The sequence below is a fragment of the Dermacentor andersoni genome, chromosome 4 (genome assembly GCF_023375885.2).
Source record: "Dermacentor andersoni chromosome 4, qqDerAnde1_hic_scaffold, whole genome shotgun sequence".
NCBI lineage: Eukaryota > Metazoa > Arthropoda > Arachnida > Ixodida > Ixodidae > Dermacentor > Dermacentor andersoni.
In genome coordinates, this window is record NC_092817.1 from 191,998,706 (window position 1) to 192,142,884 (window position 144,179).

Genomic DNA, 144,179 nt, shown 5'->3' on the forward strand with positions numbered 1-144,179 from the left:
ACGAAAATTATCTACGCGTACATTTTTTTAAGGATAGCAGTTGCTCCCCAGAAATATACGAGTCTGCTTTTGGAAACATTGGCTGCAATGACATTACCAGTTAAACTGCTGGATTTCCGTGTCCATATTGCCTGGTTACTAGTTTTAATCTTGATTTTCTAAACTTGAGACACGCATGCATTTTTATTGTATTATCCTTTCGACAATTTCTAGGAGGGTACGTATCAGGGCTTACAGCCTTCGAAAATGGCTAGTGCTACGGTGACATGACCTTTTAATCTATAATTCAAAAATTGCATTAGCGGGTACACTCCTTTGAACAGCTCCATATTAAACCTATTAAAACGTTATAATTGCTCTGATAGTTCCCACAGGTTGCACTTCAGCTTGCGAGATTATATTGTGGCAAATATCTGCAATCTAACCTATAAAAATAGTTAAACGACAGCACTTTTTCTAGATTACCACCAATATTGCGCATTAAGGTTCCGTGGTATTGGTATTACAATAAACGTCATTTTGCAGGCCTAGCGATTTCAGCTCCTCAGGCATAGAACTAAGCAGCAATGGAGCTAACACCTGTCAACCACTTCAACAAAGGCTTCACCCACTCGCTGGCAACAAAGGAATGTCAACGATTTGCTGCCCTCCACTTCAGTTTCTAAGAAATTCGACACAGCTTGACCCCTCCCTTTCTTTTGCAGAGAACTCGTTCTCACTTTGCACTTGGTGTGCCAGCCGACGTGTTTATTTTCAGAGCGAAGACGTCTTCACGGCAGACACGATGGAGAAGAATTTGCGCAAGATCCTTGCTGTTTCGTACAAAAAGCAGCAGGTAATGACATCGAATCGTGGGAAGGTAAGCCTTCGTGTTAAGGTGTTTGTGAAGTGTATGATAGATAAACTCGAATCATTACTGGCGGCGCAGCAAGAAGAGTATTCGGACAGCGATTCCTCTGACGACGGCATTGTGTCCGTTCTTGTTTGAATATTTTGAAGTTTGAGTTCGCCTTCCGGAGGCGAAGTGTGAATAGCGCCAGCTTTGTCAGAAAGCGAAGCACATTGCCTTAGCAGCGGCCACGCGTGCGTATGTATTCTTAACCTTCCGAGTTATTTTTCTACTGTTTTCGAAAGAATTTTAGACCAGTACCCCTTCTCTGCTCTTTCTTATGTTATTTTCAAACCACCGTACTCCCGTCCTCGTTTAATTGGTGACCTCGATTTTGCTTGCACTTTGACAAAAGCTAGATAGCACCAGCTCATTCTCGTCTTTCCTTTTGACTGGACGAAAATTATCTACGCGTACATTTTTCTAAGGATAGCAGTTGCTCCCCAGAAATATACGAGTCCGCTTTTAGGAGCATTGGCTGCAATGACATTACCAGTTAAACTGCTGGATTTCCGTGTCCATATTGCCTGGTTACTAGTTTTATTCTTTATTTTCTAAACTTGAGACACGCATGCATTTTTATTGTATTATCCTGTCGACAATTTCTGGGAGGGCACGTATCAGGGCTTACAGCCTTCGGAAATGGCTAGTGTTACGGTGACATGACTTTTTAATCTATAATTCAAAAATTGTATTAGCGGGTACACTCCTGTGAACAGCTCCGAATTAAACCTATTAAAACGTTATAATTGCTCTGATAGTTCCCATAGGTTGTACTTCAGCTTGCGAGATAATGTTGTGGCAGATATGAGCAATCTAACCTATAAAAATAGCTAAACGACAGCACTTTTACTAGATTACCACCAATATTGCGCATTAAGGTTCCGTGTTATTGGTATTACAATAAACGTCATTTTGCAGGCCTATCGATTTCAGCTCCTAAGGCATAGAACTAACCAGCAAAGAAGATAACACCTGTCAACCACTTCAACAAAGGCTTCACCCACTCGCTGGCAACAAAGGAATGTCAACGATTTGCTGCCCTCCCCTTTCGTTTCTAAGAAATTCGACACAGTTTGACCCCTCCCTTTCTTTTGGGGAGAACTCGTTGTCACTTTGCACTTGGTGTGCCAGCCGACAAGACGTGTTTATTTTCAGAGCGAAGACGTGTTCACGGCAGACACGATGGAGAAGAATTTGCGCAAGATCCTTGCTGTTTCGTACAAGAAGCAGCAGGTAATGTCATCGAATCGTGGGAAAGCAAGCCTTCTTGTTAAGGTGTTTGTGAAGTGTATGATAGATAAACTCGAATCATTACTGGCGGCGCAGCAAGAAGAGTATTCGGACAGCGATTCCTCTGACGACAGCATTGTGTCCGCTCTTGTTAGAATATTTTAAAGTTTGAGTTCGCCTTCCGGAGAGGAAATGTGAATAGTGCCAGCTGTGACAGAAAGCGAAGCATATTGCCTTAGCAGCGGCCACGCGTGCGTATGTATTCTTAACCTTCCGAGTTATTTTTCTACTGTTTTCGAAAGAATTTGAGACCAGTTCCCCTTCTCTGCTCTTTCTTATGTTATTTTCAAACCACATTACTCCCGTCCTCGTTTAATTCGTGACCTCGATTTTGCTTGCACTTTGACAAAAGCTAGATAGCACCACCTCATTCTCGTCTTTCCTTTTGACTGGACGAAAATTATCTACGCGTACATTTTTTTAAGGATAGCAGTTGCTCCCCAGAAATATACGAGTCTGCTTTTGGAAACATTGGCTGCAATGACATTACCAGTTAAACTGCTGGATTTCCGTGTCCATATTGCCTGGTTACTAGTTTTATTCTTTATTTTCTAAACTTGAGACACGCATGCATTTTTATTGTATTATCCTGTCGACAATTTCTAGGAGGGCACGTATCAGGGCTTACAGCTTTCGGAAATGGCTAGTGTTACGGTGACATGACTTTTTAATCTATAATTCAAAAATTGTATTAGCGGGTACACTCCTGTGAACAGCTCCATATTAAACCTATTAAAACGTTATAATTGCTCTGATAGTTCCCACAGGTTGCACTTCAGCTTGCGAGATTATATTGTGGCAGATATCTGCAATCTAACCTATAAAAATAGTTAAACGACAGCACTTTTTCTAGATTACCACCAATATTGCGCATTAAGGTTCCGTGGTATTGGTATTACAATAAACGTCATTTTGCAGGCCTAGCGATTTCAGCTCCTCAGGCATAGAACTAAGCAGCAATGAAGCTAACACCTGTCAACCACTTCAGCAAAGGCTTCGCCCACTCGCTGGCAACAAAGGAATGTCAACGATTTGCTGCCCTCCCCTTTCGTTTCTAAGAAATTCGACACAGTTTGACCCCTCCCTTTCTTTTGGGGAGAACTCGTTGTCACTTTGCACTTGGTGTGCCAGCCGACAAGACGTGTTTATTTTAAGAGCGAAGACGTCTTCACGGCAGACACGATGGAGAAGAATTTGCGCAACATCCTTGCTGTTTCGTACAGAAAGCAGCAGGTAATGTCATCGAATCGTGGGAAAGCAAGCCTTCTTGTTAAGGTGTTTGTGAAGTGTATGATAGATAAACTCGAATCATTACTGGCGGCGCAGCAAGAAGAGTATTCGGACAGCGATTCCTCTGACGACAGCATTGTGTCCGTTCTTGTTAGAATATTATGAAGTTTGAGTTCGCCTTCCGGAGGGGAAATGTGAATAGCGCCAGCTTCGTCAGAAAGCGAAGCACATTGCCTTAACAGCGGCCACGCGTGCGTATGTATTCTTAACCTTCCGAGTTATTTTTCTACTATTTTCGTTAGAATTTGAGACCAGTACCCCTTCTCTGCTCTTTCTTATGTTATTTTCAAACCGCCGTACTTCCGTCCTCGTTTAGTTCGTGACCTTGATTTTGCTTGCACTTTGACAAAAGCTAGATAGCACCAGCTCATTCTCGTCTTTCGTTTTGGATGGACGAAAATTATCTACGCGTTCATTTTTCTAAGGATAGCAGTTGCTCCCCAGAAATATTCGAGTCCGCTTTTGGAAACATTGGCTGCAATGACATTACCAGTTAAACTGCTGGATTTCCGTGTCCATATTGCCTAGTTACTAGTTTTATTCTTTATTTTCTAAACTTGAGACACGCATGCATTTTTATTGTATTATCCTGTCGACAATTTCTAGGAGGGCACGTATCAGGGCTTACAGCCTTCGGAAATGGCTAGTGTTACGGTGACATGACTTTTTAATCTATAATTCAAAAATTGAATTAGCGGGTACACTCCTGTGAACAGCTCCATATTAAACCTATTAAAACGTTATAATTGCTCTGATAGTTCCCATAGGATGTACTTCAGCTTGCGAGATAATGTTGTGGCAGATATGAGCAATCTAACCTATAAAAATAGTTAAACGACAGCACTTTTACTAGATTACCACCAATATTGCGCATTAAGGTTCCGTGTTATTCGTATTACAATAAACGTCATTTTGCAGGCCTATCGATTTCAGCTCCTCAGGCATAGAACTAAGCAGCAATGGAGCTAACACCTGTCAACCACTTCAACAAAGGCTTCACCCACTCGCTGGCAACAAAGGCATGTCAACGATTTGCTGCCCTCCCCTTTCGTTTCTAAGAAATTCGACACAGTTTGACCCCTCCCTTTCTTTTGCGGAGAACTCGTTCTCACTTTGCACTTGGTGTGCCAGCCGACAAGACGTGTTTATTTTCAGAGCGAAGACGTCTTCACGGCAGACACGATGCAGAAGAATTTGCGCAAGATCCTTGCTGTTTCGTACAAGAAGCAGAGGTAATGTCATGGAATCGTGCGAAAGTAAGCCTTCGTGTTAAGGTGTTTGTGAAGTGTATGATAGATAAACTCGAATCATTACTGGCGGCGCAGCAAGAAGAGTATTCGGACAGCGATTCCTCTGACGACGGCATTGTGTCCCTTCTTGTTTGAATTGTTTGAAGTTTGAGTTCGCCTTCCGCAGGGGAAATGTGAATAGCGCCAGCTTTGTCAGAAAGCGAAGCACATTGCCTTAGCAGCGGCCACGCGTGCGTATGTATTCTTAATCTTCCGAGTTATTTTTCTACTGTTTTCGAAAGAATTTGAGACCAGTAACCCTTCTCTGCTCTTTCTTATGTTATTTTCAAACTGCCGTACTTCCGTCCTCGTTTAAATCGTGACCTTTATTTTGCTTGCACTTCGACAAAAGCTAGATACCACCAGCTCATTCTCGTCTTTCCTTTTGACTGGACGAAAATTATGTACGCGTATAATTTTTTTAGGGATAGCAGTTGCTCCCCAGAAATATACGAGTCCGCTTTTGGAAACATTGGTTGCGTTGACATGACCAGCTCAACGACTGGATTTCCGCGTCCACGTTGCGTGGTAACTAGTTTTATTCTTTATTGTCTAAACTTGAGACACGCATGCATTTTTACTGTATTATCCTGTCGACAATTTCTAGGAGGGTACGTATCAGGGCTTACAGCCTTCGACAATGGCTAGTGTTACGGTGACATGTCGATTTATTCTATAATTATAAATTTTGTTAGCGGGTACACTCCTGTGAACAGCTCCATATTAAGCCTATTACAACGTTATAATTGCTCTGATAGGTCCCATAGGTTGCACTTCAGCTTGCGAGATAATGTTGTGGCAGATATCAGTAAGCTAACCTATAAAAATTGTTAAACGACCGCACTTTTTCTAGATTACCACCAATATTGCGCATTAAGGTTCCGTGGTATTGGTATTACAATAAACGTCATTTTGCAGGCCTAGCGATTTCAGCTCCTCAGGCATAGAACTAAGCAGCAATGGAGCTAACACCTGTCAACCACTTCAACAAAGGCTTCACCCTCTCCCTGGCCACAAAGGAATGTCAACGATTTGCTGCCCTCCCCTTTCCTTTCTAAGAAATTCGACACAGTTTGACCCCTCCCTTTCTTTTGCGGAGAACTCGTTCTCACTTTGCACTTGGTGTGCCAGCTGACAAGACGTGTTTATTTTCAGAGCGAAGACGTCTTCACGGCAGACACGATGGAGATGAATTCGCGCAAGATCCTTGCTGTTTCGTACAAGAAGCAGCACGCAATGTCATCGAATCGTGCGAAAGTAAGCCTTCGTGTTAAGGTGTTTGTGAAATGTATGATAGATAAACTCGAATCATTACTGGCGGCGCAGCTAGAAGAGTATTAGGACAGCGATTCCTCTGACGACGGCATTGTGTCCGTTCTTGTTTGAATTGTTTGAAGTTTGAGTTCGCCTTCCGGAGGGGAAATATGAATAGCGCCAGCTTCGTCAGAAAGCGAAGCACATTGCCTTAGCAGCCGCCATGCGTGCGTATGTATTCTTAACGTTCCGAGTTATTTTTCTACTGTTTTCGAAAGAATTTGAGACCAGTACCCCTTCTCTGCTCTTTCTTATGTTATTTTCAAACCGCCCTACTTCCGTCCTCGTTTAATTCGTGACATTTATTTTGCTTGCACTTTGACAAAAGCTATATAGCACCAGCTCATTCTCGTCTTTCCTTTTGACTGGACGAAAATTATCTACGCGTACATTTTTCCAAGGATAGCAGTTGCTCCCCAGAAATTATCGAGTCCGCTTTTGGAAACATTGGCTGCAATGACATTACCAGTTAAACTGCTGGATTTCCGTGTCCATATTGCCTGGTTACTAGTTTTAATCTTTATTTTCTAAACTTGAGACACGCATGCATTTTTATTGTATTATCCTGTCGACAATTTCTGGGAGCGTACGTATCAGGGATTACAGCCTTCGGAAATGGCTAGTGTTACGGTGACCTGACTTTTTAATCTATAATTCAAAAATTGTATTAGCGGGTACACTCCTGTGAACAGCTCCATATTAAACCTATTAAAACGTTATAATTGCTCTGATAGTTCTCATAGGTTGCATTTCAGCTTGCGAGATAATGTTGTGGCAGATATCAGCTATCTAACCTATAAAAATAGTTAAACGACAGCACTTTTACTAGATTACCACCAATATTGCGCATTAAGTTTCCGTGGTATTGGTATTACAATAAACGTCATTTTGCAGGCCTAGCGATTTCAGCTCCTCAGGCATAGAACTAAGCAGCAATGGAGCTAACACCTGTAGACCACTTCAACAAAGGCTTCACCCACTCGCTGGCAACAAAGGAATGTCAACGATTTGCTGCCCTCCAATTCAGTTTCTAAGAAATTCGACACAGTTTGACCCCTCCCTTTCTTTTGCTGAGAACTCGTTCTCACTTTGCACTTTGTGTGCCAGCCGACCAGACGTGTTTATTTTTAGAGCGAAGACGTCTTCACGGCAGACACGATGGAGAAGAATTTGCGCAAGATCCTTGCTGTTTCGTACAAGAAGCAGCAGGTAATGTCATCGAATCGTGGGAAAGCAAGCCTTCGTGTTAAGGTGCTTGTGAAGTGTATGATAGATAAACTCGAATCATTACTGGCGGCGCAGCAAGAAGAGCATTCGGGCAGCGATTCCTCTGACGACGGCATTGTGTCCGTTCTTGTTTGAATTGTTTGAAGTTTGAGTTCGCCGTCCGGAGGGGGAATGTGAATAGCGCCAGCTTTGTCAGAAGGCGAAGCACATTGTCTTAGCAGCGGCCACGCGTGCGTATGTATTCTTAACCTTCCGAGTTATTTTTCTACTGTTTTCGAAAGAATTTTAGACGAGTACCCCTTCTCTGCTCTTTCTTATGTTATTTCCAAACCGCCGTACTTCCGTCCTCGTTTAATTCGTGACCTTTATTTTGCTTGCACTTTGACAAAGGCTAGATAGCACCAGCTCATTCTCGTCTTTCCTTTTGACTGGAGGAAAATTATCTACGCGTACATTTTTCTATGGATAGCAGTTGCTCCCCAGAAATATACGAGTCGGCTTTTGGAAACATTGGCTGCATTGACATTACCAGTCAAACTGCTGGATTTCCGTGTCCATATTGCCTGGTTACTAGTTTTAATCTTTATTTTCGTAACCTGAGACACGCATGCATTTTTATTGTATTATCCTGTCGACAATTTCTAGGAGGGTACGTATCAGAGCTAACAGCCTTCGAAGATGGCTAGTGTTACGGTGACATGACTTTTTAATCTATAATTCAAAAATTGCATTAGTGGGTACACTCCTTTGAACAGCTCCATATTAAACCTATTACAACGTTATAATTGCTCTCATAGTTCCCATAGGTTGCACTTCAGTATGCGAGAGAATGTTGGGGCAGATATCAGCAATCTAACCTATAAAAATAGCTAAACGACAGCACTTTTACTAGATTAACGTCAATATTGCGCATTAAGGTTCCGTGTTATTTTTATTACAATAAACGCCGTTTTGGAAGCCTAGCGATTTCAGCTCCTCAGGCATAGAACTAAGCAGCAATGGAGCAAACACCTGTCAACCACTTCAACAAAGGCTTCACCCATTCGCTGGCAACCAAGGAATGTCAGCGATTTGCTGCCCTCCACTTTCGTTTCTAAGAAATTCGACACAGCTTGACCCCTCCCTTTCTTTTGCGGAGAACTCGTTCTCACTTTGCACTTGGTGTGCCAGCCGACAAGACGTGTTTATTTTCAGAGCGAAGACGTCTTCACGGCAGACACGACGGAGAAGAATTTGCGCAAGATCCTTGCTGTTGCGTACAAAAAGCAGCAGTTAATGTCATGGAATCGTGGGAAAGTAAGCCTTCGTGTTAAGGTGTTTGTGAAGTGTATGATAGATAAACTCGAATCATTACTGGCGGCGCAGCAAGAAGAGTAGTCGGACAGCGATTCCTCTGACGACGGCAGTGTCCGTTCTTGTTTGAATATTTTGAAGTTTGAGTTCGCCTTCCGCAGGGGAAATGTGAATAGCGCCAGCTTTGTCAGAAAGCGAAGCACATTGCCTTAGCAGCGGCCACGCGTGCGTATGTATTCTTAACCTTCCGAGTTATTTTTCTACTGTTTTCGAAAGAATTTGAGACCAGTACCCCTTCTCTGCTCTTTCTTATGTTATTTTCAAACCGCCCTACTTCCGTCCTCGTTTAATTGGTGACATTTATTTTCCTTGCACTTTGACAAAAGCTATATAGCACCAGCTCATTCTCCTCTTTCCTTTTGACTGGACGAAAATTATCTACGCGTACATTTTTCTAAGGATAGCAGTTGCTCCCCAGAAATATACGAGTCCGCTTTTGGAAACATTGGCTGCAATGACATTACCAGTTAAACTGCTGGATTTCCGTGTCCATATTGCCTGGTTACTAGTTTTAATCTTTATTTTCTAAACTTGAGACACGCATGCATTTTTATTGTATTATCCTGTCGACAATTTCTGGGAGGGTATGTATCAGGGCTTACAGCCTTCGGAAATGGCTAGTGTTACGGTGACCTGACTTTTTAATCTATAATTCAAAAATTGTATTAGCGGGTACACTCCTGTGAACAGCTCCATATTAAACCTATTAAAACGTTATAATTGCTCTGATAGTTTCCATAGGTTGCACTTCAGCTTGCGAGAGAATGTTGTGGCGGATATCAGCAATCTAACCTATAGAAATAGTTAAACGACAGCACTTTCACTAGATTACCACCAATATTGCGCATTAAGGTTCCGTGGTATTGGTATTACAAAAAACGTCATTTTGCAGGCCTAGCGATTTCAGCTCCTCAGGCATAGAACTAAGCAGCAATGGAGCTAACACCTGTCAACCACTTCAACAAAGGCTTCACCCACTCGCTGGCAACAAAGGAATGTCAACGATTTGCTGCCCTCCCCTTTCGTTTCTAAGAAATTCGACACAGTTTGACCCCTCCCTTTCTTTTGGGGAGAACTCGTTCTCACTTTGCACTTGGTGTGCCAGCCGACAAGACGTGTTTATTTTCAGAGCGAACACGTCTTCACGGCAGACACGACGGAGAAGAATTTGCGCAAGATCCTTGCTGTTGCGTACAAAAAGCAGCAGTTAATGTCATCGCCCGGTGCGAAAGTAAGCCTTCGTGTTAAGGTGTTTGTGAAGTGTATGATAGATAAACTCGAATCATTACTGGCGGCGCAGCAAGAAGAGTATTCGGACAGCGATTCCTCTGACGACGGCATTGTGTCCGTTCTTGTTTGAATATTTTGAAGTTTGAGTTCGCCTTTCGGAGGGGAAATGTGAATAGCGCCAGCTTTGTCAGAAAGCGAAGCACATTGCCTTAGCATCCGCCACGCGTGCGTATGTATTCTTAACGTTCCGAGTTATTTTTCTACTGTTTTCGAAAGAATTTGAGACCAGTAACCCTTCTCTGCTCTTTCTTATGTTATTTTCAAACTGCCGTACTTCCGTCCTCGTTTAAATCGTGACCTTTATTTTGCTTGCACTTTGACAAAAGCTAGATAGCACCAGCTCATTCTCGTCTTTCCTTTTGAATGGACGAAAATTATCTACGCGTACATTTTTCTGAGGATAGCAGTTGCTCCCCAGAAATATACGAGTCCGCTTTTGGAAATATTGGCTGCAATGACATTACCAGTTAAACTTCTGGATTTCCGTGTCCATATTGCCTGGTTACTAGTTTTAATCTTTATTTTCTAACCTTGAGACACGCATGCATTTTTATTGTATTATCCTGTCGACAATTTCTGGGAGGGTACGTATCAGGGCCTACAGCCTTCGGAAATGGCTAGTGTTACGGTGACGTGACTTTTTATTCTATAATTCAAAAATTGTATTAGCGGGTACACTCCTGTGAACAGCTCCATATTAAACCTATTAAAACGTTATAATTGCTCTGATAGTTTCCATAGGTTGCACTTCAGCTTGCGAGAGAATCTTGTGGCAGATATCAGCAATCTAACCTATTAAAATAGTTAAACGACAGCACTTTCGCTAGATTACCACCAATATTGCGCATTAAGGTTCCGTGGTATTGGTATTACAATAAACGCCGTTTTGGAAGCCTAGCGATTTCAGCTCCTCAGGCATAGAACTAAGCAGCAATGGAGCAAACACCTGTCAACCACTTCAACAAAGGCTTCACCCATTCGCTGGCAACCAAGGAATGTCAGCGATTTGCTGCCCTCCACTTTCGTTTCTAAGAAATTCGACACAGCTTGACCCCTCCCTTTCTTTTGCGGAGAACTCGTTCTCACTTTGCACTTGGTGTGCCAGCCGACAAGACGTGTTTATTTTCAGAGCGAAGACGTCTTCACGGCAGACACGACGGAGAAGAATTTGCGCAAGATCCTTGCTGTTGCGTACAAAAAGCAGCAGTTAATGTCATGGAATCGTGGGAAAGTAAGCCTTCGTGTTAAGGTGTTTGTGAAGTGTATGATAGATAAACTCGAATCATTACTGGCGGCGCAGCAAGAAGAGTAGTCGGACAGCGATTCCTCTGACGACGGCAGTGTCCGTTCTTGTTTGAATATTTTGAAGTTTGAGTTCGCCTTCCGCAGGGGAAATGTGAATAGCGCCAGCTTTGTCAGAAAGCGAAGCACATTGCCTTAGCAGCGGCCACGCGTGCGTATGTATTCTTAACCTTCCGAGTTATTTTTCTACTGTTTTCGAAAGAATTTGAGACCAGTACCCCTTCTCTGCTCTTTCTTATGTTATTTTCAAACCGCCCTACTTCCGTCCTCGTTTAATTGGTGACATTTATTTTCCTTGCACTTTGACAAAAGCTATATAGCACCAGCTCATTCTCCTCTTTCCTTTTGACTGGACGAAAATTATCTACGCGTACATTTTTCTAAGGATAGCAGTTGCTCCCCAGAAATATACGAGTCCGCTTTTGGAAACATTGGCTGCAATGACATTACCAGTTAAACTGCTGGATTTCCGTGTCCATATTGCCTGGTTACTAGTTTTAATCTTTATTTTCTAAACTTGAGACACGCATGCATTTTTATTGTATTATCCTGTCGACAATTTCTGGGAGGGTATGTATCAGGGCTTACAGCCTTCGGAAATGGCTAGTGTTACGGTGACCTGACTTTTTAATCTATAATTCAAAAATTGTATTAGCGGGTACACTCCTGTGAACAGCTCCATATTAAACCTATTAAAACGTTATAATTGCTCTGATAGTTTCCATAGGTTGCACTTCAGCTTGCGAGAGAATGTTGTGGCGGATATCAGCAATCTAACCTATAGAAATAGTTAAACGACAGCACTTTCACTAGATTACCACCAATATTGCGCATTAAGGTTCCGTGGTATTGGTATTACAAAAAACGTCATTTTGCAGGCCTAGCGATTTCAGCTCCTCAGGCATAGAACTAAGCAGCAATGGAGCTAACACCTGTCAACCACTTCAACAAAGGCTTCACCCACTCGCTGGCAACAAAGGAATGTCAACGATTTGCTGCCCTCCCCTTTCGTTTCTAAGAAATTCGACACAGTTTGACCCCTCCCTTTCTTTTGGGGAGAACTCGTTCTCACTTTGCACTTGGTGTGCCAGCCGACAAGACGTGTTTATTTTCAGAGCGAAGACGTCTTCACGGCAGACACGACGGAGAAGAATTTGCGCAAGATCCTTGCTGTTGCGTACAAAAAGCAGCAGTTAATGTCATCGCCCGGTGCGAAAGTAAGCCTTCGTGTTAAGGTGTTTGTGAAGTGTATGATAGATAAACTCGAATCATTACTGGCGGCGCAGCAAGAAGAGTATTCGGACAGCGATTCCTCTGACGACGGCATTGTGTCCGTTCTTGTTTGAATATTTTGAAGTTTGAGTTCGCCTTTCGGAGGGGAAATGTGAATAGCGCCAGCTTTGTCAGAAAGCGAAGCACATTGCCTTAGCATCCGCCACGCGTGCGTATGTATTCTTAACGTTCCGAGTTATTTTTCTACTGTTTTCGAAAGAATTTGAGACCAGTAACCCTTCTCTGCTCTTTCTTATGTTATTTTCAAACTGCCGTACTTCCGTCCTCGTTTAAATCGTGACCTTTATTTTGCTTGCACTTTGACAAAAGCTAGATAGCACCAGCTCATTCTCGTCTTTCCTTTTGAATGGACGAAAATTATCTACGCGTACATTTTTCTGAGGATAGCAGTTGCTCCCCAGAAATATACGAGTCCGCTTTTGGAAATATTGGCTGCAATGACATTACCAGTTAAACTTCTGGATTTCCGTGTCCATATTGCCTGGTTACTAGTTTTAATCTTTATTTTCTAAACTTGAGACACGCATGCATTTTTATTGTATTATCCTGTCGACAATTTCTGGGAGGGTACGTATCAGGGCCTACAGCCTTCGGAAATGGCTAGTGTTACGGTGACGTGACTTTTTATTCTATAATTCAAAAATTGTATTAGCGGGTACACTCCTGTGAACAGCTCCATATTAAACCTATTAAAACGTTATAATTGCTCTGATAGTTTCCATAGGTTGCACTTCAGCTTGCGAGAGAATCTTGTGGCAGATATCAGCAATCTAACCTATTAAAATAGTTAAACGACAGCACTTTCGCTAGATTACCACCAATATTGCGCATTAAGGTTCCGTGGTATTGGTATTACAATAAACGCCGTTTTGGAAGCCTAGCGATTTCAGCTCCTCAGGCATAGAACTAAGCAGCAATGGAGCAAACACCTGTCAACCACTTCAACAAAGGCTTCACCCATTCGCTGGCAACCAAGGAATGTCAGCGATTTGCTGCCCTCCACTTTCGTTTCTAAGAAATTCGACACAGCTTGACCCCTCCCTTTCTTTTGCGGAGAACTCGTTCTCACTTTGCACTTGGTGTGCCAGCCGACAAGACGTGTTTATTTTCAGAGCGAAGACGTCTTCACGGCAGACACGACGGAGAAGAATTTGCGCAAGATCCTTGCTGTTGCGTACAAAAAGCAGCAGTTAATGTCATGGAATCGTGGGAAAGTAAGCCTTCGTGTTAAGGTGTTTGTGAAGTGTATGATAGATAAACTCGAATCATTACTGGCGGCGCAGCAAGAAGAGTAGTCGGACAGCGATTCCTCTGACGACGGCAGTGTCCGTTCTTGTTTGAATATTTTGAAGTTTGAGTTCGCCTTCCGCAGGGGAAATGTGAATAGCGCCAGCTTTGTCAGAAAGCGAAGCACATTGCCTTAGCAGCGGCCACGCGTGCGTATGTATTCTTAACCTTCCGAGTTATTTTTCTACTGTTTTCGAAAGAATTTGAGACCAGTACCCCTTCTCTGCTCTTTCTTATGTTATTTTCAAACCGCCCTACTTCCGTCCTCGTTTAATTGGTGACATTTATTTTCCTTGCACTTTGACAAAAGCTATATAGCACCAGCTCATTCTCCTCTTTCCTTTTGACTGGACGAAAATTATCTACGCGTACATTTTTCTAAGGATAGCAGTTGCTCCCCAGAAATATACGAGTCCGCTTTTGGAAACATTGGCTGCAATGACATTACCAGTTAAACTGCTGGATTTCCGTGTCCATATTGCCTGGTTACTAGTTTTAATCTTTATTTTCTAAACTTGAGACACGCATGCATTTTTATTGTATTATCCTGTCGACAATTTCTGGGAGGGTATGTATCAGGGCTTACAGCCTTCGGAAATGGCTAGTGTTACGGTGACCTGACTTTTTAATCTATAATTCAAAAATTGTATTAGCGGGTACACTCCTGTGAACAGCTCCATATTAAACCTATTAAAACGTTATAATTGCTCTGATAGTTTCCATAGGTTGCACTTCAGCTTGCGAGAGAATGTTGTGGCGGATATCAGCAATCTAACCTATAGAAATAGTTAAACGACAGCACTTTCACTAGATTACCACCAATATTGCGCATTAAGGTTCCGTGGTATTGGTATTACAAAAAACGTCATTTTGCAGGCCTAGCGATTTCAGCTCCTCAGGCATAGAACTAAGCAGCAATGGAGCTAACACCTGTCAACCACTTCAACAAAGGCTTCACCCACTCGCTGGCAACAAAGGAATGTCAACGATTTGCTGCCCTCCCCTTTCGTTTCTAAGAAATTCGACACAGTTTGACCCCTCCCTTTCTTTTGGGGAGAACTCGTTCTCACTTTGCACTTGGTGTGCCAGCCGACAAGACGTGTTTATTTTCAGAGCGAACACGTCTTCACGGCAGACACGACGGAGAAGAATTTGCGCAAGATCCTTGCTGTTGCGTACAAAAAGCAGCAGTTAATGTCATCGCCCGGTGCGAAAGTAAGCCTTCGTGTTAAGGTGTTTGTGAAGTGTATGATAGATAAACTCGAATCATTACTGGCGGCGCAGCAAGAAGAGTATTCGGACAGCGATTCCTCTGACGACGGCATTGTGTCCGTTCTTGTTTGAATATTTTGAAGTTTGAGTTCGCCTTTCGGAGGGGAAATGTGAATAGCGCCAGCTTTGTCAGAAAGCGAAGCACATTGCCTTAGCATCCGCCACGCGTGCGTATGTATTCTTAACGTTCCGAGTTATTTTTCTACTGTTTTCGAAAGAATTTGAGACCAGTAACCCTTCTCTGCTCTTTCTTATGTTATTTTCAAACTGCCGTACTTCCGTCCTCGTTTAAATCGTGACCTTTATTTTGCTTGCACTTTGACAAAAGCTAGATAGCACCAGCTCATTCTCGTCTTTCCTTTTGAATGGACGAAAATTATCTACGCGTACATTTTTCTGAGGATAGCAGTTGCTCCCCAGAAATATACGAGTCCGCTTTTGGAAATATTGGCTGCAATGACATTACCAGTTAAACTTCTGGATTTCCGTGTCCATATTGCCTGGTTACTAGTTTTAATCTTTATTTTCTAACCTTGAGACACGCATGCATTTTTATTGTATTATCCTGTCGACAATTTCTGGGAGGGTACGTATCAGGGCCTACAGCCTTCGGAAATGGCTAGTGTTACGGTGACGTGACTTTTTATTCTATAATTCAAAAATTGTATTAGCGGGTACACTCCTGTGAACAGCTCCATATTAAACCTATTAAAACGTTATAATTGCTCTGATAGTTTCCATAGGTTGCACTTCAGCTTGCGAGAGAATCTTGTGGCAGATATCAGCAATCTAACCTATTAAAATAGTTAAACGACAGCACTTTCGCTAGATTACCACCAATATTGCGCATTAAGGTTCCGTGGTATTGGTATTACAAAAAACGTCATTTTGCAGGCCTAGCGATTTCAGCTCCTCAGGCATAGAACTAAGCAGCAATGGAGCTAACCCCTGTCAACCACTTCAACAAAGGCTTCACCCACTCGCTGGCAACAAAGGAATGTCAACGATTTGCTGCCCTCCACTTTCGTTTCTAAGAAATTCGACACAGCTTGACCCCTCCCTTTCTTTTGCCGAGAACTCGTTCTCACTTTGCACTTGGTGTGCCAGCCAACAAGACGTGTTTATTTTCAGAGCGAAGACGTCTTCACGGCAGACACGACGGAGAAGAATTTGCGCAAGATCCTTGCTGTTGCGTACAAAAAGCAGCAGTTAATGTCATCGAATCGTGGGAAAGTAAGCCTTCGTGTTAAGGTGTTTGTGAAGTGTATGATAGATAAACTCGAATCATTACTGGCGGCGCAGCAAGAAGAGTATTTGGACAGCGATTCCTCTGACGACGGCATTGTGTCCGTTCTTGTTTGAATATTTTGAAGTTTGAGTTCGCCTTCCGTAGGGGAAATGTGAATAGCGCCAGCTTTGTCAGAAAGCGAAGCACATTGCCTTAGCAGCGGCCACGCGTGCGTATGTATTCTTAACCTTCCGAGTTATTTTTCTACTGTTTTCGAAAGAATTTGAGACCAGTACCCCTTCTCTGCTCTTTCTTATGTTATTTTCAAACCGCCCTACTTCCGTCCTCGTTTAATTCGTGACCTTTATTTTGCTTGCACTTTGACAAAAGCTATATAGCACCAGCTCATTCTCGTCTTTCCTTTTGACTGGACGAAAATTATCTGCGCGTACATTTTTCTAAGGATAGCAGTTGCTCCCCAGAAATATACGAGTCCGCTTTTGGAAACATTGGCTGCAATGACATTACCAGTTAAACTGCTGGATTTCCGTGTCCATATTGCCTGGTTACTAGTTTTAATCTTTATTTTCTAAACTTGAGACACGCCTGCAATTTTATTGTATTATCCTTTCGACAATTTCTAGGAGGGTACGTATCAGGGCGTACAGCCTTCGGAAATGGCTAGTGTTACGGTGACATGACTTTTTAATCTGTAATTCAAAAATTGTATTAGCGGGTACACTCCTGTGAACAGCTCCATATTAAGCCTATTAAAACGTTATAATTGCTCTGATAGTTTCCATAGGTTGCACTTCAGCTTGCGAGAGAATGTTGTGGCAGATATCACCAATCTAACCTATAAATATAGTTAAACGACAGCACTTTCACTAGATTACCACCAATATTGCGCATTAAGGTTCCGTGGTATTGGTATTACAAAAAACGTCAGTTTGCAGGCCTAGCGATTTCAGCTCCTAAGGCATAGAACTAAGCAGCAATGGAGCTAACACCTGTCAACCACTTCAACAAAGGCTTCACCCACTCGCTGGCAACAAAGGAATGTCAACGATTTGCTGCCCTCCCCTTTCGTTTCTAAGAAATTCGACACAGTTTGACCCCTCCCTTTCTTTTGTGGAGAACTCGTTCTCACTTTGCACTTGGTGTGCCAGCCGACAAGACGTGTTTATTTTCAGAGCGAAGACGTCTTCATGGCAGACACGATGGAGAGGAATTTGCGCAAGATCCTTGCTGTTGCGTACAAAAAGCAGCAGTTAATGTCATCGAATCGTGGGAAAGTAAGCCTTCGTGTTAAGGTGTTTGTGAAGTGTATGATAGATAAACTCGAATCATTACTGGCGGCGCAGCAAGAAGAGTATTCGGACAGCGATGCCTCTGACGACGGCATTGTGTCCGTTCTTGTTTGAATATTTTGAAGTTAGAGTTCGCCTTCCGGAGGGGAAATGTGAATAGCGCCAGCTTTGTCAGAAAGCGAACACATTGCCTTAGCAGCGGCCACGCGTGCGTATGTATTCTCAACCTTCCGAGTTATTTTTCTACTGTTTTCGAAAGAATTTGAGACCAGTACCCCTTCTCTGCTCTTTCTTATGTTATTTTCAAACCGCCGTACTTCCGTCCTCGTTTAATTCGTGACCTTTATTTTGCCTGCACTTTGACAAAAGCTAGATAGCACCTGCTCATTCTCGTCTTTCCTTTTGACTGGACGAAAATTATCTACGCGTACATTTTTCTAAGAATAGCAGTTGCTCTCCCAGAAATATACGAGTCCGCTTTTGGAAACACTGGCTGCAATGACATTACCAGTTAAACTGCTGGATTTCCGTGTCCATATTGCCTGGTTTAATCTTTATTTTCTGAACTTGAGACACGCATGCATTTTTATTGTATTATCCTGTCGACAATTTCTGGGAGGGTACGTATCAGGGCTTACAGCCTTCGGAAATCGCTAGTGTTACGGTGACGTGACTTTTATTCTATAATTCAAAAATTGTATTAGCGGGTACACTCCTGTGAACAGCTCCATATTAAACCTATTAAAACGTTATAATTGTTCTGATAGTTTCCATAGGTTGCACTTCAGCTTGCGAGAGAATGTTGTGGCAGATATCAGCAATCTAACCTATAAAAATAGTTAAACGACAGCACTTTCACTAGATTACCACCAATATTGCGCATTAAGGTTCCGTGGTATTGGTATTACAAAAAACGTCATTTTGCAGGCCTAGCGATATCAGCTCCTCAGGCATAGAACTAAGCAGCAATGGAGCTAACGCCTATTAACCACTTCAACAAAGGCTTCACCCACTCGCTGGCAACCAAGGAATGTCAAGGATTTGCTGCTCTCCCCTTTCGTTTCTAAGAAATTCGACACAGTTTGACCCCTCCCTTTCTTTAGCGGAGAACTCGTTCTCACTTTGCACTTGGTGTGCCAGCCAACAAGACGTGTTTATTTTCAGAGCGAAGACGTCTTCACGGCAGACACGATGGAGAAGAATTTGCGCAAGATCCTTGCTGTTTCGTACAAGAAGCAGCAGGTAATGTCATCGAATCGTGCGAAAGTAAGCCTTCGTGTTAAGGTGTTTGTGAAGTGTATGATAGATAAACTCGAATCATTACTGGCGGCGCAGCAAGAAGAGTATTCGGACAGCGATTCCTCTGACGACGGCATTGTGTCCGTTCTTGTTTGAATATTTTGAAGTTTGAGTTCGCCTTCCGGAGGGGAAATGTGAATAGCGCCAGCTTTGTCAGAAAGCGAAGCACATTGCCTTAGCAGCGGCCACGCGTGCGTATGTATTCTTAACCTTCCGAGTTATTTTTCTACTGTTTTCGAAAGAATTTGAGACCAGTACCCCTTCTCTGCTCTTTCTTATGTTATTTTCAAACCGCCGTACTTCCGTCCTCGTTTAATTCGTGATCTTTATTTTGCTTGCACTTTGACAAAAGCTAGATAGCACCAGCTCATTCTCGTCTTTCCTCTTGACTGGACGAAAATTATCTACGCGTACATTTTTCTAAGGATAGCAGTTGCTCCCCCAGAAATATACGAGTCCGCTTTTGGAAACATTGGCTGCAATGATATTACCAGTTAAACTGCTGGATTTCCGTGTCCATATTGCCTGGTTACTAGTTTTAGTCTTTATTTTCTAAACTTGAGACACGCATGCATTTTTATTGTATTATGCTGTCGACAATTTCTAGGAGGGTACGTATCAGGGCTTACAGCCTTCGACAATGGCTAGTGTTACGGTGACATGTCTATTTATTCTATAATTATAAATTTTGTTAGCGGGTACACTCCTGTGAACAGCTCCATACTAAACCTATTACAACGTTATAATTGCTCTGATAGTTCCCATAGGTTGCACTTCAGCTTGCGAGAGAATGTTGTGGCAGATATCAGCAATCTAACCTATAAAAATAGTTAAACGACAGCACTTTCACTAGATTACCACCAATATTGCGCATTAAGGTTCCGTGTTATATGTATTACAATAAACGTCATTTTACAGGCCTAGCGATTTCCGCTCCTCAGGCATAGAACTAAGCAGCAATGGAGCTAACACCTGTCAACCACTTCAACAAAGGCTTCACCCACTCGCTGGCAACAAAGGAATGTCAATGATTTGCGGCCTTCCCCTTTCGTTTCTAAGAAATTCGACACAGTTTGACCCCTCCCTTTCTTTTGCCGAGAACTCGTTCTCACTTTGCACTTGGTGTGCCAGCCGACAAGACGTGTTTATTTGCAGAGCGAAGACGTCTTCACGGCAGACACGATGGAGAAGAATTTGCGCAAGATCCTTGCTGTTTCGTACAAGAAGCAGCAGGTAATGTCATCGAATCGTGCGAAAGTAAGCCTTCGTGTTAAGGTGTTTGTGAAGTGTATGATAGTTAAACTCGAATCGTTACTGGCGGCGCAGCAAGAAGAGTATTCGGACAGCGATTCCTCTGACGACGGCATTGTGTCCGTTCTTGTTTGAATATTTTGAAGTTTGAGTTCGCCTTCCGGAGGGGAAATATGAATAGCGCCAGCTTTGTCAGAAAGCGAAGCACATTGCCTTAGCAGCGGTCACGCGGGCGTATGTATTCTTAACCTTCCGAGTTATTTTTCTACTGTTTTCGAAAAAATTTGAGACCAGTACCCCTTCAGTGCTCTTTCTTATATTGTTTTCAAACCGCCGTACTTCCGTCCTCGTTTACTTCGTGACCTTTATTTTGCTTGCACTTTGACAAAAGCTAGCTAGCACCAGCTCATTCTCGTCCTTCCTTTTGGCAGGACGAAAATTATCTACGCGTACATTTTTCTAAGGATAGCAGTTGCTCCCCAGAAATATACGAGTCCGCTTTTGGAAACATTGGCTGCATTGACATTACCAGTTAAACTGCTGGATTTCCGTGTCCATATTGCCTGGTTTAATCTTTATTTTCTGAACTTGAGACACGCATGCATTTTTATTGTATTATCCTGTCGACAATTTCTGGGAGGGTACGTATCAGGGCTTACAGCCTTCGGAAATCGCTAGTGTTACGGTGACGTGACTTTTATTCTATAATTCAAAAATTGTATTAGCGGGTACACTCCTGTGAACAGCTCCATATTAAACCTATTAAAACGTTATAATTGTTCTGATAGTTTCCATAGGTTGCACTTCAGCTTGCGAGAGAATGTTGTGGCAGATATCAGCAATCTAACCTATAAAAATAGTTAAACGACAGCACTTTCACTAGATTACCACCAATATTGCGCATTAAGGTTCCGTGGTATTGGTATTACAAAAAACGTCATTTTGCAGGCCTAGCGATATCAGCTCCTCAGGCATAGAACTAAGCAGCAATGGAGCTAACGCCTATTAACCACTTCAACAAAGGCTTCACCCACTCGCTGGCAACCAAGGAATGTCAAGGATTTGCTGCTCTCCCCTTTCGTTTCTAAGAAATTCGACACAGTTTGACCCCTCCCTTTCTTTAGCGGAGAACTCGTTCTCACTTTGCACTTGGTGTGCCAGCCAACAAGACGTGTTTATTTTCAGAGCGAAGACGTCTTCACGGCAGACACGATGGAGAAGAATTTGCGCAAGATCCTTGCTGTTTCGTACAAGAAGCAGCAGGTAATGTCATCGAATCGTGCGAAAGTAAGCCTTCGTGTTAAGGTGTTTGTGAAGTGTATGATAGATAAACTCGAATCATTACTGGCGGCGCAGCAAGAAGAGTATTCGGACAGCGATTCCTCTGACGACGGCATTGTGTCCGTTCTTGTTTGAATATTTTGAAGTTTGAGTTCGCCTTCCGGAGGGGAAATGTGAATAGCGCCAGCTTTGTCAGAAAGCGAAGCACATTGCCTTAGCAGCGGCCACGCGTGCGTATGTATTCTTAACCTTCCGAGTTATTTTTCTACTGTTTTCGAAAGAATTTGAGACCAGTACCCCTTCTCTGCTCTTTCTTATGTTATTTTCAAACCGCCGTACTTCCGTCCTCGTTTAATTCGTGATCTTTATTTTGCTTGCACTTTGACAAAAGCTAGATAGCACCAGCTCATTCTCGTCTTTCCTCTTGACTGGACGAAAATTATCTACGCGTACATTTTTCTAAGGATAGCAGTTGCTCCCCCAGAAATATACGAGTCCGCTTTTGGAAACATTGGCTGCAATGATATTACCAGTTAAACTGCTGGATTTCCGTGTCCATATTGCCTGGTTACTAGTTTTAGTCTTTATTTTCTAAACTTGAGACACGCATGCATTTTTATTGTATTATGCTGTCGACAATTTCTAGGAGGGTACGTATCAGGGCTTACAGCCTTCGACAATGGCTAGTGTTACGGTGACATGTCTATTTATTCTATAATTATAAATTTTGTTAGCGGGTACACTCCTGTGAACAGCTCCATACTAAACCTATTACAACGTTATAATTGCTCTGATAGTTCCCATAGGTTGCACTTCAGCTTGCGAGAGAATGTTGTGGCAGATATCAGCAATCTAACCTATAAAAATAGTTAAACGACAGCACTTTCACTAGATTACCACCAATATTGCGCATTAAGGTTCCGTGTTATATGTATTACAATAAACGTCATTTTACAGGCCTAGCGATTTCCGCTCCTCAGGCATAGAACTAAGCAGCAATGGAGCTAACACCTGTCAACCACTTCAACAAAGGCTTCACCCACTCGCTGGCAACAAAGGAATGTCAATGATTTGCGGCCTTCCCCTTTCGTTTCTAAGAAATTCGACACAGTTTGACCCCTCCCTTTCTTTTGCCGAGAACTCGTTCTCACTTTGCACTTGGTGTGCCAGCCGACAAGACGTGTTTATTTGCAGAGCGAAGACGTCTTCACGGCAGACACGATGGAGAAGAATTTGCGCAAGATCCTTGCTGTTTCGTACAAGAAGCAGCAGGTAATGTCATCGAATCGTGCGAAAGTAAGCCTTCGTGTTAAGGTGTTTGTGAAGTGTATGATAGTTAAACTCGAATCGTTACTGGCGGCGCAGCAAGAAGAGTATTCGGACAGCGATTCCTCTGACGACGGCATTGTGTCCGTTCTTGTTTGAATATTTTGAAGTTTGAGTTCGCCTTCCGGAGGGGAAATATGAATAGCGCCAGCTTTGTCAGAAAGCGAAGCACATTGCCTTAGCAGCGGTCACGCGGGCGTATGTATTCTTAACCTTCCGAGTTATTTTTCTACTGTTTTCGAAAAAATTTGAGACCAGTACCCCTTCAGTGCTCTTTCTTATATTGTTTTCAAACCGCCGTACTTCCGTCCTCGTTTACTTCGTGACCTTTATTTTGCTTGCACTTTGACAAAAGCTAGCTAGCACCAGCTCATTCTCGTCCTTCCTTTTGGCAGGACGAAAATTATCTACGCGTACATTTTTCTAAGGATAGCAGTTGCTCCCCAGAAATATACGAGTCCGCTTTTGGAAACATTGGCTGCATTGACATTACCAGTTAAACTGCTGGATTTCCGTGTCCATATTGCCTGGTAACTAGTTTTAATCTTTATTTTCTAAACCTGAGACACGCATGCATTTTTATTGTATTATCCTGTCGACAATTTCTAGGAGGCTACGTATCAGAGCTAACAGCCTTCGAAGATGGCTAGTGTTACGGTGACATGACTTTTTATTCTATAATTCAAAAATTGCATTAGCGGGTACACTCCTTTGAACAGCTCCATATTAAACCTATTACAACGTTATAATTGCTCTCATAGTTCCCATAGGTTGCACTTCAGTATGCGAGAGAATGTTGGGGCAGATATCAGCAATCTAACCTATAAAAATAGCTAAACGACAGCACTTTTACTAGAATAACACCAATATTGCGCATTAAGGTTCCGTGTTATTTTTATTACAATAAACGCCGTTTTGGAAGCCTAGCGATTTCAGCTCCTCAGGCATAGAACTAAGCAGCAATGGAGCTAACACCTGTCAACCACTTCAACAAAGGCTTCACCCACTCGCTGGCAACCAAGGAATGTCAGCGATTTGCTGCCCTCCACTTTCGTTTCTAAGAAATTCGACACAGCTTGACCCCTCCCTTTCTTTTGCGGAGAACTCGTTCTCATTTTGCACTTGGTGTGCCAGCGGACAAGACGTGTTTATTTTCAGAGCGAAGACGTCTTCACGGCAGACACGATGGAGAAGAATTTGCGCAAGATCCTTGCTGTTTCGTACAAGAAGCAGCAGGTAATGTCATCGAATCGTGCGAAAGTAAGCCTTCGTGTTAAGGTGTTTGTGAAGTGTATGATAGATAAACTCGAATCATTACTGCCGGCGCAGCAAGAAGAGTATTCGGAAAGCGATTCCTCTGATGACGGCATTGTGTCCGTTCTTGTTTGAATATTTTGAAGTTTGAGTTCGCCTTCCGGAGGGGAAATGTGAATAGCGCCAGCTTTGTCAGAAAGCGAAGCACATTGCCTTAGCAGCGGCCACGCGTGCGTATGTATTCTTAACCTTCCGAGTTATTTTTCTACTGTTTTCGAAAGAATTTGAGAGCAGTACCCCTTCTCTGCTCTTTCTTATCTTATTTTCAAACCGCCGTACTTCCGTCCTCGTTTAATTCGTGACCTTTATTTTGCTTGCACTTTGACAAAAGCTAGATAGCACCAGCTCATTCTCGTCTTTCCTTTTGACTGGACGAAAATTATCTACGCGTACATTTTTCTAAGGATAGCAGTTGCTCCCCCAGAAATATACGAGTCCGCTTTTGGAAACACTGGCTGCAATGACATTACCAGATAAACTGCTGCATTTCCGTGTCCATATTGCCTGGTTACTAGTTTTAATCTTGATTTTCTAAACTTGAGACACGCATGCATTTTTATTGTATTATGCTGTCGACAATTTCTAGGAGGGTACGTATCAGGGCGTACAGCCTTCGGAAATTGCTAGTGTTACGGTGACATGACTTTTTAATCTATAATTCAAAAATTGTATTAGCGGGTACACTACTGTGAACAGCTCCATATTAAACCTATTAAAACGTTATAATTGCTCTGATAGTTCCCATAGGTTGCACTTCAGCTTGCGAGAGAATGCTGTGGCAGATATCAGCAATCTAACCTATAAAAATAGTTAAACGACAGCACTTTTACTAGATTACCACCACTATTGCGCATTAAGGTTCCGTGGTATTGGTATTACAAAAAACGTCATTTTGCAGGCCTAGCGATATCAGGTCCTCAGGCATAGAACTAAGCAGCAATGGAGCTAACACCTGTCAACCACTTCAACAAAGGCTTCACCCACTCGCTGGCAACCAAGGTATGTCAACGATTTGCTGCCCTCCCCTTTCGTTTCTAAGAAATTCGACACAGTTTGACTCCTCCCTTTCTTTAGCGGAGAACTCGTTCTCACTTTGCACTTGGTGTGCCAGCCGACAAGACGTGTTTATTTTCAGAGTGAAGACGTCTTCACGGCAGACACGATGGAGAAGAATTTGCGCAAGATCCTTGCTCTTTCGTACAAGAAGCAGCAGGTAATGTCATCGAATCGTGCGAAAGTAAGCCTTCGTGTTAAGGTGTTTGTGAAGTGTATGATAGATAAAGTCGAATCATTACTGCCGGCGCAGCAAGAAGAGTATTCGGACAGCGATTCCTCTGATGACGGCATTGTGTCCGTTCTTGTTTGAATATTTTGAAGTTTGAGTTCGCCTTCCGGAGGGGAAATGTGAATAGCGCCAGCTTTGTCAGAGAGCGAAGCACATTGCCTTAGCAGCGGCCACGCGTGCGTATGTATTCTTAACCTTCCGAGTTATTTTTCTACTGTTTTCGAAAGAATTTGAGACCAGTACCCCTTCTCTGCTCTTTCTTATGTTATTTTCAAACCGCCGTACTTCCGTCCTCGTTTAATTCGTGACCTTTATTTTGCTTGCATTTTGACAAAAGCTAGATAGCACCAGCTCATTCTCGTCTTTCCTTTTGACTGGACGAAAATTATCTACGCGTACATTTTTCTAAGGATAGCAGTTGCTCCCCCAGAAATATACGAGTCCGCTTTTGGAAACACTGGCTGCAATGACATTACCAGTTAAACTGCTGGATTTCCGTGTCCATATTGCCTGGTTACTAGTTTTAATCTTTATTTTCTAAACTTGAGACACGCATGCATTTTTATTGTATTATGCTGTCGACAATTTCTAGGAGGGTACGTATCAGGGCGTACAGCCTTCGGAAATTGCTAGTGTTACGGTGACATGACTTTTTAATCTATAATTCAAAAATTGTATTAGCGGGTACACTACTGTGAACAGCTCCATATTAAACCTATTAAAACGTTATAATTGCTCTGATAGTTCCCATAGGTTGCACTTCAGCTTGCGAGAGAATGCTGTGGCAGATATCAGCAATCTAACCTATAAAAATAGTTTAACGACAGCACTTTTACTAGATTACCACCACTATTGCGCATTAAGGTTCCGTGGTATTGGTATTACAAAAAACGTCATTTTGCAGGCCTAGCGATATCAGGTCCTCAGGCATAGAACTAAGCAGCAATGGAGCTAACACCTGTCAACCACTTCAACAAAGGCTTCACCCACTCGCTGGCAACCAAGGAATGTCAACGATTTGCTGCCCTCCCCTTTCGTTTCTAAGAAATTCGACACAGTTTGACTCCTCCCTTTCTTTAGCGGAGAACTCGTTCTCACTTTGCACTTGGTGTGCCAGCCGACAAGACGTGTTTATTTTCAGAGCGAAGACGTCTTCACGGCAGACACGATGGAGAAGAATTTGCGCAAGATCCTTGCTCTTTCGTACAAGAAGCAGCAGGTAATGTCATCGAATCGTGCGAAAGTAAGCCTTCGTGTTAAGGTGTTTGTGAAGTGTATGATAGATAAACTCGAATCATTACTGCCGGCGCAGCAAGAAGAGTATTCGGACAGCGATTCCTCTGATGACGGCATTGTGTCCGTTCTTGTTTGAATATTTTGAAGTTTGAGTTCGCCTTCCGGAGGGGAAATGTGAATAGCGCCAGCTTTGTCAGAAAGCGAAGCACATTGCCTTAGCAGCGGCCACGCGTGCGTATGTATTCTTAACCTTCCGAGTTATTTTTCTACTGTTTTCGAAAGAATTTGAGACCAGTACCCCTTCTCTGCTCTTTCTTATGCTATTTTCAAACCGCCGTACTTCCGTCCTCGTTTAATTCGTGACCTTTATTTTGCTTGCACTTTGACAAAAGCTAGATAGCACCAGCTCATTCTCGTCTTTCCTTTTGACTGGACCAAAATTATCTACGCGTACATTTTTCTAAGGATAGCAGTTGCTCCCCCAGAAATATACGAGTCCGCTTTTGGAAACACTGGCTGCAATGACATTACCAGTTAAACTGCTGGATTTCCGTGTCCATATTGCCTCGTTACTAGTTTTAGTCTTTATTTTCTAAACTTGAGACACGCATGCATTTTTATTGTATTATGCTGTCGACAATTTCTAGGAGGGTACGTATCAGGGCGTACAGCCTTCGGAAATGGCTAGTGTTACGGTGACATGACTTTTTAATCTATAATTCAAAAATTGTATTAGCGGGTACACTCCTGTGAACGGCTGCATATTAAACCTATTAAAACGTTATAATTGCTCTGATAGTTCCCATAGGTTGCACTTCAGCTTGCGAGATAATGTTGTGGCAGATATCAGCAATCTAACCTATAAAAATAGTTAAACGACAGCACTTTTACTAGATTACCACCAATATTGCGCATTAAGGTTCCGTGGTATTGGTATTACAAAAAACGTCATTTTGCAGGCCTAGCGATTTCAGCTCCTCAGGCATAGAACTAAGCAGCAATGGAGCTAACACCTGTCACCCACTTCAACAAAGCCTTCACCCACTCGCTGGCAACCAAGGTATGTCAACGATTTGCTGCCCTCCGCTTTCGTTTCTAAGAAATTCGACACAGTTTGACCCCTCCCTTTCTTTTGCTGAGAACTCGTTCTCACTTTGTACTTGGTGCGCCAGCCGACAAGACGTGTTTATTTTCAGAGCGAAGACGTCTTCACGGCAGACACGATGGAGAAGAATTTGCGCAAGATCCTTGCTGTTTCGTACAAAAAGCAGCAGTTAATGTCATCGAATCGTGGGAAGGTAAGCCTTCGTGTTAAGGTGTTTGTGAAGTGTATGATAGATAAACTCGAATCATTACTGGCGGCGCAGCAAGAAGGGTATTCGGACAGCGATTCCTCTGTCGACGCCATTGTGTCCGTTCTTGTTTGAATATTTTGAAGTTTGAGTTCGCCTTCCGGAGGGGAAATGTGAATAGCGCCAGCTTAGTCAGAAACCGAAGCACATTGCCTTAGCAGCGGCCACGCGTGCGTATGTATTCTTAACCTTCCGAGTTATTTTCTACTGTTTTCGAAAGAATTTGAGACCAGTACCCCTTCTCTGCTCTTTCTTATGTTATTTTCAAACCGCCCTACTTCCGTTCTCATTTAATTCGTGACATTTTTTTTGCTTGCACTTTGACAAAAGCTATATAGCACCAGCTCATTCTCGTCTTTCCTTTTGACTGGACGAAAATTATCTACGCGTACATTTTTCTAAGGATAGCAGTTGCTCCCCAGAAATATACGAGTCCGCTTTTGGAAACATTGGCTGCAATGACATTACCAGTTAAACTGCTGGATTTCCGTGTCCATATTGCCTGGTAACTAGTTTTAATCTTTATTTTCTAAACTTGAGACACGCATGCATTTTTATTGTATTACCCTGTCGACAATTTCTGGGAGGGTACGTATCAGGGCTTACAGCCTTCGGAAATGGCTAGTGTTACGGTGACGTGACTTTTTAATCTATAATTCAAAAATTGTATTAGCGGGTACACTCCTGTGAACAACTCCATATTAAACCTATTAAAACGTTATAATTGCTCTGATAGTTTCCATAGGTTGCACTTCAGCTTGCGAGAGAATGTTGTGGCAGATATCAGCAATCTAACCTATAAAAATAGTTAAACGACAGCACTTTCACTAGATCACCACCAATATTGCGCATTAAGGTTCCGTGGTATTGGTATTACGAAAAACGTCATTTTGCAGGCCTAGCGATTTCAGCTCCTCAGGTATAGAACTAAGCAGCAATGGAGCTAACACCTGTCAACCACTTCAACAAAGGCTTCACCCACTCGCTGGCAACAAAGGAATGTCAACGATTTGCTGCCCTCCCCTTTCGTTTCTAAGAAATTCGACACAGTTTGACCCCTCCCTTTCTTTTGGGGAGAACTCGTTCTCACTTTGCACTTGGTGTGCCAGCCGACAAGACGTGTTTATTTACGGAGCGAAGACATCTTCACGGCAGACACGATGGAGAAGAATTTGCGCAAGATTCTTGCTGTTTCGTACAAGAAGCAGCAGGTAATGTCATGGAATCGTGCGAAAGTAAGCCTTCGTGTTAAGGTGTTTGTAAAGTGTATGATAGATAAACTCGAATCATTACTGGCGGCACAGCAAGAAGAGTATTCGGACAGCGATTCCTCTGACGACGCCATTGTGTCCGTTCTTGTTTGAATATTTTGAAGTTTGAGTTCGCCTTCCGGAGGGGAAATGTGAATAGCGCCAGCTTTCTCAGAAAGCGAAGCACATTGCCTTAGCAGCGGCCACACGTGCGTATGTATTCTTAACCTTCCGAGTTATTTTTCTACTGTTTTCGAAAGAATTTGAGACCAATACCCCTTCTCTGCTCTTTCTTATGTTATTTTCAAACCGCCGTACTTCCGTCCTCGTTTATTTCGTGACCTTTATTTTGCTTGCACTTTGACAAAAGCTAGATAGCACCAGCTCATTCTCGTCTTTCCTTTTGACTGGACGAAAATTATCTACGCGTACATTTTTCTGAGGATAGCAGTTGCTCCCCAGAAATATACGAGTCCGCTTTTGGAAACATTGGCTGCAATGACATTACCAGTTAAACTTCTGGATTTCCGTGTCCATATTGCCTGGTTACTAGTTTTAATCTTTATTTTCTAAACCTGAGACACGCATGCATTTTTATTGTATTATCCTGTCGACAATTTCTAGGAGGCTACGTATCAGAGCTAACAGCCTTCGAAGATGGCTAGTGTTACGGTGACGTGACTTTTTATTCTATAATTCAAAAATTGCATTAGCGGGTACACTCCTTTGAACAGCTCCATATTAAACCTATTACAACGTTATAATTGCTCTCATAGTTCCCATAGGTTGCACTTCAGTATGCGAGAGAATGTTGGGGCAGATATCAGCAATCTAACCTATAAAAATAGCTAAACGACAGCACTTTTACTAGAATAACACCAATATTGCGCATTAAGGTTCCGTGTTATTTTTATTACAATAAACGCCGTTTTGGAAGCCTAGCGATTTCAGCTCCTCAGGCATAGAACTAAGCAGCAATGGAGCTAACACCTGTCAACCACTTCAACAAAGGCTTCACCCACTCGCTGGCAACCAAGGAATGTCAGCGATTTGCTGCCCTCCACTTTCGTTTCTAAGAAATTCGACACAGCTTGACCCCTCCCTTTCTTTTGCGGAGAACTCGTTCTCATTTTGCACTTGGTGTGCCAGCCGACAAGACGTGTTTATTTTCAGAGCGAAGACGTCTTCACGGCAGACACGATGGAGAAGAATTTGCGCAAGATCCTTGCTGTTTCGTACAAGAAGCAGCAGGTAATGTCATCGAATCGTGCGAAAGTAAGCCTTCGTGTTAAGGTGTTTGTGAAGTGTATGATAGATAAACTCGAATCATTACTGCCGGCGCAGCAAGAAGAGTATTCGGATAGCGATTCCTCTGATGACGGCATTGTGTCCGTTCTTGTTTGAATATTTTGAAGTTTGAGTTCGCCTTCCGGAGGGGAAATGTGAATAGCGCCAGCTTTGTCAGAAAGCGAAGCACATTGCCTTAGCAGCGGCCACGCGTGCGTATGTATTCTTAACCTTCCGAGTTATTTTTCTACTGTTTTCGAAAGAATTTGAGACCAGTACCCCTTCTCTGCTCTTTCTTATGTTATTTTCAAACCGCCGTACTTCCGTCCTCGTTTAATTCGTGACCTTTATTTTGCTTGCACTTTGACAAAAGCTAGATAGCACCAGCTCATTCTCGTCTTTCCTTTTGACTGGACGAAAATTATCTACGCGTACATTTTTCTAAGGATAGCAGTTGCTCCCCCAGAAATATACGAGTCCGCTTTTGGAAACACTGGCTGCAATGACATTACCAGATAAACTGCTGCATTTCCGTGTCCATATTGCCTGGTTACTAGTTTTAATCTTGATTTTCTAAACTTGAGACACGCATGCATTTTTATTGTATTATGCTGTCGACAATTTCTAGGAGGGTACGTATCAGGGCGTACAGCCTTCGGAAATTGCTAGTGTTACGGTGACATGACTTTTTAATCTATAATTCAAAAATTGTATTAGCGGGTACACTACTGTGAACAGCTCCATATTAAACCTATTAAAACGTTATAATTGCTCTGATAGTTCCCATAGGTTGCACTTCAGCTTGCGAGAGAATGCTGTGGCAGATATCAGCAATCTAACCTATAAAAATAGTTAAACGACAGCACTTTTACTAGATTACCACCACTATTGCGCATTAAGGTTCCGTGGTATTGGTATTACAAAAAACGTCATTTTGCAGGCCTAGCGATATCAGGTCCTCAGGCATAGAACTAAGCAGCAATGGAGCTAACACCTGTCAACCACTTCAACAAAGGCTTCACCCACTCGCTGGCAACCAAGGAATGTCAACGATTTGCTGCCCTCCCCTTTCGTTTCTAAGAAATTCGACACAGTTTGACTCCTCCCTTTCTTTAGCGGAGAACTCGTTCTCACTTTGCACTTGGTGTGCCAGCCGACAAGACGTGTTTATTTTCAGAGTGAAGACGTCTTCACGGCAGACACGATGGAGAAGAATTTGCGCAAGATCCTTGCTCTTTCGTACAAGAAGCAGCAGGTAATGTCATCGAATCGTGCGAAAGTAAGCCTTCGTGTTAAGGTGTTTGTGAAGTGTATGATAGATAAAGTCGAATCATTACTGCCGGCGCAGCAAGAAGAGTATTCGGACAGCGATTCCTCTGATGACGGCATTGTGTCCGTTCTTGTTTGAATATTTTGAAGTTTGAGTTCGCCTTCCGGAGGGGAAATGTGAATAGCGCCAGCTTTGTCAGAAAGCGAAGCACATTGCCTTAGCAGCGGCCACGCGTGCGTATGTATTCTTAACCTTCCGAGTTATTTTTCTACTGTTTTCGAAAGAATTTGAGACCAGTACCCCTTCTCTGCTCTTTCTTATGTTATTTTCAAACCGCCGTACTTCCGTCCTCGTTTAATTCGTGACCTTTATTTTGCTTGCATTTTGACAAAAGCTAGATAGCACCAGCTCATTCTCGTCTTTCCTTTTGACTGGACGAAAATTATCTACGCGTACATTTTTCTAAGGATAGCAGTTGCTCCCCCAGAAATATACGAGTCCGCTTTTGGAAACACTGGCTGCAATGACATTACCAGTTAAACTGCTGGATTTCCGTGTCCATATTGCCTGGTTACTAGTTTTAATCTTTATTTTCTAAACTTGAGACACGCATGCATTTTTATTGTATTATGCTGTCGACAATTTCTAGGAGGGTACGTATCAGGGCGTACAGCCTTCGGAAATTGCTAGTGTTACGGTGACATGACTTTTTAATCTATAATTCAAAAATTGTATTAGCGGGTACACTACTGTGAACAGCTCCATATTAAACCTATTAAAACGTTATAATTGCTCTGATAGTTCCCATAGGTTGCACTTCAGCTTGCGAGAGAATGCTGTGGCAGATATCAGCAATCTAACCTATAAAAATAGTTTAACGACAGCACTTTTACTAGATTACCACCACTATTGCGCATTAAGGTTCCGTGGTATTGGTATTACAAAAAACGTCATTTTGCAGGCCTAGCGATATCAGGTCCTCAGGCATAGAACTAAGCAGCAATGGAGCTAACACCTGTCAACCACTTCAACAAAGGCTTCACCCACTCGCTGGCAACCAAGGAATGTCAACGATTTGCTGCCCTCCCCTTTCGTTTCTAAGAAATTCGACACAGTTTGACTCCTCCCTTTCTTTTGCGGAGAACTCGTTCTCATTTTGCACTTGGTGTGCCAGCGGACAAGACGTGTTTATTTTCAGAGCGAAGACGTCTTCACGGCAGACACGATGGAGAAGAATTTGCGCAAGATCCTTGCTGTTTCGTACAAAAAGCAGCAGTTAATGTCATCGAATCGTGGGAAGGTAAGCCTTCGTGTTAAGGTGTTTGTGAAGTGTATGATAGATAAACTCGAATCATTACTGGCGGCGCAGCAAGAAGGGTATTCGGACAGCGATTCCTCTGTCGACGCCATTGTGTCCGTTCTTGTTTGAATATTTTGAAGTTTGAGTTCGCCTTCCGGAGGGGAAATGTGAATAGCGCCAGCTTAGTCAGAAACCGAAGCACATTGCCTTAGCAGCGGCCACGCGTGCGTATGTATTCTTAACCTTCCGAGTTATTTTCTACTGTTTTCGAAAGAATTTGAGACCAGTACCCCTTCTCTGCTCTTTCTTATGTTATTTTCAAACCGCCCTACTTCCGTTCTCGTTTAATTCGTGACATTTTTTTTGCTTGCACTTTGACAAAAGCTATATAGCACCAGCTCATTCTCGTCTTTCCTTTTGACTGGACGAAAATTATCTACGCGTACATTTTTCTAAGGATAGCAGTTGCTCCCCAGAAATATACGAGTCCGCTTTTGGAAACATTGGCTGCAATGACATTACCAGTTAAACTGCTGGATTTCCGTGTCCATATTGCCTGGTAACTAGTTTTAATCTTTATTTTCTAAACTTGAGACACGCATGCATTTTTATTGTATTACCCTGTCGACAATTTCTGGGAGGGTACGTATCAGGGCTTACAGCCTTCGGAAATGGCTAGTGTTACGGTGACGTGACTTTTTAATCTATAATTCAAAAATTGTATTAGCGGGTACACTCCTGTGAACAGCTCCATATTAAACCTATTAAAACGTTATAATTGCTCTGATAGTTTCCATAGGTTGCACTTCAGCTTGCGAGAGAATGTTGTGGCAGATATCAGCAATCTAACCTATAAAAATAGTTAAACGACAGCACTTTCACTAGATCACCACCAATATTGCGCATTAAGGTTCCGTGGTATTGGTATTACGAAAAACGTCATTTTGCAGGCCTAGCGATTTCAGCTCCTCAGGTATAGAACTAAGCAGCAATGGAGCTAACACCTGTCAACCACTTCAACAAAGGCTTCACCCACTCGCTGGCAACAAAGGAATGTCAACGATTTGCCGCCCTCCCCTTTCGTTTCTAAGAAATTCGACACAGTTTGACCCCTCCCTTTCTTTTGGGGAGAACTCGTTCTCACTTTGCACTTGGTGTGCCAGCCGACAAGACGTGTTTATTTACGGAGCGAAGACATCTTCACGGCAGACACGATGGAGAAGAATTTGCGCAAGATTCTTGCTGTTTCGTACAAGAAGCAGCAGGTAATGTCATGGAATCGTGCGAAAGTAAGCCTTCGTGTTAAGGTGTTTGTGAAGTGTATGATAGATAAACTCGAATCATTACTGGCGGCACAGCAAGAAGAGTATTCGGACAGCGATTCCTCTGACGACGCCATTGTGTCCGTTCTTGTTTGAATATTTTGAAGTTTGAGTTCGCCTTCCGGAGGGGAAATGTGAATAGCGCCAGCTTTCTCAGAAAGCGAAGCACATTGCCTTAGCAGCGGCCACACGTGCGTATGTATTCTTAACCTTCCGAGTTATTTTTCTACTGTTTTCGAAAGAATTTGAGACCAGTACCCCTTCTCTGCTCTTTCTTATGTTATTTTCAAACCGCCGTACTTCCGTCCTCGTTTATTTCGTGACCTTTATTTTGCTTGCACTTTGACAAAAGCTAGATAGCACCAGCTCATTCTCGTCTTTCCTTTTGACTGGACGAAAATTATCTACGCGTACATTTTTCTGAGGATAGCAGTTGCTCCCCAGAAATATACGAGTCCGCTTTTCGAAACATTGGCTGCAATGACATTACCAGTTAAACTGCTGGATTTCCGTGTCCATATTGCCTGGTTACTAGTTTTAATCTTTATTTTCTGAACTTGAGACACGCATGCATTTTTATTGTATTATCCTTTCGACAATTTCTAGGAGGGTACGTATCAGGACGTACAGCCTTCGGAAATGGCTAGTGTTACGGTGACGTGACTTTTTAATCTATAATTCAAAAATTGTATTAGCGGGTACACTCCTGTGAACAGCTCCATATAAAACCTATAAAAACGTTATAATTGCTCTGATAGTTCCCATAGGTTGCACTTCAGCTTGCGAGAGAATGTTGTGGCAGATATCAGCAATCTAACCTATAAAAATAGTTAAACGACAGCACTTTTACTAGATTACCACCAATATTGCGCATTAAGGTTCCGTGTTATTTTTATTACAATAAACGCCGTTTTGGAAGCCTAGCGATTTCACCTCCTCAGGCATAGAACTAAGCAGCAATGGAGCTAACACCTGTCAACCACTTCAACAAAGGCTTCACCCACTCGCTGGCAACCAAGGAATGTCAGCGATTTGCTGCCCTCCACTTTCGTTTCTAAAAAATTCGACACAGCTTGACCCCTCCCTTTCTTTTGCGGAGAACTCGTTCTCACTTTGCACTTGGTGTGCCAGCCGACAAGACGTGTTTATTTTCAGAGCGAAAACGTCTTCACGGCAGACACGATGGAGAAGAATTTGCGCAAGATCCTTGCTGTTTTGTACAAAAAGCAGCAGTTAATGTCATCGAATCGTGGGAAAGTAAGCCTTCGAGTTAAGGTGTTTGTGAAGTGTATGATAGATAAACTCGAATCATTACTGGCGGCGCAGCAAGAAGAGTATTCGGACAGCGATTCCTCTGACGACGGCATTGTGTCCGTTCTTGTTTGAATTGTTTGAAGTTTGAGTTCGCCTTCCGCAGGGGAAATGTGAATAGCGCCAGCTTTGTCAGAAAGCGAAGCACATTGCCTTAGCAGCGGCCACGCGTGCGTATTTATTCTTAACCTTCCGAGTTATTTTTCTGCTGTTTTCGAAAGAATTTGAGACCAGTACCCCTTCTCTGCTCTTTCATATGTTATTTTCAAACCGCCGTACTTCCGTCCTCGTTTAATTCGTGACATTTATTTTGCTTGCACTTTGACAAAAGCTATATAGCACCAGCTCATTCTCGTCTTTCCTTTTGACTGGACGAAAATTATGTACGCCTACAATTTTTTTAAGGATAGCAGTTGCTCCCCAGAAATATACGAGTCCGCTTTTGGAAACATTGGTTGCATTGATATGACCAGCTCAACTACTTGATTTCCGTGTCCATGTTGCGTGGTTACTAGTTTTATTCTTTATTTTCTAAACTTGAGACGCGCGTGCATTTTTATTGTATTATCATGTTGAGAATCTCTAGGAGGGTACGTATCAGGGCTTACAGCCTTCGGAAATGTCTAGTGTTACGGTGACGTGACTTTTTAATCTATAATTCAAAAATTGTATTAGCGGGTACACTCCTGTGAACAGCTCCATATTAAACCTATTAAAACGTTATAATTGCTCGGATAGTTTCCATAGGTTGCACTTCAGCTTGCGAGAGAATGTTGTGGCAGATATCAGCAATCTAACCTATAAAAATAGTTAAACGACAGCACTTTTACTAGATTACCACCAATATTGCGCATTAAGTTTCCGTGGTATTGGTATTACAAAAAACGTCACTTTGCAGGCCTAGCAATTTCAGCTCCTCAGGCATAGAACTAAGCAGCAATGGAGCTAACACCTGTCAACCGCTTCAACAAAGGCTTCACCCACTCGCTGGCAAAAAAAGAATGTCAACGATTTGCTGCCCTCCCCTTTCGTTTCTAAGAAATCCGACACAGTTTGACCCCTCCCTTTCTTTTGCGGAGACCTCGTTCTCACTTTGCACTTGGTGTGCCAGCCGACAAGACGTGTTTATTTTCAGAGCGAAGACGTCTTCACGGCAGACACGATGGAGAAGAATTTGCGCAAGATCCTTGCTGTTTCGTACAAGAAGCAGCAGGTAATGTCATCGAATCGTGCGAAAGTAAGCCTTCGTGTTAAGGTGTTTGTGAAGGGTATGATAGACAAACTCGAATCATTACTGGCGGCACAGCAAGAAGAGTATTCGGACAGCGATCCCTCTGACGACGGCATTGTGTCCGTTCTTGTTTGAATATTTTGAAGTTTGAGTTCGTCTTCCGGAGGGGAAATGTGAATAGCGCCAGCTTTGTCAGAAAGCGAAGCACATTGCCTTAGCAGCGGCCACGCGTGCGTATGTATTCTTAAACTTCCGAGTTATTTTTCTACTGTTTTCGAAAGAATTTGAGACCAGTAACCCTTCTCTGCTCTTTCTTATGCTATTTTCAAACCGCCGTACTTCCGTCCTCGTTTAATTCGTGACCTTTATTTTGCTTGCACTTTGACAAAAGCTAGATAGCACCAGCTCATTCTCGTCTTTCCTTTTGACTGGACGAAAATTATCTACGCGTACATTTTTCTAAGGATAGCAGTTGCTCCCCCAGAAATATACGAGTCCGCTTTTGGAAACATTGGCTGCAATGACATTACCAGTTAAACTGCTGGATTTCCGTGTCCATATTGCCTGGTTTAATCTTTATTTTCTAAACTTGAGACACGCATGCATTTTTATTGTATTATCCTGTCGACAATTTCTAGGAGGGTACGTATCAGGGCGTACAGCCTTCGGAAATGGCTAGTGTTACGATGACATGACTTTTTAATCTATAATTCAAAAATTGTATTAGCGGGTACACTCCTGTGAACAGCTCCATATTAAACCTATTAAAACGTTATAATTGCTCTGATAGTTTCCATAGGTTGCACTTCAGCTTGCGAGAGAATGTTGTGGCAGATATCAGCAATCTAACCTATAAAAATAGTTAAACGACAGCACTTTTACTAGATTACCACAAATATTGCGCATTAAGGTTCGGTGGTATTGGTATTACAAAAAACGTCATTTTGCAGGCCTAGCGATTTCAGCTCCTCAGGCATAGAACTAAGCAGCAATGGAGCTAACACCTGTCAACCACTTCAACAAAGGCTTCACCCACTCGCTGGCAACAAAGGAATGTCAAGGATTTGCTGCCCTCCCCTTTCGTTTCTAAGAAATTCGACACAGTTTGACCCCTCCCTTTCTTTTGCAGAGAACTCGTTCTCACTTTGCACTTGGTGTGCCAGCCGACAAGACGTGTTTATTTTCAGAGCGAAGACGTCTTCACGGCAGACACGATGGAGAAGAATTTGCGCAAGATCCTTGCTGTTTCGTACAAGAAGCAGCAGGTAATGTCATCGAATCGTGCGAAAGTAAGCCTTCGTGTTAAGGTGTTTGTGAAGTGTATGATAGATAAACTCGAATCATTACTGGCGGCACAGCAAGAAGAGTATTCGGACAGCGATTCCTCTGACGACGGCATTGTGTCCGTTCTTGTTTGAATTGTTTGATGTTTGAGTTCGCCGTCCGGAGGGGAAATATGAATAGCGCCAGCTTCGTCAGAAACCGAAGCACATTGCCTTAGCAGCGGCCACGCGTGCGTATGTATTATTAACCTTCCGAGTTATTTTTCTACTGTTTTCGAAAGAATTTGAGACCAGTACCCCTTCTCTGCTCTTTCTTATGTTATTTTCAAACCGCCGTACTTCCGTCCTCGTTTAATTCGTGACATTTATTTTGCTTGCACTTTGACAAAAGCTATATAGCACCAGCTCATTCTCGTCTTTCGTTTTGACTGGACGAAAATTATCTACGCGTACATTTTTCTGAGGATAGCAGTTGCTGCCCAGAAATATACGAGTGCGCTTTTGGAAACATTGGCTGCAATGACATTACCAGTTAAACTGCTGGATTTCCGTGTCCATATTGCCTGGCTACTAGTTTTAATCTTTATTTTCTAAACTTGAGACACGCATGCATTTTTATTGTATTATCCTGTCGACAATTTCTGGGAGGGTACGTATCAGGGCTTACAGCCTTCGGAAATGGCTAGTGTTACGGTGACGTGACTTTTTAATCTATAATTCAAAAATTGTATTAGCGGGTACACTCCTGTGAACAGCTCCATATTAAACCTATTAAAACGTTATAATTGCTCTGATAGTTTCCATAGGTTGCACTTCAGCTTGCGAGAGAATGTTGTGGCAGATATCAGCAATCTAACCTATAAAAATAGTTAAACGACAGTACTTTTACTAGATTACCACAAATATTGCGCATTAAGGTTCGGTGGTATTGGTATTACAAAAAACGTCATTTTGCAGGCCTAGCGATTTCAGCTCCTCAGGCATAGAACTAAGCAGCAATGGAGCTAACACCTGTCAACCACTTCAACAAAGGCTTCACCCACTCGCTGGCAACAAAGGAATGTCAAGGATTTGCTGCCCTCCCCTTTCGTTTCTAAGAAATTCGACACAGCTTGACCCCTCCCTTTTTTTGCTGAGAACTCGTTTTCACTTTGCACTTGGGGTGCCAGCCGACAAGACGTGTTTATTTGCAGAGCGAAGACGTCTTCACGGCAGACACGATGGAGAAGAATTTGCGCAAGATCCTTGCTGTTCCGTACAAGAAGCAGCAGGTAATGTCATCGAATCGTGCGAAAGTAAGCCTTCGTGTTAAGGTGTTTGTGAAGTGTATGATAGATAAACTCGAATCATTACTGGCGGCGCAGCAAGAAGAGTATTCGGACAGCGATTCCTCTGACAACGGCATTGTGTCCGTTCTTGTTTGAATATTTTGAAGTTTGAGTTCGCCTTCCGGAAGGGAAATATGAATAGCGCCAGCTTTGTCAGAAAGCGAAGCACATTGCCTTAGCAGCGGCCACGCGTGCGTATTTATTCTTTACCTTCCGAGTTATTTTTCTACTGTTTTCGAAAGAATTTGAGACCAGTACCCCTTCTCTGCTCTTTCTTATGTTATTTTCAAACCGCCGTACTTCCGTCCTCGTTTAATTCGTGACCTTTATTTTGCTTGCACTTTGACAAAAGCTAGATAGCACCAGCTCATTCTCGTCTTTCCTTTTGACTGGACGAAAATTATCTACGCGTACATTTTTCTGAGGATAGCAGTTGCTCCCCAGAAATATACGAGTCCGCTTTTGGAAACATTGGCTGCAATGACATTACCAGTTAAACTGCTGGATTTCCCTGTCCATATTGCCTGGTTACTAGTTTTAATCTTTATTTTCTAAACTTCAGACACGCATGCATTTTTATTGTATTATCCTTTCGACAATTTCTAGGAGGGTACGTAGCAGGGCGTACAGCCTTCGGAAATGGCTAGTGTTACGGTGACATGACTTTTTAATCTATAACTCAAAAATTGTATTAGCGGGTACACTCCTGTGAACAGATCCATATTAAACCTATTAAAACGTTATAATTGCTCTGATAGTTCCCATAGGTTGCACTTCAGCTTGCGAGATAATGTTGTGGCAGATATCAGCAATCTAACCTATAAAAATAGTTAAACGACAGCACTTTTACTAGATTACCACCAATATTGCGCATTAAGGTTCCCTGGTATTGGTATTACAAAAAAACGTCATTTTGCAGGCCTAGCGATTTCAGCTCCTCAGGCATAGAACCAAGCAGCAATGGAGCTAACACCTGTCAACTACTTCAACAAAGCCTTCACCCACTCGCTGGCAACAAAGGAATGTCAAGGATTTGCTGCCCTCCCCTTTCGTTTCTAAGAAATTCGACACAGCTTGACCCCTCCCTTTTTTTTGCTGAGAACTCGTTTTCACTTTGCACTTGGGGTGCCAGCCGACAAGACGTGTTTATTTGCAGAGCGAAGACGTCTTCACGGCAGACACGATGGAGAAGAATTTGCGCAAGATCCTTGCTGTTCCGTACAAGAAGCAGCAGGTAATGTCATCGAATCGTGCGAAAGTAAGCCTTCGTGTTAAGGTGTTTGTGAAGTGTATGATAGATAAACTCGAATCATTACTGGCGGCGCAGCAAGAAGAGTACTCGGACAGCGATTCCTCTGACAACGGCATTGTGTCCGTTCTTGTTTGAATATTTTGAAGTTTGAGTTCGCCTTCCGGAAGGGAAATGTGAATAGCGCCAGCTTTGTCAGAAAGCGAAGCACATTGCCTTAGCAGCGGCCACGCGTGCGTATTTATTCTTTACCTTCCGAGTTATTTTTCTACTGTTTTCGAAAGAATTTGAGACCAGTACCCCTTCTCTGCTCTTTCTTATGTTATTTTCAAACCGCCGTACTTCCGTCCTCGTTTAATTCGTGACCTTTATTTTGCTTGCACTTTGACAAAAGCTAGATAGCACCAGCTCATTCTCGTCTTTCCTTTTGACTGGACGAAAATTATCTACGCGTACATTTTTCTGAGGATAGCAGTTGCTCCCCAGAAATATACGAGTCCGCTTTTGGAAACATTGGCTGCAATGACATTACCAGTTAAACTGCTGGATTTCCCTGTCCATATTGCCTGGTTACTAGTTTTAATCTTTATTTTCTAAACTTCAGACACGCATGCATTTTTATTGTATTATCCTTTCGACAATTTCTAGGAGGGTACGTAGCAGGGCGTACAGCCTTCGGAAATGGCTAGTGTTACGGTGACATGACTTTTTAATCTATAACTCAAAAATTGTATTAGCGGGTACACTCCTGTGAACAGATCCATATTAAACCTATTAAAACGTTATAATTGCTCTGATAGTTCCCATAGGTTGCACTTCAGCTTGCGAGATAATGTTGTGGCAGATATCAGCAATCTAACCTATAAAAATAGTTAAACGACAGCACTTTTACTAGATTACCACCAATATTGCGCATTAAGGTTCCGTGGTATTGGTATTACAAAAAAACGTCATTTTGCAGGCCTAGCGATTTCAGCTCCTCAGGCATAGAACCAAGCAGCAATGGAGCTAACACCTGTCAACTACTTCAACAAAGCCTTCACCCACTCGCTGGCAACAAAGGAATGTCAAGGATTTGCTGCCCTCCCCTTTCGTTTCTAAGAAATTCGACACAGCTTGACCCCTCCCTTTTTTTTGCTGAGAACTCGTTTTCACTTTGCACTTGGGGTGCCAGCCGACAAGACGTGTTTATTTGCAGAGCGAAGACGTCTTCACGGCAGACACGATGGAGAAGAATTTGCGCAAGATCCTTGCTGTTCCGTACAAGAAGCAGCAGGTAATGTCATCGAATCGTACGAAAGTAAGCCTTCGTGTTAAGGTGTTTGTGAAGTGTATGATAGATAAACTCGAATCATTACTGGCGGCGCAGCAAGAAGAGTATTCGGACAGCGATTCCTCTGACAACGGCATTGTGTCCGTTCTTGTTTGAATATTTTGAAGTTTGAGTTCGCCTTCCGGAAGGGAAATGTGAATAGCGCCAGCTTTGTCAGAAAGCGAAGCACATTGCCTTAGCAGCGGCCACGCGTGCGTATTTATTCTTTACCTTCCGAGTTATTTTTCTACTGTTTTCGAAAGAATTTGAGACCAGTACCCCTTCTCTGCTCTTTCTTATGTTATTTTCAAACCGCCGTACTTCCGTCCTCGTTTAATTCGTGACCTTTATTTTGCTTGCACTTTGACAAAAGCTAGATAGCACCAGCTCATTCTCGTCTTTCCTTTTGACTGGACGAAAATAATCTACGCGTACATTTTTCTGAGGATAGCAGTTGCTCCCCAGAAATATACGAGTCCGCTTTTGGAAACATTGGCTGCAATGACATTACCAGTTAAACTGCAGGATTTCCCTGTCCATATTGCCTGGTTACTAGTTTTAATCTTTATTTTCTAAACTTCAGACACGCATGCATTTTTATTGTATTATCCTTTCGACAATTTCTAGGAGGGTACGTAGCAGGGCGTACAGCCTTCGGAAATGGCTAGTGTTACGGTGACATGACTTTTTAATCTATAACTCAAAAATTGTATTAGCGGGTACACTCCTGTGAACAGATCCATATTAAACCTATTAAAACGTTATAATTGCTCTGATAGTTCCCATAGGTTGCACTTCAGCTTGCGAGATAATGTTGTGGCAGATATCAGCAATCTAACCTATAAAAATAGTTAAACGACAGCACTTTTACTAGATTACCACCAATATTGCGCATTAAGGTTCCGTGGTATTGGTATTACAAAAAAACGTCATTTTGCAGGCCTAGCGATTTCAGCTCCTCAGGCATAGAACCAAGCAGCAATGGAGCTAACACCTGTCAACCACTTCAACAAAGCCTTCACCCACTCGCTGGCAACCAAGGTATGTCAACGATTTGCTGCCCTCCCCTTTCGTTTCTAAGAAATTCGACACAGTTGGACCCCTCCCTTTCTTTTGCGGAGAACTCGTTCTCACTTTGCACTTGGTGTGCCAGCCGACAAGACGTGTTTATTTTCAGAGCGAAGACATCTTCACGGCAGACATGATAGAGAAGAATTTGCGCAAGATCCTTGCTGTTTCGTACAAGAAGCAGCAGGTAATGTCATCGAATCGTGCGAAAGTAAGCCTTCGTGTTAAGGTGTTTGTTAAGTGTATGATAGATAAACTCGAATCATTACTGGCGGCACAGCAAGAAGAGTATTCGGACAGCGAATCCTCTGACGACGGCATTGTGTCCGTTCTTGTTTGAATTGTTTGAAGTTTGAGTTCGCCGTCCGGAGGGGAAATATGAATAGCGCCAGCTTTGTCAGAAACCGAAGCACATTGCCTTAGCAGCGGCCACGCGTGCGTATGTATTATTAACCTTCCGAGTTATTTTTCTACTGTTTTCGAAAGAATTTGAGACCAGTACCACTTCTCTGCTCTTTCTTATGTTATTTTCAAACCGCCGTACTTCCGTCCTCGTTTAATTCGTGACATTTATTTTGCTTGCACTTTGACAAAAGCTATATAGCACCAGCTCATTCTCGTCTTTCCTTTTGACTGGACGAAAATTATCTACGCGTACATTTTTCTAAGGATAGCAGTTGCTGCCCAGAAATATACGAGTCCGCTTTTGGAAACATTGGCTGCAATGACATTACCAGTTAAACTGCTGGATTTCCGTGTCCATATTGCCTGGCTACTAGTTTTAATCTTTATTTTCTAAACTTGAGACACGCATGCATTTTTATTGTATTATCCTGTCGACAATTTCTGGGAGGGTACGTATCAGGGCTTACAGCCTTCGGAAATGGCTAGTGTTACGGTGACGTGACTTTTTAATCTATAATTCAAAAATTGTATTAGCGGGTACACTCCTGTGAACAGCTCCATATTAAACCTATTAAAACGTTATAATTGCTCTGACAGTTTCCATAGGTTGCACTTAAGCTTGCGAGAGAATGTTGTGGCAGATATCAACAATCTAACCTATAAAAATAGTTAAACGACAGCACTTTTACTAGATTACCACAAATATTGCGCATTAAGGTTCGGTGGTATTGGTATTACAAAAAACGTCATTTTGCAGGCCTAGCGATTTCAGCTCCTCAGGCATAGAACTAAGCAGCAATGGAGCTAACACCTGCCAACCACTTCAACAAAGGCTTCACCCACTCGCTGGCAACAAAGGAATGTCAAGGATTTGCTGCCCTCCCCTTTCGTTTCTAAGAAATTCGACACAGTTTGACCCCTCCCTTTTTTTTGCTGAGAACTCGTTTTCACTTTGCACTTGGGGTGCCAGCCGACAAGACGTGTTTATTTGCAGAGCGAAGACGTCTTCACGGCAGACACGATGGAGAAGAATTTGCGCAAGATCCTTGCTGTTTCGTACAAGAAGCAGCAGGTAATGTCATCGAATCGTGCGAAAGTAAGCCTTCGTGTTAAGGTGTTTGTGAAGTGTATGATAGATAAACTCGAATCATTACTGGCGGCGCAGCAAGAAGAGTATTCGGACAGCGATTCCCCTGACGATGGCATTGTGTCCGTTCTTGTTTGAATATTTTGAAGATTGAGTTCGCCTTCCGGAGGGGAAATGTGAATAGCGCCAGCTTTGTCAGAAAGCGAAGCACATTGCCCTAGCAGCGGCCGCTTCGTATGTATTCTTAACCTTCCGAGTTATTTTTCTACTGTTTTCGAAAGAATTTGAGACCAGTACCCCTTCTCTGCTCTTTCTTATGTTATTTTCAAACCGCCGTACTTCCGTCCTCGTTTAATTCGTGACCTTTATTTATCTTGCACTTTGACAAAAGCTAGATAGCACCAGCTCATTCTCGTCTTTCCTTTTGACTGGACGAAAATTATCTACGCGTACATTTTTCTGAGGATAGCAGTTGCTCCCCAGAAAAATACGAGTCCGCTTTTGGAAACATTGGCTGCAATGACATTACCAGTTAAACTGCTGGATTTCCGTGTCCATATTGCCTGGTTACTAGTTTTAATCTTTATTTTCTGAACTTGAGACACGCAAGCATTTTTATTGTATTATCCTTTCGACAATTTCTAGGAGGGTACGTATCAGGACGTACAGCCTTCGGAAATGGCTAGTGTTACGGTGACGTGACTTTTTAATCTATAATTCAAAAATTGTATTAGCGGGTACACTGCTGTGAACAGCTCCATATTAAACCTATTAAAACGTTATAATTGCTCTGATAGTTTCCATAGGTTGCACTTCAGCTTGCGAGAGAATGTTGTGGCAGATATCGGTAATCTAACCTATAAAAATAGTTAAACGACAGCACTTTTACTAGATTACCACAAATATTGCGCATTAAGGTTCGGTGGTATTGGTATTACAAAAAACGTCATTTTGCAGGCCTAGCGATTTCAGCTCCTCAGGCATAGAACTAAGCCCCAATGGAGCTAACACCTGTCAACCACTTCAACAAAGGCTTCACCCACTCGCTGGCAACAAAGGAATGTCAACGATTTGCTGCCCTCCCCTTTCGTTTCAAAGAAATTCCCTTTCTTTTGGGGAGAACTCGTTCTCACTTTGCACTTGGTGTGCCAGCCGACAAGACGTGTTTATTTTCAGAGCGAAGACGTCTTCACGGCAGACACGATGAAGAATTTGCGCAAGATCCTTGCTGTTTCGTACAAGAAGCAGCAGGTAATGTCATCGAATCGTGCGAAAGTAAGCCTTCGTGTTAAGGTGTTTGTGAAGTGTATGATAGATAAACTCGAATCATTACTGGCGGCACAGCAAGAAGAGTATTCGGACAGCGATTCCTCTGACGACGGCATTGTGTCCGTTCTTGTTTGAATTGTTTGAAGTTTGAGTTCGCCGTCCGGAGGGGAAATATGAATAGCGCCAGCTTTCTCAGAATCCGAAGCACATTGCCTTAGCAGCGGCCACGCGTGCGTATGTATTCTTAACCTTCCGTGTTATTTTTCTACTGTTTTCGAAAGAATTTGTGACCAGGACCCCTTCTCTGCTCTTTCTTATGTTATTTTCAAACCGCCATACTTCCGTCCTCGTTTAATTCGTGACCTTTATTTTGCTTGCACTTTGACAAAAGCTAGATAGCACCAGCTCATTCTCGTCTTTCCTTTTGACTGGACGAAAATTATCTACGCGTATATTTTTCTGAGGATAGCAGTTGCTCCCCAGAAATATACGAGTCCGCATTTGGAAACATTGGCTGCAATGACATTACCAGTTAAACTCCTGGATTTCCGTGTCCATATTGCCTGGTTACTAGTTTTAATCTTTATTTTCTATACTTGAGACACGCATGCATTTTTATTGTATTATCCTTTCGACAATTTCTAGGAGGGTACGTAGCAGGGCGTAAAACCTTCGGAAATGGCTAGTGTTACGTTGACATGACTTTTTAATCTATTATTCAAAAATTGTATTAGCGGGTACACTCCTGTGAACAGCTCCATATTAAACCTATTAAAACGTTATAATTGCTCTGATAGTTTCCATAGGTTGCACTTCAGCTTGCGAGAGAATGTTGTGGCAGATATCAGCAATCTAACCTATAAAAATAGTTAAACGACAGCACTTTTACTAGATTACCACAAATATTGCGCATTAAGGTTCGGTGGTATTGGTATTACAAAAAACGTCATTTTGCAGGCCTAGCGATTTCAGCTCCTCAGGCATAGAACTAAGCAGCAATGGAGCTAACACCTGTCAACCACTTCAACAAAGGCTTCACCCACTCGCCGGCAACAAAGGAATGTCAACGAATTGCTGCCCTCCCCTTTGGTTTCTAAGATATTCGACACAGTTTGACCCCTCCCTTTCTTTTGCCGAGAACTCGTTCTCACTTTGCACTTGGTGTGCCAGCCGACAAGACGTGTTTATTTTCAGAGCGAAGACGTCTTCACGGCAGACACGATGGAGAAGAATTTGCGCAGGATCCTTGCTGTTTCGTACAAGAAGCAGCAGGTAATGTCATCGAATCGTGCGAAAGTAAGCCTTCGTGTTAAGGTGTTTGTGAAGTGTATGATAGATAAACTGGAATCATTACTGGCGGCGCAGCAAGAAGAGTATTCGGACAGCGATTCCTATGACGACGGCATTGTGTCCGTTCTTGTTTGAATATTTTGAAGTTTGAGTTCGCCTTCCGGAGGGGAAATGTGAATAGCGCCAGCTTTGTCAGAAAGCGAAGCACATTGCCTTAGCAACGGCCACGCGTGCGTATGTATTCTTAACCTTCCGAGTTATTTTTCTACTGATTTCGAAAGAATTTGAGACCAGTACCCCTTCTCTGCTCTTTCTTATGTTATTTTCAAACCGCCGTACTTCCGTCCTCGTTTAATTCGTGACCTTTATTTTGCTTGCACTTTGACAAAAGCTAGATAGCACCAGCTCATTCTCGTCTTTCCTTTTGACTGGACGAAAATTATCTACGCGTACATTTTTCTAAGGATAGCAGTTGCTCCCCAGAAATATACGAGTCCGCTTTTGGAAACATTGGCTGCAATGACATTACCAGTTAAACTGCTGGATTTCCGTGTCCATATTGCCTGGTTACTAGTTTTAATCTTTATTTTCTAAACTTGAGACACGCCTGCAATTTTATTGTATTATCCTTTCGACAATTTCTAGGAGGGTACGTATCAGGGCGTACAGCCTTCGGAAATGGCTAGTGTTACGGTGACATGACTTTTTAATCTATAATTCAAAAATTGTATTAGCGGGTACACTCGTGTGAACAGCTCCATATTAAACCTATTAAAACGTTATAATTGCTCTGATAGTTCCCATAGGTTGCACTTCAGCTTGCGAGATAATGTTGTGGCAGATATCAGCAATCTAACCTATAAAAATAGTTAAACGACAGCACTTTCACTAGATTACCACCAATATTGCGCATTAAGGTTCCGTGGTATTGGTATTACAAAAAAACGTCATTTTGCAGGCCTAGCGATTTCAGCTCCTCAGGCATAGAACTAAGCAGCAATGGAGCTAACACCTGTCAACCACTTCAACAAAGGCTTCACCCACTCGCTGGCAACAAAGGAATGTCAACGATTTGCTGCCCTCCCCTTTCGTTTCTAAGAAATTCGACACAGTTTGACCCCTCCCTTTCTTTTGGGGAGAACTCGTTCTCACTTTGCACTTGGTGTGCCAGCCGACAAGACGTCTTTATTTTCAGAGCGAAGACGTCTTCACGGCAGACATGATGGAGAAGAATTTGCGCAAGATCATTGCTGTTTCGTACAAGAAGCAGCAGGTAATGTCATCGAATCGTGCGAAAGTAAGCCTTCGTGTTAAGGTGTTTGTGAAGTGTATGATAGATAAACTCGAATCATTAATGGCGGCGCAGCAAGAAGAGTATCCGGACAGCGATTCCTGTGACGACGGCATTGTGTCCGTTCTTGTTTGAATATTTTGAAGTTTGAGTTCGCCTTCCGGAGGGGAAATGTGAATAGCGCCAGCTTTGTCAGAAAGCGAAGCACATTGCCTTAGCAACGGCCACGCGTGCGTATGTATTCTTAACCTTCCGAGTTATTTTTCTACTGATTTCGAAAGAATTTGAGACCAGTACCCCTTCTCTGCTCTTTCTTATGTTATTTTCAAACCGCCGTACTTCCGTCCTCGTTTAATTCGTGACCTTTATTTTGCTTGCACTTTGACAAAAGCTAGATAGCACCAGCTCATTCTCGTCTTTCCTTTTGACTGGACGAAAATTATCTACGCGTACATTTTTCTAAGGATAGCAGTTGCTCCCCAGAAATATACGAGTCCGCTTTTGGAAACAGTGGCTGCAATGACATTACCAGTTAAACTGCTGGATTTCCGTGTCCATATTGCCTGGTTACTAGTTTTAATCTTTATTTTCTAAACTTGAGACACGCCTGCAATTTTATTGTATTATCCTTTCGACAATTTCTAGGAGGGTACGTATCAGGGCGTACAGCCTTCGGAAATGGCTAGTGTTACGGTGACATGACTTTTTAATCTATAATTCAAAAATTGTATTAGCGGGTACACTCGTGTGAACAGCTCCATATTAAACCTATTAAAACGTTATAATTGCTCTGATAGTTCCCATAGGTTGCACTTCAGCTTGCGAGATAATGTTGTGGCAGATATCAGCAATCTAACCTATAAAAATAGTTAAACGACAGCACTTTCACTAGATTACCACCAATATTGCGCATTAAGGTTCCGTGGTATTGGTATTACAAAAAACGTCATTTTGCAGGCCTAGCGATTTCAGCTCCTCAGGCATAGAACTAAGCAGCAATGGAGCTAACACCTGTCAACCACTTCAACAAAGGTTTCACCCACTCGCTGGCAACAAAGGAATGTCAACGATTTGCTGCCCTCCCCTTTCGTTTCTAAGAAATTCGACACAGTTTGACCCCTCCCTTTCTTTTGGGGAGAACTCGTTCTCACTTTGCACTTGGTGTGCCAGCCGACAAGACAAGTTTATTTTCAAAGCGAAGACGTCTTCACGGCAGACACGATGGAGAGGAATTTGCGAGAGATCCTTGCTGTTTCGTACAAGAAGCAGCAGGTAATGTCATCGCATCGTGCGAAAGTAAGCCTTCGTGTTAAGGTGTTTGTGAAGTGTATGATAGATAAACTCGAATCATTACTGGCGATGCAGCAAGAAGAGTATTCGGACAGCGATTCCTCTGACGACGGCATTGTGTCCGTTCTTGTTTGAATATTTTGAAGTTTGAGTTCACCTTCCGGAGGGGAAATGTGAATAGCGCCAGCTTTGTCAGAAAGCGAAGCACATTGCCTTAGCAGCGGCCACGCGTGCGTATGTATTCTTAACCTTCCGAGTTATTTTTCTACTGTTTTCGAAAGAATTTGAGACCAGTACCCCTTCTCTGCTCTTTCTTATGTTATTTTCAAACCGCCGTACTTCCGTCCTCGTTTAATTCGTGACATTTATTTTGCTTGCACTTTGACAAAAGCTATATAGCACCAGCTCATTCTCGTCTTTCCTTTTGACTGGACGAAAATTATCTACGCGTACATTTTTCTAAGGATAGCAGTTGCTCCCCAGAAATATACGAGTCCGCTTTTGGAAAGATTGGCTGCAATGACATTACCAGTTAAACTGCTGGATTTCCGTGTCCATATTGCCTGGTTACTTGTTTTAATCTTTATTTTCTAAACTTGAGACACGCCTGCAATTTTATTGTATTATCCTTTCGACAATTTCTAGGAGGGTACGTATCAGGGCGTACAGCCTTCGGAAATGGCTAGTGTTACGGTGACATGACTTTTTAATCTGTAATTCAAAAATTGTATTAGCGGGTACACTCGTGTGAACAGCTCCATATTAAACCTATTAAAACGTTATAATTGCTCTGATAGTTCCCATAGGTTGCACTTCAGCTTGCGAGATAATGTTGTGGCAGATATCAGCAATCTAACCTATAAAAATAGTTAAACGACAGCACTTTCACTAGATTACCACCAATATTGCGCATTAAGGTTCCGTGGTATTGGTATTACAAAAAACGTCATTTTGCAGGCCTAGCGATTTCAGCTCCTCAGGCATAGAACTAAGCAGCAATGGAGCTAACACCTGTCAACCACTTCAACAAAGGCTTCACCCACTCGCTGGCAACAAAGGAATGTCAACGATTTGCTGCCCTCCCCTTTCGTTTCTAAGAAATTCGACACAGTTTGACCCCTCCCTTTCTTTTGGGGAGAACTCGTTCTCACTTTGCACTTGGTGTGCCAGCCGACAAGACAAGTTTATTTTCAAAGCGAAGACGTCTTCACGGCAGACACGATGGAGAGGAATTTGCGCAAGATCCTTGCTGTTTCGTACAAGAAGCAGCAGGTAATGTCATCGCATCGTGCGAAAGTAAGCCTTCGTGTTAAGGTGTTTGTGAAGTGTATGATAGATAAACTCGAATCATTACTGGCGGCGCAGCAAGAAGAGTATTCGGACAGCGATTCCTCTGACGACGGCATTGTGTCCGTTCTTGTTTGAATATTTTGAAGTTTGAGTTCACCTTCCGGAGGGGAAATGTGAATAGCGCCAGCTTTGTCAGAAAGCGAAGCACATTGCCTTAGCAGCGGCCACGCGTGCGTATGTATTCTTAACCTTCCGAGTTATTTTTCTACTGTTTTCGAAAGAATTTGAGACCAGTACCCCTTCTCTGCTCTTTCTTATGTTATTTTCAAACCGCCGTACTTCCGTCCTCGTTTAATTCGTGACATTTATTTTGCTTGCACTTTGACAAAAGCTATATAGCACCAGCTCATTCTCGTCTTTCCTTTTGACTGGACGAAAATTATCTACGCGTACATTTTTCTAAGGATAGCAGTTGCTCCCCAGAAATATACGAGTCCGCTTTTGGAAACATTGGCTGCAATGACATTACCAGTTAAACTGCTGGATTTCCGTGTCCATATTGCCTGGTTACTAGTTTTAATCTTTATTTTCTAAACTTGAGACACGCCTGCAATTTTATTGTATTATCCTTTCGACAATTTCTAGGAGGGTACGTATCAGGGCGTACAGCCTTCGGAAATGGCTAGTGTTACGGTGACATGACTTTTTAATCTGTAATTCAAAAATTGTATTAGCGGGTACACTCCTGTGAACAGCTCCATATTAAACCTATTAAAACGTTATAATTGCTCTGATAGTTCCCATAGGTTGCACTTCAGCTTGCGAGATAATGTTGTGGCAGATATCAGCAATCTAACCTATAAAAATAGTTAAACGACAGCACTTTCACTAGATTACCACCAATATTGCGCATTAAGGTTCCGTGGTATTGGTATTACAAAAAACGTCATTTTGCAGGCCTAGCGATTTCAGCTCCTCAGGCATAGAACTAAGCAGCAATGGAGCTAACACCTGTCAACCACTTCAACAAAGGTTTCACCCACTCGCTGGCAACAAAGGAATGTCAACGATTTGCTGCCCTCCCCTTTCGTTTCTAAGAAATTCGACACAGTTTGACCCCTCCCTTTCTTTTGGGGAGAACTCGTTCTCACTTTGCACTTGGTGTGCCAGCCGACAAGACAAGTTTATTTTCAAAGCGAAGACGTCTTCACGGCAGACACGATGGAGAGGAATTTGCGCAAGATCCTTGCTGTTTCGTACAAGAAGCAGCAGGTAATGTCATCGCATCGTGCGAAAGTAAGCCTTCGTGTTAAGGTGTTTGTGAAGTGTATGATAGATAAACTCGAATCATTACTGGCGATGCAGCAAGAAGAGTATTCGGACAGCGATTCCTCTGACGACGGCATTGTGTCCGTTCTTGTTTGAATATTTTGAAGTTTGAGTTCACCTTCCGGAGGGGAAATGTGAATAGCGCCAGCTTTGTCAGAAAGCGAAGCACATTGCCTTAGCAGCGGCCACGCGTGCGTATGTATTCTTAACCTTCCGAGTTATTTTTCTACTGTTTTCGAAAGAATTTGAGACCAGTACCCCTTCTCTGCTCTTTCTTATGTTATTTTCAAACCGCCGTACTTCCGTCCTCGTTTAATTCGTGACATTTATTTTGCTTGCACTTTGACAAAAGCTATATAGCACCAGCTCATTCTCGTCTTTCCTTTTGACTGGACGAAAATTATCTACGCGTACATTTTTCTAAGGATAGCAGTTGCTCCCCAGAAATATACGAGTCCGCTTTTGGAAAGATTGGCTGCAATGACATTACCAGTTAAACTGCTGGATTTCCGTGTCCATATTGCCTGGTTACTTGTTTTAATCTTTATTTTCTAAACTTGAGACACGCCTGCAATTTTATTGTATTATCCTTTCGACAATTTCTAGGAGGGTACGTATCAGGGCGTACAGCCTTCGGAAATGGCTAGTGTTACGGTGACATGACTTTTTAATCTGTAATTCAAAAATTGTATTAGCGGGTACACTCGTGTGAACAGCTCCATATTAAACCTATTAAAACGTTATAATTGCTCTGATAGTTCCCATAGGTTGCACTTCAGCTTGCGAGATAATGTTGTGGCAGATATCAGCAATCTAACCTATAAAAATAGTTAAACGACAGCACTTTCACTAGATTACCACCAATATTGCGCATTAAGGTTCCGTGGTATTGGTATTACAAAAAACGTCATTTTGCAGGCCTAGCGATTTCAGCTCCTCAGGCATAGAACTAAGCAGCAATGGAGCTAACACCTGTCAACCACTTCAACAAAGGCTTCACCCACTCGCTGGCAACAAAGGAATGTCAACGATTTGCTGCCCTCCCCTTTCGTTTCTAAGAAATTCGACACAGTTTGACCCCTCCCTTTCTTTTGGGGAGAACTCGTTCTCACTTTGCACTTGGTGTGCCAGCCGACAAGACAAGTTTATTTTCAAAGCGAAGACGTCTTCACGGCAGACACGATGGAGAGGAATTTGCGCAAGATCCTTGCTGTTTCGTACAAGAAGCAGCAGGTAATGTCATCGCATCGTGCGAAAGTAAGCCTTCGTGTTAAGGTGTTTGTGAAGTGTATGATAGATAAACTCGAATCATTACTGGCGGCGCAGCAAGAAGAGTATTCGGACAGCGATTCCTCTGACGACGGCATTGTGTCCGTTCTTGTTTGAATATTTTGAAGTTTGAGTTCACCTTCCGGAGGGGAAATGTGAATAGCGCCAGCTTTGTCAGAAAGCGAAGCACATTGCCTTAGCAGCGGCCACGCGTGCGTATGTATTCTTAACCTTCCGAGTTATTTTTCTACTGTTTTCGAAAGAATTTGAGACCAGTACCCCTTCTCTGCTCTTTCTTATGTTATTTTCAAACCGCCGTACTTCCGTCCTGGTTTAATTCGTGACATTTATTTTGCTTGCACTTTGACAAAAGCTATATAGCACCAGCTCATTCTCGTCTTTCCTTTTGACTGGACGAAAATTATCTACGCGTACATTTTTCTAAGGATAGCAGTTGCTCCCCAGAAATATACGAGTCCGCTTTTGGAAACATTGGCTGCAATGACATTACCAGTTAAACTGCTGGATTTCCGTGTCCATATTGCCTGGTTACTAGTTTTAATCTTTATTTTCTAAACTTGAGACACGCCTGCAATTTTATTGTATTATCCTTTCGACAATTTCTAGGAGGGTACGTATCAGGGCGTACAGCCTTCGGAAATGGCTAGTGTTACGGTGACATGACTTTTTAATCTGTAATTCAAAAATTGTATTAGCGGGTACACTCGTGTGAACAGCTCCATATTAAACCTATTAAAACGTTATAATTGCTCTGATAGTTCCCATAGGTTGCACTTCAGCTTGCGAGATAATGTTGTGGCAGATATCAGCAATCTAACCTATAAAAATAGTTAAACGACAGCACTTTCACTAGATTACCACCAATATTGCGCATTAAGGTTCCGTGGTATTGGTATTACAAAAAACGTCATTTTGCAGGCCTAGCGATTTCAGCTCCTCAGGCATAGAACTAAGCAGCAATGGAGCTAACACCTGTCAACCACTTCAACAAAGGCTTCACCCACTCGCTGGCAACAAAGGAATGTCAAGGATTTGCTGCCCTCCCCTTTCGTTTCTAAGAAATTCGACACAGTTTGACCCCTCCCTTTCTTTTGGGGAGAACTCGTTCTCACTTTGCACTTGGTGTGCCAGCCGACAAGACAAGTTTATTTTCAAAGCGAAGACGTCTTCACGGCAGACACGATGGAGAAGAATTTGCGCAAGATCCTTGCAGTTTCGTACAAGAAGCAGCAGGTAATGTCATCGAATCGTGCGAAAGTAAGCCTTCGTGTTAAGGTGTTTGTGAAGTGTATGATAGATAAACTCGAATCATTACTGGCGGCGCAGCAAGAAGAGTATTCGGACAGCGATTCCTCTGACGACGGCATTGTGTCCGTTCTTGTTTGAATATTTTGAAGTTTGAGTTCGCCTTCCGCAGGGGAAATGTGAATAGCGCCAGCTTTGTCAGAAAGCGAAGCACATTGCCTTAGCAGCGGCCACGCGTTCGTATTTATTCTTAACCTTCCGAGTTATTTTTCTGCTGTTTTCTAAAGAATTTGAGACCAGTACCCCTTCTCCGCTCTTTCATATGTTATTTTCAAACCGCCGTACTTCCGTCCTCGTTTAATTCGTGACATTTATTTTGCTTGCACTTTGACAAAAGCTATATAGCACCAGCTCATTCTCGTCTTTCCTTTTGACTGGACGAAAATTATGTACGCCTACAATTTCTTTAAGGATAGCAGTTGCTCCCCAGAAATATACGAGTCCGCTTTTGGAAACATTGGTTGCATTGATATGACCAGCTCAACTACTGGATTTCCGTGTCCATGTTGCGTGGTTACAAGTTTTATTTTTTATTTTCTAAACTTGAGACGCGCGTGCATTTTTATTGTATTATCATGTTGAGAATTTCTAGGAGGGTACGTATCAGGGCCTACAGCCTTCGGAAATGTCTAGTGTTACGGTGACGTGACTTTTTAATCTATAATTCAAAAATTGTATTAGCGGGTACACTCCTGTGAACAGCTCCATATTAAACCTATTAAAACGTTATTATTGCTCTGATAGTTCCCATAGGTTGCACTTCAGCTTGCGAGATAATGTTGTGGCAGATATCAGCAATCTAACCTATAAAAATAGTTAAACGACAGCACTTTCACTAGATTACCACCAATATTGCGCATTAAGGTTCCGTGGTATTGGTATTACAAAAAACGTCATTTTGCAGGCCTAGCGATTTCAGCTCCTCAGGCATAGAACTAAGCAGCAATGGAGCTAACACCTGTCAACCACTTCAACAAAGGCTTCACCCACTCGCTGGCAACAAAGGAATGTCAACGATTTGCTGCCCTCCCCTTTCGTTTCTAAGAAATTCGACACAGTTTGACCCCTCCCTTTCTTTTGGGGAGAACTCGTTCTCACTTTGCACTTGGTGTGCCAGCCGACAAGACGTCTTTATTTTCAGAGCGAAGACGTCTTCACGGCAGACATGATGGAGAAGAATTTGCGCAAGATCATTGCTGTTTCGTACAAGAAGCAGCAGGTAATGTCATCGAATCGTGCGAAAGTAAGCCTTCGTGTTAAGGTGTTTGTGAAGTGTATGATAGATAAACTCGAATCATTAATGGCGGCGCAGCAAGAAGAGTATCCGGACAGCGATTCCTGTGACGACGGCATTGTGTCCGTTCTTGTTTGAATATTTTGAAGTTTGAGTTCGCCTTCCGGAGGGGAAATGTGAATAGCGCCAGCTTTGTCAGAAAGCGAAGCACATTGCCTTAGCAACGGCCACGCGTGCGTATGTATTCTTAACCTTCCGAGTTATTTTTCTACTGATTTCGAAAGAATTTGAGACCAGTACCCCTTCTCTGCTCTTTCTTATGTTATTTTCAAACCGCCGTACTTCCGTCCTCGTTTAATTCGTGACCTTTATTTTGCTTGCACTTTGACAAAAGCTAGATAGCACCAGCTCATTCTCGTCTTTCCTTTTGACTGGACGAAAATTATCTACGCGTACATTTTTCTAAGGATAGCAGTTGCTCCCCAGAAATATACGAGTCCGCTTTTGGAAACATTGGCTGCAATGACATTACCAGTTAAACTGCTGGATTTCCGTGTCCATATTGCCTGGTTACTAGTTTTAATCTTTATTTTCTAAACTTGAGACACGCCTGCAATTTTATTGTATTATCCTTTCGACAATTTCTAGGAGGGTACGTATCAGGGCGTACAGCCTTCGGAAATGGCTAGTGTTACGGTGACATGACTTTTTAATCTATAATTCAAAAATTGTATTAGCGGGTACACTCGTGTGAACAGCTCCATATTAAACCTATTAAAACGTTATAATTGCTCTGATAGTTCCCATAGGTTGCACTTCAGCTTGCGAGATAATGTTGTGGCAGATATCAGCAATCTAACCTATAAAAATAGTTAAACGACAGCACTTTCACTAGATTACCACCAATATTGCGCATTAAGGTTCCGTGGTATTGGTATTACAAAAAAACGTCATTTTGCAGGCCTAGCGATTTCAGCTCCTCAGGCATAGAACTAAGCAGCAATGGAGCTAACACCTGTCAACCACTTCAACAAAGGCTTCACCCACTCGCTGGCAACAAAGGAATGTCAACGATTTGCTGCCCTCCCCTTTCGTTTCTAAGAAATTCGACACAGTTTGACCCCTCCCTTTCTTTTGGGGAGAACTCGTTCTCACTTTGCACTTGGTGTGCCAGCCGACAAGACGTCTTTATTTTCAGAGCGAAGACGTCTTCACGGCAGACATGATGGAGAAGAATTTGCGCAAGATCATTGCTGTTTCGTACAAGAAGCAGCAGGTAATGTCATCGAATCGTGCGAAAGTAAGCCTTCGTGTTAAGGTGTTTGTGAAGTGTATGATAGATAAACTCGAATCATTAATGGCGGCGCAGCAAGAAGAGTATCCGGACAGCGATTCCTGTGACGACGGCATTGTGTCCGTTCTTGTTTGAATATTTTGAAGTTTGAGTTCGCCTTCCGGAGGGGAAATGTGAATAGCGCCAGCTTTGTCAGAAAGCGAAGCACACTGCCTTAGCAACGGCCACGCGTGCGTATGTATTCTTAACCTTCCGAGTTATTTTTCTACTGATTTCGAAAGAATTTGAGACCAGTACCCCTTCTCTGCTCTTTCTTATGTTATTTTCAAACCGCCGTACTTCCGTCCTCGTTTAATTCGTGACCTTTATTTTGCTTGCACTTTGACAAAAGCTAGATAGCACCAGCTCATTCTCGTCTTTCCTTTTGACTGGACGAAAATTATCTACGCGTACATTTTTCTAAGGATAGCAGTTGCTCCCCAGAAATATACGAGTCCGCTTTTGGAAACAGTGGCTGCAATGACATTACCAGTTAAACTGCTGGATTTCCGTGTCCATATTGCCTGGTTACTAGTTTTAATCTTTATTTTCTAAACTTGAGACACGCCTGCAATTTTATTGTATTATCCTTTCGACAATTTCTAGGAGGGTACGTATCAGGGCGTACAGCCTTCGGAAATGGCTAGTGTTACGGTGACATGACTTTTTAATCTATAATTCAAAAATTGTATTAGCGGGTACACTCGTGTGAACAGCTCCATATTAAACCTATTAAAACGTTATAATTGCTCTGATAGTTCCCATAGGTTGCACTTCAGCTTGCGAGATAATGTTGTGGCAGATATCAGCAATCTAACCTATAAAAATAGTTAAACGACAGCACTTTCACTAGATTACCACCAATATTGCGCATTAAGGTTCCGTGGTATTGGTATTACAAAAAACGTCATTTTGCAGGCCTAGCGATTTCAGCTCCTCAGGCATAGAACTAAGCAGCAATGGAGCTAACACCTGTCAACCACTTCAACAAAGGTTTCACCCACTCGCTGGCAACAAAGGAATGTCAACGATTTGCTGCCCTCCCCTTTCGTTTCTAAGAAATTCGACACAGTTTGACCCCTCCCTTTCTTTTGGGGAGAACTCGTTCTCACTTTGCACTTGGTGTGCCAGCCGACAAGACAAGTTTATTTTCAAAGCGAAGACGTCTTCACGGCAGACACGATGGAGAGGAATTTGCGCAAGATCCTTGCTGTTTCGTACAAGAAGCAGCAGGTAATGTCATCGCATCGTGCGAAAGTAAGCCTTCGTGTTAAGGTGTTTGTGAAGTGTATGATAGATAAACTCGAATCATTACTGGCGATGCAGCAAGAAGAGTATTCGGACAGCGATTCCTCTGACGACGGCATTGTGTCCGTTCTTGTTTGAATATTTTGAAGTTTGAGTTCACCTTCCGGAGGGGAAATGTGAATAGCGCCAGCTTTGTCAGAAAGCGAAGCACATTGCCTTAGCAGCGGCCACGCGTGCGTATGTATTCTTAACCTTCCGAGTTATTTTTCTACTGTTTTCGAAAGAATTTGAGACCAGTACCCCTTCTCTGCTCTTTCTTATGTTATTTTCAAACCGCCGTACTTCCGTCCTCGTTTAATTCGTGACATTTATTTTGCTTGCACTTTGACAAAAGCTATATAGCACCAGCTCATTCTCGTCTTTCCTTTTGACTGGACGAAAATTATCTACGCGTACATTTTTCTAAGGATAGCAGTTGCTCCCCAGAAATATACGAGTCCGCTTTTGGAAAGATTGGCTGCAATGACATTACCAGTTAAACTGCTGGATTTCCGTGTCCATATTGCCTGGTTACTTGTTTTAATCTTTATTTTCTAAACTTGAGACACGCCTGCAATTTTATTGTATTATCCTTTCGACAATTTCTAGGAGGGTACGTATCAGGGCGTACAGCCTTCGGAAATGGCTAGTGTTACGGTGACATGACTTTTTAATCTGTAATTCAAAAATTGTATTAGCGGGTACACTCGTGTGAACAGCTCCATATTAAACCTATTAAAACGTTATAATTGCTCTGATAGTTCCCATAGGTTGCACTTCAGCTTGCGAGATAATGTTGTGGCAGATATCAGCAATCTAACCTATAAAAATAGTTAAACGACAGCACTTTCACTAGATTACCACCAATATTGCGCATTAAGGTTCCGTGGTATTGGTATTACAAAAAACGTCATTTTGCAGGCCTAGCGATTTCAGCTCCTCAGGCATAGAACTAAGCAGCAATGGAGCTAACACCTGTCAACCACTTCAACAAAGGCTTCACCCACTCGCTGGCAACAAAGGAATGTCAACGATTTGCTGCCCTCCCCTTTCGTTTCTAAGAAATTCGACACAGTTTGACCCCTCCCTTTCTTTTGGGGAGAACTCGTTCTCACTTTGCACTTGGTGTGCCAGCCGACAAGACAAGTTTATTTTCAAAGCGAAGACGTCTTCACGGCAGACACGATGGAGAGGAATTTGCGCAAGATCCTTGCTGTTTCGTACAAGAAGCAGCAGGTAATGTCATCGCATCGTGCGAAAGTAAGCCTTCGTGTTAAGGTGTTTGTGAAGTGTATGATAGATAAACTCGAATCATTACTGGCGGCGCAGCAAGAAGAGTATTCGGACAGCGATTCCTCTGACGACGGCATTGTGTCCGTTCTTGTTTGAATATTTTGAAGTTTGAGTTCACCTTCCGGAGGGGAAATGTGAATAGCGCCAGCTTTGTCAGAAAGCGAAGCACATTGCCTTAGCAGCGGCCACGCGTGCGTATGTATTCTTAACCTTCCGAGTTATTTTTCTACTGTTTTCGAAAGAATTTGAGACCAGTACCCCTTCTCTGCTCTTTCTTATGTTATTTTCAAACCGCCGTACTTCCGTCCTCGTTTAATTCGTGACATTTATTTTGCTTGCACTTTGACAAAAGCTATATAGCACCAGCTCATTCTCGTCTTTCCTTTTGACTGGACGAAAATTATCTACGCGTACATTTTTCTAAGGATAGCAGTTGCTCCCCAGAAATATACGAGTCCGCTTTTGGAAACATTGGCTGCAATGACATTACCAGTTAAACTGCTGGATTTCCGTGTCCATATTGCCTGGTTACTAGTTTTAATCTTTATTTTCTAAACTTGAGACACGCCTGCAATTTTAATGTATTATCCTTTCGACAATTTCTAGGAGGGTACGTATCAGGGCGTACAGCCTTCGGAAATGGCTAGTGTTACGGTGACATGACTTTTTAATCTGTAATTCAAAAATTGTATTAGCGGGTACACTCGTGTGAACAGCTCCATATTAAACCTATTAAAACGTTATAATTGCTCTGATAGTTCCCATAGGTTGCACTTCAGCTTGCGAGATAATGTTGTGGCAGATATCAGCAATCTAACCTATAAAAATAGTTAAACGACAGCACTTTCACTAGATTACCACCAATATTGCGCATTAAGGTTCCGTGGTATTGGTATTACAAAAAACGTCATTTTGTAGGCCTAGCGATTTCAGCTCCTCAGGCATAGAACTAAGCAGCAATGGAGCTAACACCTGTCAACCACTTCAACAAAGGCTTCACCCACTCGCTGGCAACAAAGGAATGTCAAGGATTTGCTGCCCTCCCCTTTCGTTTCTAAGAAATTCGACACAGTTTGACCCCTCCCTTTCTTTTGGGGAGAACTCGTTCTCACTTTGCACTTGGTGTGCCAGCCGACAAGACAAGTTTATTTTCAAAGCGAAGACGTCTTCACGGCAGACACGATGGAGAAGAATTTGCGCAAGATCCTTGCAGTTTCGTACAAGAAGCAGCAGGTAATGTCATCGAATCGTGCGAAAGTAAGCCTTCGTGTTAAGGTGTTTGTGAAGTGTATGATAGATAAACTCGAATCATTACTGGCGGCGCAGCAAGAAGAGTATTCGGACAGCGATTCCTCTGACGACGGCATTGTGTCCGTTCTTGTTTGAATATTTTGAAGTTTGAGTTCGCCTTCCGCAGGGGAAATGTGAATAGCGCCAGCTTTGTCAGAAAGCGAAGCACATTGCCTTAGCAGCGGCCACGCGTTCGTATTTATTCTTAACCTTCCGAGTTATTTTTCTGCTGTTTTCTAAAGAATTTGAGACCAGTACCCCTTCTCCGCTCTTTCATATGTTATTTTCAAACCGCCGTACTTCCGTCCTCGTTTAATTCGTGACATTTATTTTGCTTGCACTTTGACAAAAGCTATATAGCACCAGCTCATTCTCGTCTTTCCTTTTGACTGGACGAAAATTATGTACGCCTACAATTTCTTTAAGGATAGCAGTTGCTCCCCAGAAATATACGAGTCCGCTTTTGGAAACATTGGTTGCATTGATATGACCAGCTCAACTACTGGATTTCCGTGTCCATGTTGCGTGGTTACAAGTTTTATTTTTTATTTTCTAAACTTGAGACGCGCGTGCATTTTTATTGTATTATCATGTTGAGAATTTCTAGGAGGGTACGTATCAGGGCCTACAGCCTTCGGAAATGTCTAGTGTTACGGTGACGTGACTTTTTAATCTATAATTCAAAAATTGTATTAGCGGGTACACTCCTGTGAACAGCTCCATATTAAACCTATTAAAACGTTATTATTGCTCTGATAGTTCCCATAGGTTGCACTTCAGCTTGCGAGATAATGTTGTGGCAGATATCAGCAATCTAACCTATAAAAATAGTTAAACGACAGCACTTTCACTAGATTACCACCAATATTGCGCATTAAGGTTCCGTGGTATTGGTATTACAAAAAACGTCATTTTGCAGGCCTAGCGATTTCAGCTCCTCAGGCATAGAACTAAGCAGCAATGGAGCTAACACCTGTCAACCACTTCAACAAAGGCTTCACCCACTCGCTGGCAACAAAGGAATGTCAACGATTTGCTGCCCTCCCCTTTCGTTTCTAAGAAATTCGACACAGTTTGACCCCTCCCTTTCTTTTGGGGAGAACTCGTTCTCACTTTGCACTTGGTATGCCAGCCGACAAGACGTCTTTATTTTCAGAGCGAAGACGTCTTCACGGCAGACATGATGGAGAAGAATTTGCGCAAGATCATTGCTGTTTCGTACAAGAAGCAGCAGGTAATGTCATCGAATCGTGCGAAAGTAAGCCTTCGTGTTAAGGTGTTTGTGAAGTGTATGATAGATAAACTCGAATCATTAATGGCGGCGCAGCAAGAAGAGTATCCGGACAGCGATTCCTGTGACGACGGCATTGTGTCCGTTCTTGTTTGAATATTTTGAAGTTTGAGTTCGCCTTCCGGAGGGGAAATGTGAATAGCGCCAGCTTTGTCAGAAAGCGAAGCACATTGCCTTAGCAACGGCCACGCGTGCGTATGTATTCTTAACCTTCCGAGTTATTTTTCTACTGATTTCGAAAGAATTTGAGACCAGTACCCCTTCTCTGCTCTTTCTTATGTTATTTTCAAACCGCCGTACTTCCGTCCTCGTTTAATTCGTGACCTTTATTTTGCTTGCACTTTGACAAAAGCTAGATAGCACCAGCTCATTCTCGTCTTTCCTTTTGACTGGACGAAAATTATCTACGCGTACATTTTTCTAAGGATAGCAGTTGCTCCCCAGAAATATACGAGTCCGCTTTTGGAAACATTGGCTGCAATGACATTACCAGTTAAACTGCTGGATTTCCGTGTCCATATTGCCTGGTTACTAGTTTTAATCTTTATTTTCTAAACTTGAGACACGCCTGCAATTTTATTGTATTATCCTTTCGACAATTTCTAGGAGGGTACGTATCAGGGCGTACAGCCTTCGGAAATGGCTAGTGTTACGGTGACATGACTTTTTAATCTATAATTCAAAAATTGTATTAGCGGGTACACTCGTGTGAACAGCTCCATATTAAACCTATTAAAACGTTATAATTGCTCTGATAGTTCCCATAGGTTGCACTTCAGCTTGCGAGATAATGTTGTGGCAGATATCAGCAATCTAACCTATAAAAATAGTTAAACGACAGCACTTTCACTAGATTACCACCAATATTGCGCATTAAGGTTCCGTGGTATTGGTATTACAAAAAAACGTCATTTTGCAGGCCTAGCGATTTCAGCTCCTCAGGCATAGAACTAAGCAGCAATGGAGCTAACACCTGTCAACCACTTCAACAAAGGCTTCACCCACTCGCTGGCAACAAAGGAATGTCAACGATTTGCTGCCCTCCCCTTTCGTTTCTAAGAAATTCGACACAGTTTGACCCCTCCCTTTCTTTTGGGGAGAACTCGTTCTCACTTTGCACTTGGTGTGCCAGCCGACAAGACGTCTTTATTTTCAGAGCGAAGACGTCTTCACGGCAGACATGATGGAGAAGAATTTGCGCAAGATCATTGCTGTTTCGTACAAGAAGCAGCAGGTAATGTCATCGAATCGTGCGAAAGTAAGCCTTCGTGTTAAGGTGTTTGTGAAGTGTATGATAGATAAACTCGAATCATTAATGGCGGCGCAGCAAGAAGAGTATCCGGACAGCGATTCCTGTGACGACGGCATTGTGTCCGTTCTTGTTTGAATATTTTGAAGTTTGAGTTCGCCTTCCGGAGGGGAAATGTGAATAGCGCCAGCTTTGTCAGAAAGCGAAGCACACTGCCTTAGCAACGGCCACGCGTGCGTATGTATTCTTAACCTTCCGAGTTATTTTTCTACTGATTTCGAAAGAATTTGAGACCAGTACCCCTTCTCTGCTCTTTCTTATGTTATTTTCAAACCGCCGTACTTCCGTCCTCGTTTAATTCGTGACCTTTATTTTGCTTGCACTTTGACAAAAGCTAGATAGCACCAGCTCATTCTCGTCTTTCCTTTTGACTGGACGAAAATTATCTACGCGTACATTTTTCTAAGGATAGCAGTTGCTCCCCAGAAATATACGAGTCCGCTTTTGGAAACAGTGGCTGCAATGACATTACCAGTTAAACTGCTGGATTTCCGTGTCCATATTGCCTGGTTACTAGTTTTAATCTTTATTTTCTAAACTTGAGACACGCCTGCAATTTTATTGTATTATCCTTTCGACAATTTCTAGGAGGGTACGTATCAGGGCGTACAGCCTTCGGAAATGGCTAGTGTTACGGTGACATGACTTTTTAATCTATAATTCAAAAATTGTATTAGCGGGTACACTCGTGTGAACAGCTCCATATTAAACCTATTAAAACGTTATAATTGCTCTGATAGTTCCCATAGGTTGCACTTCAGCTTGCGAGATAATGTTGTGGCAGATATCAGCAATCTAACCTATAAAAATAGTTAAACGACAGCACTTTCACTAGATTACCACCAATATTGCGCATTAAGGTTCCGTGGTATTGGTATTACAAAAAACGTCATTTTGCAGGCCTAGCGATTTCAGCTCCTCAGGCATAGAACTAAGCAGCAACGGAGCTAACACCTGTCAACCACTTCAACAAAGGTTTCACCCACTCGCTGGCAACAAAGGAATGTCAACGATTTGCTGCCCTCCCCTTTCGTTTCTAAGAAATTCGACACAGTTTGACCCCTCCCTTTCTTTTGGGGAGAACTCGTTCTCACTTTGCACTTGGTGTGCCAGCCGACAAGACAAGTTTATTTTCAAAGCGAAGACGTCTTCACGGCAGACACGATGGAGAGGAATTTGCGCAAGATCCTTGCTGTTTCGTACAAGAAGCAGCAGGTAATGTCATCGCATCGTGCGAAAGTAAGCCTTCGTGTTAAGGTGTTTGTGAAGTGTATGATAGATAAACTCGAATCATTACTGGCGATGCAGCAAGAAGAGTATTCGGACAGCGATTCCTCTGACGACGGCATTGTGTCCGTTCTTGTTTGAATATTTTGAAGTTTGAGTTCACCTTCCGGAGGGGAAATGTGAATAGCGCCAGCTTTGTCAGAAAGCGAAGCACATTGCCTTAGCAGCGGCCACGCGTGCGTATGTATTCTTAACCTTCCGAGTTATTTTTCTACTGTTTTCGAAAGAATTTGAGACCAGTACCCCTTCTCTGCTCTTTCTTATGTTATTTTCAAACCGCCGTACTTCCGTCCTCGTTTAATTCGTGACATTTATTTTGCTTGCACTTTGACAAAAGCTATATAGCACCAGCTCATTCTCGTCTTTCCTTTTGACTGGACGAAAATTATCTACGCGTACATTTTTCTAAGGATAGCAGTTGCTCCCCAGAAATATACGAGTCCGCTTTTGGAAAGATTGGCTGCAATGACATTACCAGTTAAACTGCTGGATTTCCGTGTCCATATTGCCTGGTTACTTGTTTTAATCTTTATTTTCTAAACTTGAGACACGCCTGCAATTTTATTGTATTATCCTTTCGACAATTTCTAGGAGGGTACGTATCAGGGCGTACAGCCTTCGGAAATGGCTAGTGTTACGGTGACATGACTTTTTAATCTGTAATTCAAAAATTGTATTAGCGGGTACACTCGTGTGAACAGCTCCATATTAAACCTATTAAAACGTTATAATTGCTCTGATAGTTCCCATAGGTTGCACTTCAGCTTGCGAGATAATGTTGTGGCAGATATCAGCAATCTAACCTATAAAAATAGTTAAACGACAGCACTTTCACTAGATTACCACCAATATTGCGCATTAAGGTTCCGTGGTATTGGTATTACAAAAAACGTCATTTTGCAGGCCTAGCGATTTCAGCTCCTCAGGCATAGAACTAAGCAGCAATGGAGCTAACACCTGTCAACCACTTCAACAAAGGCTTCACCCACTCGCTGGCAACAAAGGAATGTCAACGATTTGCTGCCCTCCCCTTTCGTTTCTAAGAAATTCGACACAGTTTGACCCCTCCCTTTCTTTTGGGGAGAACTCGTTCTCACTTTGCACTTGGTGTGCCAGCCGACAAGACAAGTTTATTTTCAAAGCGAAGACGTCTTCACGGCAGACACGATGGAGAGGAATTTGCGCAAGATCCTTGCTGTTTCGTACAAGAAGCAGCAGGTAATGTCATCGCATCGTGCGAAAGTAAGCCTTCGTGTTAAGGTGTTTGTGAAGTGTATGATAGATAAACTCGAATCATTACTGGCGGCGCAGCAAGAAGAGTATTCGGACAGCGATTCCTCTGACGACGGCATTGTGTCCGTTCTTGTTTGAATATTTTGAAGTTTGAGTTCACCTTCCGGAGGGGAAATGTGAATAGCGCCAGCTTTGTCAGAAAGCGAAGCACATTGCCTTAGCAGCGGCCACGCGTGCGTATGTATTCTTAACCTTCCGAGTTATTTTTCTACTGTTTTCGAAAGAATTTGAGACCAGTACCCCTTCTCTGCTCTTTCTTATGTTATTTTCAAACCGCCGTACTTCCGTCCTCGTTTAATTCGTGACATTTATTTTGCTTGCACTTTGACAAAAGCTATATAGCACCAGCTCATTCTCGTCTTTCCTTTTGACTGGACGAAAATTATCTACGCGTACATTTTTCTAAGGATAGCAGTTGCTCCCCAGAAATATACGAGTCCGCTTTTGGAAACATTGGCTGCAATGACATTACCAGTTAAACTGCTGGATTTCCGTGTCCATATTGCCTGGTTACTAGTTTTAATCTTTATTTTCTAAACTTGAGACACGCCTGCAATTTTATTGTATTATCCTTTCGACAATTTCTAGGAGGGTACGTATCAGGGCGTACAGCCTTCGGAAATGGCTAGTGTTACGGTGACATGACTTTTTAATCTGTAATTCAAAAATTGTATTAGCGGGTACACTCGTGTGAACAGCTCCATATTAAACCTATTAAAACGTTATAATTGCTCTGATAGTTCCCATAGGTTGCACTTCAGCTTGCGAGATAATGTTGTGGCAGATATCAGCAATCTAACCTATAAAAATAGTTAAACGACAGCACTTTCACTAGATTACCACCAATATTGCGCATTAAGGTTCCGTGGTATTGGTATTACAAAAAACGTCATTTTGCAGGCCTAGCGATTTCAGCTCCTCAGGCATAGAACTAAGCAGCAATGGAGCTAACACCTGTCAACCACTTCAACAAAGGCTTCACCCACTCGCTGGCAACAAAGGAATGTCAACGATTTGCTGCCCTCCCCTTTCGTTTCTAAGAAATTCGACACAGTTTGACCCCTCCCTTTCTTTTGGGGAGAACTCGTTCTCACTTTGCACTTGGTGTGCCAGCCGACAAGACAAGTTTATTTTCAAAGCGAAGACGTCTTCACGGCAGACACGATGGAGAGGAATTTGCGCAAGATCCTTGCTGTTTCGTACAAGAAGCAGCAGGTAATGTCATCGCATCGTGCGAAAGTAAGCCTTCGTGTTAAGGTGTTTGTGAAGTGTATGATAGATAAACTCGAATCATTACTGGCGGCGCAGCAAGAAGAGTATTCGGACAGCGATTCCTCTGACGACGGCATTGTGTCCGTTCTTGTTTGAATATTTTGAAGTTTGAGTTCACCTTCCGGAGGGGAAATGTGAATAGCGCCAGCTTTGTCAGAAAGCGAAGCACATTGCCTTAGCAGCGGCCACGCGTGCGTATGTATTCTTAACCTTCCGAGTTATTTTTCTACTGTTTTCGAAAGAATTTGAGACCAGTACCCCTTCTCTGCTCTTTCTTATGTTATTTTCAAACCGCCGTACTTCCGTCCTCGTTTAATTCGTGACATTTATTTTGCTTGCACTTTGACAAAAGCTATATAGCACCAGCTCATTCTCGTCTTTCCTTTTGACTGGACGAAAATTATCTACGCGTACATTTTTCTAAGGATAGCAGTTGCTCCCCAGAAATATACGAGTCCGCTTTTGGAAACATTGGCTGCAATGACATTACCAGTTAAACTGCTGGATTTCCGTGTCCATATTGCCTGGTTACTAGTTTTAATCTTTATTTTCTAAACTTGAGACACGCCTGCAATTTTATTGTATTATCCTTTCGACAATTTCTAGGAGGGTACGTATCAGGGCGTACAGCCTTCGGAAATGGCTAGTGTTACGGTGACATGACTTTTTAATCTGTAATTCAAAAATTGTATTAGCGGGTACACTCGTGTGAACAGCTCCATATTAAACCTATTAAAACGTTATAATTGCTCTGATAGTTCCCATAGGTTGCACTTCAGCTTGCGAGATAATGTTGTGGCAGATATCAGCAATCTAACCTATAAAAATAGTTAAACGACAGCACTTTCACTAGATTACCACCAATATTGCGCATTAAGGTTCCGTGGTATTGGTATTACAAAAAACGTCATTTTGCAGGCCTAGCGATTTCAGCTCCTCAGGCATAGAACTAAGCAGCAATGGAGCTAACACCTGTCAACCACTTCAACAAAGGCTTCACCCACTCGCTGGCAACAAAGGAATGTCAACGATTTGCTGCCCTCCCCTTTCGTTTCTAAGAAATTCGACACAGTTTGACCCCTCCCTTTCTTTTGGGGAGAACTCGTTCTCACATTGCACTTGGTGTGCCAGCCGACAAGACGTCTTTATTTTCAGAGCGAAGACGTCTTCACGGCAGACATGATGGAGAAGAATTTGCGCAAGATCATTGCTGTTTCGTACAAGAAGCAGCAGGTAATGTCATCGAATCGTGCGAAAGTAAGCCTTCGTGTTAAGGTGTTTGTGAAGTGTATGATAGATAAACTCGAATCATTAATGGCGGCGCAGCAAGAAGAGTATCCGGACAGCGATTCCTGTGACGACGGCATTGTGTCCGTTCTTGTTTGAATATTTTGAAGTTTGAGTTCGCCTTCCGGAGGGGAAATGTGAATAGCGCCAGCTTTGTCAGAAAGCGAAGCACATTGCCTTAGCAACGGCCACGCGTGCGTATGTATTCTTAACCTTGCGAGTTATTTTTCTACTGATTTCGAAAGAATTTGAGACCAGTACCCCTTCTCTGCTCTTTCCTATGTTATTTTCAAACCGCCGTACTTCCGTCCTCGTTTAATTCGTGACCTTTATTTTGCTTGCACTTTGACAAAAGCTAGATAGCACCAGCTCATTCTCGTCTTTCCTTTTGACTGGACGAAAATTATCTACGCGTACATTTTTCTAAGGATAGCAGTTGCTCCCCAGAAATATACGAGTCCGCTTTTGGAAACATTGGCTGCAATGACATTACCAGTTAAACTGCTGGATTTCCGTGTCCATATTGCCTGGTTACTAGTTTTAATCTTTATTTTCTAAACTTGAGACACGCATGCATTTTTATTGTATTATCCTTTCGACAATTTCTAGGAGGGTACGTATCAGGGCGTACAGCCTTCGGAAATGGCTAGTGTTACGGTGACATGACTTTTTAATCTATAATTCAAAAATTGTATTAGCGGGTACACTCGTGTGAACAGCTCCATATTAAACCTATTAAAACGTTATAATTGCTCTGATAGTTCCCATATGTTGCACTTCAGCTTGCGAGATAATGTTGTGGCAGATATCAGCAATCTAACCTTTAAAAATAGTTAAACGACAGTACTTTCACTAGATTACCACCAATATTGCGCATTAAGGTTCCGTGGTATTGGTATTACAAAAAACGTCATTTTGCAGGCCTAGCGATTTCAGCTCCTCAGGCATAGAACTAAGCAGCAATGGAGCTAACACCTGTCAACCACTTCAACAAAGGCTTCACCCACTCGCTGGCAACAAAGGAATGTCAACGATTTGCTGCCCTCCCCTTTCGTTTCTAAGAAATTCGACACAGTTTGACCCCTCCCTTTCTTTTGGGGAGAACTCGTTCTCACTTTGCACTTGGTGTGCCAGCCGACAAGACAAGTTTATTTTCAAAGCGAAGACGTCTTCACGGCAGACACGATGGAGAGGAATTTGCGCAAGATCCTTGCTGTTTCGTACAAGAAGCAGCAGGTAATGTCATCGCATCGTGCGAAAGTAAGCCTTCGTGTTAAGGTGTTTGTGAAGTGTATGATAGATAAACTCGAATCATTACTGGCGGCGCAGCAAGAAGAGTATTCGGACAGCGATTCCTATGACGACGGCATTGTGTCCGTTCTTGTTTGAATATTTTGAAGTTTGAGTTCGCCTTCCGGAGGGGAAATGTGAATAGCGCCAGCTTTGTCAGAAAGCGAAGCACATTGCCTTAGCAGCGGCCACGCGTGCGTATGTATTCTTAACCTTCCGAGTTATTTTTCTACTGTTCTCGAAAGAATTTGAGACCAGTACCCCTTCTCTGCTCTTTCTTATGTTATTTTCAAACCGCCGTACTTCCGTCCTCGTTTACTTCGTGACCTTTATTTTGCTTGCACTTTGACAAAAGCTAGATAGCACCAGCTCATTCTCGTCTTTCCTTTTGACTGGACGAAAATTATCTACGCGTACATTTTTCTAAGGATAGCAGTTGCTCCCCCAGAAATATACGAGTCCGCTTTTGGAAACATTGGCTGCAATGACATTACCAGTTAAACTGCTGGATTTCCGTGTCCATATTGCCTGGTTACTAGTTTTATTCTTTATTTCCTAAACTTGAGACACGCATGCATTTTTATTGCATTATCCTTTCGACAATTTCAAGGAGGGTACGTAGCAGGGCGTACAGCCTTCGGAAATGGCTAGTGTTACGGTGACATGACTTTTTATTCTATAATTCAAAAATTGTATTAGCGGGTACACTCCTGTGAACAGCTCCATATTAAACCTATTAAAACGTTATAATTGCTCTGATAGTTCCCATAGGTTGCACTTCAGCTTGCGAGATAATGTTGTGGCAGATATCAGCAATCTAACCTATAAAAATAGTTAAACGACAGCACTTTTACTAGATTACCACCAATATTGCGCATTAAGGTTCCGTGGTATTGGTATTACAAAAAACGTCATTTTGCAGGCCTAGCGATTTCAGCTCCTCAGGCATAGAACCAAGCAGACTTGGAGCTAACACCTGTCAACCACTTCAACAAAGCCTTCACCCACTCGCTGGCAACCAAGGAATGTCAACGATTTGCTGCCCTCCCCTTTCGTTTCTAAGAAATTCGACACAGTTGGACCCCTCCCTTTCTTTTGCGGAGAACTCGTTCTCACTTTGCACTTGGTGTGCCGGCCATCAAGACGTTTTTATTTTCAGAGCGAAGACGTCTTCACGGCAGACACGATAGAGAAAAATTTGCGCAAGATCCTTGCTGTTTCGTACAAGAAGCAGCAGGTAATGTCATCGAATCGTGCGAAACTAAGCCTTCGTGTTAAGGTGTTTGTGAAGTGTATGATAGATAAACTCGAATCATTACTGGCGGCGCAGCAAGAAGAGTATTCGGACAGCGATTCCTCTGACGACGGCATTGTGTCCGTTCTTGTTTGAATATTTTGAAGATTGAGTTCGCCTTCCGGAGGGGAAATGTGAATAGCGCCAGCTTTGTCAGAAAGCGAAGCACATTGCCTTAGCAGCGGCCGCTTCGTATGTATTCTTAACCTTCCGAGTTATTTTTCTACTGTTTTCGAAAGAATTTGAGACCAGTACCCCTTCTCTGCTTTCTTATGTTATTTTCAAACCGCCGTACTTCCGTCCTCGTTTAATTCGTGACCTTTATTTTGCTTGCACTTTGACAAAAGCTAGATAGCACCAGCTCATTCTCGTCTTTCCTTTTGACTGGACGAAAATTATCTACGCGTACATTTTTCTGAGGATAGCAGTTGCTCCCCAGAAAAATACGAGTCCGCTTTTGGAAACATTGGCTGCAATGACATTACCAGTTAATCTGCAGGATTTCCGTGTCCATATTGCCTGGTTACTAGTTTTAATTTTTATTTTCTAAACTTGAGACACGCATGTATTTTTATTGTATTATCCTGTCGACAATTTCTAGGAGGGTACGTATCAGGGCGTACAGCCTTCGGAAATGGCTAGTGTTACGGTGACATGACTTTTTAATCTATAATTCAAAAATTGTATTAGCGGGTACACTCCTTTGAACAGCTCCATATTAAACCTATTAAAACGTTATAATTGCTCTGATAGTTCCCATAGGTTGCACTTCAGCTTGCGAGATAATGTTGTGGCAGGTATCAGCAATTTAACCTATAAAAATAGTTAAACGACAGCACTTTTACTAGATTACCACCAATATTGCGCATTAAGGTTCCGTGTTATGTGTATTACAATAAACGTCATTTCGCAGGCCTAGCGATTTCAGCTCCTCAGGCATAGAACTAAGCAGCACTGGAGCTAACACCTGTCAACCACTTCAACAAAGGCTTCACCCACTCGCTGGCAACCAAGGCATGTCAGCGATTTGCTGCCCTCCACTTTCGTTTCTAAGAAATTCGACACAGCTTGACCCCTCCCTTTCTTTTGCGGAAAACTCGTTCTCACTTTGCACTTGGTGTGCCAGCCTACAAGACGTGTTTATTTTCAGAGCAAAGACGTCTTCACGGCAGACACGATGGAGAAGAATTTGCGCAAGATCCTTGCAGTTTCGTACAAGAAGCAGCAGGTAATGTCATCGAATCGTGCGAAAGTAAGCCTTCGTGTTAAGGTGTTTGTGAAGTGTATGATAGATAAACTCGAATCATTACTGGCGGCGCAGCAAGAAGAGTATTCGGACAGCGATTCCTCTGACGACGGCATTGTGTCCGTTCTTGTTTGAATATTTTGAAGTTTGAGTTCACCTTCCGGAGGGGAAATGTGAATAGCGCCAGCTTTGTCAGAAAGCGAAGCACATTGCCTTAGCAGCGGCCACGCGTGCGTATTTATTCTTAACCTTCCGAGTTATTTTTCTGCTGTTTTCTAAAGAATTTGAGACCAGTACCCCTTCTCCGCTCTTTCATATGTTATTTTCAAACCGCCGTACTTCCGTCCTCGTTTAATTCGTGACATTTATTTTGCTTGCACTTTGACAAAAGCTATATAGCACCAGCTCATTCTCGTCTTTCCTTTTGACTGGACGAAAATTATGTACGCCTACAATTTCTTTAAGGATAGCAGTTGCTCCCCAGAAATATACGAGTCCGCTTTTGGAAACATTGGTTGCATTGATATGACCAGCTCAACTACTGGTTTTCCGTGTCCATGTTGCGTGGTTACAAGTTTTATTTTTTATTTTCTAAACTTGAGACGCGCGTGCATTTTTATTGTATTATCATGTTGAGAATTTCTAGGAGGGTACGTATCAGGGCCTACAGCCTTCGGAAATGTCTAGTGTTACGGTGACGTGACTTTTTAATCTATAATTCAAAAATTGTATTAGCGGGTACACTCATGTGAACAGCTCCATATTAAACCTATTAAAACGTTATAATTGCTCTGATAGTTTCCATAGGTTGCCCTTCAGCTTGCGAGAGAATGTTGTGGCAGATATCAGCAATCTAACCTATAAATATAGTTAAACGACAGCACTTTTACTAGATTACCACCAATATTGCGCATTAAGGTTCCGTGGTATTGGTATTACAAAAAACGTCATTTTGCAGGCCTAGCGATTTCAGCTCCTCAGGCATAGAACTAAGCAGCAATGGAGCTAACACCTGTCACCCACTTCAACAAAGCCTTCACCCACTCACTGGCAACCAAGGAATGTCAACGATTTGCTGCCCTCCGCTTTCGTTTCTAAGAAATTCGACACAGTTTGACCCCTCCCTTTCTTTTGCGGAGAACTCGTTCTCACTTTGCACTTGGTGACGTCTTCGCTCTGAAAATAAACACGTCTTGCCGACAAGACGTGTTTATTTTCAGAGCGAAGACGTCTTCACGGCAGACACGATGGAGAAGAATTTGCGCAAGATCCTTGCTCTTTCGTACAAGAAGCAGCAGGTAATGTCATCGAATCGTGCGAAAGTAAGCCTTCGTGTTAAGGTGTTTGTGAAGTGTATGATAGATAAACTCGAATCATTACTGGCGGCGCAGCAAGAAGAGTATTCGGACAGCGATTCCTCTGACGACGGCATTGTGTCCGTTCTTGTTTGAATTGTTGGAAGTTTGAGTTCGCCTTCCGGAGGGGAAATGTGAATAGCGCCAGCTTTGTCAGAAACCGAAGCACATTTCCTTAGCAGCGGCCACGCGTGCGTATGTATTCTTAACCTTCCGAGTTATTTTTCTACTGTTTTCGAAAGAATTTGAGACCAGTACCCCTTCTCTGCTCTTTCTTATGTTATTTTCAAACCGCCGTACTTCCGTCCTCGTTTAATTCGTGACATTTATTTTGCTTGCACTTTGACAAAAGCTATATAGCACCAGCTCATTCTCGTCTTTCCTTTTGTCTGGACGAAAATTATCTACGCGTACATTTTTCTAAGGATAGCAGTTGCTCCCCAGAAATATACGAGTCCGCTTTTGGAAACATTGGCTGCAATGACATTACCAGTTAAACTGCTGGATTTCCGTGTCCATATTGCCTGGTTACTAGTTTTAATCTTTATTTTCTAAACTTGAGACACGCATGCATTTTTATTGTATTATCCTGTCGGCAATTTCTGGGAGGGTACGTATCAGGGCTTACAGCCTTCGGAAATGGCTAGTGTTACGGTGACGTGACTTTTTAATCTATAATTCAAAAATTGTATTAGCGGGTACACTCATGTGAACAGCTCCATATTAAACCTATTAAAACGTTATAATTGCTCTGATAGTTTCCATAGGTTGCCATTCAGCTTGCGAGAGAATGTTGTGGCAGATATCAGCAATCTAACCTATAAAAATAGTTAAACGACAGCACTTTCACTAGATTACCACCAATATTGCGCGTTAAGGTTCCGTGGTATTGGTATTACAAAATACGTCATTTTGCAGGCCTAGCGATTTCAGCTCCTCAGGCATAGAGCTAAGCAGCAATGGAGCTAACACTTGTCAACCACTTCAACAAAGGCTTCACCCACTCGCTGGCAACAAAGGAATGTCAACGATTTGCTGCCCTCCCCTTTCGTTTCTAAGAAATTCGACACAGTTTGACCCCTCCCTTTCTTTTGGGGAGAACTCGTTCTCACTTTGCACTTGGTGTGCCAGCCGACAAGACGTGTTTATTTTCAGAGCGAAGACGTCTTCACGGCAGACACGATGGAGAAGAATTTGCGCAAGATCCTTGCTGTTTCGTACAAGAAGCAGCAGGTAATGCCATCGAATCGTGCGAAAGTAAGCCTTCGTGTTAATGTGTTTGTGAAGTGTATGATAGATAAACTCGAATCATTACTGGCGGCGCAGCAAGAAGAGTATTCGGACAGCGATTCCTCTGACGACGGCATTGTGTCCGTTCTTGTTTGAATATTTTGAAGTTTGAGTTCACCTTCCGGAGGGGAAATGTGAATAGCGCCAGCTTTGTCAGAAAGCGAAGCACATTGCCTTAGCAGCGGCCACGCGTGCGTATTTATTCTTAACCTTCCGAGTTATTTTTCTGCTGTTTTCTAAAGAATTTGAGACCAGTACCCCTTCTCCGCTCTTTCATATGTTATTTTCAAACCGCCGTACTTCCGTCCTCGTTTAATTCGTGACATTTATTTTGCTTGCACTTTGACAAAAGCTATATAGCACCAGCTCATTCTCGTCTTTCCTTTTGACTGGACGAAAATTATGTACGCCTACAATTTCTTTAAGGATAGCAGTTGCTCCCCAGAAATATACGAGTCCGCTTTTGGAAACATTGGTTGCATTGATATGACCAGCTCAACTACTGGTTTTCCGTGTCCATGTTGCGTGGTTACAAGTTTTATTTTTTATTTTCTAAACTTGAGACGCGCGTGCATTTTTATTGTATTATCATGTTGAGAATTTCTAGGAGGGTACGTATCAGGGCCTACAGCCTTCGGAAATGTCTAGTGTTACGGTGACGTGACTTTTTAATCTATAATTCAAAAATTGTATTAGCGGGTACACTCATGTGAACAGCTCCATATTAAACCTATTAAAACGTTATAATTGCTCTGATAGTTTCCATAGGTTGCCCTTCAGCTTGCGAGAGAATGTTGTGGCAGATATCAGCAATCTAACCTATAAAAATAGTTAAACGACAGCACTTTTACTAGATTACCACCAATATTGCGCATTAAGGTTCCGTGGTATTGGTATTACAAAAAACGTCATTTTGCAGGCCTAGCGATTTCAGCTCCTCAGGCATAGAACTAAGCAGCAATGGAGCTAACACCTGTCACCCACTTCAACAAAGCCTTCACCCACTCACTGGCAACCAAGGAATGTCAACGATTTGCTGCCCTCCGCTTTCGTTTCTAAGAAATTCGACACAGTTTGACCCCTCCCTTTCTTTTGCGGAGAACTCGTTCTCACTTTGCACTTGGTGTGCCAGCCGACAAGACGTGTTTATTTTCAGAGCGAAGACGTCTTCACGGCAGACACGATGGAGAAGAATTTGCGCAAGATCCTTGCTCTTTCGTACAAGAAGCAGCAGGTAATGTCATCGAATCGTGCGAAAGTAAGCCTTCGTGTTAAGGTGTTTGTGAAGTGTATGATAGATAAACTCGAATCATTACTGGCGGCGCAGCAAGAAGAGTATTCGGACAGCGATTCCTCTGACGACGGCATTGTGTCCGTTCTTGTTTGAATTGTTGGAAGTTTGAGTTCGCCTTCCGGAGGGGAAATGTGAATAGCGCCAGCTTTGTCAGAAACCGAAGCACATTTCCTTAGCAGCGGCCACGCGTGCGTATGTATTCTTAACCTTCCGAGTTATTTTTCTACTGTTTTCGAAAGAATTTGAGACCAGTACCCCTTCTCTGCTCTTTCTTATGTTATTTTCAAACCGCCATACTTCCGTCCTCGTTTAATTCGTGACATTTATTTTGCTTGCACTTTGACAAAAGCTATATAGCACCAGCTCATTCTCGTCTTTCCTTTTGTCTGGACGAAAATTATCTACGCGTACATTTTTCTAAGGATAGCAGTTGCTCCCCAGAAATATACGAGTCCGCTTTTGGAAACATTGGCTGCAATGACATTACCAGTTAAACTGCTGGATTTCCGTGTCCATATTGCCTGGTTACTAGTTTTAATCTTTATTTTCTAAACTTGAGACACGCATGCATTTTTATTGTATTATCCTGTCGGCAATTTCTGGGAGGGTACGTATCAGGGCTTACAGCCTTCGGAAATGGCTAGTGTTACGGTGACGTGACTTTTTAATCTATAATTCAAAAATTGTATTAGCGGGTACACTCATGTGAACAGCTCCATATTAAACCTATTAAAACGTTATAATTGCTCTGATAGTTTCCATAGGTTGCCATTCAGCTTGCGAGAGAATGTTGTGGCAGATATCAGCAATCTAACCTATAAAAATAGTTAAACGACAGCACTTTCACTAGATTACCACCAATATTGCGCGTTAAGGTTCCGTGGTATTGGTATTACAAAATACGTCATTTTGCAGGCCTAGCGATTTCAGCTCCTCAGGCATAGAGCTAAGCAGCAATGGAGCTAACACTTGTCAACCACTTCAACAAAGGCTTCACCCACTCGCTGGCAACAAAGGAATGTCAACGATTTGCTGCCCTCCCCTTTCGTTTCTAAGAAATTCGACACAGTTTGACCCCTCCCTTTCTTTTGGGGAGAACTCGTTCTCACTTTGCACTTGGTGTGCCAGCCGACAAGACGTGTTTATTTTCAGAGCGAAGACGTCTTCACGGCAGACACGATGGAGAAGAATTTGCGCAAGATCCTTGCTGTTTCGTACAAGAAGCAGCAGGTAATGCCATCGAATCGTGCGAAAGTAAGCCTTCGTGTTAATGTGTTTGTGAAGTGTATGATAGATAAACTCGAATCATTACTGGCGGCGCAGCAAGAAGAGTATTCGGACAGCGATTCCTCTGACGACGGCATTGTGTCCGTTCTTGTTTGAATTGTTGGAAGTTTGAGTTCGCCTTCCGGAGGGGAAATGTGAATAGCGCCAGCTTTGTCAGAAACCGAAGCACATTTCCTTAGCAGCGGCCACGCGTGCGTATGTATTCTTAACCTTCCGAGTTATTTTTCTACTGTTTTCGAAAGAATTTGAGACCAGTACCCCTTCTCTGCTCTTTCTTATGTTATTTTCAAACCGCCGTACTTCCGTCCTCGTTTAATTCGTGACATTTATTTTGCTTGCACTTTGACAAAAGCTATATAGCACCAGCTCATTCTCGTCTTTCCTTTTGACTGGACGAAAATTATCTACGCGTACATTTTTCTAAGGATAGCAGTTGCTCCCCAGAAATATACGAGTCCGCTTTTGGAAACATTGGCTGCAATGACATTACCAGTTAAACTGCTGGATTTCCGTGTCCATATTGCCTGGTTACTAGTTTTAATCTTTATTTTCTAAACTTGAGACACGCATGCATTTTTATTGTATTATCCTGTCGGCAATTTCTGGGAGGGTACGTATCAGGGCTTACAGCCTTCGGAAATGGCTACTGTTACGGTGACATGACTTTTTAATCTATAATTCAAAAATTGTATTAGCGGGTACACTCCTGTGAACAGCTCCATTTTAAACCTATTAAAACGTTATAATTGCTCTGATAGTTCCCATAGGTTGCACTTCAGCTTGCGAGATAATGTTGTGGCAGATATCAGCAATCTAACCTATAAAAATAGTTAAACGACAGCACTTTTACTAGATTACCATCAATATTGCGCATTAAGGTTCCGTGGTATTGGTATTACAAAAAACGTCATTTTGCAGGCCTAGCGATTTCAGCTCCTCAGGCATAGAACTAAGCAGCAATGGAGCTAACACCTGTCACCCACTTCAACAAAGCCTTCACCCACTCACTGGCAACCAAGGAATGTCAACGATTTGCTGCCCTCCGCTTTCGTTTCTAAGAAATTCGACACAGTTTGACCCCTCCCTTTCTTTTGCGGAGAACTCGTTCTCACTTTGCACTTGGTGTGCCAGCCGACAAGACGTGTTTATTTTCAGAGCGAAGACGTCTTCACGGCAGACACGATGGAGAAGAATTTGCGCAAGATCCTTGCTGTTTCGTACAAGAAGCAGCAGGTAATGTCATCGAATCGTGCGAAAGTAAGCCTTCGTGTTAAGGTGTTTGTGAAGTGTATGATAGATAAACTCGAATCATTACTGGCGGCGCAGCAAGAAGAGTATTCGGACAGCGATTCCTCTGACGACGGCATTGTGTCCGTTCTTGTTTGAATTGTTGGAAGTTTGAGTTCGCCTTCCGGAGGGGAAATGTGAATAGCGCCAGCTTTGTCAGAAACCGAAGCACATTTCCTTAGCAGCGGCCACGCGTGCGTATGTATTCTTAACCTTCCGAGTTATTTTTCTACTGTTTTCGAAAGAATTTGAGACCAGTACCCCTTCTCTGCTCTTTCTTATGTTATTTTCAAACCGCCGTACTTCCGTCCTCGTTTAATTCGTGACATTTATTTTGCTTGCACTTTGACAAAAGCTATATAGCACCAGCTCATTCTCGTCTTTCCTTTTGACTGGACGAAAATTATCTACGCGTACATTTTTCTAAGGATAGCAGTTGCTCCCCAGAAATATACGAGTCCGCTTTTGGAAACATTGGCTGCAATGACATTACCAGTTAAACTGCTGGATTTCCGTGTCCATATTGCCTGGTTACTAGTTTTAATCTTTATTTTCTAAACTTGAGACACGCATGCATTTTTATTGTATTATCCTGTCGGCAATTTCTGGGAGGGTACGTATCAGGGCTTACAGCCTTCGGAAATGGCTACTGTTACGGTGACATGACTTTTTAATCTATAATTCAAAAATTGTATTAGCGGGTACACTCCTGTGAACAGCTCCATTTTAAACCTATTAAAACGTTATAATTGCTCTGATAGTTCCCATAGGTTGCACTTCAGCTTGCGAGATAATGTTGTGGCAGATATCAGCAATCTAACCTATAAAAATAGTTAAACGACAGCACTTTTACTAGATTACCATCAATATTGCGCATTAAGGTTCCGTGGTATTGGTATTACAAAAAACGTCATTTTGCAGGCCTAGCGATTTCAGCTCCTCAGGCATAGAACTAAGCAGCAATGGAGCTAACACCTGTCACCCACTTCAACAAAGCCTTCACCCACTCACTGGCAACCAAGGAATGTCAACGATTTGCTGCCCTCCGCTTTCGTTTCTAAGAAATTCGACACAGTTTGACCCCTCCCTTTCTTTTGCGGAGAACTCGTTCTCACTTTGCACTTGGTGTGCCAGCCGACAAGACGTGTTTATTTTCAGAGCGAAGACGTCTTCACGGCAGACACGATGGAGAAGAATTTGCGCAAGATCCTTGCTGTTTCGTACAAGAAGCAGCAGGTAATGTCATCGAATCGTGCGAAAGTAAGCCTTCGTGTTAAGGTGTTTGTGAAGTGTATGATAGATAAACTCGAATCATTACTGGCGGCGCAGCAAGAAGAGTATTCGGACAGCGATTCCTCTGACGACGGCATTGTGTCCGTTCTTGTTTGAATTGTTGGAAGTTTGAGTTCGCCTTCCGGAGGGGAAATGTGAATAGCGCCAGCTTTGTCAGAAACCGAAGCACATTTCCTTAGCAGCGGCCACGCGTGCGTATGTATTCTTAACCTTCCGAGTTATTTTTCTACTGTTTTCGAAAGAATTTGAGACCAGTACCCCTTCTCTGCTCTTTCTTATGTTATTTTCAAACCGCCGTACTTCCGTCCTCGTTTAATTCGTGACATTTATTTTGCTTGCACTTTGACAAAAGCTATATAGCACCAGCTCATTCTCGTCTTTCCTTTTGTCTGGACGAAAATTATCTACGCGTACATTTTTCTAAGGATAGCAGTTGCTCCCCAGAAATATACGAGTCCGCTTTTGGAAACATTGGCTGCAATGACATTACCAGTTAAACTGCTGGATTTCCGTGTCCATATTGCCTGGTTACTAGTTTTAATCTTTATTTTCTAAACTTGAGACACGCATGCATTTTTATTGTATTTTCCTGTCGGCAATTTCTGGGAGGGTACGTATCAGGGCTTACAGCCTTCGGAAATGGCTAGTGTTACGGTGACGTGACTTTTTAATCTATAATTCAAAAATTGTATTAGCGGGTACACTCATGTGAACAGCTCCATATTAAACCTATTAAAACGTTATAATTGCTCTGATAGTTTCCATAGGTTGCCCTTCAGCTTGCGAGAGAATGTTGTGGCAGATATCAGCAATCTAACCTATAAAAATAGTTAAACGACAGCACTTTCACTAGATTACCACCAATATTGCGCATTAAGGTTCCGTGGTATTGGTATTACAAAAAACGTCATTTTGCAGGCCTAGCGATTTCAGCTCCTCAGGCATAGAACTAAGCAGCAATGGAGCTAACACCTGTCAACCACTTCAACAAAGGCTTCACCCACTCGCTGGCAACAAAGGAATGTCAACGATTTGCTGCCCTCCCCTTTCGTTTCTAAGAAATTCGACACAGTTTGAGCCCTCCCTTTCTTTTGGGGAGAACTCGTTCTCACTTTGCACTTGGTGTGCCAGCCGACAAGACGTGTTTATTTTCAGAGCGAAGACGTCTTCACGGCAGACACGATGGAGAAGAATTTGCGCAAGATCCTTGCTGTTTCGTACAAGAAGCAGCAGGTAATGTCATCGCATCGTGCGAAAGTAAGCCTTCGTGTTAAGGTGTTTGTGAAATGTATGATAGATAAACTCGAATCATTACTGGCGGCGCAACAAGAAGAGTATTCGGACAGCGATTCCTCTGACGACGGCATTGTGTCCGTTCTTGTTTGAATATTTTGAAGTTTGAGTTCGCCTTCCGGAGGAGAAATGTGAATAGCGCCAGCTATGTCAGAAAACGAAGCACATTGCTTTAGCAGCGGCCACGCGTGTGTATGTATTCTTAACCTTCCGAGTTATTTTTCTACTGTTTTCGAAAGAATTTGAGACCAGTACCCCTTCTCTGCTCTTTCTTATGTTATTTTCAAACCGCCGTACTTCCGTTCTCGTTTAATTCGTGACATTTATTTTGCTTGCACTTTGACAAAAGCTATATAGCACCAGCTCATTCTCGTCTTTCCTTTTGACTGGACGAAAATTATCTACGCGTACATTTTTCTAAGGATAGCAGTTGCTCCCCAGAAATATACGAGTCCGCTTTTGGAAACATTGGCTGCAATGACATTACCACTTAAACTGCTGGATTTCCGTGTCCATATTGCCTGGTTACTAGTTTTAATCTTGATTTTCTAAACTTGAGACACGCTTGCATTTTTATTGTATTATCCTGTCGACAATTTCTGGTAGGGTACGTATCAGGGCTTACAGCCTTCGGAAATGGCTAGTGTTACGGTGACGTGACTTTTTAATCTATAATTCAAAAATTCTATTAGCGGGTACACTCCTGTGAACAGCTCCATATTAAACCTAATCAAACGTTATAACTGCTCTGATAGTTTCCATAGGTTGCACTTCAGCTTGCGAGAGAATGTTGTGGCAGATATCAGCAATCTAACCTATAAAAATAGTTAAACGACAGCACTTTCACTAGATTACCACCAATATTGCGCATTAAGGTTCCGTGGTATTGGTATTACAAAAAACGTCATTTTGCAGGCCTAGCGATTTCAGCTCCTCAGGCATAGAACTAAGCAGCAATGGAGCTAACACCTGTCAACCACTTCAACAAAGGCTTCACCCACTGGCTGGCAACAAAGGCATGTCAACGATTTGCTGCCCTCCCCTTTCGTTTCTAAGAAATTCGACACAGTTTGACCCCTCCCTTTCTTTTCGGGAGAACTTGTTCTCACTTTGCACTTGGTGTGCCAGCCGACAAGACGTGTTTATTTTCAGAGCGAAGACGTCTTCACGGCAGACACGATGGAGAAGAATTTGCGCAAGATCCTTGCTGTTTCGTACAAGAAGCAGCAGGTAATGTCATCGCATCGTGCGAAAGTAAGCCTTCGTGTTAAGGTGTTTGTGAAGTGTATGATAGATAAACTCGAATCATTACTGGCGGCGCAACAAGAAGAGTATTCGGATAGCGATTCCTCTGACGACGACATTGTGTCCGTTCTTGTTTGAATATTTTGAAGTTTGAGTTCGCCTTCCGGAGGGGAAATGTGAATAGCGCCAGCTTTGTCAGAAAGCGAAGCACATTGCCTTAGCAGCGGCCACGCGTGTGTATGTATTCTTAACCTTCCGAGTTATTTTTCTACTGTTTTCGAAAGAATTTGAGACCAGTACCCCTTCTCTGCTCTTTCTTATGTTATTTTCAAACCGCCGTACTTCCGTTCTCGTTTAATTCGTGACATTTATTTTGCTTGCACTTTGACAAAAGATATATAGCACCAGCTCATTCTCGTCTTTCCTTTTGACTGGACGAAAATTATCTACGCGTACATTTTTCTAAGGATATCAGTTGCTCCCCAGAAATATACGAGTCCGCTTTTGGAAACATTGGCTGCAATGACATTACCACTTAAACTGCTGGATTTCCGTGTCCATATTGCCTGGTTACTAGTTTTAATCTTTATTTTCTAAACTTGAGACACGCATGCATTTTTATTGTATTATCCTGTCGACAATTTCTGGGAGGGTACGTATCAGGGCTTACAGCCTTCGGAAATGGCTAGTGTTACGGTGACGCGACTTTTTAATCTATAATTCAAAAATTGTATTAGCGGGTACACTCCTGTGAACAGCTCCATATTAAACCTATTAAAACGTTATAATTGCTCTGATAGTTTCCATAGGTTGCACTTCAGCTTGCGAGAGAATGTTGTGGCAGATATCAGCAATCTAACCTATAAAAATAGTTAAACGACAGCACTTTCACTAGATTACCACCAATATTGCGCATTAAGGTTCCGTGGTATTGGTATTACAAAAAACGTCATTTTGCAGGCCTAGCGATTTCAGCTCCTCAGGCATAGAACTAAGCAGCAATGGAGCTAACACCTGTCAACCACTTCAACAAAGGCTTCACCCACTCACTGGCAACAAAGGAATTGCAACGATTTGCTGCCCTCCCCTTTCGTTTCTAAGAAATTCGACACAGTTTGACCCCTCCCTTTCTTTTGGGGAGAACTCGTTCTCACTTTGCACTTGGTGTGCCAGCCGACAAGACGTGTTTATTTTCAGAGCGAAGACGTCTTCACGGCAGACACGATGGAGAAGAATTTGCGCAAGAGCCTTGCTGTTTCGTACAAGAAGCAGCAGGTAATGTCATCGCATCGTGCGAAAGTAAGCCTTCGTGTTAAGGTGTTTGTGAAGTGTATGATAGATAAACTCGAATCATTACTGGCGGCGCAACAAGAAGAGTATTCGGACAGCGATTCCTCTGACGACGGCATTGTGTCCGTTCTTGTTTGAATATTTTGAAGTTTGAGTTCGCCTTCCGGAGGGGAAATGTGAATAGCGCCAGCTTTGTCAGAAAGCGAAGCACATTGCCTTAGCAGCGGCCACGCGTGTGTATGTATTCTTAACCTTCCGAGTTATTTTTCTACTGTTTTCGAAAGAATTTGAGACCAGTACCCCTTCTCTGCTCTTTCTTATGTTATTTTCAAACCGCCGTACTTCCGTCCTCGTTTAATTCGTGACATTTATTTTGCTTGCACTTTGACAAAAGCTATATAGCACCAGCTCATTCTCGTCTTTCCTTTTGACTGGACGAAAATTATCTACGCGTACATTTTTCTAAGGATAGCAGTTGCTCCCCAGAAATATACGAGTCCGCTTTTGGAAACATTGGCTGCAATGACATTACCAGTTAAACTGCTGGATTTCCGTGTCCATATTGCCTGGTTACTAGTTTTAATCTTTATTTTCTAAACTTGAGACACGCATGCATTTTTATTGTATTATCCTGTCGACAATTTCTGGGAGGGTACGTATCAGGGCTTACAGCCTTCGGAAATGGCTAGTGTTACGGTGACGTGACTTTTTAATCTATATTTGAAAAATTGTATTAGCGGGTACACTCCTGTGAACAGCTCCATATTAAACCTATTAAAACGTTATAATTGCTCTGATAGTTTCCATAGGTTGCCCTTCAGCTTGCGAGAGAATGTTGTGGCAGATATCAGTAATCTAACCTATAAAAATAGTTAAACGACAGCACTTTCACTAGATTACCACCAATATTGCGCATTAAGGTTCCGTGGTATTGGTATTACAAAAAACGTCATTTTGCAGGCCTAGCGATTTCAGCTCCTCAGCGATACAACTAAGCAGCAATGGAGCTAACACCTGTCAACCACTTCAACAAAGGCTTCACCCACTCGCTGGCAACAAAGGAATGTCAACGATTTGCTGCCCTCCCCCTTCGTTTCTGAGAAATTCGACACAGTTTGACCCCTCCCTTTCTTTTGGGGAGAACTCGTTCTCACTTTGCACTTGGTGTGCCAGCCGACAAGACAAGTTTATTTTCAGAGCGAAGACGTCTTCACGGCAGACACGATGGAGAAGAACTTGCGCAAGATCCTTGCTGTTTCGTACAAGAAGCAGCAGGTAATGTCATCGAATCGTGCGAAAGTAAGCCTTCGTGTTAAGGTGTTTGTGAAGTGTATGATAGATAAACTCGAATCATTACTGGCGGCGCAGCAAGAAGAGTATTCGTACAGCGATTCCTCTGACGACGGCATTGTGTCCGTTCTTGTTTGAATATTTTGAAGTTTGAGTTCACCTTCCGGAGGGGAAATGTGAATAGCGCCAGCTTTGTCAGAAAGCGAAGCACATTGCCTTAGCAGCGGCCACGCGTGCGTATGTATTCTTAACCTTCCGAGTTATTTTTGTACTGTTTTCGAAAGCATTTGAGACCAGTACCCCTTCTCTGCTCTTTCTTATGTTATTTTCAAACCGCCGTACTTCCGTCCTCGTTTAATTCGTGACATTTATTTTGATTGCACTTTGACAAAAGCTATATAGCACCAGCTCATTCTCGTCTTTCCTTTTCACTGGACGAAAATTATCTACGCGTACATTTTTCTAAGGATAGCAGTTGCTCCCCAGAAATATACGAGTCCGCTTTTGGAAACATTGGCTGCAATGACATTACCAGTTAAACTGCTGGATTTCCGTGTCCATATTGCCTGGTTACTAGTTTTAATCTTTATTTTCTAAACTTGAGACACGCATGCATTTTTATTGTATTATCCTGTCGGCAATTTCTGGGAGGGTACGTATCAGGGCTTACAGCCTTCGGAAATGGCTAGTGTTACGGTGACGTGACTTTTTAATCTATAATTCAAAAATTGTAATAGCGGGTACACTCCTGTGAACAGCTCCATATTAAACCTATTAAAACGTTATAATTGCTCTGATAGTTTCCATAGGTTGCACTTCAGCTTGCGAGAGAATGTTGTGGCAGATATCAGCAATCTAACCTATAAAAATAGTTAAACGACCGCACTTTCACTAGATTACCACCAATATTGCGCATTAAGGTTCCGTGGTATTGGTATTACAAAAAACGTCATTTTGCAGGCCTAGCGATTTCAGCTCCTCAGGCATAGAACTAAGCAGCAATGGAGCTAACACCTGTCAACCACTTCAACAAAGGCTTCACCCACTCGCTGGCAACAAAGGAATGTCAATGATTTGCTGCCCTCCCCTTTTGTTTCTAAGAAATTCGACACAGTTTGACCCCTCCCTTTCTTTTGGGGAGAACTCGTTCTCACTTTGCACTTGGTGTGCCAGCCGACAAGACGTGTTTATTTTCAGAGCGAAGACGTCTTCACGGCAGACACGATGGAGAAGAATTTGCGCAAGATCCTTGCTGTTTCGTACAAGAAGCAGCAGGTAATGTCATCGAATCGTGCGAAAGTAAGCCTTCGTGTTAAGGTGTTTGTGAAGTGTATGATAGATAAACTCGAAACATTACTGGCGGCACAGCAAGAAGAGTATTCGGACAGCGATTCCTCTGACGACGGCATTGTGTCCGTTCTTGTTTGAATATTTTGAAGTTTGAGTTCGCCTTCCGGAGGGGAAATGTGAATAGCGCCAGCTTTGTCAGAAAGCGAAGCACATTGCCTTAGCAGCGGCCACGCGTGTGTATGTATTCTTAACCTTCCGAGTTATTTTTCTACTGTTTTCGAAAGAATTTGAGACCAGTACCCCTTCTCTGCTCTTTCTTATGTTATTTTCAAACCGCCGTACTTCCGTCCTCGTTTAATTCGTGACATTTATTTTGCTTGCACTTTGACAAAAGCTATATAGCACCAGCTCATTCTCGTCTTTCCTTTTGACTGGACGAAAATTATCTACGCGTACATTTTTCTAAGGATAGCAGTTGCTCCCCAGAAATATACGAGTCCGCTTTTGGAAACATTGGCTGCAATGACATTACCAGTTAAACTGCTGGATTTCCGTGTCCATATTGTCTGGTTACTAGTTTTAATCTTTATTTTCTAAACTTGAGACACGCATGCATTTTTATTGTATTATCCTTTCGACAATTTCTGGGAGGGTACGTATCAGGGCTTACAGCCTTCGGAAATGGCTAGTGTTACGGTGACGTGACTTTTTAATCTATAATTCAAAAATTGTATTAGCGGGTACACTCCTGTGAACAGCTCCATATTAAACCTATTAAAACGTTATAATTGCTCTGATAGTTTCCATAGGTGGCACTTCAGCTTGCGAGAGAATGTTGTGGCAGATATCAGCAATCTAACCTATAAAAATAGTTAAACGACAGCACTTTTACTAGATTACGACCAACATTGCGCATTAAGGTTCCGTGGTATTGGTATTACAAAAAACGTCATTTTGCAGGCCTAGCGATTTCAGCTCCTCAGGCATAGAACTAAGCAGCAATGGAGCTAACACCTCTCAACCACTTCAACAAAGGCTTCACCCACTCGCTGGCAACAAAGGAATGTCAAGGATTTGCTGCCCTCCCCTTTCGTTTCTAAGAAATTCGACACAGTTTGACCCCTCCCTTTCTTTTGGCGAGAACTCGTTCTCACTTTGCACTTGGTGTGCCAGCCGACAAGACAAGTTTATTTTCAAAGCGAAGACGTCTTCACGGCAGACACGATGGAGAGGAATTTGCGCAAGATCCTAGCTGTTTCGTACAAGAAGCAGCAGGTAATGTCATCGCATCGTGCGAAAGTAAGCCTTCGTGTTAAGGTGTTTGTGAAGTGTATGATAGATAAACTCGAATCATTACTGGCGGCGCAGCAAGAAGAGTATTCGGACAGCGATTCCTCTGACGACGGCATTGTGTCCGTTCTTTGAATATTTTGAAGTTTGAGTTCACCTTCCGGAGGGGAAATGTGAATAGCGCCAGCTTTGTCAGAAAGCGAAGCACATTGCCTTAGCAGCGGCCACGCGTGCGTATGTATTCTTAACCTTCCGAGTTATTTTTGTACTGTTTTCGAAAGAATTTGAGACCAGTACCCCTTCTCTGCTCTTTCTTATGTTATTTTCAAACCGCCGTACTTCCGTCCTCGTTTAATTCGTGACATTTATTTTGATTGCACTTTGACAAAAGCTATATAGCACCAGCTCATTCTCGTCTTTCCTTTTCACTGGACGAAAATTATCTACGCGTACATTTTTCTAAGGATAGCAGTTGCTCCCCAGAAATATACGAGTCCGCTTTTGGAAACATTGGCTGCAATGACATTACCAGTTAAACTGCTGGATTTCCGTGTCCATATTGCCTGGTTACTAGTTTTAATCTTTATTTTCTAAACTTGAGACACGCATGCATTTTTATTGTATTATCCTGTCGGCAATTTCTGGGAGGGTACGTATCAGGGCTTACAGCCTTCGGAAATGGCTAGTGTTACGGTGACGTGACTTTTTAATCTATAATTCAAAAATTGTAATAGCGGGTACACTCCTGTGAACAGCTCCATATTAAACCTATTAAAACGTTATAATTGCTCTGATAGTTTCCATAGGTTGCACTTCAGCTTGCGAGAGAATGTTGTGGCAGATATCAGCAATCTAACCTATAAAAATAGTTAAACGACAGCACTTTTACTAGATTACCACCAACATTGCGCATTAAGGTTCCGTGGTATTGGTATTACAAAAAACGTCATTTTGCAGGCCTAGCGATTTCAGCTCCTCAGGCATAGAACTAAGCAGCAATGGAGCTAACACCTGTCAACCACTTCAACAAAGGCTTCACCCACTCGCTGGCAACAAAGGAATGTCAAGGATTTGCTGCCCTCCCCTTTCGTTTCTAAGAAATTCGACACAGTTTGACCCCTCCCTTTCTTTTGGCGAGAACTCGTTCTCACTTTGCACTTGGTGTGCCAGCCGACAAGACAAGTTTATTTTCAAAGTGAAGACGTCTTCACGGCAGACACGATGGAGAGGAATTTGCGCAAGATCCTAGCTGTTTCGTACAAGAAGCAGCAGGTAATGTCATCGCATCGTGCGAAAGTAAGCCTTCGTGTTAAGGTGTTTGTGAAGTGTATGATAGATAAACTCGAATCATTACTGGCGGCGCAGCAAGAAGAGTATTCGGACAGCGATTCCTCTGACGACGGCATTGTGTCCGTTCTTTGAATATTTTGAAGTTTGAGTTCACCTTCCGGAGGGGAAATGTGAATAGCGCCAGCTTTGTCAGAAAGCGAAGCACATTGCCTTAGCAGCGGCCACGCGTGCGTATGTATTCTTAACCTTCCGAGTTATTTTTGTACTGTTTTCGAAAGAATTTGAGACCAGTACCCCTTCTCTGCTCTTTCTTATGTTATTTTCAAACCGCCGTACTTCCGTCCTCGTTTAATTCGTGACATTTATTTTGATTGCACTTTGACAAAAGCTATATAGCACCAGCTCATTCTCGTCTTTCCTTTTCACTGGACGAAAATTATCTACGCGTACATTTTTCTAAGGATAGCAGTTGCTCCCCAGAAATATACGAGTCCGCTTTTGGAAACATTGGCTGCAATGACATTACCAGTTAAACTGCTGGATTTCCGTGTCCATATTGCCTGGTTACTAGTTTTAATCTTTATTTTCTAAACTTGAGACACGCATGCATTTTTATTGTATTATCCTGTCGGCAATTTCTGGGAGGGTACGTATCAGGGCTTACAGCCTTCGGAAATGGCTAGTGTTACGGTGACGTGACTTTTTAATCTATAATTCAAAAATTGTAATAGCGGGTACACTCCTGTGAACAGCTCCATATTAAACCTATTAAAACGTTATAATTGCTCTGATAGTTTCCATAGGTTGCACTTCAGCTTGCGAGAGAATGTTGTGGCAGATATCAGCAATCTAACCTATAAAAATAGTTAAACGACAGCACTTTCACTAGATTACCACCAATATTGCGCATTAAGGTTCCGTGGTATTGGTATTACAAAAAACGTCATTTTGCAGGCCTAGCGATTTCAGCTCCTCAGGCATAGAACTAAGCAGCAATGGAGCTAACACCTGTCAACCACTTCAACAAAGGCTTCACCCACTCGCTGGCAACAAAGGAATGTCAATGATTTGCTGCCCTCCCCTTTTGTTTCTAAGAAATTCGACACAGTTTGACCCCTCCCTTTCTTTTGGGGAGAACTCGTTCTCACTTTGCACTTGGTGTGCCAGCCGACAAGACGTGTTTATTTTCAGAGCGAAGACGTCTTCACGGCAGACACGATGGAGAAGAATTTGCGCAAGATCCTTGCTGTTTCGTACAAGAAGCAGCAGGTAATGTCATCGAATCGTGCGAAAGTAAGCCTTCGTGTTAAGGTGTTTGTGAAGTGTATGATAGATAAACTCGAAACATTACTGGCGGCACAGCAAGAAGAGTATTCGGACAGCGATTCCTCTGACGACGGCATTGTGTCCGTTCTTGTTTGAATATTTTGAAGTTTGAGTTCGCCTTCCGGAGGGGAAATGTGAATAGCGCCAGCTTTGTCAGAAAGCGAAGCACATTGCCTTAGCAGCGGCCACGCGTGTGTATGTATTCTTAACCTTCCGAGTTATTTTTCTACTGTTTTCGAAAGAATTTGAGACCAGTACCCCATCTCTGCTCTTTCTTATGTTATTTTCAAACCGCCGTACTTCCGTCCTCGTTTAATTCGTGACATTTATTTTGCTTGCACTTTGACAAAAGCTATATAGCACCAGCTCATTCTCGTCTTTCCTTTTGACTGGACGAAAATTATCTACGCGTACATTTTTCTAAGGATAGCAGTTGCTCCCCAGAAATATACGAGTCCGCTTTTGGAAACATTGGCTGCAATGACATTACCAGTTAAACTGCTGGATTTCCGTGTCCATATTGTCTGGTTACTAGTTTTAATCTTTATTTTCTAAACTTGAGACACGCATGCATCTTTATTGTATTATCCTTTCGACAATTTCTGGGAGGGTACGTATCAGGGCTTACAGCCTTCGGAAATGGCTAGTGTTACGGTGACGTGACTTTTTAATCTATAATTCAAAAATTGTATTAGCGGGTACACTCCTGTGAACAGCTCCATATTAAACCTATTAAAACGTTATAATTGCTCTGATAGTTTCCATAGGTGGCACTTCAGCTTGCGAGAGAATGTTGTGGCAGATATCAGCAATCTAACCTATAAAAATAGTTAAACGACAGCACTTTCACTAGATTACCACCAATATTGCGCATTAAGGTTCCGTGGTATTGGTATTACAAAAAACGTCATTTTGCAGGCCTAGCGATTTCAGCTCCTCAGGCATAGAACTAAGCAGCAATGGAGCTAACACCTGTCAACCACTTCAACAAAGGCTTCACCCACTCGCTGGCAACAAAGGAATGTCAATGATTTGCTGCCCTCCCCTTTCGTTTCTAAGAAATTCGACTTATTTTGACCCCTCCCTTTCTTTTGGGGAGAACTCGTTCTCACTTTGCACTTGGTGTGCCAGCCGACAAGACGTGTTTATTTTCAGAGCGAAGACGTCTTCACAGCAGACACGATGGAGAAGAATTTGCGCAAGATCCTTGCTGTTTCGTACAAAAGGCAGCAGTTAATGTCATCGAATCGTGGGAAAGTAAGCCTTCGTGCTAAGGTGTTTGTGAAGTGTATGATAGATAAACTCGAATCATTACTGGCGGCACAGCAAGAAGAGTATTCGGACAGCGATTCCTCTGACGACGGCATTGTGTCCGTTCTTGTTTGAATTGTTTGAAGTTTGAGTTCGCCGTCCGGAGGGGAAATATGAATAGCGCCAGCTTTGTCAGAAACCGAAGCACATTGCCTTAGCAGCGGCCACGCGTGCGTATGTATTCTTAACCTTCCGAGTTATTTTTCTACTGTTTTCGAAAGAATTTGAGACCAGTACCCCTTCTCTGCTCTTTCTTATGTTATTTTCAAACCGCCGTACTTCCGTCCTCGTTTAATTCGTGACATTTAATTTGCTTGCACTTTGACAAAAGCTATATAGCACCAGCTCATTCTCGTCTTTCCTTTTGACTGGACGAAAATTATCTACGCGTACATTTTTCTAAGGATAGCAGTTGCTGCCCAGAAATATACGAGTCCGCTTTTGGAAACATTGGCTGCAATGACATTACCAGTTAAACTGCTGGATTTCCGTGTCCATATTGCCTCGTTACTAGTTTTAATCTTTATTTTCTAAACTTGAGACACGCATGCTTTTTATTGTATTATCCTGTCGACAATTTCTGGGAGGGTACGTATCAGGGCTTACAGCCTTCGGAAATGGCTAGTGTTACGGTGACGTGACTTTTTAATCTATAATTCAAAAATTGTATTAGCGGGTACACTCCTTTGAACAGCTCAATATTAAACCTCTTAAAACGTTATAATTGCTCTGATAGTTTCCATAGGTTGCACTTCAGCTTGCGAGATAATGTTGTGGCAGATATCAGCAATTTAACCTATAAAAATAGTTAAACGACAGCACTTTTACTAGATTACCACCAATATTGCGCATTAAGGTTCCGTGTTATGTGTATTACAATAAACGTCATTTTGCAGGCCTAATGATTTCAGCTCCTCAGGCATAGAACTAAGCAGCACTGGAGCTAACACCTGTCAACCACTTCAACAAAGGCTTCACCCACTCGCTGGCAACACAGGAATGTCAACGATTTGCTGCCCTCCCCTCTCGTTTCTAAGAAATTCCCTTTCTTTTGGGGAGAACTCGTTCTCCCTTTGCAATTGGTGTGCCAGCCTACAAGACGTGTTTATTTTCAGAGCGAAGGCGTCTTCACGGCAGACACGATGGAGAAGAATTTGCGCAAGATCCTTGCTGTTTCGTACAAGAAGCAGCAGGTAATTTCATCGAATCGTGCGAAAGTAAGCCTTCGTGTTAAGGTGTTTGTAAAGTGTATGATAGATAAACTCGAATCATTACTGGCGGCGCAGCAAGAAGAGTATTCGGACAGCGATTCCTCTGACAACGGCATTGTGTCCGTTCTTGTTTGAATATTTTGAAGTTTGAGTTCGCCTTCCGGAAGGGAAATGTGAATAGCGCCAGCTTTGTCAGAAAGCGAAGCACATTGCCTTAGCAGCGGCCACGCGTGCGTATGTATTCTCAACCTTCCGAGTTATTTTTCTACTCTTTTCGAAAGAATTTGAGACCAGTACCCCTTCTCTGCTCTTTGTTATGTTATTTTCAAACCGCCGTACTTCCGTCCTCGTTTAATTCGTGACCTTTATTTTGCTTGCACTTTGACAAAAGCTAGATAGCACCAGCTCATTCTCGTCTTTCTTTTGACTGGACGAAAATTATCTACGCGTACATTTTTCTGAGGATAGCAGTTGCTCCCCAGACATATACGAGTCCGCTTTTGGAAACATTGGCTGCAATGACATTACCAGTTTAACTGCTGGATTTCCGTGTCCATATTGCCTGGTTACTAGTTTTAATCTTTATTTTCTAAACTTGAGAGACGCATGCATTTTTATTGTATTATCCTTTCGACAATTTCTAGGAGGGTACGTAGCAGGGCGTACAGCCTTCGGAAATGGCTAGTGTTACGGTGACATGACTTTTTAATCTATAACTCAAAAATTGAATTAGCGGGTACACTCCTGTGAACAGCTCCATATTAAACCTATTAAAACGTTATAATTGCTCTGATAGTTCCCATAGGTTGCACTTCAGCTTGCGAGATAATGTTGTGGCAGATATCAGCAATCTAACCTATAAAAATAGGTAAACGACAGCACTTTTACTAGATTACCACCAATATTGCGCATTAGGGTCCGTGTTGTATGTATTACAATAAACGTCATTTTGCAGGCCTAGCGATTTCAGCTCCTCAGGCATAGAACTAAGCAGCAATGGAGCTAACACCTGACCCACTTCAACAAAGCGTTCACCCACTCGCTGGCAACAAAGGAATGTCAGGGATTTGCTGCCCTCCCCTTTCGTTTCTAAGAAATTCGACACAGTTTGACCCCTCCCTTTCTTTTGGGGAGAACTCGTTCTCACTTTGCACTTGGTGTGCCAGCCGACAAGACGTGTTTATTTTCAGAGCGAAGACGTCTTCACGGCAGACACGATGGAGAATTTGCGCAAGATCCTTGCTGTTTCGTACAAGAAGCAGCAGGTAATGTCATCGCATCGTGCGAAAGTAAGCCTTCGTGTTAAGGTGTTTGTGAAGTGTATGATAGATAAACTCGAATCGTTACTGGCGGCGCAGCAAGAAGAGTATTCGGACAGCGATTCCTCTGACGACGGCATTGTGTCCGTTCTTGTTTGAATATTTTGAAGTTTGAGTTCACCTTCCGGAGGGGAAATGTGAATAGTGCCAGCTTTGTCAGAAAGCGAAGCACATTGCCTTAGCAGCGGCCACGCGTGCGTATGTATTCTTAACCTTCCGAGTTATTTTTCTACAGTTTTCGAAAGAATTTGAGACCAGTACCCCTTCTCTGCTCTTTCTTATGTTATTTTCAAACCGCCGTACTTCCGTCCTCGTTTAATTCGTGACATTTATTTTGCTTGCACTTTGACAAAAGCTATATAGCACCAGCTCATTCTCGTCTTTCCTTTTGACTGGACGAAAATTATCTACGCATACATTTTTCATAGGATAGCAGTTGCTCCCCAGAAATATACGAGTCCGCTTTTGGAAACATTGGTTGCATTGATATGACCAGCTCAACTACTGGATTTCCGTGTCCATGTTGCGTGGTTACTAGTTTTATTCTTTATTTACTAAACTTGAGACACGCATGCATTTTTACTGTATTATCCTGTCGACAATTTCTGGGAGGGTACGTATCAGGGCTTACAGCCTTCGGAAATGGCTAGTGTTACGGTGACGTGACTTTTTAATCTATAATTCAAAAATTGTATTAGCGGGTACACTCCTGTGAACAGCTCCATATTAAACCTATTAAAACGTTATAATTGCTCTGATAGTTTCCATAGGTTGCACTTCAGCTTGCGAGAGAATGTTGTGGCAGATATCAGCAATCTAACCTATAAATATAGTTAAACGACAGCACTTTCACTAGATTACCACCAATATTGCGCGTTAAGGTTCCGTGGTATTGGTATTACAAAATACGTCATTTTGCAGGCCTAGCGATTTCAGCTCCTCAGGCATAGAACTAAGCAGCAATGGAGCTAACACCTGTGAACCACTTCAACAAAGGCTTCACCCCCTCGCTGGCAACAAAGGAATGTCAACGATTTGCTGCCCTCCCCTTTCGTTTCTAAGAAATTCGACACAGTTTGACCCCTCCCTTTCTTTTGGGGAGAACTCGTTCTCACTTTGCACTTGGTGTGCCAGCCGACAAGACGTGTTTATTTTCAGAGCGAAGACGTCTTCACGGCAGACACGATGGAGAAGAATTTGCGCAAGATCCTTGCTGTTTCGTACAAGAAGCAGCAGGTAATGTCATCGAATCGTGCGAAAGTAAGCCTTCGTGTTAAGGTGTTTGTGAAGTGTATGATAGATAAACTCGAATCATTACTGGCGGCGCAGCAAGAAGGGTATTCGGACAGCGATTCCTCTGACGACGGCATTGTGTCCGTTTTTGTTTGAATTGTTGGAAGTTTGAGTTCGCCTTCCGGAGGGGAAATGTGAATAGCGCCAGCTTTGTCAGAAACCGAAGCACATTTCCTTAGCAGCGGCCACGCGTGCGTATGTATTCTTAACCTTCCGAGTTATTTTTCTACTGTTTTCGAAAGAATTTGAGACCAGTACCCCTTCTCTGCTCTTTCTTATGTTATTTTCAAACCGCCGTACTTCCGTCCTCGTTTAATTCGTGACCTTTATTTTGCTTGCACTTTGACAAAAGCTAGATAGCACCAGCTCATTCTCGTCTTTCCTTTTGACTGGACGAAAATTATCTACGCATACATTTTTCTGAGGATAGCAGTTGCTCCCCAGAAATATACGAGTCCGCTTTTGGAAACATTGGTTGCATTGATATGACCAGCTCAACTACTGGATTTCCGTGTCCATGTTGCGTGGTTACTAGTTTTATTCTTTATTTACTAAACTTGAGACACGCATGCATTTTTATTGTATTATCCTGTCGACAATTTCTGGGAGGGTACGTATCAGGGCTTACAGCCTTCGGAAATGGCTAGTGTTACGGTGACGCGACTTTTTAATCTATAATTCAAAAATTGTATTAGCGGGTACACTCCTGTGAACAGCTCCATATTAAACCTATTAAAACGTTATAATTGCTCTGATAGTTTCCATAGGTCGCACTTCAGCTTGCGAGAGAATGTTGTGGCAGATATCAGCAATCTAACCTATAAAAATAGTTAAACGACAGTACTTTCACTAGATTACCACCAATATTGCGCGTTAAGGTTCCGTGGTATTGGTATTACAAAATACGTCATTTTGCAGGCCTAGCGATTTCAGCTCCTCAGGCTAGAACTAAGCAGCAATGGAGCTAACACCTTTCAACTACTTCAACAAAGGCTTCACCCACTCGCTGGCAACAAAGGAATGTCAACGATTTGCTGCCCTCCCCATTCGTTTCTAAGAAATTCGACACAGTTTGACCCCTCCCTTTCTTTTGGGGAGAACTCGTTCTCACTTTGCACTTGGTGTGCCAGCCGACAAGACGTGTTTATTTTCAGAGCGAAGACGTCTTCACGGCAGACACGATGGAGAAGAATTTGCGCAAGATCCTTGCTGTTTCGTACAAGAAGCACCAGGTAATGTCATCGAATCGTGCGAAAGTAAGCCTTCGTGTTAAGGTGTTTGTGAAGTGTATGATAGATAAACTCGAATCATTACTGGCGGCGCAGCAAGAAGAGTATTCGGACAGCGATTCCTCTGACGACGGCATTGTGTCCGTTCTTGTTTGAATATTTTGAAGTTTGAGTTCACCTTCCGGAGGGGAAATGTGAATAGCGCCAGCTTTGTCAGAAAGCGAAGCACATTGCCTTAGCAGCGGCCACGCGTGCGTATGTATTCTTAACCTTCCGAGTTATTTTTCTACTGTTTTCGAAAGAATTTGAGACCAGTACCCCTTCTCTGCTCTTTCTTATGTTATTTTCAAACCGCCGTACTTCCGTCCTCGTTTAATTCGTGACATTTATTTTGCTTGCACTTTGACAAAAGCTATATAGCACCAGCTCATTCTCGTCTTTCCTTTTGTCTGGACGAAAATTATCTACGCGTACATTTTTCTAAGGATAGCAGTTGCTCCCCAGAAATATACGAGTCCTCTTTTGGAAACATTGGCTGCAATGACATTACCAGTTAAACTGCTGGATTTCCGTGTCCATATTGCCTGGTTACTAGTTTTAATCTTTATTTTCTAAACTTGAGACACGCATGCATTTTTATTGTATTATCCTGTCGGCAATTTCTGGGAGGGTACGTATCAGGGCTTACAGCCTTCGGAAATGGCTAGTGTTACGGTGACGTGACTTTTTAATCTATAATTCAAAAATTGTAATAGCGGGTACACTCCTGTGAACAGCTCCATATTAAACCTATTAAAACGTTATAATTGCTCTGATAGTTTCCATAGGTTGCACTTCAGCTTGCGAGAGAATGTTGTGGCAGATATCAGCAATCTAACCTATAAAAATAGTTAAACGACAGCACTTTTACTAGATTACCACCAACATTGCGCATTAAGGTTCCGTGGTATTGGTATTACAAAAAACGTCATTTTGCAGGCCTAGCGATTTCAGCTCCTCAGGCATAGAACTAAGCAGCAATGGAGCTAACACCTGTCAACCACTTCAACAAAGGCTTCACCCACTCGCTGGCAACAAAGGAATGTCAAGGATTTGCTGCCCTCCCCTTTCGTTTCTAAGAAATTCGACACAGTTTGACCCCTCCCTTTCTTTTGGCGAGAACTCGTTCTCACTTTGCACTTGGTGTGCCAGCCGACAAGACAAGTTTATTTTCAAAGTGAAGACGTCTTCACGGCAGACACGATGGAGAGGAATTTGCGCAAGATCCTAGCTGTTTCGTACAAGAAGCAGCAGGTAATGTCATCGCATCGTGCGAAAGTAAGCCTTCGTGTTAAGGTGTTTGTGAAGTGTATGATAGATAAACTCGAATCATTACTGGCGGCGCAGCAAGAAGAGTATTCGGACAGCGATTCCTCTGACGACGGCATTGTGTCCGTTCTTTGAATATTTTGAAGTTTGAGTTCACCTTCCGGAGGGGAAATGTGAATAGCGCCAGCTTTGTCAGAAAGCGAAGCACATTGCCTTAGCAGCGGCCACGCGTGCGTATGTATTCTTAACCTTCCGAGTTATTTTTCTACTGTTTTCGAAAGAATTTGAGACCAGTACCCCTTCTCTGCTCTTTCTTATGTTATTTTCAAACCGCCGTACTTCCGTCCTCGTTTAATTCGTGACATTTATTTTGCTTGCACTTTGACAAAAGCTATATAGCACCAGCTCATTCTCGTCTTTCCTTTTCACTGGACGAAAATTATCTACGCGTACATTTTTCTAAGGATAGCAGTTGCTCCCCAGAAATATACGAGTCCGCTTTTGGAAACATTGGCTGCAATGACATTACCAGTTAAACTGCTGGATTTCCGTGTCCATATTGCCTGGTTACTAGTTTTAATCTTTATTTTCTAAACTTGAGACACGCATGCATTTTTATTGTATTATCCTGTCGGCAATTTCTGGGAGGGTACGTATCAGGGCTTACAGCCTTCGGAAATGGCTAGTGTTACGGTGACGTGACTTTTTAATCTATAATTCAAAAATTGTAATAGCGGGTACACTCCTGTGAACAGCTCCATATTAAACCTATTAAAACGTTATAATTGCTCTGATAGTTTCCATAGGTTGCACTTCACCTTGCGAGAGAATGTTGTGGCAGATATCAGCAATCTAACCTATAAAAATAGTTAAACGACAGCACTTTCACTAGATTACCACCAATATTGCGCATTAAGGTTCCGTGGTATTGGTATTACAAAAAACGTCATTTTGCAGGCCTAGCGATTTCAGCTCCTCAGGCATAGAACTAAGCAGCAATGGAGCTAACACCTGTCAACCACTTCAACAAAGGCTTCACCCACTCGCTGGCAACAAAGGAATGTCAATGATTTGCTGCCCTCCCCTTTTGTTTCTAAGAAATTCGACACAGTTTGACCCCTCCCTTTCTTTTGGGGAGAACTCGTTCTCACTTTGCACTTGGTGTGCCAGCCGACAAGACGTGTTTATTTTCAGAGCGAAGACGTCTTCACGGCAGACACGATGGAGAAGAATTTGCGCAAGATCCTTGCTGTTTCGTACAAGAAGCAGCAGGTAATGTCATCGAATCGTGCGAAAGTAAGCCTTCGTGTTAAGGTGTTTGTGAAGTGTATGATAGATAAACTCGAAACATTACTGGCGGCACAGCAAGAAGAGTATTCGGACAGCGATTCCTCTGACGACGGCATTGTGTCCGTTCTTGTTTGAATATTTTGAAGTTTGAGTTCGCCTTCCGGAGGGGAAATGTGAATAGCGCCAGCTTTGTCAGAAAGCGAAGCACATTGCCTTAGCAGCGGCCACGCGTGTGTATGTATTCTTAACCTTCCGAGTTATTTTTCTACTGTTTTCGAAAGAATTTGAGACCAGTACCCCATCTCTGCTCTTTCTTATGTTATTTTCAAACCGCCGTACTTCCGTCCTCGTTTAATTCGTGACATTTATTTTGCTTGCACTTTGACAAAAGCTATATAGCACCAGCTCATTCTCGTCTTTCCTTTTGACTGGACGAAAATTATCTACGCGTACATTTTTCTAAGGATAGCAGTTGCTCCCCAGAAATATACGAGTCCGCTTTTGGAAACATTGGCTGCAATGACATTACCAGTTAAACTGCTGGATTTCCGTGTCCATATTGTCTGGTTACTAGTTTTAATCTTTATTTTCTAAACTTGAGACACGCATGCATTTTTATTGTATTATCCTTTCGACAATTTCTGGGAGGGTACGTATCAGGGCTTACAGCCTTCGGAAATGGCTAGTGTTACGGTGACGTGACTTTTTAATCTATAATTCAAAAATTGTATTAGCGGGTACACTCCTGTGAACAGCTCCATATTAAACCTATTAAAACGTTATAATTGCTCTGATAGTTTCCATAGGTGGCACTTCAGCTTGCGAGAGAATGTTGTGGCAGATATCAGCAATCTAACCTATAAAAATAGTTAAACGACAGCACTTTCACTAGATTACCACCAATATTGCGCATTAAGGTTCCGTGGTATTGGTATTACAAAAAACGTCATTTTGCAGGCCTAGCGATTTCAGCTCCTCAGGCATAGAACTAAGCAGCAATGGAGCTAACACCTGTCAACCACTTCAACAAAGGCTTCACCCACTCGCTGGCAACAAAGGAATGTCAATGATTTGCTGCCCTCCCCTTTCGTTTCTAAGAAATTCGACTTATTTTGACCCCTCCCTTTCTTTTGGGGAGAACTCGTTCTCACTTTGCACTTGGTGTGCCAGCCGACAAGACGTGTTTATTTTCAGAGCGAAGACGTCTTCACAGCAGACACGATGGAGAAGAATTTGCGCAAGATCCTTGCTGTTTCGTACAAAAGGCAGCAGTTAATGTCATCGAATCGTGGGAAAGTAAGCCTTCGTGCTAAGGTGTTTGTGAAGTGTATGATAGATAAACTCGAATCATTACTGGCGGCACAGCAAGAAGAGTATTCGGACAGCGATTCCTCTGACGACGGCATTGTGTCCGTTCTTGTTTGAATTGTTTGAAGTTTGAGTTCGCCGTCCGGAGGGGAAATATGAATAGCGCCAGCTTTGTCAGAAACCGAAGCACATTGCCTTAGCAGCGGCCACGCGTGCGTATGTATTCTTAACCTTCCGAGTTATTTTTCTACTGTTTTCGAAAGAATTTGAGACCAGTACCCCTTCTCTGCTCTTTCTTATGTTATTTTCAAACCGCCGTACTTCCGTCCTCGTTTAATTCGTGACATTTAATTTGCTTGCACTTTGACAAAAGCTATATAGCACCAGCTCATTCTCGTCTTTCCTTTTGACTGGACGAAAATTATCTACGCGTACATTTTTCTAAGGATAGCAGTTGCTGCCCAGAAATATACGAGTCCGCTTTTGGAAACATTGGCTGCAATGACATTACCAGTTAAACTGCTGGATTTCCGTGTCCATATTGCCTGGTTACTAGTTTTAATCTTTATTTTCTAAACTTGAGACACGCATGCTTTTTATTGTATTATCCTGTCGACAATTTCTGGGAGGGTACGTATCAGGGCTTACAGCCTTCGGAAATGGCTAGTGTTACGGTGACGTGACTTTTTAATCTATAATTCAAAAATTGTATTAGCGGGTACACTCCTTTGAACAGCTCAATATTAAACCTCTTAAAACGTTATAATTGCTCTGATAGTTTCCATAGGTTGCACTTCAGCTTGCGAGATAATGTTGTGGCAGATATCAGCAATTTAACCTATAAAAATAGTTAAACGACAGCATTTTTACTAGATTACCACCAATATTGCGCATTAAGGTTCCGTGTTATGTGTATTACAATAAACGTCATTTTGCAGGCCTAATGATTTCAGCTCCTCAGGCATAGAACTAAGCAGCACTGGAGCTAACACCTGTCAACCACTTCAACAAAGGCTTCACCCACTCGCTGGCAACACAGGAATGTCAACGATTTGCTGCCCTCCCCTCTCGTTTCTAAGAAATTCCCTTTCTTTTGGGGAGAACTCGTTCTCCCTTTGCAATTGGTGTGCCAGCCTACAAGACGTGTTTATTTTCAGAGCGAAGGCGTCTTCACGGCAGACACGATGGAGAAGAATTTGCGCAAGATCCTTGCTGTTTCGTACAAGAAGCAGCAGGTAATTTCATCGAATCGTGCGAAAGTAAGCCTTCGTGTTAAGGTGTTTGTAAAGTGTATGATAGATAAACTCGAATCATTACTGGCGGCGCAGCAAGAAGAGTATTCGGACAGCGATTCCTCTGACAACGGCATTGTGTCCGTTCTTGTTTGAATATTTTGAAGTTTGAGTTCGCCTTCCGGAAGGGAAATGTGAATAGCGCCAGCTTTGTCAGAAAGCGAAGCACATTGCCTTAGCAGCGGCCACGCGTGCGTATGTATTCTCAACCTTCCGAGTTATTTTTCTACTCTTTTCGAAAGAATTTGAGACCAGTACCCCTTCTCTGCTCTTTGTTATGTTATTTTCAAACCGCCGTACTTCCGTCCTCGTTTAATTCGTGACCTTTATTTTGCTTGCACTTTGACAAAAGCTAGATAGCACCAGCTCATTCTCGTCTTTCTTTTGACTGGACGAAAATTATCTACGCGTACATTTTTCTGAGGATAGCAGTTGCTCCCCAGACATATACGAGTCCGCTTTTGGAAACATTGGCTGCAATGACATTACCAGTTTAACTGCTGGATTTCCGTGTCCATATTGCCTGGTTACTAGTTTTAATCTTTATTTTCTAAACTTGAGAGACGCATGCATTTTTATTGTATTATCCTTTCGACAATTTCTAGGAGGGTACGTAGCAGGGCGTACAGCCTTCGGAAATGGCTAGTGTTACGGTGACATGACTTTTTAATCTATAACTCAAAAATTGAATTAGCGGGTACACTCCTGTGAACAGCTCCATATTAAACCTATTAAAACGTTATAATTGCTCTGATAGTTCCCATAGGTTGCACTTCAGCTTGCGAGATAATGTTGTGGCAGATATCAGCAATCTAACCTATAAAAATAGGGAAACGACAGCACTTTTACTAGATTACCACCAATATTGCGCATTAAGGTTCCGTGTTGTATGTATTACAATAAACGTCATTTTGCAGGCCTAGCGATTTCAGCTCCTCAGGCATAGAACTAAGCAGCAATGGAGCTAACACCTGACCCACTTCAACAAAGCGTTCACCCACTCGCTGGCAACAAAGGAATGTCAGGGATTTGCTGCCCTCCCCTTTCGTTTCTAAGAAATTCGACACAGTTTGACCCCTCCCTTTCTTTTGGGGAGAACTCGTTCTCACTTTGCACTTGGTGTGCCAGCCGACAAGACGTGTTTATTTTCAGAGCGAAGACGTCTTCACGGCAGACACGATGGAGAATTTGCGCAAGATCCTTGCTGTTTCGTACAAGAAGCAGCAGGTAATGTCATCGCATCGTGCGAAAGTAAGCCTTCGTGTTAAGGTGTTTGTGAAGTGTATGATAGATAAACTCGAATCGTTACTGGCGGCGCAGCAAGAAGAGTATTCGGACAGCGATTCCTCTGACGACGGCATTGTGTCCGTTCTTGTTTGAATATTTTGAAGTTTGAGTTCACCTTCCGGAGGGGAAATGTGAATAGTGCCAGCTTTGTCAGAAAGCGAAGCACATTGCCTTAGCAGCGGCCACGCGTGCGTATGTATTCTTAACCTTCCGAGTTATTTTTCTACAGTTTTCGAAAGAATTTGAGACCAGTACCCCTTCTCTGCTCTTTCTTATGTTATTTTCAAACCGCCGTACTTCCGTCCTCGTTTAATTCGTGACATTTATTTTGCTTGCACTTTGACAAAAGCTATATAGCACCAGCTCATTCTCGTCTTTCCTTTTGACTGGACGAAAATTATCTACGCGTACATTTTTCTAAGGATAGCAGTTGCTCCCCAGAAGTATACGAGTCCGCTTTTGGAAACATTGGTTGCAATGACATTACCAGTTAAACTGCTGGATTTCCGTGTCCATATTGCCTGGTTACAAGTTTTAATCTTTATTTTCTAAACTTGAGACACGCATGCATTTTTATTGTATTATCCTGTCGACAATTTCTGGGAGGGTACGTATCAGGGCTTACAGCCTTCGGAAATGGCTAGTGTTACGGTGACGTGACTTTTTAATGTATAATTCAAAAATTGTATTAGCAGGTACACTCCTGTGAACAGCTCCATATTAAACCTATTAAAACGTTATAATTGCTCTGATAGTTTCTATAGATTGCACTTCAGCTTGCGAGATAATGTTGTGGCAGATATCAGCAATCTAACCTATAAAAATAGTTAAACGACAGCACTTTTACTAGATTACCACCAATATTGCGCATTAAGGTTCCGTGGTATTGGTATTACAAAAAACGTCATTTCGCAGGCCTAGCGATTTCAGCTCCTCAGGCATAGAACTAAGCAGCAATGGAGCTAACACCTGTCACCCACTTCAACAAAGCCTTCACCCACTCACTGGCAACCAAGGTATGTCAACGATTTGCTGCCCTCCGCTTTCGTTTCTAAGAAATTCGACACAGTTTGACCCCTCCCTTTCTTTTGCGGAGAACTCGTTCTACTTTGCACTTGGTGTGCCAGCCGACAAGACGTGTTTATTTTCAGAGCGAAGACGTCTTCACGGCAGACACGATAGAGAAGAATTTGCGCAAGATCCTTGCTGTTTCGTACAAAAAGCAGCAGTTAATGTCATCGAATCGTGGGAAAGTAAGCCTTCGTGTTAAGGTGTTTGTGAAGTGTATGATAGATAAACTCTAATCATTACTGGCGGCGCAGCAAGAAGAGTATTCGGACAGCGATTCCTCTGACGACGGCATTGTGTCCGTTCTTGTTTGAATCTTTTGAAGTTTGAGTTCGCCTTCCGGAGGCGAAATGTGAATAGCGCCAGCTTTGTCAGAAAGCGAAGCACATTGCCTTAGCAGCGGCCACGCGTGCGTATGTATTCTTAACCTTCCGAGTTATTTTTCTACTGTTTTTGAAAGAATTTGAGACCAGTACTCCTTCTCTGCTCTTTCGTATGTTATTTTCAAACCGCCGTACTTCCGTCCTCGTTTAATTCGTGACCTTTATTTTGCTTGCACTTTGACAAAAGCTAGATAGCACCAGCTCATTCTCGTCTTTCCTTTTGACTGGACGAAAATTATCTACGCATACATTTTTCATAGGATAGCAGTTGCTCCCCAGAAATATACGAGTCCGCTTTTGGAAACATTGGTTGCATTGATATGACCAGCTCAACTACTGGATTTCCGTGTCCATGTTGCGTGGTTACTAGTTTTATTCTTTATTTACTAAACTTGAGACACGCATGCATTTTTACTGTATTATCCTGTCGACAATTTCTGGGAGGGTACGTATCAGGGCTTACAGCCTTCGGAAATGGCTAGTGTTACGGTGACGTGACTTTTTAATCTATAATTCAAAAATTGTATTAGCGGGTACACTCCTGTGAACAGCTCCATATTAAACCTATTAAAACGTTATAATTGCTCTCATAGTTTCCATAGGTTGCACTTCAGCTTGCGAGAGAATGTTGTGGCAGATATCAGCAATCTAACCTATAAATATAGTTAAACGACAGCACTTTCACTAGATTACCACCAATATTGCGCGTTAAGGTTCCGTGGTATTGGTATTACAAAATACGTCATTTTGCAGGCCTAGCGATTTCAGCTCCTCAGGCATAGAACTAAGCAGCAATGGAGCTAACACCTGTGAACCACTTCAACAAAGGCTTCACCCCCTCGCTGGCAACAAAGGAATGTCAACGATTTGCTGCCCTCCCCTTTCGTTTCTAAGAAATTCGACACAGTTTGACCCCTCCCTTTCTTTTGGGGAGAACTCGTTCTCACTTTGCACTTGGTGTGCCAGCCGACAAGACGTGTTTATTTTCAGAGCGAAGACGTCTTCACGGCAGACACGATGGAGAAGAATTTGCGCAAGATCCTTGCTGTTTCGTACAAGAAGCAGCAGGTAATGTCATCGAATCGTGCGAAAGTAAGCCTTCGTGTTAAGGTGTTTGTGAAGTGTATGATAGATAAACTCGAATCATTACTGGCGGCGCAGCAAGAAGGGTATTCGGACAGCGATTCCTCTGACGACGGCATTGTGTCCGTTTTTGTTTGAATTGTTGGAAGTTTGAGTTCGCCTTCCGGAGGGGAAATGTGAATAGCGCCAGCTTTGTCAGAAACCGAAGCACATTTCCTTAGCAGCGGCCACGCGTGCGTATGTATTCTTAACCTTCCGAGTTATTTTTCTACTGTTTTCGAAAGAATTTGAGACCAGTACCCCTTCTCTGCTCTTTCTTATGTTATTTTCAAACCGCCGTACTTCCGTCCTCGTTTAATTCGTGACCTTTATTTTGCTTGCACTTTGACAAAAGCTAGATAGCACCAGCTCATTCTCGTCTTTCCTTTTGACTGGACGAAAATTATCTACGCATACATTTTTCTGAGGATAGCAGTTGCTCCCCAGAAATATACGAGTCCGCTTTTGGAAACATTGGTTGCATTGATATGACCAGCTCAACTACTGGATTTCCGTGTCCATGTTGCGTGGTTACTAGTTTTATTCTTTATTTACTAAACTTGAGACACGCATGCATTTTTATTGTATTATCCTGTCGACAATTTCTGGGAGGGTACGTATCAGGGCTTACAGCCTTCGGAAATGGCTAGTGTTACGGTGACGCGACTTTTTAATCTATAATTCAAAAATTGTATTAGCGGGTACACTCCTGTGAACAGCTCCATATTAAACCTATTAAAACGTTATAATTGCTCTGATAGTTTCCATAGGTTGCACTTCAGCTTGCGAGAGAATGTTGTGGCAGATATCAGCAATCTAACCTATAAAAATAGTTAAACGACAGTACTTTCACTAGATTACCACCAATATTGCGCGTTAAGGTTCCGTGGTATTGGTATTACAAAATACGTCATTTTGCAGGCCTAGCGATTTCAGCTCCTCAGGCATAGAACTAAGCAGCAATGGAGCTAACACCTTTCAACTACTTCAACAAAGGCTTCACCCACTCGCTGGCAACAAAGGAATGTCAACGATTTGCTGCCCTCCCCATTCGTTTCTAAGAAATTCGACACAGTTTGACCCCTCCCTTTCTTTTGGGGAGAACTCGTTCTCACTTTGCACTTGGTGTGCCAGCCGACAAGACGTGTTTATTTTCAGAGCGAAGACGTCTTCACGGCAGACACGATGGAGAAGAATTTGCGCAAGATCCTTGCTGTTTCGTACAAGAAGCAGCAGGTAATGTCATCGAATCGTGCGAAAGTAAGCCTTCGTGTTAAGGTGTTTGTGAAGTGTATGATAGATAAACTCGAATCATTACTGGCGGCGCAGCAAGAAGAGTATTCGGACAGCGATTCCTCTGACGACGGCATTGTGTCCGTTCTTCTTTGAATATTTTGAAGTTTGAGTTCACCTTCCGGAGGGGAAATGTGAATAGCGCCAGCTTTGTCAGAAAGCGAAGCACATTGCCTTAGCAGCGGCCACGCGTGCGTATGTATTCTTAACCTTCCGAGTTATTTTTCTACTGTTTTCGAAAGAATTTGAGACCAGTACCCCTTCTCTGCTCTTTCTTATGTTATTTTCAAACCGCCGTACTTCCGTCCTCGTTTAATTCGTGACATTTATTTTGCTTGCACTTTGACAAAAGCTATATAGCACCAGCTCATTCTCGTCTTTCCTTTTGACTGGACGAAAATTATCTACGCGTACATTTTTCTAAGGATAGCAGTTGCTCCCCAGAAATATACGAGTCCGCTTTTGGAAACATTGGCTGCAATGACATTACCAGTTAAACTGCTGGATTTCCGTGTCCATATTGCCTGGTTACTAGTTTTAATCTTTATTTTCTAAACTTGAGACACGCATGCATTTTTATTGTATTATCCTGTCGGCAATTTCTGGGAGGGTACGTATCAGGGCTTACAGCCTTCGGAAATGGCTAGTGTTACGGTGACATGACTTTTTAATCTATAATTCAAAAATTGTATTAGCGGGTACACTCCTGTGAACAGCTCCATTTTAAACCTATTAAAACGTTATAATTGCTCTGATAGTTCCAATAGGTTGCACTTCAGCTTGCGAGATAATGTTGTGGCAGATATCAGCAATCTAACCTATAAAAATAGTTAAACGACAGCACTTTTACTAGATTACCACCAATATTGCGCATTAAGGTTCCGTGGTATTGGTATTACAAAAAACGTCATTTTGCAGGCCTAGCGATTTCAGCTCCTCAGGCATAGAACTAAGCAGCAATGGAGCTAACACCTGTCACCCACTTCAACAAAGCCTTCACCCACTCACTGGCAACCAAGGTATGTCAACGATTTGCTGCCCTCTGCTTTCGTTTCTAAGAAATTCGACACAGTTTGACCCCTCCCTTTCTTTTGCGGAGAACTCGTTCTCACTTTGCACTTGGTGTGCCAGCCGACAAGACGTGTTTATTTTCAGAGCGAAGACGTCTTCACGGCAGACACGATGGAGAAGAATTTGCGCAAGATCCTTGCTGTTTCGTACAAAAAGCAGCAGTTAATGTCATCGAATCGTGGGAAAGTAAGCCTTCGTGTTAAGGTGTTTGTGAAGTGTATGATAGATAAACTCTAATCATTACTGGCGGCGCAGCAAGAAGAGTATTCGGACAGCGATTCCTCTGACGACGGCATTGTGTCCGTTCTTGTTTGAATATTTTGAAGTTTGAGTTCGCCTTCCGGAGGGGAAATGTGAATAGCGCCAGCTTTGTCAGAAAGCGAAGCACATTGCCTTAGCAGCGGCCACGCGTGCGTATGTATTCTTAACCTTCCGAGTTAGTTTTCTACTGTTTTCGAAAGAATTTGAGACCAGTACCCCTTCTCTGCTCTTTCTTATGTTATTTTCAAACCGCCGTACTTCCGTCCTCGTTTAATTCGTGACCTTTATTTTGCTTGCACTTTGACAAAAGCTAGATAGCACCAGCTCATTCTCGTCTTTCCTTTTGACTGGACGAAAATTATCTACGCATACATTTTTCTGAGGATAGCAGTTGCTCCCCAGAAATATACGAGTCCGCTTTTGGAAACATTGGTTGCATTGATATGACCAGCTCAACTACTGGATTTCCGTGTCCATGTTGCGTGGTTACTAGTTTTATTCTTTATTTACTAAACTTGAGACACGCATGCATTTTTATTGTATTATCCTGTCGACAATTTCTGGGAGGGTACGTATCAGGGCTTACAGCCTTCGGAAATGGCTAGTGTTACGGTGACGCGACTTTTTAATCTATAATTCAAAAATTGTATTAGCGGGTACACTCCTGTGAACAGCTCCATATTAAACCTATTAAAACGTTATAATTGCTCTGATAGTTTCCATAGGTTGCACTTCAGCTTGCGAGAGAATGTTGTGGCAGATATCAGCAATCTAACCTATAAAAATAGTTAAACGACAGTACTTTCACTAGATTACCACCAATATTGCGCGTTAAGGTTCCGTGGTATTGGTATTACAAAATACGTCATTTTGCAGGCCTAGCGATTTCAGCTCCTCAGGCTAGAACTAAGCAGCAATGGAGCTAACACCTTTCAACTACTTCAACAAAGGCTTCACCCACTCGCTGGCAACAAAGGAATGTCAACGATTTGCTGCCCTCCCCATTCGTTTCTAAGAAATTCGACACAGTTTGACCCCTCCCTTTCTTTTGGGGAGAACTCGTTCTCACTTTGCACTTGGTGTGCCAGCCGACAAGACGTGTTTATTTTCAGAGCGAAGACGTCTTCACGGCAGACACGATGGAGAAGAATTTGCGCAAGATCCTTGCTGTTTCGTACAAGAAGCACCAGGTAATGTCATCGAATCGTGCGAAAGTAAGCCTTCGTGTTAAGGTGTTTGTGAAGTGTATGATAGATAAACTCGAATCATTACTGGCGGCGCAGCAAGAAGAGTATTCGGACAGCGATTCCTCTGACGACGGCATTGTGTCCGTTCTTGTTTGAATATTTTGAAGTTTGAGTTCACCTTCCGGAGGGGAAATGTGAATAGCGCCAGCTTTGTCAGAAAGCGAAGCACATTGCCTTAGCAGCGGCCACGCGTGCGTATGTATTCTTAACCTTCCGAGTTATTTTTCTACTGTTTTCGAAAGAATTTGAGACCAGTACCCCTTCTCTGCTCTTTCTTATGTTATTTTCAAACCGCCGTACTTCCGTCCTCGTTTAATTCGTGACATTTATTTTGCTTGCACTTTGACAAAAGCTATATAGCACCAGCTCATTCTCGTCTTTCCTTTTGACTGGACGAAAATTATCTACGCGTACATTTTTCTAAGGATAGCAGTTGCTCCCCAGAAATATACGAGTCCGCTTTTGGAAACATTGGCTGCAATGACATTACCAGTTAAACTGCTGGATTTCCGTGTCCATATTGCCTGGTTACTAGTTTTAATCTTTATTTTCTAAACTTGAGACACGCATGCATTTTTATTGTATTATCCTGTCGGCAATTTCTGGGAGGGTACGTATCAGGGCTTACAGCCTTCGGAAGTGGCTAGTGTTACGGTGACATGACTTTTTAATCTATAATTCAAAAATTGTATTAGCGGGTACACTCCTGTGAACAGCTCCATTTTAAACCTATTAAAACGTTATAATTGCTCTGATAGTTCCCATAGGTTGCACTTCAGCTTGCGAGATAATGTTGTGGCAGATATCAGCAATCTAACCTATAAAAATAGTTAAACGACAGCACTTTTACTAGATTACCACCAATATTGCGCATTAAGGTTCCGTGGTATTGGTATTACAAAAAACGTCATTTTGCAGGCCTAGCGATTTCAGCTCCTCAGGCATAGAACTAAGCAGCAATGGAGCTAACACCTGTCAACCACTTCAACAAAGGCTTCACCCACTCGCTGGCAACAAAGGAATGTCAACGATTTGCTGCCCTCCCCTTTCGTTTCTAAGAAATTCGACACACTTTGACCCCTCCCTTTCTTTTGCGGAGAACTCGTTCTCACTTTGCACTTGGTGTGCCAGCCGACAAGACGTGTTTATTTTCAGAGCGAAGACGTCTTCACGGCAGACACGATGGAGAAGAATTTGCGCAAGATCCTTGCTGTTTCGTACAAGAAGCAGCAGGTAATGTCATCGAATCGTGCGAAAGTAAGCCTTCGTGTTAAGGTGTTTGTGAAGTGTATGATAGATAAACTCGAATCATTACTGGCGGCGCAACAAGAAGAGTATTCGGACAGCGATTCCTCTGACGACGGCATTGTGTCCGTTCTTGTTTGAATTGTTGGAAGTTTGAGTTCGCCTTCCGGAGGGGAAATGTGAATAGCGCCAGCTTTGTCAGAAACCGAAGCACATTTCCTTAGCAGCGGCCACGCGTGCGTATGTATTCTTAACCTTCCGAGTTATTTTTCTACTGTTTTCGAAAGAATTTGAGACCAGTACCCCTTCTCTGCTCTTTCTTATGTTATTTTCAAACCGCCGTACTTCCGTCCTCGTTTAATTCGTGACATTTATTTTGCTTGCACTTTGACAAAAGCTATATAGCACCAGCTCATTCTCGTCTTTCCTTTTGTCTGGACGAAAATTATCTACGCGTACATTTTTCTAAGGATAGCAGTTGCTCCCCAGAAATATACGAGTCCGCTTTTGGAAACATTGGCTGCAATGACATTACCAGTTAAACTGCTGGATTTCCGTGTCCATATTGCCTGGTTACTAGTTTAAATCTTTATTTTCTAAACTTGAGACACGCATGCATTTTTCTTGTATTATGCTGTCGGCAATTTCTGGGAGGGTACGTATCAGGGCTTACAGCCTTCGGAAATGGCTAGTGTTACGGTGACGTGACTTTTTAATCTATAATTCAAAAATTGTATTAGCGGGTACACTCATGTGAACAGCTCCATATTAAACCTATTAAAACGTTATAATTGCTCTGATAGTTTCCATAGGTTGCCCTTCTGCTTGCGAGAGAATGTTGTGGCAGATATCAGCAATCTAACCTATAAAAATAGTTAAACGACAGCACTTTCACTAGATTACCACCAATATTGCGCGTTAAGGTTCCGTGGTATTGGTATTACAAAATACGTCATTTTGCAGGCCTAGCGATTTCAGCTCCTCAGGCATAGAACTAAGCAGCCATGGAGCTAACACCTGTCAACCACTCCAACAAAGGCTTCACCCACTCGCTGGCAACAAAGGAATGTCAACGATTTGCTGCCCTCCCCATTCGTTTCTAAGAAATTCGACACAGTTTGACCCCTCCCTTTCTTTTGGGGAGAACTCGTTCTCACTTTGCACTTGGTGTGCCAGCCGACAAGACGTGTTTATTTTCAGAGCGAAGACGTCTTCACGGCAGACACGATGGAGAAGAATTTGCGCAAGATCCTTGCTGTTTCGTACAAGAAGCACCAGGTAATGTCATCGAATCGTGCGAAAGTAAGCCTTCGTGTTAAGGTGTTTGTGAAGTGTATGATAGATAAACTCGAATCATTACTGGCGGCGCAGCAAGAAGAGTATTCGGACAGCGATTCCTCTGACGACGGCATTGTGTCCGTTCTTGTTTGAATATTTTGAAGTTTGAGTTCACCTTCCGGAGGGGAAATGTGAATAGCGCCAGCTTTGTCAGAAAGCGAAGCACATTGCCTTAGCAGCGGCCACGCGTGCGTATGTATTCTTAACCTTCCGAGTTATTTTTCTACTGTTTTCGAAAGAATTTGAGACCAGTACCCCTTCTCTGCTCTTTCTTATGTTATTTTCAAACCGCCGTACTTCCGTCCTCGTTTAATTCGTGACATTTATTTTGCTTGCACTTTGACAAAAGCTATATAGCACCAGCTCATTCTCGTCTTTCCTTTTGACTGGACGAAAATTATCTACGCGTACATTTTTCTAAGGATAGCAGTTGCTCCCCAGAAATATACGAGTCCGCTTTTGGAAACATTGGCTGCAATGACATTACCAGTTAAACTGCTGGATTTCCGTGTCCATATTGCCTGGTTACTAGTTTTAATCTTTATTTTCTAAACTTGAGACACGCATGCATTTTTATTGTATTATCCTGTCGGCAATTTCTGGGAGGGTACGTATCAGGGCTTACAGCCTTCGGAAATGGCTAGTGTTACGGTGACATGACTTTTTAATCTATAATTCAAAAATTGTATTAGCGGGTACACTCCTGTGAACAGCTCCATTTTAAACCTATTAAAACGTTATAATTGCTCTGATTGTTCCAATAGGTTGCACTTCAGCTTGCGAGATAATGTTGTGGCAGATATCAGCAATCTAACCTATAAAAATAGTTAAACGACAGCACTTTTACTAGATTACCACCAATATTGCGCATTAAGGTTCCGTGGTATTGGTATTACAAAAAACGTCATTTTGCAGGCCTAGCGATTTCAGCTCCTCAGGCATAGAACTAAGCAGCAATGGAGCTAACACCTGTCACCCACTTCAACAAAGCCTTCACCCACTCACTGGCAACCAAGGTATGTCAACGATTTGCTGCCCTCTGCTTTCGTTTCTAAGAAATTCGACACAGTTTGACCCCTCCCTTTCTTTTGCGGAGAACTCGTTCTCACTTTGCACTTGGTGTGCCAGCCGACAAGACGTGTTTATTTTCAGAGCGAAGACGTCTTCACGGCAGACACGATGGAGAAGAATTTGCGCAAGATCCTTGCTGTTTCGTACAAGAAGCACCAGGTAATGTCATCGAATCGTGCGAAAGTAAGCCTTCGTGTTAAGGTGTTTGTGAAGTGTATGATAGATAAACTCGAATCATTACTGGCGGCGCAGCAAGAAGAGTATTCGGACAGCGATTCCTCTGACGACGGCATTGTGTCCGTTCTTGTTTGAATATTTTGAAGTTTGAGTTCACCTTCCGGAGGGGAAATGTGAATAGCGCCAGCTTTGTCAGAAAGCGAAGCACATTGCCTTAGCAGCGGCCACGCGTGCGTATGTATTCTTAACCTTCCGAGTTATTTTTCTACTGTTTTCGAAAGAATTTGAGACCAGTACCCCTTCTCTGCTCGTTCTTATGTTATTTTCAAACCGCCGTACTTCCGTCCTCGTTTAATTCGTGACATTTATTTTGCTTGCACTTTGACAAAAGCTATATAGCACCAGCTCATTCTCGTCTTTCCTTTTGACTGGACGAAAATTATCTACGCGTACATTTTTCTAAGGATAGCAGTTGCTCCCCAGAAATATACGAGTCCGCTTTTGGAAACATTGGCTGCAATGACATTACCAGTTAAACTGCTGGATTTCCGTGTCCATATTGCCTGGTTACTAGTTTTAATCTTTATTTTCTAAACTTGAGACACGCATGCATTTTTATTGTATTATCCTGTCGGCAATTTCTGGGAGGGTACGTATCAGGGCTTACAGCCTTCGGAAATGGCTAGTGTTACGGTGACATGACTTTTTAATCTATAATTCAAAAATTGTATTAGCGGGTACACTCCTGTGAACAGCTCCATTTTAAACCTATTAAAACGGTATAATTGCTCTGATAGTTCCCATAGGTTGCACTTCAGCTTGCGAGATAATGTTGTGGCAGATATCAGCAATCTAACCTATAAAAATAGTTAAACGACAGCACTTTTACTAGATTACCACCAATATTGCGCATTAAGGTTCCGTGGTATTGGTATTACAAAAAACGTCATTTTGCAGGCCTAGCGATTTCAGCTCCTCAGGCATACAACTAAGCAGCAATGGAGCTAACACCTGTCAACCACTTCAACAAAGGCTTCACCCACTCGCTGGCAACAAAGGAATGTCAACGATTTGCTGCCCTCCCCTTTCGTTTCTAAGAAATTCGACACACTTTGACCCCTCCCTTTCTTTTGCGGAGAACTCGTTCTCACTTTGCACTTGGTGTGCCAGCCGACAAGACGTGTTTATTTTCAGAGCGAAGACGTCTTCACGGCAGACACGATGGAGAAGAATTTGCGCAAGATCCTTGCTGTTTCGTACAAGAAGCAGCAGGTAATGTCATCGAATCGTGCGAAAGTAAGCCTTCGTGTTAAGGTGTTTGTGAAGTGTATGATAGATAAACTCGAATCATTACTGGCGGCGCAGCAAGAAGAGTATTCGGACAGCGATTCCTCTGACGACGGCATTGTGTCCGTTCTTGTTTGAATTGTTGGAAGTTTGAGTTCGCCTTCCGGAGGGGAAATGTGAATAGCGCCAGCTTTGTCAGAAACCGAAGCACATTTCCTTAGCAGCGGCCACGCGTGCGTATGTATTCTTAACCTTCCGAGTTATTTTTCTACTGTTTTCGAAAGAATTTGAGACCAGTACCCCTTCTCTGCTCTTTCTTATGTTATTTTCAAACCGCCGTACTTCCGTCCTCGTTTAATTCGTGACATTTATTTTGCTTGCACTTTGACAAAAGCTATATAGCACCAGCTCATTCTCGTCTTTCCTTTTGTCTGGACGAAAATTATCTACGCGTACATTTTTCTAAGGATAGCAGTTGCTCCCCAGAAATATACGAGTCCGCTTTTGGAAACATTGGCTGCAATGACATTACCAGTTAAACTGCTGGATTTCCGTGTCCATATTGCCTGGTTACTAGTTTTAATCTTTATTTTCTAAACTTGAGACACGCATGCATTTTTCTTGTATTATGCTGTCGGCAATTTCTGGGAGGGTACGTATCAGGGCTTACAGCCTTCGGAAATGGCTAGTGTTACGGTGACGTGACTTTTTAATCTATAATTCAAAAATTGTATTAGCGGGTACACTCATGTGAACAGCTCCATATTAAACCTATTAAAACGTTATAATTGCTCTGATAGTTTCCATAGGTTGCCCTTCTGCTTGCGAGAGAATGTTGTGGCAGATATCAGCAATCTAACCTATAAAAATAGTTAAACGACAGCACTTTCACTAGATTACCACCAATATTGCGCGTTAAGGTTCCGTGGTATTGGTATTACAAAATACGTCATTTTGCAGGCCTAGCGATTTCAGCTCCTCAGGCATAGAACTAAGCAGCCATGGAGCTAACACCTGTCAACCACTTCAACAAAGGCTTCACCCACTCGCTGGCAACAAAGGAATGTCAACGATTTGCTGCCCTCCCCTTTCGTTTCTAAGAAATTCGACACAGTTTGACCCCTCCCTTTCTTTTGGGCAGAACTCGTTCTCACTTTGCACTTGGTGTGCCAGCCGACAAGACGTGTTTATTTTCAGAGCGAAGACGTCTTCACGGTAGACACGATGGAGAAGAATTTGCGCAAGATCCTTGCTGTTTCGTACAAGAAGCAGCAGGTAATGTCATCGCATCGTGCGAAAGTAAGCCTTCGTGTTAAGGTGTTTGTGAAGTGTATGATAGATAAACTCGAATCATTACTGGCGGCGCAACAAGAAGAGTATTCGGACAGCGATTCCTCTGACGACGGCATTGTGTCCGTTCTTGTTTGAATATTTTGAAGTTTGAGTTCGCCTTCCGGAGGAGAAATGTGAATAGCGCCAGCTTTGTCAGAAAGCGAAGCACATTGCCTTAGCAGCGGCCACGCGTGTGTATGTATTCTTAACCTTCCGAGTTATTTTTCTACTGTTTTCGAAAGAGTTTGAGACCAGTACCCCTTCTCTGCTCTTTCTTATGTTATTTTCAAACCGCCGTACTTCCGTTCTCGTTTAATTCGTGACATTTATTTTGCTTGCACTTTGACAAAAGCTATATAGCACCAGCTCATTCTCGTCTTTCCTTTTGACTGGACGAAAATTATCTACGCGTACATTTTTCTAAGGATAGCAGTTGCTCCCCAGAAATATACGAGTCCGCTTTTGGAAACATTGGCTGCAATGACATTACCACTTAAACTGCTGGATTTCCGTGTCCATATTGCCTGGTTACTAGTCTTAATCTTTATTTTCTAAACTTGAGACACGCATGCATTTTTATTGTATTATCCTGTCGACAATTTCTGGGAGGGTACGTATCAGGGCTTACAGCCTTCGGAAATGGCTAGTGTTACGGTGACGTGACTTTTTAATCTATAATTCAAAAATTCTATTAGCGGGTACACTCCTGTGAACAGCTCCATATTAAACCTATTAAAACGTTATAATTGCTCTGATAGTTTCCATAGGTTGCACTTCAGCTTGCGAGAGAATGTTGTGGCAGATATCAGCAATCTAACCTATAAAAATAGTTAAACGACAGCACTTTCACTAGATTACCACCAATATTGCGCATTAAGGTTCCGTGGTATTGGTATTACAAAAAACGTCATTTTGCAGGCCTAGCGATTTCAGCTCCTAAGCCTTAGAACTAAGCAGCAATGGAGCTAACACCTGTCAACCACTTCAACAAAGGCTTCACCCACTGGCTGGCAACAAAGGCATGTCAACGATTTGCTGCCCTCCCCTTTCGTTTCTAAGAAATTCGACACAGTTTGACCCCTCCCTTTCTTTTCGGGAGAACTCGTTCTCACTTTGCACTTGGTGTGCCAGCCGACAAGACGTGTTTATTTTCAGAGCGAAGACGTCTTCACGGCAGACACGATGGAGAAGAATTTGCGCAAGATCCTTGCTGTTTCGTACAAGAAGCAGCAGGTAATGTCATCGCATCGTGCGAAAGTAAGCCTTCGTGTTAAGGTGTTTGTGAAGTGTATGATAGATAAACTCGAATCATTACAGGCGGCGCAACAAGAAGAGTATTCGGACAGCGATTCCTCTGACGACGGCATTGTGTCCGTTCTTGTTTGAATATTTTGAAGTTTGAGTTCGCCTTCCGGAGGGGAAATGTGAATAGCGCCAGCTTTGTCAGAAAGCGAAGCACATTGCCTTAGCAGCGGTCACGCGTGTGTATGTATTCTTAACCTTCCGAGTTATTTTTCTACTGTTTTCGAAAGAATTTGAGACCAGTACTCCTTCTCTGCTCTTTCTTATGTTATTTTCAAACCGCCGTATTTCCGTTCTCGTTTAATTCGTGACATTTATTTTGCTTGCACTTTGACAAAAGATATATAGCACCAGCTCATTCTCGTCTTTCCTTTTGACTGGACGAAAATTATCTACGCGTACATTTTTCTAAGGATAGCAGTTGCTCCCCAGAAATATACGAGTCCGCTTTTGGAAACATTGGCTGCAATGACATTACCACTTAAACTGCTGGATTTCCGTGTCCATATTGCCTGGTTACTAGTTTTAATCTTTATTTTCTAAACTTGAGACACGCATGCATTTTTATTGTATTATCCTGTCGACAATTTCTGGGAGGGTACGTATCAGGGCTTACAGCCTTCGGAAATGGCTAGTGTTACGGTGACGTGACTTTTTAATCTATAATTCAAAAATTGTATTAGCGGGTACACTCCTGTGAACAGCTCCATATTAAACCTATTAAAACGTTATAATTGCTCTGATAGTTTCCATAGGTTGCACTTCAGCTTGCGAGAGAATGTTGTGGCAGATATCAGCAATCTAACCTATAAAAATAGTTAAACGACAGCACTTTCACTAGATTACCACCAATATTGCGCATTAAGGTTCCGTGGTATTGGTATTACAAAAAACGTCATTTTGCAGGCCTAGCGATTTCAGCTCCTAAGCCTTAGAACTAAGCAGCAATGGAGCTAACACCTGTCAACCACTTCAACAAAGGCTTCACCCACTGGCTGGCAACAAAGGCATGTCAACGATTTGCTGCCCTCCCCTTTCGTTTCTAAGAAATTCGACACAGTTTGACCCCTCCCTTTCTTTTCGGGAGAACTCGTTCTCACTTTGCACTTGGTGTGCCAGCCGACAAGACGTGTTTATTTTCAGAGCGAAGACGTCTTCACGGCAGACACGATGGAGAAGAATTTGCGCAAGATCCTTGCTGTTTCGTACAAGAAGCAGCAGGTAATGTCATCGCATCGTGCGAAAGTAAGCCTTCGTGTTAAGGTGTTTGTGAAGTGTATGATAGATAAACTCGAATCATTACAGGCGGCGCAACAAGAAGAGTATTCGGACAGCGATTCCTCTGACGACGGCATTGTGTCCGTTCTTGTTTGAATATTTTGAAGTTTGAGTTCGCCTTCCGGAGGGGAAATGTGAATAGCGCCAGCTTTGTCAGAAAGCGAAGCACATTGCCTTAGCAGCGGTCACGCGTGTGTATGTATTCTTAACCTTCCGAGTTATTTTTCTACTGTTTTCGAAAGAATTTGAGACCAGTACTCCTTCTCTGCTCTTTCTTATGTTATTTTCAAACCGCCGTATTTCCGTTCTCGTTTAATTCGTGACATTTATTTTGCTTGCACTTTGACAAAAGATATATAGCACCAGCTCATTCTCGTCTTTCCTTTTGACTGGACGAAAATTATCTACGCGTACATTTTTCTAAGGATAGCAGTTGCTCCCCAGAAATATACGAGTCCGCTTTTGGAAACATTGGCTGCAATGACATTACCACTTAAACTGCTGGATTTCCGTGTCCATATTGCCTGGTTACTAGTTTTAATCTTTATTTTCTAAACTTGAGACACGCATGCATTTTTATTGTATTATCCTGTCGACAATTTCTGGGAGGGTACGTATCAGGGCTTACAGCCTTCGGAAATGGCTAGTGTTACGGTGACGTGACTTTTTAATCTATAATTCAAAAATTGTATTAGCGGGTACACTCCTGTGAACAGCTCCATATTAAACCTATTAAAACGTTATAATTGCTCTGATAGTTTCCATAGGTTGCACTTCAGCTTGCGAGAGAATGTTGTGGCAGATATCAGCAATCTAACCTATAAAAATAGTTAAACGACAGCACTTTCACTAGATTACCACCAATATTGCGCATTAAGGTTCCGTGGTATTGGTATTACAAAAAACGTCATTTTGCAGGCCTAGCGACTTCAGCTCCTCAGGCATAGAACTAAGCAGCAATGGAGCTAACACCTGTCAACCACTTCAACAAAGGCTTCACCCACTCACTGGCAACAAAGGAATTGCAACGATTTGCTGCCCTCCCCTTTCGTTTCTAAGAAATTCGACACAGTTTGACCCCTCCCTTTCTTTTGGGGAGAACTCGTTCTCACTTTGCACTTGGTGTGCCAGCCGACAAGACGTGTTTATTTTCAGAGCGAAGACGTCTTCACGGCAGACACGATGGAGAAGAATTTGCGCAAGAGCCTTGCTGTTTCGTACAAGAAGCAGCAGGTAATGTCATCGCATCGTGCGAAAGTAAGCCTTCGTGTTAAGGTGTTTGTGAAGTGTATGATAGATAAACTCGAATCATTACTGGCGGCGCAACAAGAAGAGTATTCGGACAGCGATTCCTCTGACGACGGCATTGTGTCCGTTCTTGTTTGAATATTTTGAAGTTTGAGTTCGCCTTCCGGAGGGGAAATGTGAATAGCGCCAGCTTTGTCAGAAAGCGAAGCACATTGCCTTAGCAGCGGCCACGCGTGTGTATGTATTCTTAACCTTCCGAGTTATTTTTCTACTGTTTTCGAAAGAATTTGAGACCAGTACCCCTTCTCTGCTCTTTCTTATGTTATTTTCAAACCGCCGTACTTCCGTCCTCGTTTAATTCGTGACATTTATTTTGCTTGCACTTTGACAAAAGCTATATAGCACCAGCTCATTCTCGTCTTTCCTTTTGACTGGACGAAAATTATCTACGCGTACATTTTTCTAAGGATAGCAGTTGCTCCCCAGAAATATACGAGTCCGCTTTTGGAAACATTGGCTGCAATGACATTACCAGTTAAAGTGCTGGATTTCCGTGTCCATATTGCCTGGTTACTAGTTTTAATCTTTATTTTCTAAACTTGAGACACGCATGCATTTTTATTGTATTATCCTGTCGACAATTTCTGGGAGGGTACGTATCAGGGCTTACAGCCTTCGGAAATGGCTAGTGTTACGGTGACATGACTTTTTAATCTATAATTCAAAAATTGTATTAGCGGGTACACTCCTGTGAACAGCTCCATTTTAAACCTATTAAAACGTTATAATTGCTCTGATAGTTTCCATAGGTTGCACTTCAGCTTGCGAGAGAATGTTGTGGCAGATATCAGCAATCTAACCTATAAAAATAGTTAAACGACAGCACTTTCACTAGATTACCACCAATATTGCGCATTAAGGTTCCGTGGTATTGGTATTACAAAAAACGTCATTTTGCAGGCCTAGCGATTTCAGCTCCTCAGGCATAGAACTAAGCAGCAATGGAGCTAACACCTGTCAACCACTTCAACACAGGCTTCACCCACTCACTGGCAACAAAGGAATTGCAACGATTTGCTGCCCTCCCCTTTCGTTTCTAAGAAATTCGACACAGTTTGACCCCTCCCTTTCTTTTGGGGAGAACTCGTTCTCACTTTGCACTTGGTGTGCCAGCCGACAAGACGTGTTTATTTTCAGAGCGAAGACGTCTTCACGGCAGACACGATGGAGAAGAATTTGCGCAAGAGCCTTGCTGTTTCGTACAAGAAGCAGCAGGTAATGTCATCGCATCGTGCGAAAGTAAGCCTTCGTGTTAAGGTGTTTGTGAAGTGTATGATAGATAAACTCGAATCATTACTGGCGGCGCAGCAAGAAGAGTATTCGGACAGCGATTCCTCTGACGACGGCATTGTGCCCGTTCTTGTTTGAATTGTTTGAAGTTTGAGTTCGCCTTCCGGAGGGGAAATGTGAATAGCGCCAGCTTTGTCAGAAAGCGAAGCACATTGCCTTAGCAGCGGCCACGCGTGCGTATTTATTCTTAACCTTCCGAGTTATTTTTCTGCTGTTTTCGAAAGAATTTGAGACCAGTACCCCTTCTCTGCTCTTTCATATGTTATTTTCAAACCGCCGTACTTCCGCCCTCGTTTAATTCGTGACATTTATTTTGCTTGCACTTTGACAAAAGCTATATAGCACCAGCTCATTCTCGTCTTTCCTTTTGACTGGACGAAAATTATGTACGCCTACAATTTTTTTAAGGATAGCAGCTGCTCCCCAGAAATATACGTGTCCGCTTTTGGAAACATTGGCTGCAATGACATTACCAGTTAAACTGCTGGATTTCCGTGTCCATATTGCCTGGTTACTAGTTTTAATCTTTATTTTCTAAACTTGAGACACGCATGCATTTTTATTGTATTATCCTGTCGACAATTTCTGGGAGGGTACATATGAGGGCTTACAGCCTTCGGAAATGGCTAGTGTTACGGTGACGTGGCTTTTTAATCTATAATTCAAAAATTGTATTAGCGGGTACACTCCTGTGAACAGCTCCATATTAAACCTATTAAAACGTTATAATTGCTCTGATAGTTTCCATAGGTTGCACTTCAGCTTGCGAGAGAATGTTGTGGCAGATATCAGCAATCTAACCTATAAAAATATTTAAACGACAGCACTTTCACTAAATTACCACCAATATTGCGCATTAAGGTTCCGTGGTATTGGTATTACAAAAAACGTCATTTTGCAGGCCTAGCGATTTCAGCTCCTCAGGCATAGAACTAAGCAGCAATGGAGCTAACACCTGTCAACCACTTCAACAAAGGCTTCACCCACTCACTGGCAACAAAGGAATTGCAACGATTTGCTGCCCTCCCCTTTCGTTTCTAAGAAATTCGACACAGTTTGACCCCTCCCTTTCTTTTGGGGAGAACTCGTTCTCACTTTGCACTTGGTGTGCCAGCCGACAAGACGTGTTTATTTTCAGAGCGAAGACGTCTTCACGGCAGACACGATGGAGAAGAATTTGCGCAAGAGCCTTGCTGTTTCGTACAAGAAGCAGCAGGTAATGTCATCGCATCGTGCGAAAGTAAGCCTTCGTGTTAAGGTGTTTGTGAAGTGTATGATAGATAAACTCGAATCATTACTGGCGGCGCAACAAGAAGAGTATTCGGACAGCGATTCCTCTGACGACGGCATTGTGTCCGTTCTTGTTTGAATATTTTGAAGTTTGAGTTCGCCTTCCGGAGGGGAAATGTGAATAGCGCCAGCTTTGTCAGAAAGCGAAGCACATTGCCTTAGCAGCGGCCACGCGTGTGTATGTATTCTTAACCTTCCGAGTTATTTTTCTACTGTTTTCGAAAGAATTTGAGACCAGTACCCCTTCTCTGCTCTTTCTTATGTTATTTTCAAACCGCCGTACTTCCGTCCTCGTTTAATTCGTGACATTTATTTTGCTTGCACTTTGACAAAAGCTATATAGCACCAGCTCATTCTCGTCTTTCCTTTTGACTGGACGAAAATTATGTACGCCTACAATTCTTTTAAGGATAGCAGTTGCTCCCCAGAAATATACGAGTCCGCTTTTGGAAACATTGGTTGAATTGATATGACCAGCTCAACTACTGGATTTCCGTGTCCATGTTGCGTGGTTACTAGTTTTATTCTTTATTTACTAAACTTGAGACGCGCGTGCATTTATATTGTATTATCATGTTGAGAATTTCTAGGAGGGTACGTATCAGGGCTTACAGCCTTCGGAAATGGCTAGTGTTACGGTGACGTGACTTTTTAATCTTTAATTCAAAAATTGTATTAGCGGGTACACTCCTGTGAACAGCTCCATATTAAACCTATTAAAACGTTATAATTGCTCTGATAGTTTCCATAGGTTGCACTTCAGCTTGCGAGAGAATGTTGTGGCAGATATCAGCAATCTAACCTATAAAAATAGTTAAACGACAGCACTTTCACTAGATTACCACCAATATTGCGCATTAAGGTTCCGTGGTATTGGTATTACAAAAAACGTCATTTTGCAGGCCTAGCGATTTCAGCTCCTCAGGCATAGAACTAAGCAGCAATGGAGCTAACACCTGTCAACCATTTCAACACAGGCTTCACCCACTCACTGGCAACAAAGGAATTGCAACGATTTGCTGCCCTCCCCTTTCGTTTCTAAGAAATTCGACACAGTTTGACCCCTCCCTTTCTTTTGGGGAGAACTCGTTCTCACTTTGCACTTGGTGTGCCAGCCGACAAGACGTGTTTATTTTCAGAGCGAAGACGTCTTCACGGCAGACACGATGGAGAAGAATTTGCGCAAGAGCCTTGCTGTTTCGTACAAGAAGCAGCAGGTAATGTCATCGCATCGTGCGAAAGTAAGCCTTCGTGTTAAGGTGTTTGTGAAGTGTATGATAGATAAACTCGAATCATTACTGGCGGCGCAACAAGAAGAGTATTCGGACAGCGATTCCTCTGACGACGGCATTGTGTCCGTTCTTGTTTGAATATTTTGAAGTTTGAGTTCGCCTTCCGGAGGGGAAATGTGAATAGCGCCAGCTTTGTCAGAAAGCGAAGCACATTGCCTTAGCAGCGGCCACGCGTGTGTATGTATTCTTAACCTTCCGAGTTATTTTTCTACTGTTTTCGAAAGAATTTGAGACCAGTACCCCTTCTCTGCTCTTTCTTATGTTATTTTCAAACCGCCGCACTTCCGTCCTCGTTTAATTCGTGACATTTATTTTGCTTGCACTTTGACAAAAGCTATATAGCACCAGCTCATTCTCGTCTTTCCTTTTGACTGGACGAAAATTATGTACGCCTACAATTCTTTTAAGGATAGCAGTTGCTCCCCAGAAATATACGAGTCCGCTTTTGGAAACATTGGTTGAATTGATATGACCAGCTCAACTACTGGATTTCCGTGTCCATGTTGCGTGGTTACTAGTTTTATTCTTTATTTACTAAACTTGAGACGCGCGTGCATTTTTATTGTATTATCATGTTGAGAATTTCTAGGAGGGTACGTATCAGGGCTTACAGCCTTCGGAAATGGCTAGTGTTACGGTGACGTGACTTTTTAATCTTTAATTCAAAAATTGTATTAGCGGGTACACTCCTGTGAACAGCTCCATATTAAACCTATTAAAACGTTATAATTGCTCTGATAGTTTCCATAGGTTGCACTTCAGCTTGCGAGAGAATGTTGTGGCAGATATCAGCAATCTAACCTATAAAAATAGTTAAACGACAGCACTTTCACTAGATTACCACCAATATTGCGCATTAAGGTTCCGTGGTATTGGTATTACAAAAAACGTCATTTTGCAGGCCTAGCGATTTCAGCTCCTCAGGCATAGAACTAAGCAGCAATGGAGCTAACACCTGTCAACCACTTCAACACAGGCTTCACCCACTCACTGGCAACAAAGGAATTGCAACGATTTGCTGCCCTCCCCTTTCGTTTCTAAGAAATTCGACACAGTTTGACCCCTCCCTTTCTTTTGGGGAGAACTCGTTCTCACTTTGCACTTGGTGTGCCAGCCGACAAGACGTGTTTATTTTCAGAGCGAAGACGTCTTCACGGCAGACACGATGGAGAAGAATTTGCGCAAGAGCCTTGCTGTTTCGTACAAGAAGCAGCAGGTAATGTCATCGCATCGTGCGAAAGTAAGCCTTCGTGTTAAGGTGTTTGTGAAGTGTATGATAGATAAACTCGAATCATTACTGGCGGCGCAGCAAGAAGAGTATTCGGACAGCGATTCCTCTGACGACGGCATTGTGCCCGTTCTTGTTTGAATTGTTTGAAGTTTGAGTTCGCCTTCCGGAGGGGAAATGTGAATAGCGCCAGCTTTGTCAGAAAGCGAAGCACATTGCCTTAGCAGCGGCCACGCGTGCGTATTTATTCTTAACCTTCCGAGTTATTTTTCTGCTGTTTTCGAAAGAATTTGAGACCAGTACCCCTTCTCTGCTCTTTCATATGTTATTTTCAAACCGCCGTACTTCCGCCCTCGTTTAATTCGTGACATTTATTTTGCTTGCACTTTGACAAAAGCTATATAGCACCAGCTCATTCTCGTCTTTCCTTTTGACTGGACGAAAATTATGTACGCCTACAATTTTTTTAAGGATAGCAGCTGCTCCCCAGAAATATACGTGTCCGCTTTTGGAAACATTGGCTGCAATGACATTACCAGTTAAACTGCTGGATTTCCGTGTCCATATTGCCTGGTTACTAGTTTTAATCTTTATTTTCTAAACTTGAGACACGCATGCATTTTTATTGTATTATCCTGTCGACAATTTCTGGGAGGGTACATATGAGGGCTTACAGCCTTCGGAAATGGCTAGTGTTACGGTGACGTGGCTTTTTAATCTATAATTCAAAAATTGTATTAGCGGGTACACTCCTGTGAACAGCTCCATATTAAACCTATTAAAACGTTATAATTGCTCTGATAGTTTCCATAGGTTGCACTTCAGCTTGCGAGAGAATGTTGTGGCAGATATCAGCAATCTAACCTATAAAAATATTTAAACGACAGCACTTTCACTAAATTACCACCAATATTGCGCATTAAGGTTCCGTGGTATTGGTATTACAAAAAACGTCATTTTGCAGGCCTAGCGATTTCAGCTCCTCAGGCATAGAACTAAGCAGCAATGGAGCTAACACCTGTCAACCACTTCAACAAAGGCTTCACCCACTCACTGGCAACAAAGGAATTGCAACGATTTGCTGCCCTCCCCTTTCGTTTCTAAGAAATTCGACACAGTTTGACCCCTCCCTTTCTTTTGGGGAGAACTCGTTCTCACTTTGCACTTGGTGTGCCAGCCGACAAGACGTGTTTATTTTCAGAGCGAAGACGTCTTCACGGCAGACACGATGGAGAAGAATTTGCGCAAGAGCCTTGCTGTTTCGTACAAGAAGCAGCAGGTAATGTCATCGCATCGTGCGAAAGTAAGCCTTCGTGTTAAGGTGTTTGTGAAGTGTATGATAGATAAACTCGAATCATTACTGGCGGCGCAACAAGAAGAGTATTCGGACAGCGATTCCTCTGACGACGGCATTGTGTCCGTTCTTGTTTGAATATTTTGAAGTTTGAGTTCGCCTTCCGGAGGGGAAATGTGAATAGCGCCAGCTTTGTCAGAAAGCGAAGCACATTGCCTTAGCAGCGGCCACGCGTGTGTATGTATTCTTAACCTTCCGAGTTATTTTTCTACTGTTTTCGAAAGAATTTGAGACCAGTACCCCTTCTCTGCTCTTTCTTATGTTATTTTCAAACCGCCGCACTTCCGTCCTCGTTTAATTCGTGACATTTATTTTGCTTGCACTTTGACAAAAGCTATATAGCACCAGCTCATTCTCGTCTTTCCTTTTGACTGGACGAAAATTATGTACGCCTACAATTCTTTTAAGGATAGCAGTTGCTCCCCAGAAATATACGAGTCCGCTTTTGGAAACATTGGTTGAATTGATATGACCAGCTCAACTACTGGATTTCCGTGTCCATGTTGCGTGGTTACTAGTTTTATTCTTTATTTACTAAACTTGAGACGCGCGTGCATTTTTATTGTATTATCATGTTGAGAATTTCTAGGAGGGTACGTATCAGGGCTTACAGCCTTCGGAAATGGCTAGTGTTACGGTGACGTGACTTTTTAATCTTTAATTCAAAAATTGTATTAGCGGGTACACTCCTGTGAACAGCTCCATATTAAACCTATTAAAACGTTATAATTGCTCTGATAGTTTCCATAGGTTGCACTTCAGCTTGCGAGAGAATGTTGTGGCAGATATCAGCAATCTAACCTATAAAAATAGTTAAACGACAGCACTTTCACTAGATTACCACCAATATTGCGCGTTAAGGTTCCGTGGTATTGGTATTACAAAATACGTCATTTTGCAGGCCTAGCGATTTCAGCTCCTCAGGCATAGAACTAAGCAGCAATGGAGCTAACACCTGTCAACCACTTCAACAAAGGCTTCACCCACTCGCTGCCAACAAAGGAATGTCAACGATTTGCTGCCCTCCCCTTTCGTTTCTAAGAAATTCGACACAGTTTGACCCCTCCCTTTCTTTTGGGGAGAACTCGTTCTCACTTTGCACTTGGTGTGCCAGCCGACAAGACGTGTTTATTTTCAGGGCGAAGACGTCTTCACGGCAGACACGATGGAGAAGAATTTGCGCAAGATCCTTGCTGTTTCGTACAAGAAGCAGCAGGTAATGTCATCGAATCGTGCGAAAGTAAGCCTTCGTGTTAAGGTGTTTGTGAAGTGTATGATAGATAAACTCGAATCATTACTGGCGGCGCAGCAAGAAGAGTATTCGGACAGCGATTCCTCTGACGACGGCATTGTGTCCGTTCTTGTTTGAATATTTTGAAGTTTGAGTTCACCTTCCGGAGGGGAAATGTGAATAGCGCCAGCTTTGTCAGAAAGCGAAGCACATTGCCTTAGCAGCGGCCACGCGTGCGTATGTATTCTTAACCTTCCGAGTTATTTTTCTACTGTTTTCGAAAGAATTTGAGACCAGTACCCCTTCTCTGCTCTTTCTTATGTTATTTTCAAACCGCCGTACTTCCGTCCTCGTTTAATTCGTGACATTTATTTTGCTTGCACTTTGACAAAAGCTATATAGCACCAGCTCATTCTCGTCTTTCCTTTTGACTGGACGAAAATTATGTACGCCTACAATTCTTTTAAGGATAGCAGTTGCTCCCCAGAAATATACGAGTCCGCTTTTGGAAACATTGGTTGAATTGATATGACCAGCTCAACTACTGGATTTCCGTGTCCATGTTTCGTGGTTACTAGTTTTATACTTTATTTACTAAACTTGAGCCGCGCGTGCATTTTTATTGTATTATCATGTTGAGAATTTCTAGGAGGGTACGTATCAGGGCTTACAGCCTTCGGAAATGGCTAGTGTTACGGTGACGTGACTTTTTAATCTTTAATTCAAAAATTGTATTAGCGGGTACACTCCTGTGAACAGCTCCATATTAAACCTATTAAAACGTTATAATTGCTCTGATAGTTTCCATAGGTTGCACTTCAGCTTGCGAGAGAATGTTGTGGCAGATATCAGCAATCTAACCTATAAAAATAGTTAAACGACAGCACTTTCACTAGATTACCACCAATATTGCGCATTAAGGTTCCGTGGTATTGGTATTACAAAAAACGTCATTTTGCAGGCCTAGCGATTTCAGCTCCTCAGGCATAGAACTAAGCAGCAATGGAGCTAACACCTGTCAACCACTTCAACACAGGCTTCACCCACTCACTGGCAACAAAGGAATTGCAACGATTTGCTGCCCTCCCCTTTCGTTTCTAAGAAATTCGACACAGTTTGACCCCTCCCTTTCTTTTGGGGAGAACTCGTTCTCACTTTGCACTTGGTGTGCCAGCCGACAAGACGTGTTTATTTTCAGAGCGAAGACGTCTTCACGGCAGACACGATGGAGAAGAATTTGCGCAAGAGCCTTGCTGTTTCGTACAAGAAGCAGCAGGTAATGTCATCGCATCGTGCGAAAGTAAGCCTTCGTGTTAAGGTGTTTGTGAAGTGTATGATAGATAAACTCGAATCATTACTGGCGGCGCAACAAGAAGAGTATTCGGACAGCGATTCCTCTGACGACGGCATTGTGTCCGTTCTTGTTTGAATATTTTGAAGTTTGAGTTCGCCTTCCGGAGGGGAAATGTGAATAGCGCCAGCTTTGTCAGAAAGCGAAGCACATTGCCTTAGCAGCGGCCACGCGTGTGTATGTATTCTTAACCTTCCGAGTTATTTTTCTACTGTTTTCGAAAGAATTTGAGACCAGTACCCCTTCTCTGCTCTTTCTTATGTTATTTTCAAACCGCCGTACTTCCGTCCTCGTTTAATTCGTGACATTTATTTTGCTTGCACTTTGACAAAAGCTATATAGCACCAGCTCATTCTCGTCTTTCCTTTTGACTGGACGAAAATTATCTACGCGTACATTTTTCTAAGGATAGCAGTTGCTCCCCAGAAATATACGAGTCCGCTTTTGGAAACATTGGCTGCAATGACATTACCAGTTAAACTGCTGGATTTCCGTGTCCATATTGCCTGGTTACTAGTTTTAATCTTTATTTTCTAAACTTGAGACACGCATGCATTTTTATTGTATTGTCCTGTCGACAATTTCTGGGAGGGTACGTATCAGGGCTTACAGCCTTCGGAAATGGCTAGTGTTACGGTGACGTGACCTTTTAATCTATATTTGAAAAATTGTATTAGCGGGTACACTCCTGTGAACAGCTCCATATTAAACCTTTTAAAACGTTATAATTGCTCTGATAGTTTCCATAGGTTGCCCTTCAGCTTGCGAGAGAATGTTGTGGCAGATATCAGTTCTCTAACCTATAAAAATAGTTAAACGACAGCACTTTCACTAGATTACCACCAATATTGCGCATTAAGGTTCCGTGGTATTGCTATTACAAAAAACGTCATTTTGCAGGCCTAGCGATTTCAGCTCCTCAGGCATAGAACTAAGCAGCAATGGAGCTAACACCTGTCAACCACTTCAACAAAGGCTTCACCCACTCGCTGGCAACAAAGGAATGTCAACGATTTGCTGCCCTCCCCCTTCGTTTCTAAGAAATTCGACACAGTTTGACCCCTCCCTTTCTTTTGGGGAGAACTCGTTCTCACTTTGCACTTGGTGTGCCAGCCGACAAGACAAGTTTATTTTCAGAGCGAAGACGTCTTCACGGCAGACACGATGGAGAAGAACTTGCGCAAGATCCTTGCTGTTTCGTACAAGAAGCAGCAGGTAATGTCATCGAATCGTGCGAAAGTAAGCCTTCGTGTTAAGGTGTTTGTGAAGTGTATGATAGATAAACTCGAATCATTACTGGCGGCGCAGCAAGAAGAGTATTCGGACAGCGATTCCTCTGACGACGGCATTGTGTCCGTTCTTGTTTGAATATTTTGAAGTTTGAGTTCACCTTCCGGAGGGGAAATGTGAATAGCGCCAGCTTTGTCAGAAAGCGAAGCACATTGCCTTAGCAGCGGCCACGCGTGCGTATGTATTCTTAACCTTCCGAGTTATTTTTCTACTGTTTTCGAAAGAATTTGAGACCAGTACCCCTTCTCTGCTCTTTCTTATGTTATTTTCAAACCGCCGTACTTCCGTCCTCGTTTAATTCGTGACATTTATTTTGCTTGCACTTTGACAAAAGCTATATAGCACCAGCTCATTCTCGTCTTTCCTTTTGACTGGACGAAAATTATCTACGCGTACATTTTTCTAAGGATAGCAGTTGCTCCCCAGAAATATACGAGTCCGCTTTTGGAAACATTGGCTGCAATGACATTACCAGTTAAACTGCTGGATTTCCGTGTCCATATTGCCTGGTTACTAGTTTTAATCTTTATTTTCTAAACTTGAGACACGCATGCATTTTTATTGTATTATCCTGTCGACAATTTCTGGGAGGGTACGTATCAGGGCTTACAGCCTTCGGAAATGGCTAGTGTTACGGTGACGTGACTTTTTAATCTATAATTCAAAAATTGTATTAGCGGGTACACTCCTGTGAACAGCTCCATATTAAACCTATTAAAACGTTATAATTGCTCTGATAGTTTCCATAGGTTGCACTTCAGCTTGCGAGAGAATGTTGTGGCAGATATCAGCAATCTAACCTATAAAAATAGTTAAACGACAGCACTTTCACTAGATTACCACCAATATTGCGCATTAAGGTTCCGTGGTATTGGTATTACAAAAAACGTCATTTTGCAGGCCTAGCGATTTCAGCTCCTCAGGCATAGAACTAAGCAGCAGTGGAGCTAACAACTGTCAACCACTTCAACAAAGGCTTCACCCACTCGCTGGCAACAAAGGAATGTCAACGATTTGCTGCCCTCCCCTTTCGTTTCTAAGAAATTCGACACAGTTTGACCCCTCACTTTCTTTTGGGGAGAACTCGTTCTCACTTTGCACTTGGTGTGCCAGCCGACAAGACGTGTTTATTTTCAGAGCGAAGACGTCTTCACGGCAGACACGATGGAGAAGTATTTGCGCAAGATCCTTGCTGTTTCGTACAAGAAGCAGCAGGTAATGTCATCGAATCGTGCGAAAGTAAGCCTTCGTGTTAAGGTGTTTGTGAAGTGTATGATAGATAAACTCGAATCATTACTGGCGGCGCAGCAAGAAGAGTATTCGGACAGCGATTCCTCTGACGACGGCATTGTGTCCGTTCTTGTTTGAATTGTTGGAAGTTTCAGTTCGCCTTCCGGAGGGGAAATGTGAATAGCGCCAGCTTTGTCAGAAACCGAAGCACATTTCCTTAGCAGCGGCCACGCGTGCGTATGTTTTCTTAACCTTCCGAGTTATTTTTCTACTGTTTTCGAAAGAATTTGAGACCAGTACCCCTTCTCTGCTCTTTCTTATGTTATTTTCAAACCGCCGTACTTCCGTCCTCGTTTAATTCGTGACATTTATTTTGCTTGCACTTTGACAAAAGCTATATAGCACCAGCTCATTCTCGTCTTTCCTTTTGACTGGACGAAAATTATCTACGCGTACATTTTTCTAAGGATAGCAGTTGCTCCCCAGAAATATACGAGTCCGCTTTTGGAAACATTGGCTGCAATGACATTACCAGTTAAACTGCTGCATTTCCGTGTCCATATTGCCTGGTTACTAGTTTTAATCTTTATTTTCTAAACTTGAGACACGCATGCATTTTTATTGTATTATCCTGTCGACAATTTCTGGGAGGGTACGTATCAGGGCTTACAGCCTTCGGAAATGGCTAGTGTTACGGTGACGTGACTTTTTAATCTACCATTCAAAAATTGTATTAGCGGGTACACTCCTGTGAACAGCTCCATATTAAACCTATTAAAACGTTATAATTGCTCTGATAGTTTCCATAGGTTGCACTTCAGCTTGCGAGAGAATGTTGTGGCAGATATCAGCAATCTAACCTATAAAAATAGTTAAACGACAGCACTTTCACTAGATTACCACCAATATTGCGCATTAAGGTTCCGTGGTATTGGTATTACAAAAAACGTCATTTTGCAGGCCTAGCGATTTCAGCTCCTCAGGCATAGAACTAAGCAGCAATGGAGCTAACACCTGTCAACCACTTCAACAAAGGCTTCACCCACTCGCTGGCAACAAAGGAATGTCAACGATTTGCTGCCCTCCCCTTTCGTTTCTAAGAAATTCGACACAGTTTGACCCCTCCCTTTCTTTTGGGGAGAACTCGTTCTCACTTTGCACTTGGTGTGCCAGCCGACAAGACGTGTTTATTTTCAGAGCGAAGACGTCTTCACGGCAGACACGATGGAGAGGAATTTGCGCAAGATCCTTGCTGTTTCGTACAAGAAGCAGCAGGTAATGTCATCGCATCGTGCGAAAGTAAGCCTTCGTGTTAAGGTGTTTGTGAAGTGTATGATAGATAAACTCGAATCATTACTGGCGGCGCAACAAGAAGAGTATTCGGACAGCGATTCCTCTGACGACGGCATTGTGTCCGTTCTTGTTTGAATATTTTGAAGTTTGAGTTCGCCTTCCGGAGGGGAAATGTGAATAGCGCCAGCTTTGTCAGAAAGCGAAGCACATTGCCTTAGCAGCGGCCACGCGTGTGTATGTATTCTTAACCTTCCGAGTTATTTTTCTACTGTTTTCGAAAGAATTTGAGACCAGTACCCCTTCTCTGCTCTTTCTTATGTTATTTTCAAACCGCCGTACTTCCGTCCTCGTTTAATTCGTGACATTTATTTTGCTTGCACTTTGACAAAAGCTATATAGCACCAGCTCATTCTCGTCTTTCCTTTTGACTGGACGAAAATTATCTACGCGTACATTTTTCTAAGGATAGCAGTTGCTCGCCAGAAATATACGAGTCCGCTTTTGGAAACATTGGCTGCAATGACATTACCAGTTAAACTGCTGGATTTCCGTGTCCATATTGCCTGGTTACTAGTTTTAATCTTTATTTTCTAAACTTGAGACACGCATGCATTTTTTATTGTATTATCCTGTCGACAATTTCTGGGAGGGTACGTATCAGGGCTTATAGCCTTCGGAAATGGCTAGTGTTACGGTGACGTGACTTTTTAATCTATAATTCAAAAATTGTATTAGCGGGTACACTCCTGTGAACAGCTCCATATTAAACCTATTAAAACGTTATAATTGCTCTGATAGTTTCCATAGGTTGCACTTCAGCTTGCGAGAGAATGTTGTGGCAGATATCAGCAATCTAACCTATAAAAATAGTTAAACGACAGCACTTTCACTAGATTACCACCAATATTGCGCGTTAAGGTTCCGTGGTATTGGTATTACAAAATGCGACATTTTGCAGGCCTAGCGATTTCAGCTCCTCAGGCATAGAACTAAGCAGCAGTGGAGCTAACACCTGTCAACCACTTCAACAAAGGCTTCACCCACTCGCTGGCAGCAAAGGAATGTCAACGATTTGCTGCCCTCCCCTTTCGTTTCTAAGAAATTGGACACAGTTTGACCCCTCCCTTTCTTTTGGGGAGAACTCGTTCTCACTTTGCACTTGGTGTGCCAGCCGACAAGACATGTTTATTTTCAGAGCGAAGACGTCTTCACGGCAGACACGATGGAGAAGAATTTGCGCAAGATCCTTGCTGTTTCGTACAAGAAGCAGCAGGTAATGTCATCGAATCGTGCGAAAGTAAGCCTTCGTGTTAAAGTGTTTGTGAAGTGTATGATAGATAAACTCGAATCATTACTGGCGGCGCAGCAAGAAGAGTACTCGGACAGCGATTCCTCCGACGACGGCATTGTGTCCGTTCTTGTTTGAATATTTTGAAGTTTGAGTTCGCCTTCCGGAGGGGAAATGTGAATAGCGCCAGCTTTGTCAGAAAGCGAAGCACATTACGTTAGCAGCGGCCACGCGTGCGTATGTATTCTTAACCTTCCGAGTTATTTTTCTACTGTTTTCGAAAGAATTTGAGACCACTACCCCTTCTCTGCTCTTTCTTATGTTATTTTCAAACCGCCGTACTTCCGTCCTCGTTTAATTCGTGACCTTTATTTTGCTTGCACTTTGACAAAAACTAGATAGCACCAGCTCATTCTCATCTTTCCTTTTGACTGGACGAAAATTATCTACGCGTACATTTTTCTAAGGATAGCAGTTGCTCCCCAGAAATATACGAGTCCGCTTTTGGAAACATTGGCTGCAATGACATTACCAGTTAAACTGCTGGATTTCCGTGTCCATATTGCCTGGTTACTAGTTTTAATCTTTATTTTCTATCCTTGAGACACGCATGCATTTTTATTGTATTATCCTTTCGACAATTTCTAGGAGGTTACGTATCAGGGAGTACAGCCTTCGGAAATGGCTAGTGTTACGGTGACATGACTTTTTAATCTATAATTCAAAAATTGTATCAGCGGGTACACTCGTGTGAACAGCTACATATTAAACCTATTAAAACGTTATAATTGCTCTGATAGTTCCCATAGGTTGCACTTCAGCTTGCGAGATAATGTTGTGGCAGATATCAGCAATCTAACCTATAAAAATAGTTAAACGACAGCACTTTTACTAGATTACCACCAATATTGCGCATTAAGGTTCCGTGTTGTATTTATTACAATAAACGTCATTTTGCAGGCCTAGCGATTTCAGCTCCTCAGGCATAGAACTAAGCAGCAATGGAGCTAACACCTGTCAACCACTTCAACAAAGGCTTCACCCACTCGCTGGCAACAAAGGAATGTCAATGATTTGCTGCCCTCCCCTTTCGTTTCTAAGAAATTCGACACAGTTTGACCCCTCCCTTTCTTTTGGGGAGAACTCGTTCTCACTTTGCACTTGGTGTGCCAGCCGACAAGACGTGTTTATTTTCAGAGCGAAGACGTCTTCACGGCAGACACGATGGAGAAGAATTTGCGCAAGATCCTTGCTGTTTCGTACAAGAAGCAGCAGGTAATGTCATCGAATCGTGCGAAAGTAAGCCTTCGTGTTAAGGTGTTTGTGAGAGAGAGAGAGAATCAACTTTTGAACTGAGCGCTTAGTGGCGGTTGGTGCGCGCTGGCACCAGATGGGGTGGAACCTTATTCGCAGGTCCCATATGCGTCCAGCAGTTCCTGGCCCCTAGCCGCCAGCGCGAGCTGGGTCGGTAGGTCGGGGCTGGACAACAAGGTCTCCCATCGCTCGGGGGGGTTGGGGCTGGGGAGGGTGGGGGGTAGGGATGGTGGGGGGTTCTTGAGCTTAGTGCACTCTGCAATGATGTGTGCTAGAGTGCCTTTTGACCGTCTGCAAAAAGGGCATGAAGTGTCATGCTCTGTTGGGAACATCTTGTGCAAGAGCACGGGATGCGCTAGCGACCCCGCTTGCGTGCGTCGCAGGATCGTTTGCTGCTGTCGGCTGAGTTGCGGATGCGGACGGGGAAGCCTACATCTGCCGCTTCTGTACATTTGCGTGATTTCTTTGTAGCTTGTCACGGGGTGCGGTAGCTCTGGCTCGTCCTCGGCCCGGATTGACAGTTCTCGGGCATAGTGGTCGGCGAGTGCGTTGCCTTCCACTTGCGAGTGAGCCGGGACCCACACGAGCTCAACGGCCCGTCCCGGTGATTTGCATTTGGTGAGGATCGCTAGTGCCGCGGGAGAGATGTTCCCCTTGCGGTAGCTTGCGTAGGCGGTCTGGGAGTCTGTGACCACGGTCCTCACTCCCGGTTGTGCGAGTGCGAGGGCCACGGCCACTTCTTCTGCTTCGGCTATATTTGTCGTCCGTATCGACGCGCCTGTGACCAGTTTATCGATGGTGGTGACGACCGCCGTTGCTCTGGTTCCGTGCTTGGGAAGCGAGGCGTCCGCGTAGAGAACCTCTGGGTCCTTTTCCAGCTGTCGAGCCATTGCCTTGGCCCGCGCAGAGCGTCTCTCGTCGTTCCTCCCCGGCTGCATGTTCCGGGGGAGAGGCTTGGTCTTAATAATGTCTCTCCACGTTGTGGGGAGTGGCTCCGTTGTCGGTTGCTGTTCAATTTGCCATCCTATCTTGCGTAGGACGGCCCGACCGTGCTCTGTCCGGCTCAGCCTTACTCTCTGGTGGGATAGGTGTGCTTCCACCAGCTCTTCCACCGTGTTGTGGGCACCCATTTCCAGCAGCTTCTGCGTTGACGAGTAGACTGGGATGCCCATCGCGAGTTTCACTGCTTTCCTTATCGTCGTGTTCAGCGTCTCGCGGTTCACCTTCGCAAGCTGGAGGTACGGGGCGGAGTACGTTACGCGTGACACGACGAATGCCTGCACCAGGCGCAGTGCGTCTTCTTCTTTGATTCCTCTGTTCCGGTTGGTGACTCTCCGGATCATGCTCAGGACTTGCTCCGATGTGGTCTTGATTTTGTTGACGGCTGCGTGCGCCTTGCCGTCGCTGCGCAACAGAAGGCCCAGTATCCGGATCTGCTGCGTTGGTTTGATCACTGTGCCGTCGATGGTGATGATTATGTTTGGCGGCGGCTCTTTCTTCGGTCTTCCGGGCTGTACCATGAGCAGCTCCGATTTCTGTGGAGCGCAGCTCAGGCCGCAGGTCGTGGCATACTCGTGGACGGTCGTTGCCGCTCTCTGCAGGGCTTCCTCCACCCAGGCGTCGGACCCCGCGCGGTTCGTCCACACCGTTATATCGTCGGCATAGAACGCGTGGTCCACGCCCTCGATCTGATTCAGTAGTTCGGGCAGGGGCAGGAGTGCTAGGTTGAAAAGCAGAGGCGACAGGACAGACCCCTGTGGGGTACCCCTGTCTCCGAGCTCCACAGGCTCTGACCGTTCATTTCCTATCCGGATAGTTGCTGTTCTATTGGTCAGGAAATCTTTAATATAGCCGTAGGTCTTGCGGCCACAACCCGTCTTGCGCAGGTTCTCGAGCATGCTGGCGTGGGACACGTTGTCGAAGGCGCCTTTCAGGTCCAAAGCCAGTATACCCCGGGGCGCGTGCCTCGTTCCTCTTTTAATCACTAATTCGTTTAATTGGATCAGGACGTCTTGGGTGCTCAGGTGCTGGCGGAATCCATACATGGTCGCTGGCATCTGATTTGTCTCGTCCAGGTGTGCTTGAAGTCTTCTGAGAACCATGCGTTCCATGACCTTGCCCACACAGGACGTGAGCGAGATAGGGCGCATGTTCTCGATCGTCAGAGGTTTGCCGGGTTTAGGTATGAACGTTACCTCGGCCTCTTTCCATTCTACGGGCAGCCTCGAGCTTTCCCAGGTTCTGTTGATGTGACCCAGGAGCCCGTGTGCCGCCGCATCACTCATGTTATTGAGCAGCTTGTATGTAATGGCGTCCGTTCCGGGTGCGCTCCTCTTATTACTCTCGTCTATGGCTGTTAATAATTCCGTGATGGTGAACGGTTCATCCAATGCCGGATTTTCCGGTCCCCCGTACTCGTCCGGTATCGGAAACCGCCCTCTCTCCGTCTTGAGATAGATCGCCTTGAGGTCTTCAATGAGCCTTTGGCCTTTGTGAAGTGTATGATAGATAAACTCGAATCATTACTGGCGGCGCAGCAAGAAGAGTATTCGGACAGCGATTCCTCTGACGACGGCATTGTGTCCGTTCTTGTTTGAATATTTTGAAGTTTGAGTTCGCCTTCCGGAGGGGAAATGTGATTAGCGCCAGCTTTGTCAGAAAGCGAAGCACATTGCCTTAGCAGCGGCCACGCGTGCGTATGTATTCTTAACCTTCCGAGTTATTTTTCTACTGTTTTCGAAAGAATTTGAGGCCAGTTCCCCTTCTCTGCTCTTTCTTATGTTATTTTCAAACCGCCGTACTTCCGTCCTCGTTTAATTCGTGACCTTTATTTTGCTTGCACTTTGACAAAAACTAGATAGCACCAGCTCATTCTCGTCTTTTCTTTTGACTGGAGGAAAATTATCTACGCGTACATTTTTCTAAGGATAGCAGTTGCTCCCCAGAAATATACGAGTCCGCTTTTGGAAACATTGGCTGCAATGACATTACCAGTTAAACTGCTGGATTTCCGTGTCCATATTGCCTGGTTACTAGTTTTAATCTTTATTTTCTATCCTTGAGACACGCATGCATTTTTATTGTATTATCCTTTCGACAATTTCTAGGAGGTTACGTATCAGGGAGTACAGCCTTCGGAAATGGCTAGTGTTACGGTGACATGACTTTTTAATCTATAATTCAAAAATTGTATCAGCGGGTACACTCGTGTGAACAGCTACATATTAAACCTATTAAAACGTTATAATTGCTCTGATAGTTCCCATAGGTTGCACTTCAGCTTGCGAGATAATGTTGTGGCAGATATCAGCAATCTAACCTATAAAAATAGTTAAACGACAGCACTTTTACTAGATTACCACCAATATTGCGCATTAAGGTTCCGTGTTGTATTTATTACAATAAACGTCATTTTGCAGGCCTAGCGATTTCAGCTCCTCAGGCATAGAACTAAGCAGCAATGGAGCTAACACCTGTCAACCACTTCAACAAAGGCTTCACCCACTCGCTGGCAACAAAGGAATGTCAATGATTTGCTGCCCTCCCCTTTCGTTTCTAAGAAATTCGACACAGTTTGACCCCTCCCTTTCTTTTGGGGAGAACTCGTTCTCACTTTGCACTTGGTGTGCCAGCCGACAAGACGTGTTTATTTTCAGAGCGAAGACGTCTTCACGGCAGACACGATGGAGAGGAATTTGCGCAAGATCCTTGCTGTTTCGTACAAGAAGCAGCAGGTAATGTCATCGCATCGTGCGAAAATAAGCCTACGTGTTAAGGTGTTTGTGAAGTGTATGATAGATAAACTCGAATCATTACTGGCGGCGCAGCAAGAAGAGTATTCGTACAGCGATTCCTCTGACGACGGCATTGTGTCCGTTCTTGTTTGAATATTTTGAAGTTTGAGTTCGCCTTCCGGAGGGGAAATGTGAATGGCGCCAGCTTTGTCAGAAAGCGAAGCACATTGCCTTAGCAGCGGCCACGCGTGTGTATGTATTCTTAACCTTCCGAGTTATTTTTCTACTGTTTTCGAAAGAATTTGAGCCCAGTACCCCTTCTCTGCTCTTTCTTATGTTATTTTCAAACCGCCGTACTTCCGTCCTCGTTTAATTCGTGACATTTATTTTGCTTGCACTTTGACAAAAGCTATATAGCACCAGCTCATTCTCGTCTTTCGTTTTGACTGGACGAAAATTATCTACGCGTACATTTTTCTAAGGATAGCAGTTGCTCCCCAGAAGTATACGAGTCCGCTTTTGGAAACAATGGCTGCAATGACATTACAAGTTAAACTGCTGGATTTCCGTGTCCATATTGCCTGGTTACTAGTTTTAATCTTTATTTTCTAAACTTGAGACACGCATGCATTTTTATTGTATTATCCTGTCGACAATTTCTGGGAGGGTACGTATCAGGGCTTACAGCCTTCGGAAATGGCTAGTGTTACGGTGACGTGACTTTTTAATCTATAATTCAAAAATTGTATTAGCGGGTACACTCCTGTGAACCGCTCCATATTAAACCTATTAAAACGTTATAATTGCTCTGATAGTTTCCATAGGTTGCACTTCAGCTTGCGAGAGAATGTTGTGGCAGATATCAGCAATCTAACCTATAAAAATAGTTAAACGACAGCACTTTCACTAGATTACCACCAATATTGCGCATTAAGGTTCCGTGTTGTATTTATTACAATAAACGTCATTTTGCAGGCCTAGCGATTTCAGCTCCTCAGGCATAGAACTAAGCAGCAATGGAGCTAACACCTGTCAACCACTTCAACAAAGGCTTCACCCACTCGCTGGCAACAAAGGAATGTCAATGATTTGCTGCCCTCCATTTTCGTTTCTAAGAAATTCGACACAGTTTGACCCCTCCCTTTCTTTTGGGGAGAACTCGTTCTCACTTTGCACTTGGTGTGCCAGCCGACAAGACGTGTTTATTTTCAGAGCGAAGACGTCTTCACGGCAGACACGATGGAGAAGAATTTGCGCAAGATCCTTGCTGTTTCGTACAAGAAGCAGCAGGTAATGTCATCGAATCGTGCGAAAGTAAGCCTTCGTGTTAAGGTGTTTGTGAAGTGTATGATAGATAAACTCGAATCATTACTGGCGGCGCAGCAAGAAGAGTATTCGGACAGCGATTCCTCTGACGACGGCATTGTGTCCGTTCTTGTTTGAATATTTTGAAGTTTGAGTTCGCCTTCCGGAGGGGAAATGTGAATAGCGCCAGCTTTGTCAGAAAGCGAAGCACATTGCCTTAGCAGCGGCCACGCGTGCGTATGTATTCTTAACCTTCCGAGTTATTTTTCTACTGTTTTCGAAAGAATTTGAGACCAGTACCCCTTCTCTGCTCTTTCTTATGTTATTTTCAAACCGCCCTACTTCCGTCCTCGTTTAATTCGTGACCTTTATTTTGCTTGCACTTTGACAAAAACTAGATAGCACCAGCTCATTCTCGTCTTTTCTTTTGACTGGATGAAAATTATCTACGCGTACATTTTTCTAAGGATAGCAGTTGCTCCCCAGAAATATACGAGTCCGCTTTTGGAAACATTGGCTGCAATGACATTACCAGTTAAACTGCTGGATTTCCGTGTCCATATTGCCTGGTTACTAGTTTTAATCTTTATTTTCTAAACTTGAGACACGCATGCATTTTTATTGTATTATCCTGTCGACAATTTCTGGGAGGGTACGTATCAGGGCTTACAGCCTTCGGAAATGGCTAGTGTTACGGTGACGTGACTTTTTAATCTATAATTCAAAAATTGTATTAGCGGGTACACTCCTGTGAACAGCTCCATATTAAACCTATTAAAACGTTATAATTGCTCTGATAGTTCCCATAGGTTGCACTTCAGCTTGCGAGATAATGTTGTGGAAGATATCAGCAATCTAACCTATAAAAATAGTTAAACGACAGCACTTTTACTAGATTACCACCAATATTGCGCATTACGGTTCCGTGGTATATGTATTACAATAAACGTCATTTTGCAGGCCTAGCGATTTCAGCTCCTCAGGCATAGAACTAAGCAGCAATGGAGCTAACACCCGTCAACCACTTCAACAAAGGCTTCACCCACTCGCTGGCAACAAAGGCATGTCAACGATTTGCTGCCCTCCCCTTTCGTTTCTAAGAAATTCGACCCAGTTTGACGCCTCCCTTTCTTTTGCGGAGAACTCGTTCTCACTTTGCACTTGGTGTGCCAGCCGACAAGACGTGTTTATTTTCAGAGCGAAGACGTCTTCACGGCAGACACGATGGAGAAGAACTTGCGCAAGATCCTTGCTGTTTCGTACAAGAAGCAGCAGGTAATGTCATCGAATCGTGCGAAAGTGAGCCTTCGTGTTAAGGTGTTTGTGAAGTGTATGATAGATAAACTCGAATCATTACTGGCGGCGCAGCAAGAAGAGCATTCGGACAGCGATTCCCCTGACGACGGCATTGTGTCCGTTCTTGTTTGAATAGTTTGAAGTTTGAGTTCGCCGTCCGGAAGGGAAATATGAATAGCGCCAGCTTTGTCAGAAAGCGAAGCACATTGCCTTAGCAGCGGCCACGCGTGCATATGTATTCTTAACCTTCCGTGTAATTTTTCTACTGTTTTCGAAATAATTTGAGACCAGTACCCCTTCTCTGCTCTTTCTTATGTTATTTTCAAACCGCCGTACTTCCGTCCTCGTTTAATTCGTGACCTTTATTTTGCTTGCACTTTGACAAAAGCTAGATAGCACCAGCTCATTCTCGTCTTTCCTTTTGACTGGACGAAAATTATCTACGCGTACATTTTTCTAAGGATAGCAGTTGCTCCCCAGAAATATACGAGTCCGCATTTGGAAACACTGGCTGCAATGACATTACCACTTAAACTGCTGGATTTCCGTGTCCATATTGCCTGGTTACTAGTTTTAATCTTTATTTTCTAAACTTGAGACACGCATGCATTTTTATTGTATTTTCCTGTCGACAATTTCTAGGAGGGTACGTATCAGGGCGTACAGCCTTTGGAAATGGCTAGTTTTACGGTGACATGACTTTTTATTCTATAATTCAAAAATTGTATTAGCGGGTACACTCCTGTGAACAGCTCCATATTAAACCTATTAAAACGTTATAATTGCTCTGATAGTTCCCATAGGTTGCACTTCAGCTTGCGAGATAATGTTGTGGCAGATATCAGCAATCTAACCTATAAAAATAGTTAAACGACAGCACTTTTACTAGATTACCACCAATATTGCGCATTAAGGTTCCGTGTTATATGTATTACAATAAACGTCATTTTGCAGGCCTAGCGATTTCAGCTCCTCAGGCATAGAACTAAGCAGCAATGGAGCTAACACCTGTCAACCACTCCAACAAAGGCTTCACCCACTCGCTGGCAACAAAGGAATGTCAACCATTTGCTGCCCTCCCCTTTCGTTTCTAAGAAATTCGACACAGTTTGACCCCTCCCTTTCTTTTGGGGAGAACTCGTTCTCACTTTGCACTTGGTGTGCCAGCCGACAAGACGTGTTTATTTTCAGAGCGAAGACGTCTTCACGGCATACACGATGGAGAAGAATTTGCGCAAGATCCTTGCTGTTTCGTATAAGAGGCAGCAGGTAATGTCATCGCATCGTGCGAAAGTAAGCCTTCGTGTTAAGGTGTTTGTGAAGTGTATGATAGATAAACTCGAATCATTACTGGCGGCGCAGCAAGAAGAGTATTCGGACAGCGATTCCTCTGACGACGGCATTGTGTCCGTTCTTGTTTGAATATTTTGAAGTTTGAGTTCACCTTCCGGAGGGGAAATGTGAATAGCGCCAGCTTTGTCAGAAAGCGAAGCACATTGCCTTAGCAGCGGCCACGCGTGCGTATGTATTCTTAACCTTCCGAGTTATTTTTCTACTGTTTTCGAAAGAATTTGAGACCAGTACCCCTTCTCTGCTCT